The 141,147-nt window shown below is 40.3% G+C and overlaps 7 protein-coding genes, 1 long non-coding RNA gene and 19 gene segments (V, D, J or C); all 27 read right to left on the bottom strand.

Moving 5' to 3' along the window:
* Window positions 1–3,758: 3,758 nt before the first annotated feature.
* LOC120300425 lies at window positions 3,759–5,407 on the bottom strand. Its single transcript, XM_039326420.1, has 4 exons — window positions 5,331–5,407; window positions 4,900–5,218; window positions 4,330–4,457; window positions 3,759–4,241 (listed from the first exon to the last, which is right to left on the bottom strand). The coding sequence occupies exons 1-4, from the start codon at window positions 5,374–5,376 to the stop codon at window positions 3,883–3,885; spliced, it is 852 nt and encodes a 283-aa protein (XP_039182354.1). The 5' UTR covers window positions 5,377–5,407; the 3' UTR covers window positions 3,759–3,882.
* A 2,413-nt stretch (window positions 5,408–7,820) lies between these two features.
* On the bottom strand, window positions 7,821–8,220 carry LOC120300883. The gene is made up of 3 exons (XR_005554767.1): window positions 8,200–8,220; window positions 7,998–8,116; window positions 7,821–7,918 (listed from the first exon to the last, which is right to left on the bottom strand). It is a non-coding gene; the product is annotated as an uncharacterized LOC120300883 (long non-coding RNA).
* A 2,356-nt stretch (window positions 8,221–10,576) lies between these two features.
* On the bottom strand, window positions 10,577–11,158 carry LOC120300421. The segment is given in 2 exon segments: window positions 10,577–10,956; window positions 11,040–11,158. Coding segments are annotated over 2 exon segments (426 nt in total).
* Window positions 11,159–16,386: 5,228 nt separating this feature from the next.
* On the bottom strand, window positions 16,387–17,130 carry LOC120300876. The segment is given in 2 exon segments: window positions 16,387–16,886; window positions 16,983–17,130. Coding segments are annotated over 2 exon segments (531 nt in total).
* Window positions 17,131–30,245: 13,115 nt separating this feature from the next.
* On the bottom strand, window positions 30,246–33,358 carry LOC120300414. Its single transcript, XM_039326397.1, has 5 exons — window positions 33,322–33,358; window positions 32,932–33,239; window positions 30,823–30,976; window positions 30,433–30,743; window positions 30,246–30,278 (listed from the first exon to the last, which is right to left on the bottom strand). The coding sequence occupies exons 1-5, from the start codon at window positions 33,356–33,358 to the stop codon at window positions 30,246–30,248; spliced, it is 843 nt and encodes a 280-aa protein (XP_039182331.1).
* Window positions 33,359–34,668: 1,310 nt separating this feature from the next.
* On the bottom strand, window positions 34,669–35,181 carry LOC120300861. The segment is given in 2 exon segments: window positions 34,669–34,982; window positions 35,063–35,181. Coding segments are annotated over 2 exon segments (360 nt in total).
* Window positions 35,182–39,353: 4,172 nt separating this feature from the next.
* Window positions 39,354–41,620, bottom strand: LOC120300410. The segment is given in 2 exon segments: window positions 39,354–39,763; window positions 41,575–41,620. Coding segments are annotated over 2 exon segments (456 nt in total).
* A 654-nt stretch (window positions 41,621–42,274) lies between these two features.
* Window positions 42,275–42,865, bottom strand: LOC120300405. The segment is given in 2 exon segments: window positions 42,275–42,651; window positions 42,754–42,865. Coding segments are annotated over 2 exon segments (417 nt in total).
* Window positions 42,866–47,296: 4,431 nt separating this feature from the next.
* Window positions 47,297–47,945, bottom strand: LOC120300400. The segment is given in 2 exon segments: window positions 47,297–47,673; window positions 47,835–47,945. Coding segments are annotated over 2 exon segments (435 nt in total).
* A 2,795-nt stretch (window positions 47,946–50,740) lies between these two features.
* LOC120300841 lies at window positions 50,741–51,337 on the bottom strand. The segment is given in 2 exon segments: window positions 50,741–51,137; window positions 51,223–51,337. Coding segments are annotated over 2 exon segments (420 nt in total).
* Window positions 51,338–53,194: 1,857 nt separating this feature from the next.
* Window positions 53,195–56,627, bottom strand: LOC120300392. The gene is made up of 4 exons (XM_039326345.1): window positions 56,506–56,627; window positions 56,108–56,420; window positions 53,686–53,807; window positions 53,195–53,571 (listed from the first exon to the last, which is right to left on the bottom strand). The coding sequence occupies exons 1-4, from the start codon at window positions 56,549–56,551 to the stop codon at window positions 53,195–53,197; spliced, it is 858 nt and encodes a 285-aa protein (XP_039182279.1). The 5' UTR covers window positions 56,552–56,627.
* Window positions 56,628–66,605: 9,978 nt separating this feature from the next.
* Window positions 66,606–67,922, bottom strand: LOC120300385. The segment is given in 4 exon segments: window positions 66,606–66,650; window positions 66,843–66,884; window positions 67,385–67,701; window positions 67,790–67,922. Coding segments are annotated over 4 exon segments (537 nt in total).
* A 2,147-nt stretch (window positions 67,923–70,069) lies between these two features.
* LOC120300379 lies at window positions 70,070–70,770 on the bottom strand. The segment is given in 3 exon segments: window positions 70,070–70,446; window positions 70,538–70,582; window positions 70,707–70,770. Coding segments are annotated over 3 exon segments (486 nt in total).
* A 2,096-nt stretch (window positions 70,771–72,866) lies between these two features.
* LOC120300867 lies at window positions 72,867–73,323 on the bottom strand. The segment is given in 2 exon segments: window positions 72,867–73,111; window positions 73,202–73,323. Coding segments are annotated over 2 exon segments (285 nt in total).
* Window positions 73,324–76,489: 3,166 nt separating this feature from the next.
* Window positions 76,490–78,969, bottom strand: LOC120300372. Its single transcript, XM_039326311.1, has 4 exons — window positions 78,847–78,969; window positions 78,450–78,760; window positions 76,941–76,983; window positions 76,490–76,860 (listed from the first exon to the last, which is right to left on the bottom strand). Exons 1-4 carry the CDS (start codon window positions 78,884–78,886, stop codon window positions 76,490–76,492), a joined length of 765 nt encoding a protein of 254 aa, XP_039182245.1. The 5' UTR covers window positions 78,887–78,969.
* Window positions 78,970–80,877: 1,908 nt separating this feature from the next.
* On the bottom strand, window positions 80,878–81,433 carry LOC120300845. The segment is given in 2 exon segments: window positions 80,878–81,253; window positions 81,341–81,433. Coding segments are annotated over 2 exon segments (411 nt in total).
* Window positions 81,434–82,753: 1,320 nt separating this feature from the next.
* Window positions 82,754–85,357, bottom strand: LOC120300365. The segment is given in 3 exon segments: window positions 82,754–82,794; window positions 83,649–83,975; window positions 85,283–85,357. Coding segments are annotated over 3 exon segments (393 nt in total).
* Window positions 85,358–87,915: 2,558 nt separating this feature from the next.
* On the bottom strand, window positions 87,916–90,105 carry LOC120300361 (endogenous retrovirus group 3 member 1 Env polyprotein-like). Its single transcript, XM_039326286.1, has one exon. The coding sequence runs from the start codon at window positions 90,103–90,105 to the stop codon at window positions 87,916–87,918; it is 2,190 nt and encodes a 729-aa protein (XP_039182220.1).
* A 6,354-nt stretch (window positions 90,106–96,459) lies between these two features.
* On the bottom strand, window positions 96,460–97,178 carry LOC120300832 (the record flags this gene model as incomplete). The annotated part of the segment is given in 2 exon segments: window positions 96,460–96,763; window positions 96,856–97,178. Coding segments are annotated over 2 exon segments (438 nt in total), but the record flags the coding sequence as incomplete, so codon positions are not given.
* A 3,354-nt stretch (window positions 97,179–100,532) lies between these two features.
* Window positions 100,533–103,988, bottom strand: LOC120300823. The segment is given in 3 exon segments: window positions 100,533–101,637; window positions 103,153–103,272; window positions 103,364–103,988. Coding segments are annotated over 3 exon segments (531 nt in total).
* A 1,137-nt stretch (window positions 103,989–105,125) lies between these two features.
* On the bottom strand, window positions 105,126–118,882 carry LOC120300851. The segment is given in 3 exon segments: window positions 105,126–105,638; window positions 118,555–118,706; window positions 118,797–118,882. Coding segments are annotated over 3 exon segments (411 nt in total).
* A 2,605-nt stretch (window positions 118,883–121,487) lies between these two features.
* Window positions 121,488–126,494, bottom strand: LOC120300354. The segment is given in 2 exon segments: window positions 121,488–121,798; window positions 126,381–126,494. Coding segments are annotated over 2 exon segments (351 nt in total).
* Window positions 126,495–126,551: 57 nt separating this feature from the next.
* On the bottom strand, window positions 126,552–128,394 carry LOC120300353. The segment is given in 3 exon segments: window positions 126,552–126,559; window positions 127,872–128,192; window positions 128,279–128,394. Coding segments are annotated over 3 exon segments (369 nt in total).
* A 1,390-nt stretch (window positions 128,395–129,784) lies between these two features.
* Window positions 129,785–130,347, bottom strand: LOC120300351. The segment is given in 2 exon segments: window positions 129,785–130,155; window positions 130,236–130,347. Coding segments are annotated over 2 exon segments (411 nt in total).
* Window positions 130,348–131,994: 1,647 nt separating this feature from the next.
* On the bottom strand, window positions 131,995–132,563 carry LOC120300347. The segment is given in 2 exon segments: window positions 131,995–132,371; window positions 132,458–132,563. Coding segments are annotated over 2 exon segments (417 nt in total).
* A 64-nt stretch (window positions 132,564–132,627) lies between these two features.
* LOC120300339 (immunoglobulin mu heavy chain-like) lies at window positions 132,628–136,821 on the bottom strand. Its single transcript, XM_039326209.1, has 5 exons — window positions 136,708–136,821; window positions 136,261–136,617; window positions 134,948–134,992; window positions 134,546–134,860; window positions 132,628–132,725 (listed from the first exon to the last, which is right to left on the bottom strand). Exons 1-5 carry the CDS (start codon window positions 136,745–136,747, stop codon window positions 132,628–132,630), a joined length of 855 nt encoding a protein of 284 aa, XP_039182143.1. The 5' UTR covers window positions 136,748–136,821.
* Window positions 136,822–140,455: 3,634 nt separating this feature from the next.
* LOC120300337 (Ig heavy chain Mem5-like) overlaps window positions 140,456–141,147 on the bottom strand; it is a 2,469-nt gene continuing 1,777 nt past the window's right edge. The window contains exon 4 of the mRNA XM_039326196.1: window positions 140,456–140,832. Coding sequence (XP_039182130.1) covers window positions 140,456–140,832 — 377 coding nt within the window. The remainder of the gene's footprint in view (window positions 140,833–141,147) is intronic.

Genomic DNA, 141,147 nt, shown 5'->3' with positions numbered 1-141,147 from the left:
TTAAAAGGAATCTTCCATTGAATGTAATTTAAGGCTTTATTCATATAATTAATCCTCATATATTAGAATGTATTTCAAACACAATCATTAATACATGTATTTTTATAGTAATTTCCTTTATTGACTTTTATTGAAGCATTATAAAAATTAGGCATTGATAAGAGTGCCTGTTTTTACTGCTTATGTTGTGCTCGATGATCAACATGGAATCATTAAGTGGGCACCATATAAAAACTGATAAAGAAATTTAACAAGTTCTAAAAGTGGAGTAAGATAACAATGCAATAAAATCTTGAATAAAAAAGATAATGTGAAATACCATTTCCACATCTTATTTATTTCTATAGTTTTTTTTCTGATGTTTCAAACTGAATTGAGAAATCAATGCAAATAACCAGGGCTTTTTTTCTCATAGAATGCCCAGAATGGAATTCTGGCACTTTTTTTTTTGGATGGAATCTTGTAGGGTAGGCAAGGCGGTTTGTATGACGTGTCTGAGTTCCAGCACTTTTTTTTTTTTTTAGAAAAAAAAGCACTGCAAATAAGTATTACATTGAAAATAGTTTTTTTCTGTTCCAACTTAAGGATTAAATTTCCAAGGGGCATGAAAAAAGGGAGATAAGCGGAAAATCGTTTAAACAAATGAGATGTATACTTTGGATGCAAGTATTAATCACTCTTTTAAAAAAAAGGTTGAAGCCAGAACAAGAAGCAATGAGTGGAAACCAATCAAGGACAGAACATCCTAGAACTAAGGAAGAATTTCCTGACAGTTAGAACAATTAACCAATGGAAAGACCTGCCTCCAGATGTTGTAGGTGCTCCAATATTGGAAGTTTTTATGAACCAATATCCCTCCCAGCTCTATTCTGATTCAAGTTGAAAGCCAGACATTGACTTCAGTCACAGCTTTGGCACTGCTACCCAGTGTCCTAATGTGGGGAGGGGGAAGAGATAGAGAATTATTTCTGTTTTATTCTGTGTTTGTGTGTCTTTCAGGTGTTTGGTTTGTGTCCCACTGTAGAGCAGCAAGGGAAAGGCTGTATTGCTGGTATATGAGATGGTTTCAGTTTCTCTTCCTCCCACTGTGTATCTTGCACAATAATAGAATGCTGTGTCTTCTTGTTTCAGGCTGTTCATTTGCGGATACATCTGGCTTTTGGCATTGTCTCTGGAGATGGTGAAGCATCCCTTCACTTTGTTCAAGTAGTAGGTTTCTCTTCCATCACTTTGTATCCATGCCACCCATTCTGGGTCTTTTCCTGGGGTTTGCCTCAGCCAGTTCATGTTACTCCCACCAAAGTTGAATCCTGATGCTTGGCAGGACAGATGGAGGGACTCTCCAGGTCTTCTCACATCCCCAACAGATTCCACCAACTGGACCTCAGATTGGATACCTGGAAAAAAATAATAATTTCCCAGTTATGTTGCATACAAAAAGAGAGAAATGTAAGAATGTGGTGTATGAATAAGAATAATTACCTCTGAGAACTGCTACTAAATATGACAAATAGAACCAAGGTATCATTTTTTGTGCACTTGGATGGGAGATGGTATGAAAAGCATTCAAACATCCAGCTACCCTTTATATTTCTGTTTGCAACCTGGGGACAAAAGTGGTCTGGCTTATTTAGAGAGGAAGCCATCCTGCAATTTACATATCCCTCAAAATAAAAAGCCTTCTCATTCCTTTCTTTTTCTCAATTTCTTGGACATCTATTGAAGATATATTTTGGTGATGGTTAGCAATTGTCTAGAATAGCAGAGAAGGAGAAACAGGAATGTTTATCAGAATGAAGGGGAGATTTTGCCGACTTGATAAAACAATGAAAAGGAGAGCTTTCTCCCCCCCCCCAAAAAAAACCAAACAAACTACTTTTCAAAGTCAAGTAAAAAACTGATAATTCAGCACATTTTACTTGGGGTGAGAACTTTGACATAAAAAAAATGCTGCAATAACTCTTATATTTTTATATAAGCATGACTTGTTTTATTAATTAGATACAGGGAAGGAATATTCATCACTTCCAGGGATGATTCTAATAGCCTGATATATCAGTACATATACAGCATACACAGAATTAACTAGACAGAACTATTTATGTAGACATATTACAGGCAACATTAAAGAGGTAAAATATCTAGGTTCTTAAACTTTCTTAAAGTGTTGTTTCTTTTTTGGAGGGTTCTCAATAATGGACAGTAGAGTTGTCCTTAATTTTTCCTTGATTTTGATATACAAGTAGTCTTCAACTTATTATCTTAGCAAGTGAAGTTACTCCATCCACCTACCAATCTGAAGTTGTAGTTCTGTAATGAAGCCTCCCCATAGTCAAGTGATTGCATTTTGGTGCTTAGCAACTGACCTACATTTATAGTCAACCAATCAATCAATTAATCAATCAGAAAAGAGCTGGAAGGGACCCTGCTGTCTTCTAGTCCAACCCACAGCTCAAGCAGAAAACTCTATATCATTTCAGATAAATGACTGTCCAGTCTCTTCTTAAAAACCTCCAGTGATGAAACACCTATAACTTCTGAAGGCAAGGTGTTCCACTGGCTAATTGTCCTCAATGTAAGGAAGTTTCTCCTTAATCCCAGATTACTTCTCTCCTTGATTAGTTTCCATCTATTGTGTCTTCTTTTGCTTTCTGGTGTTTTGGAAAATAAATTGACCCCCTCCTCTTTGTGACAGGTCCTCAAATACTGGGATACTGCTATCATGTCCCCCCTGATTCTTCTTTTCTCTAGACTAGCCATACCCAAATTCTGCATCCATTCTTCATCTTAGTTTCTCTTCTCTGAACTTTTTCAAAAGTCTCAAAAACTTTTTTTGTATTTTTTTCTTTTATATATTTTTTTGAAAAATCATTTTTCAATAGTCATTTGAAGCACCTCATGGTGAAAGGAATATGATCTTTTTTATTTCTGGAAACTACTTTGGCTTCTGGATTGCGGAAAAGTTGCCCAATGGGAAAAAATGGGCTTGCTTAATAACTGCTGTGTTCACTGCAATAAAGGTAGTAAATTTAGGTGCAATCATATGATGTCCTGCTTTATGACCATCTGACTTACCAGGTTCAATTACAGTCATAACATGAGGACTAACTGTACATGTGTATGATTCTGGCTTTAATATTATTTCTAAAGTCAATGAAACAACAACAATAACCTTCCATTTTACTCATCAACCAGCATTCATGAAATCAGTAAATGAGATATGAGGGCTTTTTTTTTTTTTTTTTGGTATACATACTGAAGCTTTTTATGTAAGATATTTAAAAAACTTTGAGAACTTTTGGGGAATTAATTTCCAAAGGAATCATTATTATTTTTTTCCTTCAAGAAACTATTTTAATTCTCCAGGAAGCAGCTGGAGAAGCAGTCATGTTCACAGCTGAAACCACAGATTTTATTTCAGTCATGGTCAAAATTATTACATGTTTTGCGCCTCCTTGTGACGTCCATTTGAAAACAAAAACAAAAAACAGAAGGCAGTTGGATTTGTCACCAGAGATGGCAAAGCACTCTTTCATGGATTCTGCATAGATTTATTTACTGACATCATAAAATTCATTCTCTTCCATTCCTTGGAGCCTGTCACACCCAACTCACAACTGGTAATTGTGTAGCTCTATGAACCATTACTGATTCCTTGTAACTGTAAATGCAGAGGTTCTTTCATCTTTAATTCAAGAAGAGAATATTATTTTGGGGTTCTATTTTCCTTAATTTATCTGGGTCTAATTTGTTTTTAAAGTCTTAAAGTGTTCTACAGATCCATGGAATATGTCTATTGCTGTGATGTAGATTGATCACCTTCTGCTCAGTTCAAAGACTCAAATTCAACTTTCTGGGACTGAATCCAGTTGGAGATCTGCTCTAAGGGACAGAAGGTTCTTGTCTGGATTCAGATTCACTTCCTCTCACTGTGTATCTAGCACAGTAATAGATTGCTGTGTCTTCAGCTTTGAGGCTGTTCATTTGCAGATACAGCTGGCTTTTGGCATTGTCCCTGGAGATGGTGAAGCGTCCCTTCACTTTGTCTGAGTAGAACTTTCCACTGGAATCAGAATAGATGCGTGCAACCCATTCCAGTCCTTTCCCCGGAGCCTGTCTCACCCAGCTCATGCTGTAGCCACCAAAGTTGTATCCAGAACCTTGGCAGGAGAGACGGAGGGACCCTCCAGGTCTTCTCACATCCCCTCCAGACTCCACCAATAGGACCTGGGATCGGACACCTAAAATGAAAGGTTTTTTTTTTTTTAGCAAACATTCTTGCATAAAATAATTAAAATGGAAAAACCTGTGTATATAAGATAGAATTACCTCTAAAGACCGCTAGTAAGGAGACCAAGTTAAGCCACAGGATCATTTTTGCTCCTTCTGATAAATGGAGGAGAACTGATAGTAGAGAATTTGGGAAAGCACACAAACTTTTCGTTGGTGGGTGTAGCCTGAAAAGGGAAACCATGCATTTCTTTAAAGGGGAAATTGTGCCCTGATTTACATATTGCTTGGGATAAAAGAGGCCCTCAGTGCATTCACATAGAGGTTTTCTGGACAGACTTAGCATACGTGTCTTTCAAATAATGCTCAATTCCTATGAAAAGTGATCCCAGATATACTTTGTTCTTTTTTTCCTGTGAGTAAACAGTGAAGAGTTCTTCATGTGTTTTCGCAAACAGAAAGTTGGTCACAACTGATCAGTTTGACTCACCTACTTTAGTATTAGAGCTTTTCCAGATCACCAGTAGAGAAAATGAAAGGGGTTCTGCTCTACTTTCCTGCAGGGAGATATAACTTCCCCTGTTTAATTAAGGCCTGAAAGCTGAGTCAGCTTGCATTGCAGCTGACCAATAAGGGATTCTGTCAGGCTTCACCATAACATCCTCTCACTGTGAGTCTCCAGCACAATAATACACAGCTGTGTCCTCTGGTTTCAAGCTGTTCATTTGGAGATAAAGCATGCTGGAGGCATCTCGCCGGGAAATGGTGAAACGGCCTTTCACAGAATTGGCATAAGTGTGGCTGCTCCCATCTCCATTATTGTCTATCCACGCAAGCCATTCAGGACCTTTCCCTGGAGCCTGTCTCACCCAGGCCATCTCATAGCTGCTGAAGGTGAAGCCTGAAGCTTGGCAGGAGAGATGGAGGGATTCTGCTGGCCTTCTCACATCCCCTCCAGATTCCACCAGCTGGACCTCCATTTGGACATCTGGAAAGGAAATGTTGATATGTACATTCTAACTAACCAGCATGCTGCAGTCCATGAACCTCAGGCCTATTGAAGCCTGTTAACTGCCATCTCTGTCTGGAAGAGCCATTACCTTTGATGATTGCTAGAATAGAAATGAGTTGGAACAAAAATATCATTTTTTCTTTCTCAGTGGAGAAGTTCCAGGCAGACTAGCTTGAAAAAGGTGGGAGATGATGTCATATAAAGAGGAAGGTTAGGCCTGTATTTACATAAATATCAGGATAAAAGAAACCAGATTTGGCTGATAATACCACCAAGAGTTTTTGAAAAACCTGAAAGGGTGTATAAAGGTTACGTTTATCATATATATCAATTTAATCTTATGACAGATACACCCCCCCCATTTCTTTTTTAAAGACTGGTTTGTCCCATTTCTGTAAATGGTTCAGAGGAGTTTTGAAAGGAATTTTCCATTTAACGTAATTTAATGTTTATTGCTGCAGGAAAACACTTCTTACTCATAATAATCAGACAATCATAATAGAACTGGAAGGGACCTTTGGTGATTTACCCCTGCTCAAGCAGGAGATCCTGTACCATTTCAGACACGTGACAGTCCAGTCTTTTCTTAAAAATCTCCAGTGATGAAAGACCTACAACTTCTGAAGGCAAACTGTTTTTAATCTTCAGATATTACAATGCATTTCACACACTATCATGAATGCATGTTTATTGCAGTGGTTCTCAACCTGAGGGTTGGGACCCCATTTGGCGTCAAACAACCATTTCACGGGGGTCGCCAAACAACACAGTCTGCCATTTTTTTCCCCTTTTCCTTATCTGTGCTACTGTGCTACTCCCTTTTATTCTATTGGCTTTTGAAAGCCAATAGTATAGACTCTCTTGAATAGAGTCTAATTCTATTGGCTTTCAAAAGCCAATAGGAATTGTCCAGGCTGTCTCTGCCCTGCTGAGCCCGCCAAAAGTCCCATTCTGCAAGCGGTGCTGCACCAGTTGAGTAGTCCTCAACTTACAACCAGTTGAATAGTCCTTGACCGGTTGGGGGTTGCGGCATTAAAAAGGTTGAGAACCACTGACTTAGAGATAATCTTTTGGAAAGACCTTACATGTGTGACTTTCAAATAATGTTTCAGTCCTAAGAAAAGTGATGTTAGACATGCTTGGTTTTTGTTCTCTTGTAAATACCTGGGAGAAAGTGCAAGTTTACTTTACAATGAGTAAAACAAAGACTGGAATTGGGTGCAGCCTACTGGGTGGGCATGGATGGCGTGGGCGTGGCTAGCTCTACATCATTTGCATCAATGGTGCCTGTGGGGGCCTGGGCAGGAGTGGGACAGATCTGAGGGTCCCTGGCAGAAGGGGGAGGGACTGGGGCAAGTGCCAAGGCATTGTCCACTGGAGGAGCCTCACTGTTCCTCTCAGGCCATGCAAGGGGGGGCTGGATGGTGGCGCGGGCTGCCCAGAGCCTGGGCAAACACCCAGCCTGGCCCTCGAGAACCTGCAGCACCAAGCCCAGCCCCACTTCCCCATGGGGGCGCCAAGGCAGCAGGGGCTGTTCCCTCATTGTTTCCAGGATGGCTTCACAGGCCAAATGAAACCATTTCGCAGGCCGCATCCAGCCCCCAGGCCTTGTGTTTGACATGTCTGTTCTAACTATATCACAGTTAAGAGATTTCCTTCCTTCCTTCCTTCCTTCCTTCCTTCCTTCCTTCCTTCCTTCCTTCCTTCCTTCCTTCCTTCCTCCCTTCCTTCCTTCCTTCCTTTTCTCAGGAACAGTAAATATCGATTAAGGCTTGAGGAACAATGTGTAATCCACAGCTGCACCGTCCACCCAACTCACAAAGACAAAATCAAATCATGTTATGTTCCAGAATGTTCTCTTCATTGAATGAGAAAGATCCCTTTTTATTCTCCAAGAAATTCAATTTCTTATATATTTCTTATATATTTAAGAAATATGTGGCTTCACTGGGAAGATTATAGTCATTTTAAGATGAATTAAAATGAATTTTTAAGCAAGTAAACAAAGATATAATCAACCTTCGAAATGAGATGTACAGACTGCACCACAGTATTCCCCTGCCTATATCTCCCTGCATTGCCAATATGACTGAGTGTGACAATACTGCCCCCTGATGTTAGTGATGAGGATAAGAGGAAGCCATTCTGATTTTCAGAAAGGGAAAAGAAGCTGAAAACAAATTAAAATCTTCAGGAGATTTAGTGAGTTTAGTGAGGTAATACTGAAAATCAAAGGATTTAGATCTGCAAACATATGCAGGAAAATGTGTAAGACATCAATCCATATTTCAACCTGTGTTTAAATTAAACTTTTAAAAAACTACCCAGTTTATTCCACAGCCTGGAGTTTTCCTGTTTTTTTTTTTTCCTCTATCCAAGTGCTATCAAGGTTCCACACTGCTTCTTCGAAGATCAGATTTGAGGTTCCACAACCTGTCATGTAGATTTATATTCTGCTTCTCAGTTTAAATACACAAGTTCAGCTTTCTGAATCAATTTAGAGAGCTGCTGAGAGGGGAAAAAAAGGTTTTTGCTTAGCATCTGATTCACTTCCTCTCACTGTGTCTTTTGTGCAGTAATAAACTGAAGTATCCTCCAGTTCCAGATTGTTCATCTGCAGATACAGCTGGCTTTTGGCATCGTCCCTGGAGTTGGTGAAGCGTCCCTTGACTTTATCTGGGTAGTAAGTGGAAGGAGATGAGCCTGTACTTATGGCAGCCACCCATTCTAGTCCTTTCTCTGGAGCCTGTCTCACCCAGTGCATCCAATAGCTGCTGAAGGTGAATCCAGAGCCTTGGCAGGAGAGACGGAGGGACCCTCCAGGTCTTCTCACACCCCCTCCAGATTCCACCAACTGTCCTTGAGATTTGACACCTAAAAACAAAAGTGTTTGAATGAAATCTTCTATGTACAAAAAGAGAATAGGGAAAGAAATTATTTAAAGAGGGAAAAAGTACTTTGAAGGAGTGCCAGCCAGGGCACCAAATTCAGCCACAGGATCATTTTTTGCTCCCTGCAATGAATGGAGGGACTTGATAGGAAAGGATTCAGGAAAGTGCACAAACTTTTTGTTGGTCAGTGTAGCCTGAAAAGGGAAAACAAATGACTCCTTTAAAGGGGAAATTGCTCCCTGATTTACATAAAACTTCAGATAAAAGAGCCTCTCAGTGTAATAATCTCATAGTTTTCCTTGTACATTCCTTACATCAGTGACTTTCAGAAAACATTCCTGTTTCAATAAAAGTGAAGGCAGTCTCTTTCTTTCTTTCTTTCTTTCTTTCTTTCTTTCTTTCTTTCTTTCTTTCTTTCTTTCTTTCTTTCTGTAATTTCATTGCAGAAATGGCAGGTTTATATTAGAGTAATTAAAACAAAGACTTGCAAAATTTCACCGCTTCTCAAAAATGATTCAAAGGGACAGGCAAGGGACATGCAATTATAATTTTTGAAAGAGCTATGCTAAAGATAGAACATAAAAAGAAGAACACATCCTGAGTTAAATAAAAGCTTTCCACTTTTTTTCTCCTTAACATGCCCTTTTCAAACCCCCCCAACCCCCCAAAAAAACTTGATGAGGCACAATTTCTAAGTCAGAGATAGAATAAGAGGAAAGACAGAGGGAAAAGAAATTCATCAAGTATAAATTATTTCTACAAATAAATAACTTTATACTCTACAAATAATTAAGTTTCCTCTATATTTGACAAAGCACATCTGCTATTAACTCAGACATTGCTTATATTACTTTATACAGTGAGGGTTGCGTGGGTATTTCCCTGATGGCACAGTGGTTAGAAAGTAGTATTGCATACAAACTCTGCCCACAGCCAGGAGTTCGATCTTGACTGGCTCAGAGTTGACTCAGCCTTTCATCCTTCTGAGGTCGGTGAAATGAGGACCCAGATTGTTGGCAACAATATGCTGACATTGTAAATCATTTTGAGAATGCTGTAAAGCACTATGGAGCAGTATATAAATCTAAGTGCTATTGCTATTGCTACTTGAACATGAAAAATTGCATTTATCAAAATATGTTCTATGCCACTTGTGTCCTTGTTTTCTAGGTTAATTATTCTTACTGTCTCTTGTTCAACACCAATGGTTCATTTCCATAGGTGAGTGTGGATTTCATTAAGATTAGACAGAGAGTGACCATTGTTTGATCTGTACATTAGTTACTTGTCTTTATTTCTTCAAACTCTATTCCTTTTTTCCTAATGTAGCATGTATTCTCCTCACTGATGTTACAGAATTATTTGCAACAAATTTGAGATTATGGGCAAGTCCTTATGATGAGACAGACATGTTTAATTATTAGTATGAAAAAAAAATGGGAAGGGCTGCTTTTGAGTAAATATTTCCTTACTTTGCAATGTGGGTATTGTGAGGCTGATTTTCCTAAGTCAAAAAACTTTACCTGCCCAAAATGAGACCAGTGGATTTGTTATTCCAGTTTAATTTCCCTGTTAAGCAAGATAGTTGAGGGATTCAAGTCTTACTCAACCTCTCCCCCCCCAAAAAAAAAGCAAGCCAGGTGAGCACATTCATTTCTTTGGTATCAGATTGTAGAAGGAGCAACTAAGCAGCTATGTCAAAGCAGGAAGATAGTCCAAAATATTGAGTCTCAAAGGGCTTCTGGGAGAGAAAGCTTGCACTGACTAAAGTTTATCTCCTTTGGATCAATCCTACTGAGGGGAGAGAACTTCAGGATTCAGGATGTTGAATATATATTGATATAGAAAGAATTAAAATGGAGCAACATGTCTAAAAAAATTAAACCATGGAGAATTGGTAATACTGAGAATCAAAGGAAATATATCAAGGAAGATCTGTAGATCCATGCTTCTACCTGTAAATACATTTTAACTTTTTAAAAGCTACCCAGATTATTCCACAGACTGGAGCTATCCTTCCCCCCACCCCAGCCCTGTCAAAGTGTTAACAAGATTCCACATTGCTTCTTAGAACAGGGGTGTCAAACTCAATTTCATTGAGGGCCGCATCAGCATTGCGGTTGCCCTCAGGGTGGGTGTGGCCAGGGTGGATGCAACCTACTGGGTGGGCATGGATGGAGTGAGTGTGCCTACTGGGTGGGTGTGGCCAGCTCTACATCATTTATGTCAAGGGTGCCTGTGGGGGCCTGGGCAGGAGTGGGATAGATCTGAGGGATGGCTTCACGGGCCACATGAAACCACTTTGCGGGCCACATCTGGCCCCCAGGCCTTGTGTTTGACATGTCTGTCTTAGAAGAACAGATTTGAGTTTCTAAAACCTGTCATTGAGATTTATCTTCTGCTTCCAAGTTCAAATACACAGTTTCAACTTCCTGTGATTGAATCATTTTGCAGAGCTGCAGAGAGGAAGAGAAGGTTTTTGCCTGGCATCACATCCACTTCCTCTCACTGTGTATCTCGTACAGTAATAGACAGCTGTGTCCTCAGGTTTCAGATTGTTCATTTGCAAATACAGCTGACTGCGGGAATCATCCCTGGAGATGGTGAAGCGTCCTGTGAATTTATCAGGGTAGTAAATGGAAGGAGATGAGCCTGTAAGTATTGTGGCCACAAATTCTAGTTCTTGCCCTGGAGCCTGTCTCACCCAGTGCATCCAGGAGGTGCTGAAGGTGAATCCAGAGGCTTGGCACGAGAGACGGAGGGACCCTCCAGGTCTTCTCACACCCCCTCCAGACTCCACCAACTGTCCTTGAGATTTGACACCTAAAAAGAAAAGTGTTTACATGAAACCTTCTATGTACAAAAACAGAATAGGGAAAGAAATTCTTTAAAGAGGGAAAAAGTACCTTGAAGGAATACTAGTAAAGACACCAAATTCAACCACGGGATCATTTTTTGCTCCCTGTAATGAATGAATGGAATTGATAGGAAAGGATTCAGGAAAGTGAACAAACTTTGTGTTGGTGGATGCATCCTGAAAAGGCAAATCATGTGGCTTTAAAGGGGGAAATGTGCCTCAATTTACATATCACTTCAGATAAAAGATCCCCTCAGTGCATTAATCTCACAGTTTTCCTTGTATGCTCCTTACATGGGTGACTTTGACATAACATTCCAGTCTCAATAAAAGTGAAGTCAGTCTCTCTCATCCTTTTTTACTGTAAATTCATAGCAGAAATGGCAGATTTATATTAGAGCAATTAAAACAAAGACTTTCAAAATTTCACCACTTCTCAAAAGTGATTCAAAGGGACAGCCGAGGAACATGCAATTATAATTTTTGAAAGAGCTGCATTGAAGATAGAACATGAAAAGTAGAGCACATCTGAATTCAGTAAAAGTTTTCCACATTTTCTCTCCTTACCATGCCCTTTTCAAACGAAACCCCCAAAACCTGAACGCTTGATGAGGCACAAGTTTTAAGTCAGAGTTGGAATAAGGGAAAAGACAAAGGGGGAAGAAATTCAACAAGTACAAATTAGTTATTTTTACAAAATTCTCCTCATTGACATTACAGAATTCTTTGCAACAAATTTGAGATTACGGGCAAGGCCTTATGATAGTCAAGGCAGACACATTTAATTATTAGTATGGAGGAAAATGGGAAGAGTTGCTTTTGAATAAATACTTACTTGCTTTGTAATGTGGATATTGTGGGGCTGATTTTCATAAGTCAAAAATTATACCTGCACAAAATGAGACCATTGGATTTTTTTAAATTTTATTTTAATTTCCCTATTAAGCAAGATAGTTGAGGTATTCAAGTCTTACTGAGGTGGGCAGGAAAAAGTTCAATATATCTATATCTTAATAGGAATGCTTGTTGCTGACAATAGTTAATAGATAATATTAAGCTTGGCTGTGAAATGTAACCTAAATCATATAACCTGTGTGTCATAATTATAGAGATGTGTTCATGCTATGTAGAAACCATTTTACAAGAAGTGTCAGTGTCAACTAAAAGTCACAGATGTTGTAAGATAGCGCCCGTGCAGAAAGGTGTGGTAAGACAACCGTTTGTGTGAACTTCTCCTTTTTCCTATGTGTGTTGTCTCAAGATATGAACTTCTCTCTTTTAGTGTGTTAAAGGTGGATAAGAAGTCATCTATTAGGTTAAGCGTGGGCGGCAAGCTGTATAAAAGTGACACCCTCAGAGTAACTCAGGGTTCAGAATTTGTTATGTGAATGCTCTGAACCATTGTGCACAAATAAAAACCTGTTTTCTCCAGCCCTTCGTGGTCTTGTCTTCTGATGTAAGTATTGTGGTTTTCCACTACATTACTCACCCTTCTCCCCACAAAGGTTACTTTTGAGTAAGCCAGGTGAGCACATCTATTTCTTTGGTGTGAAATTGTACAAGGAAATTGTACAAGCAACCACATCAAAGCAGGAAGACAGTCCAAAATAAGTCTCAGAAGGATTCTGGGAGAGAAGGCTTGCAGTGACCAATATTTATCACCCTTGGCTCAATCCTACTGAGAGGAGAAAACTTCAGGATTCAGGGTGTTGAATATATATGGGTATAAAAAGAATTAAAAAGGAGCAACATGTCTAAAAACAATGAAGAATTGGCAATACTGAGAATCAAAGGAAATATATCAAAGAAGATCTGTAGATCCATGTTTTAACTTTTTAAAAGATCCCCAGTTTATTCCACACCCTGGAGATGTCTTTTTTTTCCTGTCAAAGTGCTAACAAGATTCCACATTGCTTCTTTGAAGATCAGATTTGAGTTTCTATAACCTGTCATTGAGATTTATCTTCTGCTTCTTAGTTCAAATTTGTTGTTGTTATTAATTGCGAAGTCATGTCCGACCCATTGCGACCCCACGGACAGCATTCCTCCAGGTCTTCCTGTCCTCTACCATCTTCTGGAGTCCATTTAAGTTCACACCTACTGCTTCAGTGACTCCATCCAGCCATCTCATTCTCTGTCGTCCCCTTCTTCTATTGCCCTCAATCTTTCCCAGCATTAGGCCCTTCTCCAGTGAGTCCTTCTTTCTCATTAGGTAGCCAAAGTATTTGAGTTTCAACTTCAGGATCTAAAGAGCAGTTGGGGTTGATCTCTTCTAGGACTGACCAGTTTGAACGCCTTGCAGTCCAAGGGACTCGCAGGAGTCTTCTCCAGCACCAGAGTTCAAAGGCCTCAATTCTTTGGCATTCAGCCTTTCTTATGGTCCAACTTTCACAGTCAGTTCAAATACACACATTCAATTTTCTGAATCAATTTTAAGAGCTGTTCAGAGGAACAGAAGGTTTTAACTTGGCATCAGATTCACTTCCTTTCACTGTGTATCTTCCACAATAGATGGTGAAGCATCCCTTGAACGTATCTGTGTAGTAAGTGGAAGGAGATGAGCCTGTAAGTATTGTGGCCACAAATTCTAGTCCTTGCCCTGGAGCCTATCTCACCCAGTGCATTCAGGAGTTGCTGAAGGTGAATCCAGAGGGTCTACAGGAGAGAAGGAGAGTGTCATGGTTCCAAAAGAAGAAACTCTTCAAAGAACTTTGAGGCATTGTTTACCTTAAAGAACCTTTTTAATTGCTACATAGCTTCGGCACGTACATAGTGAAGCCAAAATCTGAATTATCCTCCCCCAGCACACCGTAACAAAGCATAACTCACTTCTTCATTTAACAGTCATTAATCACATTCTCCAATTAGTTTGAAGTGTGAACTTTCTCTCCCATTATCTCCTCTTGTTACAAGTAACCTTGAAAAATACCCTACTGAAATATTGTTATGGCTAACTAGTCCCCAAGTACATTCTTCCCTCCTCCCTTCCATCACTATCTAATTTTAACTCTAAAAGTAATACACAGGTTAAATAAAAAATGTCTGCATCTTCATATTTTGTCAAGCAAGAACATCCGATGTTAGCAGCATTGACAGAGGGACTCTCCAGATCTTCTCATGTCCCCTCCAGGCTCCAACTGTACTTGAGATTGGACTCCGAAAAATAAAAGTGTTTCAATGAAATCTATTATAAGAATAGAATATGGAATGAATTTTTTTAAAGAGGGAAAATTACCTTGAATGAGTACTAGTAGGGGCACCAAATTCAGCCACAGGATATTTTTTTACTCCCTGCAATGAATGGAGGGAATTGATAGGAAAGGATTCAGGAAAGTGCACAAACGTTTTGTTGGTGAGTGCAGCCTGAAAAGGGAAAATGTGTGGCTTTAAAGGGGATATTGTACCTCAATTTACATATCACTTCAGATAAAAGATCCCCTCAGTGCATTAATCTCACAGTTTTCCTTGTACCCTTCTTATGTGGATGACTTTCACAAAACACTCCGGTCTTAATAAAAGTGAAGGCAGGAAGGCAGGCTCTTTCTTTCTTTCTTTCTTTCTTTCTTTCTTTCTTTCTTTCTTTCTTTCTTTCTTTCTTTCTTTCTTTCTTTTTTACTGTAATTTCATTGCAGAAATGGCAGGTTTATATTAGAGTAATTAAAACAAAGGCTTGCAAAATTTCACCGCTTCTCAAAAGTGATTCAAAGGGTCAGGCAGGGAACATGCAATTATAATTTTTGAAAGAGCTACAGTATGCTGGAGATAGAACATGAAGGGAAGAGCACATCTATGTTCAGTAAAAGGTTTCCACATTTTCTCTCCTTACCATGCCCTTTTCAAAAACAAAAATAAAAACAAAAAACACTGACACCTGAAGAGAGATCAATTGATGAGGTACAATTTATAAGTCAAAATTAAATCAGAGAAAAGACAAAGGGAGAAATATTGGATCAAGTATGAATTAGTTATATATATAAATATATAACTTTGTATTCTACAAATAGATAAGTTTCCTCTTTTTTTTGGCAAAGCACATCTGCTGCTAAGTCAGACATGGGTTATATTGAGGGTGAAGGTTCATTCTCTGAACTTGTGGGTTGGTTTCTGAACGTTTCACTTGTTTGGATTCCCACAGATATATATCAAGAAAGGAACAATTGTCTTATTGTCCCTTAATTAACAGATATTTTTGAATAAAAAAGTAATCTCTGCATTAATAGCAATAGCACTTAGACTTATACACTGCTTTGTAGTGTTTTACAGCCTTCTCTAAGCAGTTTACAGAGTCAGCACATTGCTCCCAACAATCTGGGTCCTCATTTTACTGACCTCGGAAGGATGGAAAGCTGAGTCAACTTTGAGCCAGTAAGAATTGAACTGCCAAACTGCAGGTCAGCAGACGTAGCCTGCAATACTGCATTCTAACCACTGTGCCACTGCTTAATGTTATAGGTATTCTTAACATATCTTAACATACAAATGTACACATAAATGTGGGTGTGCTGGACAAGCCAGTTAGCTGAGAACTGTATGTTAGAATGTTTGGCATTTAAAGGGTTAAGCGCTGTCTCCTTAAGAGATGGCTTATGGGGAATGTACTTTAGCTGTTCAGTGAATCCTATAATTATCTAGTTAAGTGGGAGGAGTTTCAAAGTTATTGCAGGACATCCTGTTACGTGTCTGGGTAAAGGAATGCCTTTGTGTAAAACCAGCATGGGGATGCATGCAGGGATATTCTCTACAACCATGCTAAAGCTGATATGAAGGAATTACTGTTTTTACCTATATAAAATGGACAAATGTATACATCCAGAAGCATCTTCAGAATAGTAAGTTCTGCTAAGAATTCCTGGAATAAATATTTGTTTTATAACCATTTTCTCATTGAGTTTATGCTGTCTGGACAGAACTACAAAGCATCTTAGTTCGGGTTCCGGAACAGTGGGGATGTCTTTATAAGTATGAAGACAAAGACTTTCAGTATTCATACAATGGGTTGCCTCACATTTGTTTAAATAGAATTCTTGCTTTGCAATCTGGAAGTTGGGCAGCTGAATTTCTTTTCTGTTGTCACATTACAAGATGAGACCATAGGATTTGTCTCCTTTCCTTGTAGAGGAAAGCAGTTGAGGGATTTGAATGTGTCCCATATCGCAAAGTTAGTATGGATGACATCATGTCAAAACGTCTCCTGATTTATAGCTGGTGGTAACAGAAACCACCAAGCAGTGACAACAAAGCAAGAAGACAGCCCAAAATATACAGACCAGAAGGTTTCATTGAAATGGAGATTTGCAATTGACAATATCTGACCGTCTTGGCATTGCTCAGCTGTGGGAAGAGAGCTTCATGCATTAGGAGATCTTACATAGATTAATGCAGAAAGACTTAAGAAGGATAGAGACACGGGTTTAAGCATAATGAGTATAAATTAATGGAGAAGGAATGAAAAAGGAATAACGTGTAGAAAAGTATAAGACAGAGGAAATTTGACAATATTGAAAGAAATAAAAGGGACTGAGTGTAAATAAGAGTAAGCTTCTCAGCGGCAGAGAAAGTTCTTGACGGGCTTCAGATTCACTTCCTCTCACTGTGTCTCTCACACAGTAATAGACTGCCGTGTCTTCAGCTTTGAGGCTGTTCATTTGCAGATACAGCTGGCTTTTGGCATCGTCCCTGGAGATGGTAAAGCGTCCCTTCACTTTGTCTGAGTAGTAAGTGTCAGTTGTACCCATATATGCAACCCATTCTAGTCCTTTCCCTGGAGCTTGTCTTATCCAGGCCATATAATAGCTGCTGAAGGTGAATCCAGAGGCTTGGCAGGAGAGACGGAGGGACCCTCCAGGTCTTCTCACATCCCCTCCAGACTCCACCAACTGGACTTGAGATTGAACACCTAAAAAGAAAAGTGTTTCAATGAGATCTCCCGTAAACAAGAACAGCAAATGGAAAAAAAAAAAAAAAAACACCTCTACATGGAGGGAAACATTACCTCCTAAGGATACAAGTAAGGACACCAAATTCAGCCACCGGATCATATTTGCTGTCTCTAATAAATGGAATGGAACTGAAAGGAAAGGATTTGGGAAAATGCACAAACTTTGTGTTGGTAGGTGTTGCTGCAAAAGGGAAACCAGCTGTTGTTTTTAAAGGGGAAATTGTGCCTTGATTTACATATTGGTTGAGATAAAAGAGTTCTTCAGAAGAGGGATTTCATAGTTGTCCTTGCACGCTCCCTGCACAGTTGATTTTGGTATAAATTTCCTGTCCAAAGAAAAACAAAGGCAGCTTTTACAGAGGATTAATTAAATAAAAGCCTTGCAAAATTCCACCAGTTCTCAAAAGTGATTGAGGTGATGAAAGTTAGCCCAGAGAAGAAATATTAAAAAGGGCAGAAAAATATATTTTTCCTCAAAAGGACTTTTTAAAACCAAACCTGGCCCCAAATCCATCTCTCTGCCCCAAGCAAGACTTTAGCCCTATACAAATGCAGATGTAAAACCATCAGAAAGTTGAAGCCAGAGCAATCAAGAAGACAAAAGAGAAGATCTGCATACCCCACCCAAACTCTAGGAGTCATTAGACCCATCACCTGGGAAGCAGGATATGATAATAGAATTAAACCACAGATATCAAGGCCTAGACAAACACTCAGAAACAGCCTCAAGTTCGTGCCACAGGAACAGGAAACTATTCCAAACAAAAGGCTAGGGGGGTATAAAACCTACTGCCCATGTGCTCAATTTCTTTCTTCGCTCTCTCTTCCCTCCCCTCCTTCTCTCCTCTGTACTTTCCTGAAGACTATCTTTCTGCAATACACTGTAACCTTCTTCCCAAAGCAGTCACTATGTTTGCTTATTTATTCCCGGCTTGGATGAACCAGGATGAAGACTTTACTTCTAACAGAGGGGAACAAATGATGAACAAGCTATAAGAACATTTGAAAGAGGCATGTTAGGAAACATGAAAACAGCAGCACCTCTGAATTCAGAAATGTTTTTATGCATTTTTCCCTTTAATGTGACCTTTTGAAGAAACACAAAAGAAATGAATGCAGACCAAGATCATTTTTGGAGGCTATTTTACTATTTTGTGGGGTATTTTAATTGTAATAAAAATGTTACCAAAAACACTAAATGTACATTGAAAAATAATAATAATAAACCTTTTTGAGGAAGGAAAGAAGGAAGGAAGATTTAAAAATGAAGAAACAAACAAACAAACAAAAAAGAAATGGCAATGGAGTGTTGTGTGACAACTTTTCCCCCCAGGACACACACATCTTAATTCTCCCAAAAAATTATTTTGGTCCAGATGTTCCTTAATATTTCTATTGCCAGTTTAGATATTTAGAAGGATTATCCTGTGTTTCATTTCTAGAGTTCTGCCATGATATTAAAGACAACATTCCATTCCAGTTTTTTTTTCTCTGAAGCCAAATCACCTTGCAAACAGGGAAGGTAAAACTGGAATTTTGAAGGCAATTTCCTCATTTTTCATTGACTTCAGCATAATTTGTAACTGGATCCCTAGAACAAAAGAATGCAGGATCCATGGCTGAATCAAGTTGAAGAGCTGCTCTGAAGAAAGGAATCTTCTTGGAAGGTTTTTTTGTTAAGCTTCAAATTCACTTCCTCTCACTGTGTCACTTATGCAATAATAGACTGCCGTATCCTCTGGTTTGAGGCTGTTCATTTGCAGATACAGCTGGTTTTTTTGCATGGTGAGGGGAAATTGTGCCTTGATTTACATATCAACTGAAATAAAAGACTTCCTCCATGCAGTGACTTCTGTTGTCCATCCACACTCCCTGCACAATTGATTTTTCCAGTCCAAAGAAAAATGAAGGCAGCTTTTGTAAAGGAATAATTAAAACAAAGACTTGCAAAATTTCACCAGTTCTCAACAGTGATTCAAGGGAACAAATGATGGACAAGCAAAAAAGAATATTTGAAAGAGACATGTTAAAAAACACGAAAACAGCAGCATGTTTGAGTTCAGGGAAGATTTCATACATTTTCCCCTTTAATATGTCCTTTTGCAGAAATCCAAAAGAATTGAATGCAGAGTAAGATCATTTTTGGTTTGGAGGCTCTTTTGTTATTTTGTGTGAGGTTTTTTAATAAGTCGTTAGCTGTCCAGAGTTAATTTGCCAAGATGGGCAGCCATTAAATTTGAAATAAAAAAAAACATGGTAAGAGGAATAATAGTGATAATAGTTGGTATAAGAATGTTACCAAAAACTGTATGTTGAAAAAATAATAACAAACTGCTTTGTGGAAGGAAGGAAGGAAGGAAGGAAGGAAGGAAGGAAGGAAGGAAGGAAGGAAGGAAGGAAGGAAGGAAGGAAGGAAGGAAGGAAGGAAGGAAGAAGGTAGAGTTAGGGAGCGAGGGAAGTTAAAAATGTAGAAAACAGGTTGAAAAGAAACAGAAAAGAGAAATGGCAACAAGGTGTTGTGTTTCTAGGATCCAACATGGGTTGTTCACCCAGACCAGAGGTTTAGTCTTCCAAGCTTTCAGACTGGAGCCCATCCTTAGGAACATTTCTCTAGTAGAGTGTGTGCTTTGTGCTATTCTGGGTGGGGTATTTATATGGTGCCTGTTTGTATGTGCTATTTAGTTGTTGATTGGAGTGTTGATGGCTGGATATTAACTTGTTGGCTGTTGTTTCCTTGTGTCTGTGAAACTGCCCCCTTGTTAGTCAACGGGATTGCTGATTTACCACCAGCCTTTCAAATACTTAGGATGCGAGGGCTTGACAGCACAAGGAATCAATAGCCAACAACTTAATAGCTTGCCATCAACGCCCCAATCAACAACTATAGAGCACATACAACAGGGGCCATAGGAATACCACACACAGGGAGTAACGTAAAGCACACACTCTGCTGGAGAACAATTCTCTGAGGATAGGGTCCACCATGAGTCCAAAAGCTCAGAACACTAAATTTCTGGTCCCTATGAGTGACCCAGATTAATATCCTGCAATATTAATCTGGGATCTTCATTCATGAGGGTGTTGTGGGACAATATTGCCCTAGTGTCTAAAGTGAAGAGAGGACACATCTTCCTAAATCTCCAAAGAAATTATTTTGGTCCAGATGTTCTTCAATATTTTTATGGTCAGTTGGGAGGGAGGGAGGATAAAAAAGTGAAGAGAAAGACTAAAAAAAGCTTTCTATTTTTTTATATGTACTAAATGTACTATATGTACATTTACAATAAGACCTCTTAATGTTGCAATTATAAAAAAGAGCCCATCTTTTTCTATTACCTATTTTTTTTTCTAACCATGAAAACCAAAAATCATGACTGCATTTTTTTTCCCGTTTGGAAAATGTCTACAAAGTCTTTTTTGCTAATCAAAAATGTTACTACTGAGTAGTGACAATAAAACATAAAGACGTTCCAATCTATGCAGACCCAGAAGTCTTCTATGAGAGGACATTTGCCTTGGTGCTACCCAGTTGTGGGAGAGAGAGCTTGTGGAATCAGGGGATTGCAGGCAGATTAATGTAGAAAGAATGTAATGTAGATTAATGTTTTTTGTTCATTATATGCAAAATATCTGTGAAAGGTTTTCTAATCAAAGACTTTAGTTTAACTTCTCTGCAGGTTCCTTCATCCATTTATCAGCCCTCCAAAATTAGACAATATCTGTTTAGAATTGATTTATTCCCTACCCATCCCTCACCCATAGACCATGGGGTTTTGTGTGACAATACTGCCCCGAGTGTCCAAAGGAGGAGAGGACGTATCTTCCTATTTCTCTGAGGAGATTCTTTAGGTCCAGATTTTTCCTCAATATGTGAATGGCAGTTTGGATATTTAGAAAGATTATCCTGAATTTTATTTTCAGACTTTTGCATGGTCCTAAAGAAGAATACAGACAGACGTTTATGTACAACAGTTCATTTAATCACCGTTCAAAGTAACAATGTCACTGACCATTTTTTCACATTTATGACCATTGCAGCATTCCCATGGTCACATGATTAAAATTCACACACACACACACACACACACACACACACAGAGAGAGAGAGAGAGAGAGAGAGAGTTAAGATAGGAAAGTTTTATTATTATGGTTCATTACATAGTGAGCCAGACGTTTATGCTAGGGAAAAACAAACAAACAAACAAGGGAAATAAATGATAAGTCAAATCAAATCAAATCTTTATTGTCAAAGTACAACATGTGTACAATGAGACTGGCTGAGCCTCCCTTTGTCCACCCCCCCAATCACAACTCACAATGACAACAAACACACAATCTTATTACACCATGTGAACTTATTGCACAGTGCACCGGCCCCGCAAGTCTTTCATCCATAGAGTTATTTCCCATTCAGGAGCCTGACAGCCCATGGGTAGAAACAGTTCTTCAGCCTGTCGCTGTGGCTGGCTATGCTTCTGGAGATGGTAGGAGGGTAAAGAAGTGCTGACCAGGGTGTGAGTCGTCCCTGAGGATTTTCCTCACTCTTCTAAGGCAGCGGGCCCTAGCGATGGCATCTAGTGGTGTCAGGGGACAGCCCACAATGTTTTGTGCTGTGCTCACCACCCTCCATAGTGTCTTTTTATCCGCAGCTGTCAAGCCAGCATACCACACCATAATGCATAAAGCAGATAAACAACACACAAAATAAGCGAAAGAATTGTGTATTTCAAATCTAAAAACAAAAAGACAATCACCCATCAAGAATTATTTAATATATACATTAGAGACAGGAGGGGGTTCCTTTATTTATTTATTTTTTAAAAAAATCATATGATTTTTAAAAAGTCTATGTTTGTATGGGAAGACACTAAAGAACTTGCTGAAGACCAAAAACAAGATAGTACTTCAGACCAAGATGCTGAAGGACTTATCCAAGACCAAAGGCAAGGGAGTCTAAATATTTTCCAAAGCACAAAAAACGCAAGATGAGAAACTAATCAAGGAGAGAAGCAACCTAAGAACTAAGGAGAAATGTCCTAATGGTGAGAGCAATCAACCAATGGAATGGATTGCCTTCAGAAGTTGTGGGTGCTCCATCACTAGACAACCATTTATCTGGAACAGTACAGGGCATCCTGCTCAAGCAGGGGGTTGGACTAGATGACCTCCAAGTCCCCTTCCAACTCTATTATTCTATGTTCTGTGTTCTAAATACTGAAGATCCCTTGCTGCATGGGAGAATCTGTTCCTGATGCTAAAATTTTGTATGTGTGTGTGTATGAATCCTTACTCTTAAACTACGGTCTGTTGATTATATCAGTGTTCATGTGATATAGAGTAAATAATCAAGAATGGTTTAGAAAGCACAATTGGTTGGATATCCACAAGATACATGGTCAAAATCAAGAAATGACTGCTTAACCAACATTCTCACAGTGGACAGAGAAGGATAAATGAGTCACTTTGTATTCACTGGTTTGGAATACCAGAGACATATATCAAGAAAGGAACAATTGCCTATTGTTTCTTAATTCATGGATGTATTTGAAGTAAAAAGGCATCTCTGTATTATAGTTTTTTAACATACCTTAACATACACACACACACACAAAAACTTAAATGGGGGCAAGTCCTTATCAAGACAAATATTTTTCATAATTCATACATTGAATAGCCTTACATTTGATTAAATAGAATTCTTGCTTTCTAATGTGGAAGTCATGCACCTGAATCTCTTTTCACTAGCCACATCAAAATCCAAAAGTCTACAAAATGAGACCATAATATTGATTACTGTTTCCTTGTAGAGGAAGGAAGCTACGGGAAAAGAATGTGTTCCAAACCCCAAAGTTAGTACGGACCACATTATGTCAAAACTTCTCCTGATTTATAAGTGGTGGCAAGAATAACCATCAAACAGTGACAACATGGCAGTTAAGACTATACTGAGCCAGAAGGCTTCATGGAGTGGAGATTTGTAATTTCCAATATCTGGCAGTCTTGGCACTGTCCAACTGAGGGGGATAAAGCTTCAGGCATCAGGAGATTTTATGTAGATTAATGTAGGAAAAATTAAGAAGGATGGAGACTTGGGTTTAAGCATATTGAGTATAAATTAATGGACAAGACAAGACAAGACAAGACAAGACAAGACAAGACAGGACAGGACAGGACAGGGCAAGGCAAGGCAAGGCAAGGCAAGGCAAGGCAAGGCAAGGCAAGGCAAGAGAAACAGTGACAACATGACAGTTAACAGTGTCTCGCTGTTGAGTGACCAAGCCAGCCTACTTGTTAACTGCACACCCAGGAATTTGATGCTGGTAACCATTTCCACAGGTGAATCATTTATGCACAGAGAAGTGTAGCTGTGCCTGCCTTTTCTGAAATTGACAATGATCTCTTTGGTTTTTCTGGTATTTTAAACTAGACTGTTCTCCTTACACCAGTTCACCAACCCCTCAACCTCCTTGAGGTAAGCAGCCTCATTGTCATCATGAATAAGGCCCACTACTGTTATATCATCTGCAAATTTCACAATATGGTTGGTGGCAAACCTAGCACAACAGTCATGGGTCAACAGGGTGAACAGCAGCAGACTTAGGATGCAGCCCTGAGGAGAACCTCTTGCTCAAGAAAAAGGTGTTAGAAGTATTTGTTCCAACTCGCACATATTGGGGCCTGTTGGTAAGAAAATCTAGAATCCAGTTGAACAAAGGAGTGTTTAAGCCTAAAAGGCCCACTTTGACTACTAGATGCTGGGGAATGATTGCGTTAAATTCCGAACTGAAATTGACAAACAACAAACGCACATGAGTATTTCTTTCCTCTAAGGAAAAGAATGGAAAATGAATAACTTGTAGAAAAGAATGAGACTGAGGAAATTTGGCAATATTGAAAGGAAAAAAAAAGGGGGGGGGCTGAGTGTAAATATGAGTAAGCAGCTCAGAAGCAGAGATAGATTTTGATGGACTTCAGATTCACTTCCTCTCACTGTGAGTCTCGCACAGTAATAGACAGCCGTGTCCTCTGGTTTCAGACTGTTTATCTGCAGATACAGCTGACTGCGGGAATCATCCCTAGAGATGGTGAAGCGTCCCTTGACTTTGTCTGAGTAGTGAGTGGAAGGAGATGAGCCTATACGTATGTAGGCCACCCATTCCAGTCCTTTCCCTGGAGCCTGTCTCACCCAAATCATCCAGTAGCTACTGAAGGTGAATCCAGAGGCTTGGCAGGAGAGACGGGGGGACCCTCCAGGTCTTCTCACATCTCCTCCAGACTCCACCAACAGGACTTCAGACTGGACAACTAAAAAGAAAGATGTTTCAGTGACATTCCCTGTATAGAAGAACAGCAAATGAAATGACACTCTACATAGAGGGAAACATTACCTCCAAGAAATGCAAATAAGAATAAAAAGTTTAGGCACCGGATCATTTCTGCCTCTCTCTAATAAATGGAGAATATATGATAGGAAAGGTTTTGGGAAAATGCACAAACTTTGTCTTGGTGGGTGTCAACTGTTGCCTCTTTAAAGGCAAAGTTGTGCCTTGATTTACATATTGGTTGAGATAAAAGAGCTCCCCAGAGTAGGGATTTCATAGTTGTCCTTGCACACACCCTGCACAGTTGATTTTTGCACAACTTTCCAGTCCAAAGTAAAATAAAGGCAGCTTTTACAGCAGAATAACTGAAATAAAGACCTGCAAAATTTCACCACTTCTCAACAGTGATTGAGGGGAACAAATGATGAACAAGCACTAAGAACATTTGAAAGAGGCATGTTAGAAAACATGAAAACAGCAGCACATCAGAGTTCAGGAAAGGTTTTATACACTTCCTTCACTGTTTGATTCCAGCTGAGATTGGCATTCCATTTCTCTCTTCAAGTGTTTTTCTTTACATTTTTGCTTGCGCAAGATTCTTTGTTCTTCCCATTGTTTCTGCTTTATTACCTTTTCTTTGTCTTTTTGACATAATTTCAATAATCTCCATCTTTTCCAGTAGCAATTAATTGCTACCTTATCAATGTTGTTCCTTCACCTTTTCCTTTGTATCAGTAACATCATCCAGTGCACGAACCTGGAGCAATAGCCACCAGGTTTAATATAACCTTTTGAAGAAACACAAAAGAGTTTAATGCAGACCAAAATCATTTTTGTTTTGGAAGTTATTTTGTGTGGTGTCTTACTTGCCCAGAATTGATTTGTCAAGAAGGGCAGCCATAAAAATTAAAATAATAACAAAGGAAGGAAGGAAGGAAGGAAGGAAGGAAGGAAGATTAAAAAGTATATGAAGAGACTGAAAAGAAAGAGAAAAAGGAAGTTTCTTATTTCTTCTGCAGCAAATATAAGTACATTTTCAATATTAACTCTTACTTATAATTACAAAAAGGAGCTCATGTTTTTCTACTATCCATTTGTTTTCATCAAAACCACAAATCATGACTGTGTGTTTTTCTGTTTCCTGCAAATGTCTATACAGTATTTTCTCATCAAAGACATTAGTTTAGGCTTCCTTACAAGTTCCATCATATTGACGGTCCATCCCTCCATTGTGGGTAGTGTCCAGTGTTTCTAATTTTGATTATATAATAATACCCTCTCAGTTATCATATATTAAAAAGAGAGCTTCATGACTTTTTTTTTCTAATTGCCCTGTTGTAGAATTGAAAGACTTGAGTCAGCTCTTTCCAGGAAAGGGAAGTTTATTTTATTGCGCAGGTTCAGAGAGCCATCATGGCTAAAGAATCTGAACCCAGATTGTACATTGATGACCATTTTTATAACCCTTCAGGCGGGGGTTATTTTCAGGTCACATTCCACACATGGTTACATTCTATAGGTCCTTATTCTAACATAGAAAAACTACTAGACAGATCTATAATCGATAGCTCCTTGTTTACATTGGAATGTTTTTAGCAATCAGCAATATATCAAGTGTTAAGCAATTTAGATACACCATGTGACAAGCAGTTAGTAATATATCATGTGCAGAGCTGGGAACAGGATGTCTGGCCATCCTAAATTTAAGAGTTGTCTTGTAAGCAAAACAAACCTCCCTTTCATACACATTCTTTGGTGGGCCATCTGCTTTTTACCCATATTCTTTGTCGGACCATCAGTATTTTTCGAGGTACCACTTTATTCCTCCCTGATGAGACTTATCTCATCTATGCAGATAAATTTCATTCTGTAACACTTGGGTCTGATGTATGTATGTTGTTATACTCTTGTCTCTGGAATTCCCACATGTGAAGAACCACCCTTTAGGTAACCATATGTTTGCATACCCAAAAGACACTGTTTGGAAAGATGTGCAATTTAGCTTTTCTTGGCTCACTTTCAGGCAATGAGGTGAAGGTGTATTCTGCTCACACCCTGTGATATGTGCACATTGTAAGTCTTCTGGAATGGCTACGTTAGGAGTATGTAAAGCTAAAGCATCAGTGGGTAGAAATTTGGAAATGTGATCCCAGCTGTACATTGTTTCATAGCCTATGTGTTCTTTAAACTCGTGGTGACTGAACTCCTTGGCTGCTGTGACAGGAACACATACTGGTATTAAACGTGGACAGCAGATTCTCCATGTCATATGCTTCAGAAAGGCAAAAATCAGTTGTGTTGGCTAGTTTAGCCAATTGGACCCACAAATTATATTGCATCCTTGACTCCAATGGATGGGGCATATCCTTATTCTGATGGGACCTTCTGCTTCGTTTTCTCTCTGGGCGCTTCCTCGGGGGTCGTTGGATAGTAACTCCTAATTCCCCCGGGATTACATGTACAATGCAAGTCCCCTTCCATCCCGTCTTCAACTACGAGACTAGGGTGACCCGCTCCCATCCCCAGAATAAGGGAGGCCCACACTCCAGAGTAACAGGAGGAGGAGGCTTCTTATATGGGGCCTTTACACATATGCCTTTCCTAAGAATATATCCAACATATTGACAGGCTTCGGGATTGACAGGTTGTCTTGTCATACAGACTTCTTTAACTATTCTGTCAAATGCTTGGGGAAATTGACAAGGATGAGGCCAGCTACCATTCCAGCATTCTGGGGAAAATCCAATAGGGGGGGTGACCTTCACAAGTGCCCGTGCCTATAGCATAAGATTGAATAATGCATGGAGCTTCTTCTGGCTTGCTCCATTGGCCTAAATTAGAAAGACAAACATTATTACATGCAACAATAGTACTATATAAAAGCAGAAGGAAGCCTTTCATCCTTTCTTCTCCCGTGCGTAGAAAGCCAGCTTCCGGGTGTGGCTTAGCAGGGGTTTGAATTTCAGCCAGACAGCCGTAGATATATGTGCAGGATACACTTGTGCTAATACAATATCTGGTTTACAAACAATAAAATATTCATTAAACATACTAAACACGTTTAAGAGTGATTTTGGTGGGAACCTTGGGGTCCCTGTTCACTGTCCACAGAGGTTCTGCAGCTGCTTTAACTCTGGTCCAGTGAATCCAAGATTTAGATTCTGCAATCTTTATTGCTAAAGGAGAGGCCATTATTACTTCATAAGGTCCTTTTCATCTCCCCTCCAGTTGTTCATGTTTCCAATGTTTTACCCACACCTTATCCCCTGGTTTAAAGGGATGACATCTTGTTATTAGTTTAGAAGGTGTTTGTTCAACAACATAGTCCCTAAGTTTTTCCACTTGCTTATTCAGTTCCCCCCATACTCCCCCCTGATGGCCCTTTACAATGCATAACTGAAACCTTTGCTGGCTTTTGTACTGCATCGAGAAGATGCTTTATCAAGTGTCCATGTAACCCATGTTTGCCAGCCGAATCCCTGAATCCCCTCTCCTTATACACAGCACCATGAGCATGCAGAGTTAGAAAAGCATATTTACTATCAGTCCAAACATTCAAAGTTTCCCCTTCAGCTCTTTCCAATGCCCTAATTAATGCCCATAATTCTGCTACTTGAGCACTGCAGCTTGCTCCTAGTGGACTACTTTCCACCACTTCCTCATCATTCACAATCGCATATCCAGAAACCCTCCTCCCATCCTTCATGTAACTCGAGCCGTCTGTATACCAATTCAGGGCAGCATCCTGAAGAGGAATATCAGACAAATCCGGACGGCTTGAATATACAGTTTCCAAAACTTGCAAGCAGTTGTGTTCTGAATCCACTTCTGTGGGCAATAGGGTGGCAGGGTTTAGCAGGTTAGACACCACTAATTTCACTTGAGGATTTTCAATCATCATCGCCTGATACTTAAAAAGCCTTTGACTGCTGATCCACAAATGCCCTTTATTATCCAAGATAGAATGAACTGCATGAGGGGTGTGGACACTTATGGGACATGAGAAGGTCAATTTATTACAGTCCTGTAAAAGGACTGCTATAGCAACAAGAACCTTCAGGCAATGTGGCCAGCCTTGGGCAACCCCATCTAATTGCTTAGATAAGTAAGCCACCGGGCGTTGCCACTGTCCTAATTGTTGAGTTAACACCCCCAGGGCAACATTCTTCCTGGTATCAACATACAAATTGAAAGGCTTTTCTAAGTTAGGCAAGGCTAAAGCTGGAGCTGATGTGAGGGCTCGTTTCACTTCCCTAAAGGCATTCTTTTGTTCTCCCTCCCATTCAAAAGCAAACAACGGCTGGCTAGCCTTGTGAATAGGAATTGTGAAAAAAGCATCTTTCAAATCCACAACTGAAAACCACTTTGCTATGAACAAGTGTATACCTCCTTTAGGCTTCCTGATTAAAATTGTCCACACTTGATAAGAAATGCTAACCACCAAGATGTCCCCAAATGTCAATTTTAGATAAAAATGCCACTGGCTGCCTTTCCCCCCCCCCCACGCACACACTTCTGGGCCAAAACCTCCTCCAACCTTTGTCCTTGTTTATAAATAAATTACCTAGCAAAGAACCAACAAAGGAGAGCTCACCAAACCCTGTTTGCATTTATTAACACAAGCTCTTTTTCTAACAGTTTTGCATACAAATCTTTACTCAAAACAGCATAGCTATTTATAATCCCAAAATTTTTCTCAACTTCGTTTTAACTTCACACAAAAAAAATAAACAAGTTTAATAAGATATTCTGAGTTACTGAAAGTTTTTTTTTCTAAACTCTAGTATTGCTTTTAATATAAAGTTAGTCAAATTCCAATTTAATCAAATTCCATTCAGATGGAAACAGATTTCCATTAAATTTCCATTAAATAGGGAGAACATTTACAAATCTAAGCAAACAATTTAGAATCATTTCTTTTGGTTGATATTAAACAATTTAAACTCAAAAATTTCCAAAATTTTGTTTTTTACATGTCCACCATAATTGATAAAATGTTCCTCTACGTTATTTTCATTTCCATCAAATTATATAAAGCCCTGGACTGATCTTTTTCTGGTGACAAGAACCAATGATGCATATAATTTTATAAATATTCTCTGCTTCAGAGTGAGGATTATAGAATCCTGAGATGTGGAATTTTCTTGAGAGATTTTGAGGAAATAATAACAGAACTAACAACCAATTATATTTCCTCCAAAATATAACACTATCTAATGATGATGATGTTATTCATTCAGTTGGCTCCAACTCTTGATGATTTTATGGGCCAGGTCTCTCCACATCTTCTGATCTTGTACTATTTCTTTTGAGTTTTTCTATGCTCTGGCTGGTGTCAGCTTTGATGGTGTCCAGCCATTGTGTTCTTTAATGGCTTGGTTTCCTTTTACCGCTAACTCTTCCCACCATAACTGCTTTCTGCAATGAATTCCCCCACATTTCTTGGCCGAAATAAATGACACAACATCTAATGAAGCTTGTTTTATTTCCTATTAAACACCCCTTTGGTGCATAGGCAATGGTGTGTATGGAGACTCTTAGTCATCCAGGTCATAGTTATCTCAAAGATGCTTTTTCATGAGGCAACTGGACTTCCTTGTTTTTCTTTGAAGATGTTTCACTTCTCATCCAAGAAGCTTCTTCAGCTCTGACTGGATGGAGGGGAATAGCATATATCCTTCCATTTCCCACCATCTTGTTGCATCATGAAAAAGCACCTGTGGCATAGGTGTTTTGTATGACAACATTGCCCCTAGCATTAAAAATGAGGAAGGGGGACATCTTCCTAATTCTGCAAGAAGATTCTTTTGGAGCAGAAATGTTCTCAATATCTTTACGGCAATATGGACATTTAGAAAGATTATCCTAAGGTTTATTTATTTATATATATTTTTGCCTTTGACCATGGTACTAAAAATCACATTCCACACGGTTTTATTTTCTGAAGCCAGATCACCTGGTAAACAGTGAAGTTGGAATTTTGAAGCCATGTTCCTCATTCTTCATTGTCTTTCAGCACATTCTGCACCTGGATTTTGAGGACAAAAAAAATATATGGTAAAATTCTCAATATATGGTGATGAAGCCTCATTGGCTATTCCAGGATCTTGGATGAATCAAGTGGCTGAGCTGCTCTGAAGACAGGAAGGTTTTTGTTTAGCTTTAGATTCACTTCCTCTCACTGTGTCTCCCACACAATAATAGATTGCTGTGTCTTCAGCTTTCAGATTGTTCATTTGCAGATACAGCTGGCTTTTGGCATCATCCCTGGAGATGGTGAAGCGTCCCTTGACTTTGTCCGAGTAGTTAATTGGAGATGAGGATGTACCTATCCTTGCAACCCACTCCAGTCCTTTCCCTGGAGCCTGTCTCACCCAGTGCATGTAAGAGCTGCTGAAGGTGAATCCAGAGGCTTGGCAGGAGAGACGGAGGGACCCTCCAGGTCTTCTTACATCCCCTCCAGACTCAACCAATTGGATGTCAGATTGGACATCTAAAAGGAAAAATGTATCAATGAGATCGCCTGTATATAAGAGCAGGAAATTAAACTGTAAATAGAAAAGGAATTTAACCTCCGAAGAGTGCAAGTAAGGATAACAGGTTTAGGCACAGAATCATGTTTGGTCTCCCTGTAACGAATGGATGAGAGCTGAAAGGAGAGGTGTTGGGATAATGCACAGACTTTGTGCTGGTAGGAGTGTCTGGAAAAGGCAAAGCAGCTGTTGCCTTTAAAGGGGGTAATTGTGCCTTGATTTACATACTGGTTGAGATAAAAAGGTTCCTCAGTGCAATGATTTCATAGTTGTCCTTGAACACTTCCTGCAGAGTTGATTTTTATAAAACTTTTCAGTCCAATGATGAATGATGAAGGCAGCCCTTACAGAAGAGTCATTGAAACAAAGACCTGCAAAATTTCACCAGTTCCCCAAAGTGATTCAAGGGAACACATGATGAACAAGGAAAAATAAAATTGAAAGAGACTTGGCAGAAAACATGAAAACAGCAGCACATTTGAGTTCAGGAAAACTTTTATCCATTTTTTTTTTGCCTTTAACATGCCCTTTTGAACAAACCCAAAAGAAATGAATGCAGAGCAAGATCGTTTTTGTTTGGGGAGTTCTTTTGCTATTTTATGTGGTATTTTTATTAGTTGTTACTTGCTCAGAATTGATTCGCCAAGATGGGCAGCCATAAAAATTGAAATAAAATCATGGCAAGAGAAATAGTAAGAATAATTTTAATAGAAATATTACCAAAAACTGTCATTGTAGGTTAAAAAAATAAGAAGGAAAGAAGGAAGGAAGGAAGGAAGGAAGGAAGGAAGGAAGGAAGGAAGGAAGGAAGGAAGGAAGGAAGGAAGGAAGGAAGATTAGCAATGGAGATATAGGCTGAAAAGAAACAGAAAAAAATGGCAATAGTGTGTTGTCTTGTAGTATCCAATCTGGGTCATTCACTGGGACCAACGATTTAGTCTTTTGGACTCATGCCAGAGCCCATCCTCAGGAAATTTCTATCAAACATGAGTCTTCAAGCTCAGAAGACTAAACAATTAAAAATGTTTTAGAAAGCACAATTTGATGGATCTCCAAAAGATATACAGTCAATATAAGAAATATCTGTTTAACCAATGTTCTTACAATGGACTGAGAAAAATAAAAGAGTCACATTGTATTCCCTCATTTGGAATGTCACAGATATATCTCAAGTAAGATATGGTAATATATATTATGGTCTACAAAATGAGACCATAAGACAGTGGTTCTCAACCTGTGGGTCGGGACCCCATTTGGGGTCGAATGACCATTTCACGGGGGTCACCGAACAATGCAGTCCCCCTTTTTCCTTAGCTGTGCTACTCCCTTTTATTCTATTGGCTTTTAAAAGCCAATAGAATAGACTCTCTTGAATAGAGTCTAATTCTATTGGTTTTCAAAAGCCAATAGGAATTGTCCAGGCTGTGTTTGCCCTGCTGAGCCCGCCAAAAGCCCCATTCTGCAAACAGTGCTGCAAGTTGTCTGCAGCGAAGGCGAGCTGTCTGGAAGTTCCCACCCTTCCTTGCTGAGCAACTACTAAAAATGCAAGTAAAAGAGGGCCAGGGGTGGGAGGTGGGAGGCCGGCGCGTGCAGGGAAAGTTGCTGGTGTGCGTGGGGCCCAGTGGGTATCTTTCCTCCCTTGGGCTGGGCCAGCTGGTGGTCCAGCGGGTATTTGCCCTGCGCCGTCGCTGCCCCTTGCCAGCTACGCCTCGGCCAGCGCAGGGGGCTGCACCACGCATGTGCTGCGCTCCCGGGCAGGGAAAATCTTCGACGTACGACCGGTTGGGTAGTCCTTGACTTACGACTGGTTGGGGTCACAGCATTAAAAAGGTTGAGAAGCACTGCTGTAAGATTTGCAATTTCCAATATCTGGAAGTCTTGGCACTGCCCAACTGAGGGGAGAAAGCTTCAGGCATCAGGCAATTTTATATAGATTAATGTAGAAAGAATTAAGAAGGAGAGAGACTCAGGTTTAAGGATGTTGAGTGTAAATTAATGGAAAAGGAATGAAAAAGGAATAGTATGTAGAAAAAAATGAGACTGATGAAATTTAGCAATACTGAAAGAAAAAAGGGACAGTGTAAATAAGTGTAAGTTGATCAGATGTAGATAAAGTTCTTGACAGGTTTCAGATTCACTTCCTCTCACTATGCCTCTCATACAGTAATAGACCGCCATGTCTTCAGCTTTGAGGCTGTTCATTTGCAGATACATCTGGCTTTTGGCATTGTCCCTGGAGATGGTGAAGCGTCCCTTCACTTTGTCTGAGTAGTAAGCACCGGAACCAGGACTTATATAGGCTACCCATTCCAATCCTTTCCCAGGAGCCTGTCTCACCCAGCCCATGTAAGAGCCATTGAAGGAGAATCCAGAGGCTTGGCAGGAGAGACGGAGGGATTCTCCAGGTCTTCTCACATCCCCTCCAGACTCCACCAATTGGATGTCGGATTGGACACCTAAAAAGAAATTATTTCAGTGAGATCTCCTGTATAGAAGGAGAGCAAATGGAAGGAAACTCTACATAGAGGGAAACATTACCTCCAAGAAGTGCAAGAAAGTTCAGCCACAGAATCATTTTTGCTTTCCCTGTAATGAATACACTAGGCTAGACTAGGCTAGACTAGACTAGACTAGAATAGACTAGAATAGACTAGAATAGATGGAATAGAATAGAATAGAATAGAATAGAATAGAATAGAATAGAATAGAATAGAGCTGGAAGGGACCTTGGAGGTCTTCTAGTCTGGCCCCCTACTCAAGCAGGATTTGGGAAAATGCACAAACTTTGTGGTGGTGGGTGTCACTGGAAAAAGGAAACCAACTGTTCCCTTTAAAGGGGAAATTGTGCCTTCATTTACATATTGGTTGAGATAAATAGTTCCTCAATGCAATGATTTCATAGTTGTCCTTCCACACTCCTTGCACAGTTGATGGTTTTTTTTTTCAGTTCAAAGAAAAATGAAGGTAGATCTTACAGAAGAATAATTGAAAGAAAGACTTGCAAAATTTCACCAGTTCTTAAAAGGGATTCAAGGAAACAAATCATGAACAAGGAAAAAGAACAGTTGAAAGAGACATGTTAAAAAATGTGAAAACAGCAGGGCATCTAAGTTCAGGAAAGGTTTTATACATTCCTCCCCCCCCCCCTTTTACTATGACCTTTTGAAGAAACCCAAAAAAACTGAATGCAGAGCTAGATCATTTTTGTTTTGGAGCCTCTTTTTCTACTTTGTGTGGTGTTTTTATCAGTTGTTACTTGCCCTGAGTTTATTTGTCAAGATGGGCTGCCATAAAAAGTGAAATAATAACAATTACAAAAGTAATAATAATAATTGTAATAAAAATGTCACCAGAAATAATAATAACAATATCATTGTAGTATATAAATAATAATAAAAAACCACTTTGAGGAAAGAAGGAAGGAAGGAAGGAAGGAAGGAAGGAAGGAAGGAAGGAAGGAAGGAAGGAAGGAAGGAAGGGAGGGAGGGAGGGAGGGAAAGAGTTAATAATGCTAAAACTGACAGAAAAGAAACAGATAAAATAAATAGTGTTGTATTCTAGGATCCAGTCTTGTCATTCACTTGGACCAGATCTTTAGTCTTCCTAAACGTTCGGAATGTGCTGGAGCCCATTCTCAGGGAATTTCTGTCTAACTGCTTCCCTGTGTGCTTTGTGCTATTCTGGCTGTGTTATTTAGTTGTTGATTTGGGTGTTGGGTGTTGATGGCCAGCTATTAAGTTGTTTTGAAGCCAATTTTCATTGTCTTCCAGCATTATTTCCAACTGGATCCCTAGAACAAAAGATTCCAGGATCCGGGGCTGAATCAATTTGCAGAGCTACTCTGAAGAAAGGAAGGTTTTTGCTTTGCTTCAGATTCACTTCTTCTCACTGTGACTCTCTTGCACAATAATAGACAGCCGTGTCTTCAGCTTTGAGGCTGTTCATTTGCAGATACAGCTGGCTTTTGGCATTGTCCCTGGAGATGGTGAACCGTCCCTTCACTTTGTCTGAGTAGTAAGTACTGGAACCAGTCGTTATGTAGGTCACCCACTCCAGGCCTTTCCCTGGAGCCTGTCTCACCCAGCCCATGTAGTAGCTGCTGAAAGTGAATCCAGAGGCTTGGCAGGAGAGACGGAGGGACCCTCCAGGGCTTCTCACATCCCCTCCAGACTCGACCAACTGGACCTGTGACTGGACACCTAGAAAGAAATGGGTTTCAGTGACATCTCTGTAAATAGTAACGGTGAATTGAAGGAAATGCTAGAGAGGGAAGCATTACCTTGGAGGACTGCTAGTAAGAAGACCAATTTTGGCCACAGAATCATTTTTGCTCTTTCTAATGAATGCAGAGGAATTGACAGGAAAGTATTCAGGAAAGTGCTCAAACTTTGCCTTGCAGGAAACCACCTGGCTGCTTTAAATGGGAAGTTGTGGTCTGATTTACATATTGCTTCAGATAAAAGAGCCCCTCGGGACATTAACCTATACATTTCTTTGCACACATATTACAAACATGATTTACAAATCACATTACTAGAAATACATACATACATACAGCAGACAGACAGAAAGTGAGTGGGTCAAGGCAGGAATGTTTTATTATTATGATTCATTACATAGTGATCCAGATGTTTATGATAGAATTGGCATTTTTATCCACCTATCCTTTAGGGGAAAGAGAGGTTTACACTGCAGTAATTAAAATCCGATTTGAAAAATCTTCATAGTTCAGGAAAATCTTTGAAGATAAGAAAAAGAAACCATGCACTGAGAATAATTTAAATAGGAAATATTTTTTTTCCCTCAACCTTGTTATACTGAAGATACTCAAAACAACTGAATGTTAACCAATCCATCAGGCACAATTTGTAAGCCACATGTGAATTGTGTTCACCTGTGCAAGTTGAGGTTCTTTTTATTATTAGATTGGTTTTATCTGAGCAAATTTCTGCTTTTTGTCAATGCTGCTAACATTGGATGTTCTTGCTTTGACCACAGATGGAAATGTAGCCATTTTTCCTCTATCACTTTTAGAGTTAGTTGATGCTGGGAGGGGGAATATGGATGAAAGTCCAGCTAGTCGTAACAATAATAACTCAGCTGTGGGAATCCAAGGTTATTGTGCCCAGAGTTGATAAAGATTTGGTGGGCTGGAGAGCTGGAGAGAAAGCCCATGCTTCAAACTAATTGGGAAATGTGATTTATTACTGTTAATTGGAGGAGGGAATTGTGCTTTGCTACTTTGTGCCAGGGGAGGGGAATTCAGTTTTTGGCTTCAGCTATGTAGTGTCAATACTTTGTTTCTCGAATAAAAGATTATTTAAGGTAAACAATGCCTCAAAGTTCTTTTGGAGAGTTTCATCTATCGGAACCATGACACTTTTCACATACTGGTTGTTTTTGAGTTGCTATTTTTGTGTAATGTTTCTAGTGGTTGTTCACTGCCAAGATATGAATCCTCAAGATGGATAGTCATGCAAATTGAAATTATAATATTAATACTGCCCATACTAATACTATTAATAACAATGCTACCATGAACAATTTCCCTGTGGACTAAGAAATACAAATACAGCACTTTGTATTCACTCAAAAAACAAGAATTTTGTTCTATATTTAGCAGAGGACATCTGTAGTCAACTCAGACATGGCTTGAGATGTTCAAATCCCTTGAGTTCCTTTCAATGTACGCTTCCAAAAATGACTGGTCATTCCATTTCAAATGTGACTCTATGACACATTTTATTCTTGAGGGTTGGAGAAATTCTTATTTATATTCCCAAGTTCAGTGGAACCATAAAATAATGTTTCAGGAAGCATCATCCAGATGATCTAATTTAAACTGTCCCTAACTGGCAGATCTTGTCTTCTCACCTCCAGCTAAATGAAAATCTTTTAGCCAGATTTTGAAAAGTTTCCCTGTTCTCCCTTCATCCTATTTTTATTGTGACAAGGTTAATACAAATAATAATTTGCAATAATAACACAAATTGAAGGAAGGAAGGAAGGAAGAAAGAAAGGAAGGAAGGATAATGAAAAGAAACAGAAAAAAGAATCTTGGTATTTCTTCTGCAGCAAATATAAATATATTTACAATATTAACTCTTACTTTAGGTTACAAAAAGTAGACCTTCTTTTTCAATGACCCATTTTTTAATCATCAAAAATATAAATGATTACTGTATGTTTTTTCCTTCCATACAAAATGTTTATGAAGGGTTCTCTAATCAAAGACATTAGTTTAAATTCTCTGCAGTTTCCATCATCTTCACCATTAATCCCTCCTTTGTGGGTAGAGTCGAGTGTTTCCATTTTTGAGCATGCAGCCCTGCAGCTTTCATATGTAAAAAGAGAGCTTCGTGACTTTTTTCTAGTTGCTTATTTAATAATCCCAAAAGAAAACTTGCTGCTTTCAACTATAGATTAATTCTCATTTTTTTTCTGGATTAGTGCACATACCTACAGTATATCCTTTTTTAAAAAATCTTTTTTGCATGCCCACCAAACCTGATAGAATTTTTCTCTATGTTGTTTTCATTTTTATCAAAGATTCGAACTATCTAAGTATGGGCAAAGAACTTTGGACATTCTATAGATTTGGAAGACTGGCAAAAACTTTGGGATAAAAATATTAAGCTTACAAAAGCAGTAGCATATAAAGAAAACTTATATAAGGTGTTTTATAGATGGCATATGACACCAATTTGCTTAGCGAAAATGTTTAAAAATGTTTCGGATATTTGCCTCCAATGTAAACAACAGCCAGGCATTTATTACCATGCCTGGTGGATATGCCCTATCACTAAGAAATATTGGTCTAAGATCCATAGATGGTTGGAAAAGATGATGAAACTACAGATAGAATTTAAACCGGAATTGCTTTTGTTAGGAATATTAAGACCTAATTATGGTAAAGAGAATGACTACTTGATATTGCATGTTTTAACAGCTGCAAGGATAGTATTTGCCCAATTTTGGAAAAATGAGAATTTACCATCTGACCAGATTATAATTACTAAAATTTTAGAGTGTGCAGAAATGGATAGACTAACATTAGAAATGAAATAAAAAGATGATTCAATTTATTTTAGAACTTGGGAAAAAATTATCAATGGTTAGAGACACGTTAAAACTTGAAGGAGTCAATATTTTAGAATAGATGACTGATTTTAATCGAGTTTTAACTAACATTTTGATGATATGAATATTTTTCCTGATTTACTGATTCTCATTTGTTACTTTTGATTGTTAGGAGTTTTGGAGATTTTATTAGTAGTGTTTACTTAATAGATTAACGTATTTGTTTACTAATTGTTTTTAATATGTTATAGTCTAAGCTTTGGTAAAAATGGTTGAATATGGTATTTACTCATTATTATGATCTGGACGGTAGCTTGTTTGTTGAAATGTGTGATTGTACCTATCCTTATTTTACCCTAATGCCTTATTCCCTTCCCTTTCCCTTTTCCTTCCACCCCTCCCTTTATCATACTTGTATTGTTCCTATTTTTCCTCATCTATATAAACTTAATAAAATTTTGTAAAAAAAAAAAGATTTGAACTATCTAGACAGTTGTTGTTATTTCTGGTGACAAAAACCAATGATACATATCATTTTATAAAAAATTCTCTCCTTCACAGTGAAGATTGTAGCCTCCTAAGATGTGGAATTTTCTTTTCAGGGAACAGTTATAGAAAGAACAACCAATGATCACTCCTCCAAAATGAGGCATTGTCTATATAATTTATTTCTTGCCCAAACTCCAATTGGTTCATAGGAATTTGGTGTGACAACATTGCCCCCCACTGTCAAAGGTGAGGAGAGGACACATCTTCCTAATTCTCATGTATGTGTTTCACTTTGAGAGCGGGCAACTAAATTTCATTTTTGATGTGTGCCGTTGTGCCCACAGTAAAAAAATGACAATAACGTTTATCTTATCTTATCTCCAAAGAAACTCTTTTGTTTCACATGTTTCCCCAACATGTGAATGGCAGTTTGGATATTTAGATGGATTATCTTGAAGTTTCAGTTCCAGATTTCTGCCATGATACTAAAGCAGAATACTCCATTCCAGGAGTGAGAAATACAAATATAGCACTTTGTATTCACCTCCCCCCCCAAAAAAATCAGTTTCTTCTATATTTAGCAGAGGACATCTGTTGTCGGCTCAGACATGGCTTCATGCTGTGGGTTGAAGCCTCTTGAGATGTTCAGTTTCCTTTAGATCCTTTCAGTGTATTCTCCCCCCCCCCCAAAAAAAAAATATGACTAGTCATTCCATTTAAAGTGTTTCTCTGTGTCAGATTTTATTATCTTGGATGTGGGATTCTTATTTATATTCCCAAATCCAATAAAATCATGGAATAATGTTTCAAAAAACACCACCCAGATCATTTAGACCAAAGCATCCCTAACAGCCAGATCTTCTCTGTTCATCTTTAACTTGACAGATTTTGGGAAGGTTTCCCTGTTCTCCCTTCATCCTTGGTTGATGAGGAGGTTGATAATGAGATGGAGTGCATATACATTAAAAAAAATAGAATAAAATAAAATAGAATAAATAAAATCAGCTTGGGGAACTGCTCATAGGGCAAGAAGATTCTTGACGGGCTTCAGATTCACTTCCTCTCACTGTGTCTCGTGCACAGTAATAGACAGCTGAATCCTCTGGTTTAAGGTTGTTCATTTGCAGATACACCCGAGTGTTGGAATCATCCCTGGACATGGTGAACCGTCCCTTGACTTTATCTCTGTAGTAAGCGGTAGGAGGTGAGCCTGTAGTTATGCGGCCCACCCATTCCAGGTCTTTTCCTGGATACTGTCTCAACCAGTTCATCCAGAAGACATTGAAGTTGAAACCAGAGGTTTGGCATAAGAGACTGAGAGACTGTCCAGGTCTTCTAACATCTCCTCCGGATTCCACCACCTGGACATCAGATTGGACCCCTAAAATGAAAGGAGTTTCAGTGAGCTCTCCTGTACACAAGAACTAAAAGGGAAGAAAAAAATATTACCTCTGAGGAGAGCGAGTAAGAACAACAGGCTTTGCCACAGGGTCATTTTTGCTTCCTCTAATGAATGCAGGGGAATTGCTAGAACAGGGTATATTGTTATTATTATTATTATTTAGCCATAACTCTAAATAAATAGATAGAAAATAATCCAGGGAAGGGCTCAGATTTTGTGTAGCCTGAAAAGGGAAATCTTGTGGCTCCTTTAAAGGGCAAATTGTACCCTGATTTACATATTGCTTGGGTTAAAAGAGACCCATTCACTTTTTTAAGATGTCTTTCCACAGACTTTAAATGCATGATTTTCAAATGATGTTCCAATCATAAAGAAAATAAAAAAAAACCTGATGCCAGTTTTCATGCTTTCTTTTTGTTTTCATATGAGTAGATAGGAGGAAAACAGGTTTACTTTAGAGTCAGTAAAAGAAGGACTTTAATCATCCCACCACTTCTGAAATAAATTTATAATAAATAGAATACATTTATACAAAGACATGTTTACAGAAATATATTAACTACCAAATATCTCTATCTTTATCTCTATCTCTATCTCTATCTCTGTCTCTGTCTCTGTCTCTATCTCTATCTCTATCTATCTCTATATCTAAATCTATATCTATCTATATTTATATAAACTACCACATCGGAATTTGCTGTACAATTGCTATTTCTTTTCAGTTTCCCTTTTTTCACTTCTTTTTCTTTCTTTCTTTCTTTCTTTCTTTCTTTCTTTCTTTCTTTCTTTCTTTCTTCCTTCCTTCCTTCCTTCCTTCCTTCCTTCCTTCCTTCCTTCCCTCCCTCCCTCCCTCCCTCCCTCCCTCCTTTCTCTCCTTCTGTCTTTCTCTCTTTCTTCTTTTTTCTTATGAGAAAAATCAAGAAATTGCTCCCAAAATTCAATTTCCTGTACAATTAAGAAATGCTAGCTGCTGTAAATTCTGATGTGGGTTCATAGTGGAAATTGTAGTCATTCTGAGATCTTTTAAGGGAAAATTTAAGCAAGTCAGAAAATATATAATTAGCTTTGTAAATGAGACTGTGTTTCTGCACGCTGGTTTATTTCTTTGCCCAGTTCTCCCTGCCTGGACAACACAACTGAGTGTGACAATATTACCCCCTGTGGCAAGCGATGAGAAGGAGTCAGCTACTATTCAAGGACATTATTATATTTCTGGAGGGGAAGAGAAAGAGAGAACAAGCAAAGTTTCCCCAGAAGAAAAAGGTCAATGTGATATATGCAGTACAATGTAATGAGGCAGATCTGTACATTGGTGGATCAAGACAACCCATTTCACAAATGCATGGCTCAATATAAGAGAGCAAATTCATCAGGCCAAGGTTCATCAGTCCATCTGCCTTTGAAAGACAAAAGTCAGTCTTTTGAAGACAGCAAAGTCCACATTCTGCATAGAGAGGACCATTGGTTTGAAAGAGGGGTAAAATAGGCCATTCGTGTTATCACTGAGCAGCCCTCTCTCAATAGGGGGGAGGGATAAGACCCCACCTATCTCCTGTCTACAACATAGTCCTTACTGCAGTTCAACCCCCATTTGCAGTCTGATACAGATGAATCATAAACCCCTAAGTGGCCTCAAGAATTCTCAGGGAGAGTGCTAACAATCAGATGACTGCAAAGAAATACAATCAGTGATGGGATTCAGCCAGTTCGCACCACTTCGGCAGAACTGGTAGCTATTTTTTTGTTGCCCAGGCCCAGAATGGACTTCTGGTTGTTCACATATTTGAATCCCACCACTGAATATGATCCTTCCAACCCACCTGCCCCCCATTCTATCACAACTAATCTTTCCATCACTCCCACCATCCTGCCAGAACGGATTAAGCTGCTTGGATGAAGAGAAATATATTTCTCAAAGAAAAACAAAACAAAACAACCCAATAGCCTTTTGTAAAAGCACCTATCAGACAACAGGTGGCAAAGAATATAAATAAATGTAGAAGAAAAATGTGTAAGAGGTAGAAAAGAATTAACCAAAGGAGACCTATTGATGATTGAGAGAATGAAAGACAATCAAACCACGCAATAATATATAATAGAAGAATTTTAGATATTGAACTCAATTTTGACCTCTATTAAAATCTTTATTTTGGTTTAAATAAAACTACACGGTTCATTCTATATCCAAGGAATTTCCTTCTTTTCTCCCTGACAAATGCTAATCAGCTTCTCTTTAGATTAATCCAAGATGAGATATTAGTTTCCACTTGTCTGTGACAAACACCAATTTTATGAAAATTCTCACTGAGCAATATACCTTCCTGCGATATAAATAAAGGTATAAATAAAACTACACGGTTCATTCTATTGCCAAGAAATTTCATTCTTTCCCCCAGAGAAATGCTAATCAGATTCTCTTCAGATTAATTCAAGATCAAATTTTGGGTTCCGCTTGCTATGATGTAAATTTATGGGCTGCTTCTCTATTGGAGTGCACAAATCCAAACTTCTAGGACTGAATCAATTTGGAGAACTGCTGAGAGGGTGAGAAAGTTCTTGGTAGGCTTCAGATTCACTTCCTCTCACTGTGCCTCTAGCACAGTAATAGACTGCCGTGTCTTCAGCTTTGAGGCTGTTCATCTGCAGATACAGCTGGCTTTTGGCATTGTCCCTGGAGATGGTGAAGCGTCCCTTGACAGATTCTGCATAGAATTGCTTACTGGCATCATACCAAATAACTGCAATCCATTCCAGTCCTTTTCCTGGAGCCTGTCTCACCCAGCTCATTTGATAGCTGCTGAAAGTGAATCCAGATGCTTGGCAGGTGAGACGGAGGGACCCTCCAGGACTTCTCACATCCCCTCCAGACTCCACCAACTGGATTTGAGACTGGACTCCTAAAAAAAAAAAGTTTTTTTTTTATTTTTTTTAAATGAATGAGATCGCCTGAATATAGGAGCAGAACATGGAAATAAACTCTATAGGGGAAAAATAATTACCTTGGAAGACTACTATTAAAAAGACAATGTTTAGCCACATTTTTGCTCACTCTGATGAGTGGAGGGAATTGACAACAAAGGATTCAGGAACTGCACAGGTTTTATGTTGGTGGGTGCTTTCTGAAGAGGGAAATAATGGGGCTCCTTTAAAGGGGAAATTGGCTCTCAATTTACATACCTGTTGGGATAAAAGAGCCACTCAGTGCATTGGCTAATATATTTCAGTGAGCATAACTTGCATGTGCATTTTGCAGTTAAGATTCCAATCTGAAGAAAATGGTTGGGACCCATTTCCCCCCCCCCCTGTGAGTTAATAGGAGAAAGGGTCAATTTCTTGTACATTAAGTAAAAGAAATACCTAAAAATATTCAGCCCTTTTCAAAATGATTCTAGGTAATATAGAATAAACTTATTTACATATTGCAGATCATATAAAAAGGAGAGAACATCAGAGTTAGAATGTTTGCTACAAAATTGCTTCCTTAACCTTTGTTTATTTTATGAAACATCCCAAATTCATTAAATGGCAGTTAAGCTTTAAGGAACACTTGAAGCAGTATTAGTATCTGTAATATTTTAACTGTTTTATATGTTCACTGAATATGATAATATAATCTTTTGATTGCATTTCTATTTCCAGCAAAGTTTTGATAAGTTTGTTTGGTAACAACAAAAACAAAACAAACCCCATCTTTTTATAAAAATTTCTCAGTTTCACATTGAATTCTCCTATAATGTAAAATTTTCTTGAGAACTGATCATTGGATTATTACAGAAATAAAATAAAAAATGTATCCGTCCTGCAAAACATTTAATAACATTTGTTCTATTCCCTTCCCCACCCCTACCAGGTGCACTTCTTTTTCTTGTGCCATATCCATTATCGGATGTTGTCGATCATGTTGGTGATCCTGTTTTTATCAGCAGCTGCATGAAAAAGTGCTGCTGAGTTTTGTCCAAACCAGTCCCTTAGATTTTGAAGCCACAATGTTCTTCTTCTGCCTGGACCTCGTTTGCCTTCCATCTTTCCCTGGAGGATTAAATGGAGTGCGCCGTATTTTTCTGGGTGTCGCATCACATGTCTGAAATATTCTAATTTTCATTTTTTAATTGTTTTGATGATTTCCCTTGGCTTTCCCAGGTGGCTTATCACCTTCTCATTTCTGATCTTGTTAACCCAGTTTATACGTAACAGCCGCCTGTAAATCCACATTTCAAATGCTTCTAGTCTCTTCAGGTGGCCTTCCGTCAGAGACCAACTCTCTACTCCATAGAGCAGGATAGAAAAAATATAGCATCTGACAAGCCTGATTTTCAGTCTTAGGCTTATGTTGTGACTGCAGAAGACCTTTTTCATTTTGAAGAATGCTGTTCTGGCTTTTTCTATCCTTGTCTTTACTTCAATGGTCATGTCCCAGCTTTCATGTAAATTGGAACTGAGGTGTGTGATCCTTTCTAATGGTATTCCTTCTGAATTTATTGGTGGTAAATTAACAGGTTGTTTGCTGACAACCATAATCTTGGTTTTTGAGGTATTAAGGTTCAAGCCATATTTTTCAGATATTTCTGTGACTCTGTTGATGAGGAGCTGAAGATCTTCATGCTTACTGGTCGCATACCACCTGCCAGGTGCCAATGTACCACAGGTGGTACCCATACCACCGGTTGAAAAGCCCTGATTTAAGATATAAAAAATCAGGGCTTTTCAACCAGTGGTATGGGTACCACCTGTGGTACATTGGCACCTGGCAGGTGGTATGCAACCATCCTAGAAAAGTGGTAGTGGGGGAGGGGAATGAGCTGAACCCGTGGTAACACCGCACAAGGCTAAGTGAGAGACGGCTGGAGCTGCAGGGCTGTCAGGGCTCAGTGGAAGCACCAGGATTAGCGCCAGGCTCCAGCTGGAACTTGGCACTGATCCTGGCACTTCTGCTGAGCCCAGAAGAAGAGCCGATCAGCTGGAATGTTGCAGCATCTCCAAGGTCTTGTGATTTACATTCAGATGCTTGGTAACTGATTCATATTTATGATGGTCACAGTGTCCCAGGGTCATGTGAAGTGACCAAAACCTGCTGCAGCCACCCAGCAGATGGGGGGGAATAAAAAACACACACACTCCACCCCACCCCAGCTGCCAATCCTCAACAGAAATGCTCACAATAATCAAAACCTCAGACAAGAGGAAGAGCGCTGCCAGGCGGGCAGGCAGGTGTCTTGCTCAGCTGTGGGGGGCACTTTTTCAGTGCCATTGTAACTTCGAACAGTCACTAAGCAAATTGTTGTAAGTCGAGGACTACCTGTACTTTATCACTTTTTTCCTTTTTTTGGGGGGTCATCAAGTTTTTGACACCTTGCTGGCGACTGGTGGTACTCGGATATTGCCATATCCTAAAAGTGGTACAATGGGTGAAAAAGTTGAAAAGCCCTGTCTTAAATTATTGATCCAAACACCGTTTACTTTGATGCCAGCATCCATGTTCTCCAGTGCCTCGTTGAAGATTGATTCAGAGTAGATATTGAACAACAGTGGAGACAGAATACATCCCTGTTTGACCCGTCTTCTTATTTCTGCATCAGCGGAGTATTTTTGGCCTAGTCTCACATTTGCTACCTGATGTCAATACAGATTCTTTATGATTTGGATGTCTTTGTCATCTAGTCCCCCTTGTTTCAGGATTTCTAATAGTTTGCTGTGTCTTATTTTATCAAATGTTTTTTTCAAAATCAATGAAGCACATGTAAACACTGTGATTGACATCTCTACAATGCTGTACAAGAACTTAAATGCTGAATATCACATCTCGTGTACCAAGATTGTTTCTGAAACCAAATTGTGTGTTACCTAGACCCTCTACAATTTTGTATATTTTTGTGTGAATTATTCTCAGGAATATTTTCAGGGCATGACTCATTAACCTTATTGTTCTGTATTCAATACACTTCTTTGCATTTATTTTTGGGGGGATTGTCACAAAGGTTGATTTTAGCCAATTATTTGGTATCTTTCCTGTTTCATATATCTGACTAAAGAGCAGCAGTAAAAAAAATTCTTCCCATTGTCTTCCAGCAATTTTAAAATTTCTACTGGGATATCATCAGATCCTGTGGCTTTTCTTGTTTTTGCTATTTTTATTGCATGTTCAACCTCCTCCATAGTGATGTTTGGTCAAGTTCTTATACTTCTCATATCTATATCACCCCTAGTGTCCTCAAAGGTTCTCCGATATATTCCTTCCATCTTTTTAGTTTTTCCTCCTCATCTAAGATAATTTCCCCCTCTTTGTCAACTAAGTTCTTTTTGTAGAGGCCTGCTCTGTCTTTCACTTTTTTGTGTAAATTGAAATTATCATGTATACGTTCTGTCTCTTCTATTTCCTTGCATCTCTTTGCAAACCACTTTTCTTTTCCCAGTCGAATTTTTCTTCTAATTGTTTTCTGGAATTCATTGTATTTTTCTTTGTTTTTATTTTTATAAGATCTTTTTTCATCCATGAGATGAAGAATTTCCTCCGTCATCCACGGTTGTTTCTTGTGGTACCCCTCTCTCTGTTTTGAATTTGTTACCTCTACTACTGCACTTTTAAATTTATTCCAGTTTGCTTCTACATCATCATCATTCAGGTTGTTGGTTTCCCTTAAATGATTTTCTAGTTCAGACATTGGAATTTCATATAACAACATTGCCCCCCAGTGTCAAAAATGAGGAGGTGAAGCATGGTCCTTGTTCTCCAGATTCTTTTGGTGCAGGTGTTTCCTCACAAGGAGAAATGGCAGTTTGGATGTTTAGAAGTTTCACCCTGAAGTTTCATTTCCAGGTTTCTCTGGTGAGACTAAAGGGTAATATTCCATTCCATGGTTGTTGTTGTTTTTTTCTGAAGATAGATCACCTTATAAACAGAGAAGTTGAAACTGGAATTTTCAAGCCATTTTCATCATCTTACTTTTTTTTCCAGCAAACTATTTAGATGAATAGAAGGAAACAGTCCTAAGCTTCCCACTAGAACAGGGGTAGTCAACCTTGGGTCTTTTATGAATCGTGAACTTCAATTCCCAGAATTCCTAAGCCAGCTGGCTCAGGAATTCTGGGAGTTGGTCCACGAGTCATAAAAGAGCCAAGGTTGACTACCCCTGCACTAGAAGGTGATCAATCTTCATTGGCTAATCAAGGATCTGGGACTCAATTTGTATTTATAATGTTTTCCCTATTTTGCATGTTAGATAAGTATGATAGTAAAATCCCTTCATTTTGTTTTCATTTCAGGGAAATATTTGAAATACCTCGACAACTTGTCTGTGGCAAACACCAATGAAAATTCTCAGCTTCCTGGTGAGCAATATACCTTCCTAAGCTATAAATAAAGGTTTAAATAAAACTACATAATTTATTTTATTGCCAAGGAATTTTCTTCTTTCCCCCAGAGAAATGCTAGTCAGGATCTCTTCAAATTGATTCAAGATCAGATTTTGGGTTTTGCTTGCTATGATGTAAATGTATGGGCTGCTTCTCTATTGGAGAGCACAGATCCAAACTTCTATGACTGAATCAATTTGGAGAACTGCTCAAAGGAGGAGAAAGTTCTTGGTAGGCTTCAGATTCACTTCCTCTCGCTGTGTATCTTGCACAGTAATAGACAGCTGTGTCCTCTGGTTTGAGGCTGTTCATTTGCAGATACAGCTGGCTTTTGGCATTGTTCCTGGAGATGGTGAAGCGTCCCTTGACAGATTCTGCATATTCTTGCTTACTGGCATCGTACCAAATAACTGCAATCCACTCCAGTCCTTTTCCTGGAGCTTGTCTCACCCAATGCATGCCATAGTTTCCAAAATTAAAACCGGACCCTTTGCAGAAAAGAAAGAGGGATTGTCCAGGTTTTTTCACATAACTTCCAGATTGTTCCAGCTGAACATTGCATTTAATACCTGGGAAAAAAAATAAATATTGTTACATTCATTCATCTTTAGACTGTATGTGTATGCATGTATGTATAGTTACAGTTGTAACTTAAGTATAGTTACAGTTGTAATTATAGTTGTACTTGTAGATGTGTAGAGAGAGAGAGAGAGAGAGAGGAAAACATCACCTGGAAACAGAGATGAACTGAAAATTAACTGCAGTAGAAGAATAATACTATGACTCATTTTGGAGGGAAGCAATATGGTTGTTGCATGAAAATTGGTCAAAATGATATGTGAGGTAGCTTTTTCTGGAGATTTTTCAGCAAAGATTTTTAAACAGGAAGCCTTCCCTAAATTTACATAGTGATTATAATAAAGAGGGCAACCCTTCTATATAATGTTAGAAGCTCTTTACTCAAGTGTTGGAAATACAGCTTCCTCTAACATTCAAAATAAAGTTCTGGGGAAGAAACAACTCAGAATATTTTGAAGGTCCAAAATGATTGAGGGCCTTTCATCATAGTTCCAGGAAAATGTTCTCCAATCGTCCTTGACTCAGGAAAATAATCCTGTCCCCTGGAAGTTGAGTCACGGCACTTGGACACGAAGAAGCGATGAAAGATTTTAAGTCAAAAAGAAAAGAAGTCCAGATGCCATGACTCAACATCCTGACAACTCTAACTGGATGACTGAGAATCTTCATTGACATATCTCCTGGACTCCATTTCTTGCCTCAACTTTCCCAGCCATTTATGTCTCTAAGACCTTTGTCAAGAGTTGTGCCAAACTTTTGCAAATGAAGGCAAATATAGGTGTCCCAGATTGGATCCTGCCAGCCTTTTCTCCAAAGTAATGGATGGCCAAGTCTGAGTGAACACCCTGGAGTTTTCCTTTGCAGAATTTGAAATAAAAAAGAAAATACTATTTTAACACCACTATAGCTGAGGATAACTCACATCTATCTCATTCACAGAGATAGGCTGAGATGAAGACAGTAAAAAAAAAAAAAGGTTGTTTGTCCCATGGGAGTGTGCAGATGATAAACGAGCTTCAAAGTTTGTCCCTGGTAAAATTGTTCCTAAGTACAATTCCATCACTATGTACACTGGACGCTTTTTGATCACTTCTTATCACTTCATTTGACTTAGCAGGGGGTTGGACTAGAAGACCTTCAGGTCCCTTCCAATTCTATTGTTCTGTTCTGTTCTGTTCTGTTCATTAAACCAGAAACTCAAACCAAATATATCGCATACATAGTCCTTACAATAGAATATTGTTTTATCTGTATCAAAATAAATATAATAGTCATTATCTCCATTAAAATTATAGACTTCTTTACAACAAATTTTGAGAATATGCTTGTTGTTGTTAAGTGCGAAGTCGTGTCTGACCCATCGCGACCCCATGGACAACATTCCCCCAGGTCTTCTTGTCCTTTACCATCTTCTGGAGTCCATTTAAGTTCATACCTTCTGCTTCAGTGACACCATCCAGCCACCTCATTCTTTGTCGTCCCCTACTTTTATTGCCCTCAATCTTTCCCAGCATTAGGCCCTTCTCCAGTGAGTCCTTCCTTCTCATTAGGTGGCCAAAGTATTTGAGTTTCAACTTCAGGATCTGGCCTTCTAAAGACCAGTTGGGGTTGATCTCTTCTAGGACTCACTGATCTGAATGCCTTGCAGTCCAAGGAACTCGCAGGAGTCTTCTCCAGCACCATAGTTCAAAAGCCTCAATTCTTTGTCGCTCAGCCTTTCTTATGGTCCAACTTTCACATCCATACATTGCAACTGGGAAAATCATGGCCTTGACTATATGCACTTTTGTTGGCAGAGTGATGTCTCTGCTTTTTAGAATCCTGTCTAGATTTGCATAGCTTTTCTCCCCAGGAGCAAGCGTCTTTCAATTTCTTCGCTGCAGTCCCCATCTGAAGTGATCTTGGAGCACAGGAAGATAACATCTGTCACTATCTCCATTTCTTCCCCATCTATTTGCCAGGAATTAAGAGGGCTTGATGCCATGATTTTGGTTTTCTTAATGTTGAGTTTCAAGCCAACTTTTGCACTCTCCTTTTTCACCCACATCGAGAGAGACATGGTTAACTATTAGTACATAGGACAACTGAAAGGATTTCATTTGAGTAAATGTATATCTTGCTTTGCAATGTGAACATTCTGGGGATAATTTTATTTGCCTGCATACCCAAAGTTGCAGATCTATAAGACAAGGCAGACAGATTTCCCCACTTTTATTTCCCTGTGAAGCAAGGTGCTTAGGGATTCCAGTTGTTCTCATCCCCAGAAGTTAGTGAGAGATAACCCAAGTCAAGACACTCTTCAAAATATTCAGAGAGCTTCTAGGAGGGAAGGTTTGCAATGTCCAATATTTAGCTCTCATCATCCCAGTTGAGGGGATAGAGCTTGGATTAAGGAGACTGAATACATATTAATGTATAAATGTAGAAGAAATAAAAAAGGAGTAACATACTGTATACAATGGAATTAAACTGAGGAGAGTTATCAATACTGAAAAAAAAATGGACAGAACTGCAAAACATAAAAAGGATGAATTGTAACCAGAGATTGCCACAAGAAGTTGGCACAAAGAAGAGGGAGTCAAGCTATTCTCCAAACCCCCTGAGGGCAGGAGAAGAAGCAATGGATAGAAACTGATCAAAGAGAGAAGCAACCTAGAACAAAGGAGAAACTTGTTGACAGTTAGAACAAGTAATCAGTGGAACAACTTGCCTCCAGAAGTTGTGAATGCTCCAACACTGGATGTTTTCAAGAAGAGATTGGACAACCATTAGTCTGAAATGGTATAGGGTTTCCTGCCTGAGCAGGAGGTTGGACTAGAAGACCTCCCAGGTCTCTTCCAACACTATTATTCTACTCTATTCTGTAGGACATCAATCCATGTTTCTACCTTTAAATAAATCTAAACTTTTTAAAAAGTACCCAGTTTCAAATACTGACCGCAGATTGTTTCTTTTTTCCCTACCAAACTGTCAACCAGGTTCCACACTGCATATTCCAAGACCAGTCCTGCACTTCCACTTGCCATCATGGAGATTTATTGGCTGCTCCAATTTTACAAATTTAACTTTCTGTAAGGAACTCAATTTGAACAGCTGCTCTGATGAGAAGGTTCTTGCTTGGCCTCAGATTCACTTCCTCTCACTGTGTCTCTAGTACAGTAATAAACTGCCGTGTCTTCCAGTTTCAGACTGTCCATTTGCAAATACAGCTGGCTGCGGGAATCATCCCTGGAGATGGTGAAACGTCCCTTGACTTTGTCCGAGTAGTTAATCGGAGATGAGGATGTACCTATCTCTGCCACCCATTCCAGTCCTTTCCCAGAAGCCTGTCTCACCCAGTACATGTAATAGCTGCTGATGGTGAATCCAGAGGCTTGGCAGGAGAGACGGAGGGACCCTCCAGGTCTTCTCACATCCCCTCCAGATTCCACCAACTGGACCTCAGAATGAACACCTAAAAAGAAAGGTGTATCAATACACTCTCCAGTATACAAGAATTAAAATGGAAACAACTGAATACCTAGAAAAGAAACAATTACCTCTGAGGAATGCTAGTAGGGATACCATGTTTAGCCACAGAATCATATTTGCACCCTGTAATGAATTGAGAGGAGCTAATAGGATAGAATTCAGTAAAATGCACAACTTTGTGTTGCTGGGTGTAGCCTTAAAAGGAAAAGCAACTGGCTCCTTTAAAGGGGAAATTGTGACTCGATTTACATATTGGTTGAGATAAAAGTGTTCCTCGGTGCATTCAACTTATAGTTTCCTTGCCCAATACCCTACAATGTTGATTTTTACATAACTTTTCAGTTTTAAGAAAAGTGAAAGCAACCTTTACGTTAAAATAATTTAAAAAATTGCAAAATAAAGTAAATTGCACTATCCTATAAAGTTGCCAAGAGTTGCACATGAGTAAATGGTTAAAACAACAACAATTAAAACAAAGACTTGGAACATGTCACCCCCTATGAAAAGTGATTCAAGATTATAGATTATGAACGTCCACTGAGAATTTTTGAACGAGACATGAACATGAGAAGAACAGCTCATCTAAGATTAGAAAACGTTTTACATTCCCCACCCCTTAATATTTCTTTTTGAGAAAAAAAACCTAAAAGAACGATGCATAGGTCAAGACACAAGGCACAACTTATAAGTTAGGCCTCAGTTGGAGAAATGGGAAAAGGACTGATTTCAGCCTGTAGAATGTTCTCTGCTTATTAAATTGGGTTTTAATTTGACAATTGTATAAATATTTGTTGTGGTTGCTATTTTGTCATTTTGTGTAGTGTTTTCATCACTAGTTAGTTGCTCAGAGTTGATTTGCCAAGATGGGCAATCATACACATTGAAACAACAACAACAACAATAACAATAATAATGGCAAGAATAATAGTAATAGCAATTGTAATAAAAATGTCACCAAAACATTTTCTGCCGATTGAAAAATACTAATAAACAATTTTGTATTCCTAAATACAATTCAGTTTTGCCTTTTATATTTTATAAAACACAGCTGCTCAATGTGATATGTCTTAACGCTGAGCCTGTATATACATATTTGTTCTATTCCCTTCCCCACCCCCACCAGGTGCACAGAAATTGGAATTTCATGTAGCAACATTACCCCCCAGTGTCAAAAATTTGGAGGGGAAGCCTGTTCTTAATTCTACACGGAGATTCTTTTGGTGCAGGTGTTTCCTCCATATGTGAATGGCAGTTTGGATATTTAGAAGTTTCACCCTAAAGTTTCATTTCCAGTCTTCTGCCATGATACAAAAGGACAATATTGCATTCCATGTTATTTTTTTCCCCCTGAAGATAGATCACCTTCTAAATAGGAAAGATGAAACTAGAATCTTCAAGCCAATTTCATCATCTTACATTTTCTTCCAGCAAACTATTTAGATGAATAGAAGGAAAGGATCCTAAGCATCCCACTAGAACAGAGGTCTTCAAACGTGGCCCTTTTATGACTTGTGGACTTCAAATCCCACAATTCCTCAGCCAGGCATGCTGGTGGAGGAATTCTGGGAATTGAAGTCCACAAGACATAAAAGGGCCAAGTTTGAAGACCCCTGCACTAGAAGGTGATCAGTTTTCATTGGCTAATCAAGGATATGGAACCGGATTTGTATTTACGAGGTTTTCCCTGTTTTCCATGTTAGGTGAGCATGATAATAAAATCCCTTCATTTTGTTTTCATTTCAAGGAAATATTTGAAATACCTCAACACCTTGTCTGTGACAAACACCAATGGTAATTTATTTTATGAAAATTCTCAGCTTCCTGGTGAGTAATATACCTTCCTGAGATATAAATAAAGGTATAATTAAAACTACACGGTTCATTCTATTGCCAAGAAATTTCTTTCTTTCCCCCCAGAGAAATGCTAATCAGGTTCTTTTCAGATTAATTCAAGATCAAATTTTGGTTTCGCTTGCTGTGATGTAAATTTATGGGCTGCTTCTCTGTTGGAGTGCATAAATCCAAACTTCTATGACTGAATCAATTTGGAGAACTGCTCAGAGGAGGAGAAAGTTCTTGGTAGGCTTCAGATTCACTTCCTCTCACTGTGTCTCCAGCACAGTAATAGACTGCCGTGTCTTCAGCTTTGAGGCTGTTCATTTGCAGATACAGCTGGCTTTTGGCATTGTCCCTGGAGATGGTGAAGCGGCCCTTGACAGATTCGGCATATTCTTGCTTACTGGCATCGTACCAAATAACAGCAATCCACTCCAGTCCTTTTTCTGGAGCTTGTCTCACCCAATGCATGCCATAGCTTCCAAAGTTAAATCCAGAGCCTTGGCAGGAAAGAGAGAGGGACTCTCCTGGTCTTTTCACATAACTTCCAGATTGTTCCAGCTGACCACTGCATTTAATATCTGGGAAATAATAAGTATTGTTAGATTCATTGATCTTTAGACTGTATGTGTATGCATGCACATACAGTCTAAGAGAGAGAGAGAGAGAGGGAGGGAGAGAGAAGAAAACATCACCTGGTAACAGAGATGAGCTGAAAACTAACTGCAGTAGAAGTATAATATTACTATTCATTTCTGCGGAAGCAATATGGTTGTTGCCTGCAAAATGTTCCAAATGACACAGGGTGTAGCTTTTTCTGGAGATTTTTGGGCAAAGACTTTTAAACAGGAAGCCTTCCCTGAATTTACATAGTGATTATAATAAAAAGGGTAACCCTTCTATAAAATGTTAGCAGCTCTTTACTCAAGTGTTGGAAATACAGCTTCCTCTAACGTTCAAAATAAAGTTCTGGGGAAGAAATAACTCAGAATATTTTGAAGGTCCAAAATGGTTTTCATGTGGAGATTGAGGGCCTTTCATGATGATTCCAGGAATATGTTATCCATTTGTCCTTGATTCAGGAAGACAATCCTGTCTCCTGGAAGTTGAGTTACGGCACTTGGACATGAAGAAGCAGTGAAAGGTTTTAAGCCGAAATGAAAAGAAGTCCAGATGCCATGACTCAACATCCTGAGAACTCTAATTGGATGACTGAGAATCTTCATTGACATTCTCCTGGACTCCATTTCTTGTCTCAACTGTCCCTGCCATTTCTGTCTCTAAGACCTTTGTCAAGAGTTGTGCTCAGTTGCCAAACTTTTGCAAATGAAGGCAAATATAGGTGTCCCAAATTGGATCCTGCCAGACTTTTCTCCAAAGTAATGGATGGCCAAGTCTGAGTGAACAGCATGGAGTTTTCCTTTGCAGAATTTGAAATAAAAAAGAAAATACTATTTTAACACCACTATTGCTGAGGACAACTCATATCTGTCTCATTCATAGAGATAGGCTGAGATAAAGACAGTAAAAAAAAAATTGTTTGTCCCATGGGAGTGTGCAGATGGGAAAAAGTCCTACACAGAATAACATAAACGAGCTTCAAAGTTTGTCCATGGTAAAATTGTTCCTAAGTACAATTCCATCTCTATGTACACTGGACGCCTTTTGATCACTTCTTATCACTTCATTTGACTTAGCAGGGGGTGGACTAGAAGACCTTCAGGTCCCTTCCAACTCTATTCTATTCTATTCTATTCTATTCTATTCTATTCTATTCTATTCTATTCTATTCTATTCTATTCTATTCTATTCTATTCTATTCTATTCATTAAACCAGATGCTCTAACCAAATATACCTTGTCCATAGTCCTTAGAATAGAACATTTCATGTCTCTCCAATTTCTTCTTTTCTTTAGACTAGCCATACCCAAGTCCCATAGCCGTTCTTCGTATGTTTTAGTCTTTCATCATCTTAGTTGCTCTTCTCTGAATTTTTTACACTATCTCAACATCTTCCTTCTGCTATGGTGACCAAAATTGGCTGCAGTATTCCAGGTGTGGTCTTACTAAAGTTTTATAAAGTAGTACTAATACTAATCTTGATTCTATGCCTCTGTTTATACAACCCAGGATTGTATTAGCTATTTTGGTTGTTGCTGCACACTGCTGACTCATAGTCAAGTGATCGTCCACTAGGACTCAAAGGTCCCTCTCACAGCTACTATTTTTAAGCCAGGTCCCACCCAATCTGTATTTGAACCTTTGGTTTTTCCTGCCTAAATGTAAGACTTTGCTTTTTTCCACATTGAAACTCATTTTACTGGATAGGGCCCATTGTTCAACTTTGTTAAGATCTTTTTGGATCCTGAGTTTGTCTTCTGCCAGTTTGGTGTCATCTGCAAATTTGATGAGTTCTCTTTCATTTCCCTCATCTAAGTAATTTATGAAGATACGAGTACTGGGACTAAGACGGAACCCTGTAGTACCACACTAGTTACTTCTCTCCATGTGGATGTAGTGCCATTGAGGACTACTCATTGAATATGGTTTGTCAGCCAGCAACAGATCCATCTGGTGGTGATGTTGTCTATTCTACCTTTTCCTAGCTTATCAAGGAGTAGGTTGTGGTCTACTTTGTCGAATGCCTTACTGAAATCTAAGTATACTATGTCCGCTGCATTTGGCTGATCTACTAGTTTGGTCCCTACACCTTGCCTCCAGAAACCGTGGACACTCCATCACTGGAGATTTTTAAGAAGAGACTGGACAGTCCCTTGTCTTCAATGGCATAGGTTCTCCTGCTTGAGCAGAGGGCTAGACTAGAAGACCTCCAAGGTACCTTCCAGCTCTATTCTACTCCTACCTTAAATGAATTTTAACATTTTTAAAAGTACCCAGTGTCAAATACTGACCATAGATGGTTTCGTTTCTCCCTACCAAATTGCTAACTAGATTCCACACTTCTTATCCTAAGATCAGTTCTGAGCTTCCATTTGCCATCATAGAGATATATTGGCTGCTCCAATTATACAAATTTAGATTTCTGTAAGAAATTCAATTTGTACAGCTGTTCGGATGAGAAGGTTCTTGCTTGGTGTCAGATTCACTTCCTCTCACTGTGACTCTCTTGCACAGTAATAGACAGCTGTGTCCTCTGGTTTCAGATTGTTCATTTGCAGATACAGCTGGCTCCGGGAATCATCCCTAGAGATGGTGAAGCGTCCCTTGACTTTGTCTGAGTAGCTAATCGGAGATGAGGATGTACCTATCCTTGCAACCCACTCCAGTCCTTTCCCTGGAGCCTGTCTCACCCAGCCCATGTAATAGCCGCTGAAGGTAAATCCAGAGGCTTGGCAGGTGAGACGGAGGGACCCTCCAGGTCTTCTCACATCCCCTCCAGACTCCACCAACTGGACCTCAGATTGGACACCTAAAAGGGAAAGTGTATCAAAAAGCTGTCCTGTATACAAGAATTAAAATGGAAACAGCTGAATACCTAGAAAGGAAACAATTACCTCTGAGGAATGCTAGTAGGGACACCATGTTTAGCCACAGAATCATATTTGCAACCTGTAATGAATTGAGAGGAGTTGATAGGATAGAATTGAGGAAAATGCACAACTTTGTGTTGGTGGGTGTAGCCTTAAAAGAAAACCAATTGGCTCTTTTAAAGGGGAAATTGTGACTCGATTTACATATTGGTTGAGATAAAAGAGCTAGTCAGAGCATTCACCTTATAGTTTCCTTGCACAATTCCCTACAGTGGTGATTTTCACATAAGTTTTCAGTTTTAAGAAAAATGAAAACAGCCGTTACATTAGAATAATTAAAACCATTGCAGAATAAAGTAAACTGCACTAGCCTATAAACTCACCAAGAATTGCCCATGACTAAATGATTAAAACAATAATTAAAAGAAAGACTTGGACAATGTCACCACTTCTGAAAAGTGATTCAAGGTTGCAGGTGATGAACTTGGACTAAGAATGTTTGAAAGAGACATGTTATAGGTAGAACATGAGAATAGCAGCACATCTAAGGTTAGAAAAGATTTTACATTTTCTTCCCCTTTAATATGCCTTTTGAAAAAAAACCCAAAAGAATGGTGCATAGGTCAAGAGACAAGGCACAACTTATAAGTTAGGCCTCGGTTGGAGAAATCAAAGAGAAAATGACTGGTTTCAGCCTGTGGGAAGTTCTTTGCTTATTAAATTGGATTTTAATTTGACCTTTGTATAAATACTTGTACTGCTTGATATTTTGTTTCTTTGTGTTGTGTTTGCATCAGTAGTTAGTTGCCCAGAGTTGATTTGCCAAGATGGGTAGCCATACTCATTGAAATAATAATAATAATAATAATAATAATAATAATAATAATAATAATAACAACAACAACAATAATAATAATGGCAAGAATAATGGTAATAGCAATTGTAATAAAAATGTCACCAAAAACATTTTCTGTAGATTGAAAAAATACTAATAAATAACTTTGTATTAAAAAAAGCAATTCATTTTTGCTCTATATTTTATAAAACACAGCTGCTTCACACTGAATTTATATATATGTGTGTGTGTGTGTGTGTGTGTGTGTGTGTGTGTGTGTTGGGTGGAACACCCGGTCTTCCAAATGTAAAGCAATCTTCCAAATGTAAAGATGTTCTAGAAGCATCTTTTGCAGGCAGACATCACTACTGTGAACACTGTAAATGTCAGCCACAAAATTTTGAAAAAAAAAATTGAATATATATACATACATACATACATACATACATACGGGTTAAAGACCCAAGTGCCGTGTGATAGGGTGAGCTCCCATTACTAGCTGCAGCTCCTGCCCACCTAGCAGTGTTCCGTGCTCCTTTGGCATATAGCCATGCTGGTCCCACGAGCGCAGAAATGTCTTTGGACAATGCTGGCTCCCTTGACTAAGAAATGGAGTTGAGCATTGCCCCCTGGAGTCAGAGATGACTGGACAAGGGAAGCCTTTATTATTTTTTACACATTATTAAAAGTTATACAAAAAAAAACTAAAAAAAAAAACTAAGAAAGACTAAGAGAAGCAACAAAAAAAAGGAAGAAGAAAGGGAAAGATAAAAGTGTATAAAGAGAGAATGAAAAGGAATAGAAAAAAGAAGCTTCTGACTACTTGTGCAGCAAATAGGTACATTAAGGATATTAACTCTTTATGTTTATAAAAAAGAGTACAGATTTTTCTATAAAAGGCTTCCTAATCAAAAATGTTTAATCAAACATAATCAATAGATGTTTAACCATCTTTCCAAGCTCTGTCATCTTCACTAAACAGTCCTCCACTATGCTCCATTTCTGAGCATATAATAGTCTAGCTCAGGCGTGTCAACTCAATTTCATTGAGGGTCACATCAGCATTGTGGTTTCCCTCGGGGTGGGTGGGTGGGTGTGGCCAAGGTGGATATGGCCTACTGGATGGGTGTGGATGGAGTGGGTAAGGCCTACTGGGTGGGTGTAATTTCAGCAGGCAGTGGGGCGCTCTCCTCACAGCACCGAGAGGTTGAGCCAGGAGGTGCAGAGCTCACCAACTTTGCACCTTGCTGCCTGCTGAAACTGGACAGGTTGGGAGAGGGCGACCTCACATTTCCTTTTGGAGTTGCGCCACCCAGCTCAGCCTCTCGGCACTCTGAGGAGAGTGCTCCGCTGCCTGCCAAAACCCCTCCCCCAGAGCCCATCAAGCCGGATATGTGAAATAGGCAAGGGCCATTTGCTGGCCACTTCCAGGTGATGGTGCATTTCTTCATTCCTCACAAAAGGAATGCATGCACCTAGGAGGTGGGACTGACGTGGCAGGGGCTGGTTCCTTGCTGTTTCCAGACATCCTTGTGGAGCTAAGACTGAATGTGTTTCAGCATATTTGGCCACCACAAAATTGTACATTGGTTCCTGGCCGGCCTGGGCCAGGCCAAGACAGTGGGGGCCGTTCCCTCACTGTTTCCACGATGGCTTCACAGGCCACATGAAACCACTTCATGGGCCGCATCCGGCACCCGGGCCTTGTGTTTGACATATCTGGTCTAGCTGCAGATACCATATGTAAAAACAAAGACCGTTTTCTAATTGCCTTTCCATTAGTCCAGTGGTTCTCAACCTTTCTAATGCCGCGACCCCATAATACAGTTCCCCATGTTCTGGTGACCCCCAACCACTTATACATCACCGGGTGCCAGGGGCGCTGGCCAAAGAAAAGGGGGAAAAATGGCAGACAGCCTTGTTTGGCGACCCCCGTGAAATGGTCGTTCGACCCCAAATGGGGTCCCGACCCACAGGTTGAGAACCACTGCATTAGTCCCAAAATAAAACTCTCTGGCTTCAATTCAATTTTAACATTTAACATCATGGGGATAGGTCCATGTATGTGTATACAGCATTTTTTTTTTTGCATGTCCATCAAACTTTATAAATATTCCCTTCCTTTATAAATGTTACTTTATACATTCTATAGCTTTGCTGGTGACAAACACCAGATAAATCATTTTGCTCAATTGCATGGTTAGGACAGTAGCCTTGGAGAGGTGAAATTTTCAGAGAGATTTTCAGTGAACTATTATGGAAATAATATACATAAAAAAGATCATGCCTCCAAAATAGAAAATAAATAAATAAATGAGATTTGTTTTATTCCCTACCAACCCCCACCCACGGGGTTTCGTGTGACAACATTGCCCCCTAGTGTGAAAAATGAGGAGGGGATACAGACGTATCCTCAAAATGTGAATGGCTGTTTAGCTATTTAGAAAGATTATCCTGAACTTTCACGTTTAACTATTAGCACATAGGACAGTAGAAATGATTACATTTGAACAAATGTATATCTTGCTTTCCAATGTGGACTTTCTGTGGCTGATTTTTATCCAAAACTACAAAGTCTACAAGATGAAACTGTCAGATTCCCCCCCCCACACACACACATTTTTATTTCCCTGTTAAGCAAGGTGCTTGAGGGATTTCACCTGTTTTCACTCCCAGTTGTTAGTGGAAGACACCCTTCTGTTTGGTATGAAGTTGTAGCTGAAGCTATCAAGGCAGGAAGACCGTCCAAAATATTCAGTCCCAGAGAGCTTCTAGGAGAGGAGATTTTCAATGACCAATGTTTACCTCCCTTGGTTCAGCCAGACCTTCAGGATTAAGGGAAGAAGAGGGAGTCAAGCTATTTTCCAAGGGGCCTGAAGGCAGGACAAGAAGCAACGGGTGGAAACTAAGCAAGGAGAGAAGCAACCTAGAACTAAGGAGAAACTTCCTGACAATTAGAACAATTAACCAGTGGAACAACCTGCCTCCAGAAGCGGTGAATGCTCCAACACTGGAAGTTTTTAAGAAGAGACTAGACAGCCATTTGTCCGAAATGGTATAGGGTTTCCTGCCTGAGCAAGGGGTTGGACTAGATGACTTTCAAGGCCCCTTCCAACTTTACTACTACGATTATTATTATATTAATGTAGGCAAAATGAAAAAGGAGCAACATATACAAATGAATTAAACCGAGGAGAGTTGTTAATACTGGGAATCAAAGAGGACTGAATTGCAAAATATACCAAGGATGAATTGTGGGACATAAGTCCATATTTGTACCTTTAAATAAATTTTAAGTTTTTTAAAGTACCCAGTTTCAAATACTGACCATAGATTTTTTTTTTCTTTCTACCAAACTGCTAACCAGGTTCCACACTGCTTATTCCAAGGCCAGTCCTGCACTTCCAATTGCCATCATGGAGATTTATTGGCTGCTCCAATTACACAAATTTAGCTCTCTGTAAGGAACTCAATTTGTACAGCTGCTCTGATAAGAAGGTTCTTGCTTGGCGTCAGATTCACTTCCTCTCACTGTGTCTCTAGCACAGTAATAAACTGCTGTGTCTTCCAGTTTCAGACTGTCCATTTGCAAATACAGCTGGCTGCGGGAATCGTCCCTGGAGATGGTGAAGCGTCCCTTGACTTTGTCCAAGTAGTTAATTGGAGATGAGGATGTACCTATCCTTGCAACCCATTCCAGTCCTTTTCCTGGAGCCTGTCTCACCCAGTGCATGTAAGAGTCACTGAAGGAGAATCCAGAGGCTTGGCAGGAGAGACGGAGGGACCCTCCAGGTCTTCTCACATCCCCTCCAGACTCCACCAACTGGCCACTAGACTTGACACCTATAAAGAAATGTTTATCAATAAGCTCTCCTGTATTCAAGAATTAAAATGGAAAGGAGTTGAATAGGAGAAAACAATTACCGTGGAGGACTGCTAGTAAGGACACCAAGTTTAGCCACAGAAGCATTTCTGCTCTGTGTAATGAATGGTAGGGAGTTGATCAGAAAGGATTCGGGAATGCGCACAAATTTTGTTGTGGTGGGTGTAGCCTGAAATGGAAAACCAGCCAGCTCTTTTAAAGAGGGAAATTGTGACTTGATTTACATGTTGGTTGACATAAAAGAACCCACCAGTGCATTCCCCTTGTAGTTTTCTTGCAGTCTTGGTTTAACTTTAAAACTTTTCCATTTTAAGAAAAGTGAAAGCAACCTTTAAATCAGAGTATTAAAAACAAAGACTTGCAAAATTTTACCACTTCTCCAAAGCGATTTAAGGGAACAAATCTTGAACTAAGGACATTTGAAAGAGGCATGTTAGAAAACATGAAAACAGCAGCACATCTAAGCTCAAGAAAGGTTTTATACATTTTTCCCTTTAAAATGACCTTTTGAAGAAACCTAAAAGAACTGAATGCAGACCAAGATCTTTTTTTTGTTTTAGATGCTACTTTGTGCAGTGTTTTTATCACCTGTTACTTGCCCAGAGTTGATTCGCCAAAATGTACAGCCATAAAAAATGAAATAATAACTGTTACAATAATAATGATAATAACAACTGTAATTAAAAATGTTACCAGAAACGCATAGTATAGACTATAATATAATAAACCAATCTTTGAAAGGATGGATGGATGGAGGGATGGATGGATGGATGGATGGTTGGATGGATGGATGGAGAGAGGAGGAGGGAGGGAGGGAGGGAGGGAGGGAGGGAGAAAGGAAGGAAGGAAGGAAGGAAGGAAGGAAGGAGGGAGGGAGGGTGGGAGGGAGGGAGGGAAACTTTAGAGTTCAGAATGAGACTGAAAAGAAACAGAAAAAAAGAATTTTGATATTTCTTCTACAGCAAATATAAGCACATTTATAATATTAACTGTGATTACAAAAAAGAGCTCATGTTTTTTCTATTATCCATTTTTTTTCTAATCATCAAAACCACAAATCATGACTGTATGTTTTTTCTGTTTCATGCAAAGTTTATAAAGAATTTTCTAACACAGAATTTTATTTTAGTGTGAAGATTCCATCATCTTCACTTTCTATCACTCCATTGTGGGTGGTGTTGAGTCTTTCCATTTGTGAGCATGTATTAGTCTCCCTGCAGTTATCATGTATAAAAGCAAAGTTTTATTAGTTTTTTTCTAGTCGGTTATGTATTAGTCCAAAGAGAAAACTCTCTGCTTTCAATTATAGTTTTATCCTCAAAATTTTCTGGATTATTGTACATATCTATTGTCATTTTTTAAAGCTTTTTTGCATGTTCACCAAACCTAGTAAAACATCCCTTTACATTTTTTTTTTCATTTCCATCAAAGATTTGAACTATCTTGACAGTTATTCTGATGACAAAACCAGAAATGATACACATCCTTTTATAAAAATTCACTGCTTCACAGGGAGGATTATAGCTTCCTGAGATGTGGAATTTTCTTGAGAGATTTTCAGGGAACAATTACAGAAATAATAACCAGTTATCACTCTTCCAAAATTAGACAATATCTGTTTAGAATTGACTTATTCCCTACTCCACCCTCATCCATAGGCCGTGGGGTTTTGTGTGTCAACATTGCCCTCCAGTGTCAAAACTGAGGAGAGGGCACATCTTACCAATTCTCTGAGGAGATTCTTTGGGTCCAGATGTTTCCTCATTATGTAAATGGCAGTTTGGATATTTAGAAAGATTATTTTGAAGTTTCATTTTCAGATTTCTGCCACGATACTAAAGGAAAAATGTTACATTTTTTTTCTCTCAGAAGTCAGATCACCTTGCCAACACGGAAGGTAAAACTGGAATTTTGAAGCCATTTTTCTTAATTACGAATAGAATAGAATAGAATAGAATAGAATAGAATAGAATAGAATAGAATAGAATAGAATAGTTAGTGGAGTGGACCGGAGTGGAGTGGAATGGAATGGAATGGAATAGACTAGACTAGACTAGACTAGACTAGACTAGACTAGACTAGACTAGAATAGACTAGACTAGACTAGACTAGACTAGAATAGAATAGAATAGAATAGAATAGAATAGAATAGAATAGAATAGAATAGAATAGAATAAGCGCAGAAGGAGATTCAGAAGAAATTGAAAACTTGGAGGTCATCTAGTCTAGCTCCCTGCTGAAGCAGGAGAACCTATACCATCTCAAACAGGTGACTGTCTAGTCTCTTCTTAAAAATCTCCAGTGATGGAGTGCCCACAATTTGTAGAGGCAAGCTATTCTACTGGCTAATTGTCCTCACTGTCAGGAAGTTTCTTCTTAATTCCAGTTGCTTCTCTCTTGGTCAGTTTCCAACCATTGTTTCTTGTCCTTTCCTCTGATGCTTTGGAGAATAATGGGACCTCCTCTTCTTTGTGGCAGCCCCTCAAATACTGGAATATTGCTGTCTAGTCTCCCCTATTTCTTTTTTTCTTCAGACTAGCCAAACCCAAGTCCCATAGTTATTCTTTGTATGTTTTAGTCTCCAGGCTTTTGATCATCTTAGTTGCTCTTCTCTGAATATTTTTCCAATTTCTCAGCATCTTTTTTATGATATGGTGACCAAAATTGGCTGCAGTACTCCGGGTGTGGTCTTACAAGGGTTTTATAAAGCGGTACTAATACTTTGTGTGATCTTGGTTCTTTGCCTCTGTTTATACAACCCAGGATTGTGTTAGCTTTTTTAGTTGCTGCTGCACACTGCTGACCCATAGTCAAGTGATCATCCACTAGGACTCCAAGGTCCCTCTCACAGTTACTGTTTTGAGCCAGGTCTCACCCAATCTATACTTGTACATTTGATTTTTTTTTCTGCCTAAATGTAAAACTTTGCTTTTCTCTACACTGTAACTCATTTTGTTGGATAGGGCCCATTGTTCAAGTTTGTGAAGTTCTTTTCAGATCCTAAGTTTTTCTTCTGGGGTGTTGGCTATTCCTGTCAGTTTGGTGTCATCTGCAAAGTTCCCCTTCAATTCCCTCATCTAAATCATTTATGGATATATTGAAGAGTGTTGAGCCTAAGACAGAACCTTGTGGTACCCCACTGCTTAGTTCTCTCCATGTAGATGTAGTGCCATCGAGGACTACTCATTCAGTATGATTTGTCAGATTCATCTGGTGGTGATGTTGTCTATTCCACCTTTTCCTAGCTCAGTGGTTCTCAACCTGTGGGTCGGGACCCCATTTGGGGTCGAACGACCATTTCACGGGGGTCGCCAAACAATGCAGTCCGCCATTTTTTCCCCCTTTCCTTAGCTGTGCTACTCCCTTTTATTCTATTGGCTTTTGAAAGCCAATAGAATAGACTCTCTTGAATAGAGTCTAATTCTACTGGCTTTCAAAAGCCAATAGGAATTGTCCAAGCTGTCTCTGCCCTGCTGAGCCCACCAAAAGTCCCATTCTGCAAACGGTGCTGCACCAGTTGAGTAGTCCTCGACTTACGACCGGTTGAATAGTCTTTGACTTACGACCAGTTGGGGGTCGCAGCATTAAAAAGGTTGAGAACCACTGTCCTAGCTTATCAAGGAGTAGGTTGTGGTCTACTTTATCAAATGCCTTACTGAAATCTAAATATACTACGTCCACAGTATTTCGCTGGTCTACTAGTTTAGTCACTTTGTCGAACAATGAAATAAGATTGTTTTGGCATGATCTGTTTTTAACAAACCCATGCTGGCTACTGGTTATAAATTTGTTTGCTTCTAGTTGTTCATAGATCTCCTTTTCCTCTTGCAAAGTGTCTTACTGGATAACCAGAACAAAAGAATCTGGTAGTGAATCCTAATTAGCTAATCCAGGATCTTGGGCTGAATCAGGTTGCAGAGCTGCTCTGAAGAAAGGAAGGTTTTTGTTTAGCATTGGATTCACGTCCTCTCACTGTGTCCCAGCAGTAATAGACTGCCGTGTCTTCAGCTTTTAGATTGTTCATTTGCAAGTACAGCTGGCTTTTGGCATCATCCCTCGAAGTGGTGAAACGTCCTTTAACTTTGTCTGAGTAGTAAATGCTAGATGAACTTGGATATATCTGTGAAACCCATTCCAGTCCTTTCCCTGGAGCCTGTCTCCCCCAGCTCATGTAATAGCTGCTGAAGGTGAATCCAGAGGCTTGGCAGGAGAGATGGAGGGACCCTCCAGGGCTTCTCACATCCCCTCCAGACTCCACCAACTGGGCCTGTGACTGGACACCTAGAAAGAAATGGATTTCAGTGACATCTCTGTATATAAGAACAGCAAATTAAAGGAAATTCTAGAGAGGGAAGCATTACCTCGAAGGACTGCTAGTAAGAAGACCAATTTTGGCCACGGAGTCATTTTTGCTCTTTCTAATGAATGGAGGGGAATAGACAGTAAAAGACTGAGGAAAGAGCTCAAACTTTGTGTTAAGGGAAACCACCTGGCTACTTTAAAGGAGAAATTGTGCCCTGATTTACATATTGTTCCAGATAAAAGAGCCCCACAGGGCATTCACCTATAAATTTCTCTGCACACACATTACAAGCATGATTTTCATGGCACATTACAGAAACACAGAGAGAGAGAAAGAGGTCGCTGTCTAGGGAGACCTTCAGTATGTTCTTTTCTAGGTATCAAAGACTTTGCTGTAAGAAAATGAAACATTCAAAGTTCCCCTTCCCTGTTTACAAGGTGATTCGGTTTCAAGAAAAAAGAGAGAGAGAGAGAGAGAACTGGAATGGAATGGAATGGAGTGGAGTGGAGTGGAGTGGAGGGGAAGGGAAGGGAAGGGAAGGGAAGAGAAGAGAAGAGAAGAGAAGAGAAGAGAAGAGAAGAGAAGAGAAGAGAAGAGAAGAGAAGAGAAGAGAAGAGAAGAGAAGAGAAGAGAGTGCAGAAGGAGATTCAGAAGAAATTGAAAACTTTTTTTCTGCCACAATTATAAGTACATGTTCATAGTGACTCATACTTTATAATTACAAAAGAGTTCACCTTTCTCTATTATCCATTTTTTTCTAATTTCAGAATCACATCATGATTCTGAAATCATCATGAGTGCATTTTTTTCTGTTTTATGAAAAATGTTTATAGAAACATAGTTTCCAATCAACAATGAATATATATTTTCTTTTTCCTAAACAAATAAGCTTGTTAGCCAACTCTGCAACTTCCATCATCTTCCCAGTCAATCTTCCATTGTAGTCCGTGCTGAATTTTTCCATTTTTGAATTGGTTGTAGTTGCCCTGCAGTTATTGCATATAAAAACAAAGATCCGGGATCTTTTCTTTTCTTTTTTCTTTTGTTCTCTTTTGTTTCGTTTCGTTGTTTTCTTTCTCTTTTCTTTTCTTTTCCACTGTCCATTAGTCTGTCTCTGCTTTCAATGATTCTTCATCCTTTAAAATCTTCTAGATGTTAAGAGGTCAATGAAAGCATTTACGCTTCAGTAAGTATATAGCTCTGTGATCTGGACATTATGGGATTGATTTTCCTTAAACACATGAAAAAACTACAGGTGCACAGGATGAAGGCACCATATTTGTTTTCCACATTAAATTCCTTATTAAACAAGGTAGATGAGGGATTCCAATTTTACTCACCCCCCAGAGGTTAGTGGGATTGTAGAAGAAACTACCAAGCAACTACACCAAGACAGGAATACAGTCCAAAATATTTTATCTCAAAAGGGGAGGTTAGAAATTACCAACGTTTCCTACCCTTGATTCAGCCCAACTGATTAAGGGCATTGAATGTACATCAATGCACAAGGAATGAAAAAAGGAACAACATTTGGAAAGTAGCTAAACTCAGGAGCGTTGGCAGTACTAAGAATCAAAGGTGCCTGAACTGCAAAATATATCAAGAAAGACCTGTAGGATATAATTCCATATTACTACCTCAAATTAAACTTTTTTATAAACTAACCAGTTAATTCTACTATCCAGATACTTCCTTTTTTTTCCCAGGTGGCACACTACTTACTCCAAGATCAGTTCTCAGCTTCTACCTAGTATCATGAAGATTTACTCACTGCTTCTCATTTCAATTAGACAAACTCAACCATCTACTGTATAATTGACACAATTTGGAAAATTGCTCTTGTGAGAAGTTTTTGATTGGCTTCAGATTCACCTCCTCTCACTGTGTCTCCCGCACAGTAATAGACCGCCGTGTCTTCAGCTTTGAGGCTGTTCATCTGCAGATACATCTGGCTTTTGGCATTGTCTCTGGAGATGGTGAAGCGGCCCTTCACTTTGTCTGAGTAGCGAATCGTACCAGAAGCATAGCCTATGTATGCCACCCATTCCAGTCCTTTCCCTGGAGCCTGTCTCACCCAGCTCATGTAATAGCTGCTGAAATCAAATCCAGAGGCTTGGCAGGAGAGATGGAGGGACCCTCCAGGTCTTCTCACGTCCCCTCCAGACTCCACCAACTGAGATTGGACTTGAGAATGGACTCCTAAAGAGAAAATATTTTTTTTTAAATGAGATCTCCTGCTTAGAGGAGTAGAACATGGAAATAAACTGTATGTGGGGGAAATAATTACCTTTGAGGACTACTAGAAAGGACACAAGGTTGAGCCACATTTTCACTGAATGAATGGAGGGAATTGACAAGAGACAAGAGAGAAAATTGCACAAGGTTTGTGTTCCAGGGTGTTGTCTGAAGAGGGAAACCATGGGGCTCCTTTAAAGGGGAAATGTTGCCTCAATTTACATATCTGTTGGGATAAAAGAGCCTTTGACAAACACACTTCTGTGAACATCACTTGCATGTGCATTTTGTAATTAACATTGCACCCCTAAGAAAAGGATTGGGAGCCATTTATATTTCTGTGAATTAACAGGTGGAAGGGCAAATTTATTGTGTATTAAATAAAAGAAAAACCTGAAAAATACACAAAATGTATTAGTATCTGTAGTTTTTTTTGACTGTTTTATATAATAACTAAATATGATAATATAATCCTTTCACTTTGTTTCCACTTCCAGTCCAAGGTTTGAAATACCTAGATAAGTTTTTTCTAGTGGCTTAAATGCAAATTTAATACAATTTCTCAGTTACACATTGAGTACTCCTACAATTTTCTTGAGCGTGTTTGAAGGAATTATTACAGAAATAGAATAAAATAAAAATATCCAGTCTCCAAAACTGTTTTATATGTTCACTAAACATGATAATACGATTCCTTCATTTCGATTTTATTTCCAACAAAGATTTGAAAGACCTAGACAGTTTCTCTGGTGACCAAAATCAACAATCCACCATTATATATATATATTTGTTTTCTGAGATTTTTGCGGGTGTTTGTATGTAGGTCTTTGGTTATTCGGATTTTCTCCAGCGTCAAACTGGAAATGTCTTGGCGACGTTTCGATGGTCCTGCAGATGACGAATGGGACTTCGTTGAAACGTCGCCAAGAAACTTCCAATTTTACGCTGGAGAAAACCCGAATAACCAAAGACATATATATATATATATATATATATATATATATATATATATATATATCAGGCTCACTGTGAAGACTGTAGCCCACTGAGATGGGAAATTTTCTTGAGAACTTTTCAGTGATTTAATACAAAAATATATTTTTTAAAAATAATAATTATCAGTCCTATAGAATGAGATAATATCTAATTATATTTTTTTATGAATTGTGGGAAGATTTCCCGTGATTCGGGTCTCCAGCTGGGAAGCAGACCTTCAGCTCAGGCAGAAGAAATGATACAGAATAAAAAAAGCTGCCAGAAAGTAGATTTATTTACAGAAACCAGATGGAGTAATGGTACAGTGATGGTTTCTGGACTAGCTAGTAGTTTCCCAAGGTGAGGAGTCCTGTTCTTATACCTCGCAAGTTATTGAGATTATGATTTGGCTTTTGAAAAAAAAAAAATTCATTTAATTCCATCTAGTTTGTGTCTGTTTGCACCGGTAGCGATTAATATTGTCCTTGGGTGGTATTTCTTTGTTCATGTAAATGTGTTTCTCTATATGGTTTATGTCTGTCTTGTTAGTGTTACAAAAGTTCTACCTAGTGAGGTTGATGGGTTTAATTGTTTTCTAAGACACGTGTTTCTTTTAGTTTGACAGTTTGCCCAGAATTGCTCATGGCGGGGAAGGAAGAATGAGAGACAGGGGTAAAAAAAACTTTTTCTTTTGACTTTAAAGTTTGGTTTGGCTTATCCCTTAAATGGTTCTTTTCCTGAGGTGTACCCCATCCTGAGTCCTTTGGGATTGGGCGTCATATAAATAAAATAAAATAAATAAATAAATAAATCCTTCCTGGGTGCATCTACATCTGTGATGCCAGGTTTATGGGTCTGGGTTTCCTTTGTAATATTTAATTGTAAAATTTCTTTTTCGAAAGGAAATTGCCCACTAGTTTCAGGGTTTGGACTTATTCTGATGCCTCAAGTGTTTCCTTTGGGTGCTCATGGATAGCTATCTCTGACCCCACCACATGCATCCACAGTGGGATTTTATGATACAACATTGCCCCCTAGTGTCATAAATGAGGAGGGGGAGCATGTTCCTAATTCTCCAAGGAGAATTAGGTGTTTCCTCAATTTGAGAATGGCAGTTTGAATATTTAGAAGGTTCACCCTGAGGTTTCATTTCCAGGCTTCTGCCATGATATTAAAGAACAATATTCCATTCGATCTTTTTTCCAGAACATAAATCACCTTGTAAACAGGGAAGATGAAACAGATTTTCAAGCCATTTTCATCATCCTATATTTTTTACAGCAAACTCTCTGATGCCCAGAATAAAACATTCTGAAGTTCTCTCTACACAGAGATCAATCCCCATTGACTAATCCAGTCAAATTGAAGAGCTGCTCTGAAGAAAGGAAGGTTTTTTCCAAGCTCCAGATTCACTTCCTCTCACTGTGTGTCTCGTACAGTAATAGATTGCCGTGTCTTCAGCTTTGAGGCTGTTCATCTGCAGATACAGCTGGCTTTTGGCATTGTCCTTGGAGATGGTGAAGCGACCCTTCACTTTGTCTGAGTAGCGAATAGTAGCAGCAGCATTGCTTATGTATGCCACCCATTCCAGGCCTTTTCCTGGAGCCTGTCTCACCCAGTTCATGTCATAGCTGCTGAAATCAAATCCAGAGGCTTGACAGGAGAGACGGAGGGACCCTCCAGGTCTTCTCACATCCCCTCCAGACTCCACCAACAGGACTTGAGAATGGACTCCTAAAAAGAAAATATATATATTTTTTAAATGAGATCTCCTGCTTAGAGGAGCAGAACATGGAAATAAACTGTATGTGGGGGAAATAATTACCTTTGAGGACTACTAGTAAGGACACAAGGTTGAGCCACATTTTCACTGAATGAATGGAGGGAATTGACAAGAGACAAGAGAGAAAATTGCACAAGGTTTACGTTCCTGGGTGTTGTCTGAAGAGGGAAACCATGGGGCTCCTTTAAAGGGAAATGGTGACTCGATTTACATATCTGTTGGGATAAAAGACCCCTTGACAAATACACTTCTGTGAACATCACTTGCATGTGCATTTTGTAATTAACATTGCACCCCTAAGAAAAGGATTGGGAGCCATTTATATTTCTGTGAATTAACAGGTGGAAGGGCAAATTTATTGTGTATTAAATAAAAGAAAAACCTGAAAAATACACAAAATGTATTAGTATCTGTAGTTTTTTTAACTCTTTTATATGATAACTAAATATGATAATATGATCCTTTCACTTTGTTTCCACTTCCAGTCCAAGGTTTGAAATAGCTAGGTAAATTTTTTTCTGGTGGCTTAAATGCAAAATCTTTTAATAAAATTTCTCAGTTACACACTGAGTACTCCTACAATTTTCTTGAGCATGTTTCAAGGAATTATTACAGAAATAGAATAAAATAAAAATATCCGATCTCCAAAACTGTTTTATATGTTCTCTAAATATGATAATATGATTCCTTCATTTTTTTTTTATTTCCAACAAAGATTTGAAAGACCTAGACAGTTTCTCTGGCGACCAAAACCAACAACCCACCATTATATATATTTGTTTTCTGAGATTTTTGTGGGTGTTTGTATGTAGGTCTTTGGTTATTTGGATTTTCTCCTATGCAAAATTGGAAGTGTCTTGGCAACGTTTCGATGGTCCTGCAGATGACGAATGGGACTTCGTTGAAACGTCGCCAAGAAACTTCCAATTTTATGCAGGAGAATACCCGAATAACCAAAGACCTACATATATATATCAGGCTCACTGTGAAGACTGTAGCCCACTGAGATGGGAAATTTTCTTGAGAACTTTTCAGTGAATTAATACAAAAATATTTTTTTAAAAAAATAATAATTATCAGTCCTCCAGAATGAGACAATATCTAATGACATTTGTTTTATGAATTGTGGGAAGATTTCCTGTGATTCTGGTCTCCAGCTGGGAAGCAGACCTTCAGCTGAGGCGGAAGAAATGATACAGAATAAAAAAAGCTGCCAGAAAGTAGATTTATTTACAGAAACCAGATGGAGTAATGGTACAGGGATGGTTTCTGGACTAGCTAGTAGTTTCCCAAGGTGAGGGGTTCTCTTCTTATACCTCTCAAGTTATTGAGATTATGATTTGGCTTTTTTTTAAAAAAAATGTTCATTTAATTCAATCTAGTTTGTGTCTGCATGGACCAGTAGCGATTAATATTGTCCTTGGGAAATATTTCTTTGTTCACGTAAATGTGTTTCTCTATATGGTTTATGTCTGTCTTGTTAGTGTTACAAAAGTTTTACCTAGTGAGGTTGATGGGTTTAATTGTTTTCTAAGACACGTGTTTCTTTTAGTTTGACAGTTTGCCCAGAATTGGTCACGATAGGGAAGGAAGAATGAGAGACAGGGAAAAAAAAAAAAAAAAACTTTTCTTTCGACTTTAAAGTTTGGTTTGGCTTATCCCTTAAATGGTTCTTTTCCTGAGGTGTCCCCCATCCTTCCTGGGTGCATCTACATCTGTGATGCCAGGTTTATGGGTCTGGGTTTCCTTTGTAATATTTAATTGCAAAATTTCTTTTTTGAAAGGAAATTGCCCACTTCTTTCAGGTTTTGGACTAATTCTGATGCCTCAAGTGTTTCCTTTGGGTGCTCATGGGTAGTTATCTCTGACCCCACCACATGCATCCACAGTGGGATTATATGTTACAACATTGCCCCTAGTGTCATAAATGAGGAGGGGGGCATGTTCCTAATTCTCCAAGGAGAATTAGGTGTTTCCTCAATTTGAGAATCGTAGTTTGGATATTTAGAAGGTTCACCCTGAGGTTTCATTTCCAGGCTTCTGCCATGATATTAAAGAACAATATTCCATTCGATCTTTTTTTCCAGAACATAAATCACCTTGTAAACAGGGAAGATGAAACAGACTTTCAAGCCATTTTCATCATCCTATATTTTCTTACAGCAAACTCTCTGATGCCCAGAATAAAACATTCTGAAGTTCTCTCTAGACAGAGATCAATCCTCATTGACTAATCTAGTCAAATTGAAGAGCTGCTCTGAAGAAAGGAAGGTTTTTTCCAAGCTCCAGATTCACTTCCTCTCACTGTGTGTCTCATACAGTAATAGACTGCTGTGTCTTCAGCTTTGAGGCTGTTCATTTGCAGATACATCTAGCTTTTGGCATTGTCCCTGGAGATGGTGAAGTGACCCTTCACTTTGTCTGAGTAGCGAATAGTAGCAGCAGCATTGCTTATGAATGCCACCCATTCCAGGCCTTTCCCTGGAGAATGTCTAACCCAGCCCATGCCATATCTGCTGAAATCAAATCCAGAGGCTTGGCAGGAGAGATGGAGGGACCCTCCAGGTCTTCTCACATCCCCTCCAGACTCCACCAACTGGACTTGAAACTGGACTCCTAAAAAGAAAATATATATTTTTTTAAATGAGATCTCCTGCTTAGAGGAGCAGAACATGGAAATAAACTGTATGTGGGGGAAATAATTACCTTTGAGGACTACTAGTAAGGACACAAGGTTGAGCCACATTTTCACTGAATGAATGGAGGGAATTGACAAGAGACAAGAGAGAAAATTGCACAAGGTTTATGTTCCTGGGTGTTGTCTGAAGAGGGAAACCATGGGGCTCCTTTAAAGGGGAAATGGTGCCTCGATTTACATATCTGTTGGGATAACAGAGCCCTTGACAAACACACTTCTGTGAACATCACTTGCATGTGCATTTTGTAATTAACATTGCACCCCTAAGAAAAGGATTGGGAGCCATTTATTTTTCTGTGAATTAACAGGTGGAAGGGCAAATTTATTGTGTATTAAATAAAAGAAAAACCTGAAAAATACACAAAATGTATTAGTATCTGTAGTTTTTTAACTGTTTTATATGATAAGTAAATATGATAATATGATCCTTTCACTTTGTTTCCACTTCCAGTCCAAGGTTTGAAATACCTAGGTAATTTTTTTTCTGATGGCTTAAATGCAAAATCTTTTAATAAAATTTCTCAGTTACACACTGAGTACTCCTACAATTTTCTTCAGCATGTTTCAAGGAATTATTACAGAAATAGAATAAAATAAAAATATCCGGTCTCCAAAACTGTTTTATATGTTCACTAAATATGATAATACAATTCCTTCATTTTGTTTTTATTTCCAACAAAGATTTGAAAAACCTAGACAGTTTGTCTGGCGACCAAAACCAACAATCCACCATTATATATATTTGTTTTCTGAGATTTTTGCGGGTGTTTGTTTGCAGGTCTTTGGTTATTCGGATTTTCTCCCGTACAAAATTGGAAGTGTCTTGGCGATGTTTCGATGAAGTCCTGAAGATGACAAATGGGACTTTGTCGAAATGTTGCCCAGAAACTTCCAATTTTACGCTGGAGAAAACCTGAATAACCAAAGACCTATATATATATATATAAAATCAGTTTCACAGTGAAGACTGTAGCCCACTGAGATGTGAAATTTTCTTTGTTCATGCAAATGTGTTTCTCTATATGGTTTATGTCTGTCTTATGTCTGCAATGATATTAAAGAACAATATTCCATTCCATCTTTTTTTCCAGAACATAAATCACCTGGTAAACAGGGAAGATGAAACAGACTTTCAAGCCATTTTCATCACCCTATATTTTCTTACAGCAAACTCGCTGATACCCAGAATAAAACATTCTGAAGTTCTCCCTAGACAGAGATCAATCATCAATGACTAATCTAGTCAAGTTGAAGAGCTTCTCTGAAGAAAAGAAGGTTCTTGTTTGGCTTCAGATTCACTTCCTCTCACTGTGTGTCTCGCACAGTAATAGACTGCTGTGTCTTCAGCTTTGAGGCTGTTCATTTGCAGATACAGCTGGCTTTTGGCATTGTCCCTGGAGATGGTAAAGCGACCCTTCACTTTGTCTGAGTATCAAATAGTACCAGAATCGGTGTTTATGAATGCCACCCATTCCAGGCCTTTTCCTGGAGCCTGTCTCACCCAGTGCATCCAATAGCTGCTGAAGGTGAATCCAGAACCTTGGCAGGAGAGACGGAGGGACCCTCCAGGTCTTCTCACATCCCCTCCAGATTCCACCAATAGGACTTGAGACTGGATTCCTAAAAGGAATATTTTTTAATGAGATCTCCTGCATCTAAGAGCAGAATTTGGAAATAAAACATATAGTGGAAATCATTACCTTTGAGGACTACTAGTAAGGACACAAGGTTTAGTAACATTTTTGATTGCTCTAATGAATGGGGGGAAGTGATAGGAGATTAAGGAAATATCACAAGGTTTATGATTCTGGGTGTAGTCTGAAGAGGGAAACCATGGGGCTCCTTTAAAGGGGAAATGGTGCCTCAATTTACATATCTGTTGGGATAAAAGAGCCCTTGACAAACACACTTCTGTGAACATCACTTGCATGTGCATTTTGTAATTAACATTGCACGCCTAAGAAAAGGATTGGGAGCCATTTATTTTTCTGTGAATTAATAGGTGGAAGGGCAAATTTATTGTGTATTAAATAAAAGAAAAGCCTGAAAAATACACCATATGAACTCTCTTATTTGTTTATTTTATGGAAAAATCCCAAATACATTAAATGGCAGCTCAACTGCAAGGAATGCTGTTTCAGCTAGACTAGTTAGCTCAACTCACAAAGTCAAACTTAAATCATATTGTGACCCATTATTTGAAAAAGAATGATAAATAATTATCTTTGTATTATCCAAAATATATGCATTTTCTTTGCTTTAGATTATCTGTCACAAAATCAGATGGGGCTTTCCAGTAAGGATTTTGGTGTCTTGAGAAATTAAATTCTTTTCAGATCCATTGAAAGAAACTTTAAAATCTTCTAGATTGTTGTATGTATTAATATCTGTATTTTTTTAACTGTTTTATATGTTCAGTGAATATGATAATGTGATCCTTTCACTTTGTTTCCATTTCCAGGCAAAGATTTGAAATAACTAGATAAGTTTTTCTGGTGACTTTAAAGGCAAAATCTATCTTTTTATGAAATTTCTCAGTTTCACACTGAGTAACCTTACAATTTTCTTCAGAATGTTTTAATGATTTATTAAGGAAATAATAATAATAAAAATACCTGGCCTCCAAAACTGTTTAATATGTTAACTGAATATGATAATATAATCCCTTCATTTTGTTTTTATTTCCAACAAAGATTTGAAATACCTAGACAGTTTCTCTGGAGACCAAAACCAACAATCCACCAATGTGTGTATATGTATGTATGTATGTATGTATGTATGTATGTATGTATGTATGAGTATTTCTTTGTTCATGTAAATGTGTTTCTCTGTATGGTTTATATCTTTCTTGTTAGTGTTACAAAAGTTCTACCTAGTGAGGTTGATGGGTTTAATTGTTTTCTAAGACACCTGTTTCTTTTAGTTTGCAGTTTGCCCAGAATTGTTCAGGGCGGGGAAGGAAGAATGAGAGACAGGGAAAAAAAAAAAAACTTTTCTTTGAATTTTAAAATTTGGTTTGGCTTATCCCTTAAATGGTTCTTTTCCTGAGGTGTACCCCATCCTTCCTGGGTGCATCTACATCTGTGTTGGCAGATTTATTGGTCTGGGTTTCCTTTGTAATATTTAATTGTAAAATTTCTTTTTCCAAAGGAGATTCCCCACTTATTACAGGGTTTGGACTAATTCTGATGTCTCAAGTGTTTCCTTTGGGTGTTAATGGGTAGCTAATGGTGCTAATGGGTAGCTATCTCTGAAGTTCTCTCTAGCCAGAGATCAATCCTCATTGACTAATCTAGTCAAATTGAAGAGCTGCTCTGAAGAAAGGAAGGTTCTTGCCTGGCTTGAGATTCACTTCCTCTCACTGTGCCTCTCGCACAGTAATAGACAGCCTTGTCTTCAGCTTTGAGGCTGCTCATTTGCAGATACAGCTGGCTTTTGGCATCGTCTCTGGAGATGGTGAAGCGGCCCTTCACTTTGTCTGAGTAGTAAGTGCTAGATGTAGCCATGCTTGCAACCCATTCCAGTCCTTTCCCTGGAGCCTGTCTCACCCAGCCCATCCAATAGCCACTGAAGGTGAATCCAGATCCTTGGCAGGAGAGACGGAGGGATTCTCCAGGTCTTCGCACATCTCCTCCAGACTCCACCAACTGCACTTGAGACTGGACTCCTAAAAGGAATATTTTTTAATGAGATCTCCTGCATCTAAGAACAGAATTTAGAAATAAATCATATAGTGGAAATCATTACCTTTGAGGACTACTAGTAAGGACACAAGGTTTAGTAACATTTTTGATTACTCTAATGAATGGAGGGAAGCGATTGAAGAAGATTTGGGAAATATTACAAGGTTTATGCTTCTGGGTGTTGTATTAAAAGGGAAACCATGGGACTCCTTTAAAGGGGAAATTGTTCCTCGATTTACATATCTGTTGGGATAAAAGAGGCCCTCAGCGCATTGACAAGCACACTTCTGTAAATATCATTTCCTTGTGTGTTTTGTAATTAACATTCCAGTCCTAAGAAAATGGTTGGGAACATTTTTTTTGGGGGGGGGTGAGTTAATAGGATTGCTGCACATTAACGAACATAAAGGAAAAGAAAAATTTCAGCCCTTCTCAAAATGATTCAAGGTAATAGAGGTGAAACTAATTTACTTATTAGAGAACATATAAAAAGGCTAGCACATCAGACTACAAGACAGCCTCCTTACCTTCCCTTTGTTTTATGAAAAATAAATGGCAGCTAAATTTCAAGGAACATTGTGTTATTAGAATAGTTGGGCCACTCAACTCACCAAATCAAATTTAAGTCACATTGTGACCAAATACACCCTCTTATTTGAAACAAAATGATAAATAATTATCTTCGTATTATCCAAAACATTTTGTTTGCTCTAGGTTTTCTGTCATAAAGCCAGATAGGGCTTCCCAGCTAGGATTTTAGTGCCTTGAGAAATTAAATTATTTTGAGATCCATTAAGAGAAACTGTAAAATTTTCTGGGTTGGTGTATGTATTCACCTCCATAATGTTTTAACTGTTTAAATGTTCAATGAATGTGATAATATAATCCATTTCATTTTGTTTTCATTTTCAGCAAGGGTTTGAAATGTTTAAACAGTTTCTCTGGTGACAAAACCAACAATATATTATTTGATGAAAATTCTCAGCTTCGCAGTGCACACTGTACCATCCTGAGACATGAAATTTTCTTGAGATATTTTCAGAGAATTATTACAGAAATAAAATAAAAAAGTAACTGGCCTCCAAAATATCTAATTACAGGTTTTTTTACACCTTAGCTCACCCCTGCACACACAATGGGATTTCATGTAGCAACATTGCCCCCCAGTGTCAAAAATGAGGAGGGGAAGCATATTCCTAATTCTCCAAGGATTTTTTTTTTTTTTTAGTGCAGGTGTTTCCTCTTTATGTGAATGGCAGTTTGGATATTTAGGAGGTTCACCATGACACTAATTCCCAGACTTCTGCTGTGATATTAAAGGACAATATTAAATTCCTTGTATTTTTTTCCCTCAAGATAGATCACCTTGTAAACAGGGAAGATGAAATGGGAATTTTTAAGCCATTTTCATCATCCTATATTTTCTTACAGCAAACTCTCTGATACCCAGAATAAAATATTCTGAAGTTCTCTCTAGACAAAGATCAATCCTCATTGACTAATCCAGTCAACTTGAAGAGCTGCTCTGAAGAAAGGAAGGTTCTTGTCTGGCTTCAGATTCACTTCCTCTCACTGTGTCTCTCGCACAGTAATAGACTGCCGTGTCTTCAGCTTTGAGGCTGTTCATTTGCAGATACAGCTGGCTTTTGGCATTGTCTCTGGAGATGGTGAAGCAGCCCTTCACTTTGTCTGAGTAGAACTTTCCACTAGAATCATGATAGATGTGTGCAACCCATTCCAGTCCTTTCCCTGGAGGCTGCCTCACCCAGCTCATGCTGTAGCCACCAAAGTTGTATCCAGAACCTTGGCAGGAGAGATGGAGGGACTCTCCAGGTCTTCTCACATCCCCTCCAGATTCCACCAACTGTCCTTGAGACTGCACTCCTAAGAAGAAAAGATTATTATTATTTTTAAATGAGATCACCTGCGTACAGGAGAAGAGCATGGAACTATATGGGGGAAATAATTACCTTTGAGGACTAGTAGTATGAAGAGAATGTTTTGCCACATTTTGCTCACTCTAATGAGTGGAGGGAATTGTCAAGAGAGGATTCTGGAAATAGCACAAGGTTTATGTTGGTGGGAGTTGTCTGAAAAGGAAAACTATGGGGCTCCTTTAAAGGGGAAATGGTGTCTTGATTTACATATCTGTTGGGATAAAAGAGCCCCTCAGGGCATTGACTAATACATTTGTGTGAGCATCACTTCTATGTGCATTTTGTAATTAACATTCCAATCCTAAGAAAATGGTTCATTTCCAGCAAAGATTTAAAATATGCAGACATTTTTTTCTGGTGCCAATCATCAATGATACATTATTTTATTAACATTCTCAGCTTTTTGGTGAGTGTAAGGAGAAATTTCCTGACAGCGAGAACAATTAATCAATGGAACAACTTGCCTCCAGAGGTTGTGGATGTTCCAATGCTGGAGATTTTTACGAAGTGATTTGACAACCTTTGTATGAAATGGAATACGGTCTCCTCCTTGAATGGGGGGTTGGAGTACAAGATTTACAAGGTCCCTTCCAACTCTTTTATCCTCCTCATCCTCCCCCTCCCCCCCTCCTCCTTTTCTAAGAACAGACTGTACAATCATTTGTCTGGAATGGTATAACGCAGTGGTGGCGAACCTATGGCACAGGTGACAGAGGCAACACTTAGAGCCCTTTCTGTGTGCCTGTGCACTGTCATCCCTGTCCTAGGCCTTCAGCTGGGTTTTATAAAACCTTTTTGCTTTAGGCCTCCGCCGCTGTGTGCAAAAATAAAAAAAAGGTTCAATCAATCAGTCAATTTCAACTTCTCATGAGAAAAAAAAAATCTTGCAAAGTTAGAATTGATTGATTGAAGCTTTTAGTCCCACCCAGTCTGCCATTACTACCACAGCCACACCCACCCAATGGGCCACGCCCAGCCAATGGGCCACACCCAGCCAATGGGCAACACCCACCCAGCACCCAAAGATGCATAAGTGGGTTTTGGGTTACAGTTTGGGCACTCAATTTCTAAAAGGTTCGCCATCACTGGTATAAGGTCTGCTGCTTGAGCAGAGGGATGGACTAGACAATTCCAAAATAAGAAAATATACAATTATACATATTTTATTCCCGAAAATACCTCTTCCAGATGTGTAGACAGTTTGGATTTTGAGACAATATTGCCTCCAGAATTAAAACTGGTGAAAGGACACATCAACCTCATTTTCTAAGGAGTTTCATTCAGAGCGCATATTTCCCCAATGTGTGTTTGGCAGTTTGAATATTTTGTTGTTGTTGTTAATTGCTAAGTCGTGTCTGACCCATCGTGGTCCCATGGACAACGTTCCTCCAGGTCTTCCTGTCCTCTACCATCTTCTGGAGTTCATTTTTCACACCTACTGCTTCAGTGACTCGATCCAGCCATCTCATTCTCTGTTGTCCCCTTCTTCTATTGCCCTCAATCTTTCCCAGCATTAGGCCCTTCTCCAGTGAGTCCTTCCTTCTCATTAGGTGGCCAAAATATTTAAGTTTCTACTTCAGCATCTGGCCTTCTAAAGAGCAGTCAGAGTTGATATCTTCTAGGACTGACCAGTTTGAATGCCTTGCAGTCCAAGGGACTCGCAGGAGTCTTCTCCAGCACCATAGTTCAAAGGCCTCAATTCTTTGGTGCTCAGTCTTTCTTATGGTCCAACTTTCACAGCCATACATTGCAACCGGGAAAACCATGGCCCGGACTATACACACTTTTGTTGGCAGAGTGATGTCTCTGCTTTTTAGTATGCTGTCTTGATTTTTATATAGGATTATCCTAAAGTTCCATTTCCATCCTTTCACCATGATACTAAAAGACTACATTCCCTTCCAATGAAGCCAAATCATCTTGTAAATAGGGACAGGGTACTTGGATTTTTTGTTTTGTTTTCTTTTGTTTTCTTACAACACACTTTTTGAAACCCAGAATAAAACATCGTGAAGTTCTCATTGGAAATCAATCAATCTTCATTGACTAATCCAGGATCTGGGACTCAGTCAAGTTGAAGAACTGCTCTGAAGAAAGGAAGGTTCTTGTTTGGCTTCAGATTCACTTCCTCTCACTGTGCCTCTTGCACAGTAATATACGGCTGTGTCTTCAGCTGTGAGGCTGCTCATTTGCAGATACAGCTGGCTTTTGGCATCATCCCTGGAGATGGTGAAGCGTCCCTTCACTTTGTCTGAGTAGTAAGTGATAGATGAACCCATGTGTGCAACCCATTCCAGTCCTTTCTCTGGAAACTGTCTCCCCCAGCTCATGCTAAAGCTGCTGAAAGGGAATCCAGAGGCTTGGCAGGAGAGACGGAGGGACCCTCCAGGTCTTTGCAGATCTCCTCCAGACTCCACCAACTGGACTTGAGACTGGACTCCTAAAAAGAAAGTTTTTTTTTTTAATGAGATCTCCTGCATAGAGGAATAGAACATGGTAATAAACTCTACGTAGGGAAAACAATTACCTTTGAGGATTACTAATAAGGACACAATGTTTAGCCACATTTTTGCTCACTCAAAGGATTTGGCAACTAGCACAAGGTTTATGTTGATGGGAGTTGTCTGAAAAGGGAAACTATGGGGCTCCTTTGAAGGAGAAATTGTGTCTTGATTTACATATCTGTTGGGATAAAAGAGCTTCATATGACATTGACTAACACATTTTGGTGAACATACTTTCCATGTGCATTTTTCAATTAATAATCAAACCCTAAGAAAAAAAGTAGGGACTCGTTGTTTTTCTTATGAGTTTACTGAATATTCAATAAAACAGTCTTGCAAAATTTCAACACTTCTCAAAGTGATGCAAGTATTTTTGAGTTCCATTGAGGAAAATTTTGAAATCTTCTTGTTTGGTGTATATATTAGTATCTATATTGTTTTAAGTGTTTTATATGTTCACTGAGTGTGATAATATAATCCTTTCATGTGATTTCCATTTCCAGAAAAGATTTGAAATACCTAGATAGGTTTCTCTGTCATCAAAAACCCAAATTCCATTTTTAATAACATTTCTCAGTTTCATATTGAAGTCTTCTGTGTTGTAAAATCTTCTTGAGAACTTTTATATACAGAAATCAAATAAAAAAGGTATCTGGCCTCCAAAATGAGACACTATATAATGACATTTGTTTTATTCCCTTCCCCACTGCCACCTGGTGCATATTAAATGGGATTTCATGTAGCAACATTTCCCCCCAATGTCAAAATTTTGGAGGCGAAGCTTGTTCTTAATTCTCCAAGGAGATTCTTTGGGTCCAGATGTTTCTTCAATACATGAATTGCAGTTTGGATGTGTAGAAGGTTACTCTGAAGTTTCATTTCCAGACTTCTACCGTGATTCTAAAGGTCAATATTCCATTCCATTTTTTTTCCTGAAGATAGATCAGCCACTTTCAAGCCACTTTCATCATCTTACATTTTCTTGCAGAAAACTGTCTGATACCCAAGAAGAAAACATCCTGAAGTTCTCACTAGACATCGGTCAATCCTCATTGACTAATCCATGGTCTGTGGCTCTGTCAAGTTGAAGAACTGCTCTGAAGAAAGGAAGATTCTTCTTTGGCTTCAGATTCACTTCCTCTCACTGTGTCTCTCATACAGTAGTAGACTGTTGTATCCTCTGGTTTGAGGCTGTTCATTTGTAGATACAGCTGGATTTTGGAATTTTCCCTGGAGATGGCGAAGCATCCCTTCACTTTGTCTGAGTAGTAAATGCTAGATGTACTCGTGCTTGCAACCAATTCCAGTCCTGTTCCTGGAGCTTATCTCACCCAGTGCTTGTCATAGTTGCTGAAGGTGAATCTAGATCCTTGGCAGGAGAGATGGAGAGACCCTTCAGGCCTTCTCAAATCCCCTCCAGACTCCAAAAACTGGATTTAAAACTGGACTCCTATTTTTTTTTTCTGAATGAGATCTCCTGCATACAAGAGCAGAACATGGAAATAAATTTTACATAGTGAAAATAATTACCTTTGAGGACTACTAGCATGGACGCAAGGTTTAGCCACATTTTTGCTCACTCTAATGAATGGAGGGAATTATCAGGGGAAAATGCAGGAAATTGCCCAAGGTTTATCTTGGTGGAATTTGTCTGAAAGGGGAAACTATGGGGCTCCTTTAAAGGGGAAATTGTGTCCTGATTTACATATCTGTTGGGATAAAAGAGCCCCTCAGGGCATTGACTAATACATTTGTGTGAGCATCACTTCTATGTGCATTTTGTAATTCACATTCCAATCCTAAGAAAATGGTTCAGACCCATTTTTTTCCCCACTGTGAGTTAGGAGAAAGGGACAGTTTGCAAATACATTTCAGTGAACTTCCATTTGTGTTTTTCAACTGAAATCTCAGCCCTATAAAAAGAGTTGGAGTTTGAAACAACAGTGCCTCCAGAATCAAAACTGAGGAGAGGACACATCAACCTCATTTTCCAAGGAGTTTCATTCAGAGCGCATATTTCTCCTATGTGTGTTTGGCCGTTTGAATATTTTGGATTATCCTAAAGTTCCATTTCCATCCTTCCACCATGATACTAAAAGACTATATTCCATTCAAATGAAACCAAATCACCTTGCAAATAGGGACAGGGTACTTGGATTTTTTTTGTTTGTTTGTTTTTTCTTTTGTTTTTTTACAATTCACTTTTTGAAACCCAGAATAAAACATCCTGAAGTTCTCATTAGAAATCAATCAATCTTCATTGACTAATCCAGGATCTGGGACTCAGTCAAGTTGAAGAACTGCTCTGAAGAAAGGAAGGTTCTTGTTTGGCTTCAGATTCACTTCCTCTCACTGTGTCTCTCGTACAGTAATAGATGGCCATGTCTTCAGCTTTGAGGCTGTTCATCTGCAGATACAGCTGGCTTTGGGCATCATCCCTGGAGATGGTGAAGCAACCCTTCACTTTGTCTGAGTAGTAAGTGCTAGATGTATCCATGCTTGCAACCCATACCAGTCCTTTCCCTGGAGCCTGTCTCACCCAGCCCATCCAATAGTTGCTGAAGGTGAATCCTGAGGCTTGGCAGGAGAGATGGAGGGACCCTCCAGGTCTTCGCACATCTCCTCCAGACTCCACCAGCTGCACTTGAGACTGGACTCCTAAAAGGAATATATTTTTAATGAGATCTCCTGCATCAAAGAGCAGAATTTGGAAATAAAACATATAGTGGAAATCATTACCTTTGAGGACTACTAGTAAGGACACAAGGTTTAGTAACATTTTTGATTGCTCTAATAAATGGAGGGAAGCGATTGAAGAAGATTCGGGAAATATTACAAGGTTTATAATTCTGGGTGTTGTCTGTAAAGGGAAACCATGGGGCTCCTTTAAAGGGGAAATTGTGCCTCGATTTACATATCTGTTGGGATAAAAGAGCCCCTCAGCGCATTGAGAAGCACACTTCTGTAAATATCGCTTCCATGTGCGTTTTATAATTAACATTCCAGTCCTAAGAAAAGGATTTGGACCATTTTTTGTGTGAGTTTATAGGAAAAGGGGCCAGTTTGCTGCATATTAACTAACAGAAAAGACTGAAAAAATCCAGCCCTTCTCTAAATGATTGAAGGCAATAGAAATGAAACTAATTTACCTATTAGAGAACATATAAAAAGGCTAGCGCATCAAACTTTCTTACAAGACAGCCTCATTACCCTTTCTTTGTTTTATGGAAAATAAATGGCAGATAAACTTCAAGGAACATTGTGTCACTAGAATAGTTGGGCCACTCAACTCAGAAAATCAAACTTAGGTCTTATTGTGACCAAAAACACCCTCTTATTTGAAACAGAATGATAAATAATTCTCTTTGTATTATTCAAAATATTTTGCTTGCTCTAGGTTATCTGTCATAAAGCCAGATAGGGCTTCCCAGCAAGGATTTTGCTGCCTTGAGAAATTAAATTCTTTTGTGATCCATTAAAGGAAACTTTAAAATTTTCTGGGTTGGTGTATGAATTCGTCTCCACAATGTTTTAACTTTTTAAATCAGTGGTTCTCAACTTGTGGGTCGCGACCTCATTTGGGGTCGAACGACCATTTCACGGGGGTCGTCAAACAACGCACACCATTTTTTCCCCTTTTTCCTTAGCTGTGCTACTCCCTTTTATTCTATTGGCCTTTGAAAGCCAATAGAATAGACTCTCTTGAATAGAGTCTAATTCTATTGGCTTTCAAAAGCCAATAGGAATTGTCTGGGCTATCTCTGCCCTGCTGAGCCTGCCAAAAGTCCCAGTCTGCAAACGGTGCTGCAAGTTGTCTGCAGCGAAGGTGAGCTGTCTGGAAGTTTCCACCCCTCCCTGCTGAGCAACTACTAAAAATGTAAGTAAAAGGGCCAGGGGTGGGAGGTGGGAGGCCGGCGGGCGCAGGGAGGATTGCTGGTGTGCGTGGGGCCCGGTGGGTACCTTACCTCCCCTGAAGTTCTCACTAGACATCGATCAATCCTCATTGACTAATCCATGGTCTGTGGCTCTGTCAAGTTGAAGAACTGCTCTGAAGATAGGAAGATTCTTCTTTGGCTTCAGATTCACTTCCTCTCACTGTGTCTCTCATACAGTAGTAGACTGTGGTGTCCTCTGATTTGAGGCTGCTCATTTGCAGATACAGCTGGATTTTGGAATTTTCCCTGGAGATGGCGAAGCATCCCTTCACTTTGGCTGATTAGTAAATGCAAGATGTACTCGTGCCTGCAACCCATTCCAGTCCTTTTCCTGGAGCTTGTCTCAACCAGTGCTTGTTATGGTTGCTGAAGGTGAATCTAGATCAGTGGTTCTCAACCTGTGGGTCGGGACCCCATTTGGGGTCGAACGACTATTTCACGGGGGTCGCCAAACAATACAGTCCACCATTTTTTCCCCTTTTCCTTAGCTGTGCTACTCCCTTTTATTCTATTGGCTTTTGAAAGCCAATAGAATAGACTCTCTTGAATAGAGTCTAATTCTATTGGCTTTCAAAAGCCAATAGGAATTGTCCAGGCAGTCTCTGCCCTGCTGAGCCCGCCAAAAGCCCCGTTCTCCAAACGTGCTGCACCAGTTGAGTAGTCCTCGACTTACGACCAGTTGAGTAGTCCTTTACTTACGACCGGTTGGGGGTCACACCATTAAAAAGGTTGAGAACCACTGATCTAGATCCTTGGCAGGAGAGATGGAGGGACCCTCCAGGCCTTCTCACATCCCCTCCAGACTCCAAAAACTGGACTTGAGACTGGACTCCTAAAAATATTTTTTAATGAGATCTCCTGCATACAAGAGCAGAACATGGAAATAAATTTTACATAGTGAAAATAATTACCTTTGAGGACTACTAGCAAGGACGCAAGGTTTAGCCACATTTTTGCTCACTCTAATGAATGGAGGGAATTGACAGGGGAAAATGCAGGAAATTGCCCACGGTTTATGTTGGTGGAATTTGTCTGAAAAGGGAAACTATGTGGCTCCTTTAAAGGGGAAATTGTGTCCTGATTTAGATATTTATTGGAATAAAAGAGCTCCTCAGGGCATTGACTAATACATTTATGTGAGCATCACTTCTAGGTGCATTTTGTAATTAACATTCGAATCCTAAGAAAATGGTTCAGACCCATTTTTTTCCCTCTGTGAGTTAGGAGAAAGGGACAGTTTGCTAATACATTTCAGGGAACTTCCATTTGTGTTTTTCAATTAATCAATGGAACAACTTGCCTCCAGAGGTTGTGGATATTCCAACACTGGAGGTTTTAAAGAAGTGATTGGACAACCCTTTGTGTGAAATGGAATACGGTCTCCTTCTTGAACGGGGGGTTGGACTAGAAGATTTACAAGGTCCCTTCCAACTCTGTTATCTCTCCCCACTCCTCATACTTTTTAAAGAAGAGACTGTACAACCATTTGTCTGGAATGGTATTAGGCAATGGTGGCGAACCCATGGCACGGGTGACAGAGGTGGCACTTAGAGCCCTATCTGTGGGCATGTGCACCATTGCCCCTGTCCTAGGCCTTCAGCTGGGTTTTATACAACCTTTTTGCTTTAGGCCTCCGCTACTGTGTGCAAAAAAAAAAAAGGTTCAATCAATCAGTCAATTTCAATTTCTCATGGGAAAAAAAATCTTGCAAAGTTAGAATTGATTGATTGAACTTTTTAGTCCCACCCAGTCTGCCATTACTCCCAAAGCCACACCCACCCAATGGGCCACACCCAGCCAATGGGCCACATCCACCCATCACCCGATGATGCATAAGTGGGTTTTGGGTTGCAGTTTCGGCACTCAGTCTCTAAAAGGTTTGCCATCACTGGTATAAGGTCTGCTGTTTGAGCAGGGGGATGGACTAGACACTTCCAAAATAAGAAAATATACAATTATACATATTTTATTCCCGAAAAAACCTCTTCCAGATGCGTAGACATTTGGAGTTTGAGACAACATTGCCTCCAGAATCAAAACTGAGGAGAGGACACATCAACCTCATTTTCTAAGGAGTTTCATTCACAGCGCATATTTCTCCAATGTGGAGAATATTTAGGATTATCCTAAAATTCCATTTCCATCCTTCCACCACAGTGGTTCTCAACCTGTGGGTCGTGAGGGGATTCCACTTTTGCTATCCCCCCATACGTGGGGCAGATCCCACAAGCTGACACTAAAGAAGACTCCTGACACAGAGGCTTTCTTGGGGTGGGACTGCCCCGAACCGAAGTCCGGGAACTACTTTATTGATTACAATATGCAAATAAGCATTGATTACATGTGATACATTTGTGCCATACATATAATTTCTTGCTGCGCCATAAGCTTAAAACCACTCCCATTACTTAGTCTCAGAGCATGTCAAGAGTACATGTCATGTTTGACCTATATTGCCCACCTGGCGACACAAAACAAAACCCTGTGGTTAGTGCCTTCTCGAGCTTAGTTCTGCATAACATCCTGTTTAACTGTCATGCGGTTTGCCATTTGTGTTACGAGCTAGCGAGCTTTGCCGCAGACGTTTCCTCTAGAAAGGGCAAAGAAAGGGCAAGGAGGGGGCGAGGAGGGGGCTACAACTCCAACATCTCCCCTGTCTTTTTCTAATTAAAGGAAAAATCATCTTCTTCACTGCTAAGGGTTATGGCTAAAGGGTCCGGTACATCCATGGTTGGCAGTGCCTTGTACCTAACCAGGTGTATGGTCCTCTTGTCCACCATACCCTCCACAGTGCTTTGTATCAGGTTTCGAAGAAGGGGAATCAGGCAGGGAAGTAAAAGGAGACCTAACAAGATTATACCAAACATGAAGGCTGCTTGCTTCCAGTTCCTAAAAATCCCGCCCAAAAATCCTCCTTCATCCACGATCCCAGTCCATTTTTGTACAGGCACATGGACCAGCTTATGGAGTTCTTTGGTCAAATCTGCAACTACCTTTCCAGTTTCATCAATTTCTAAACAACAGTTGGTCAAATTAAATTTTCCACACACTCCTCCCTCCTTAGCAAGAAGATAATCCCAGGCCAAGCGATTTTGGTAAACAGCGGTGCGCAGCTTGTCCTGAGCAGTGGCAAGAATGGTTAAAGCGGCTGAAATGCGTCGGCTGCCTAACTCAAGCACAGCCTGCAAGCGGATAATGCGATTAAGCATATATATGGGGGTCCTATAACCCCAGGACCCATCCTCAGCCCAAGTGGCAGGATCGTAGTAGGCAATGATTCTTTCGGGTGGCCATTCATCGTCCTTCCAGTTGCCTACCCGTATACCTGCATAGCCTTCCGAGGGCACATCCCTCTTTTTTCTACCCCAATTGTCATACACCGGGGCACCCAGGGTCTGTTTAGCAGTCAGGGGAAGGAGGAAAAAGGAAGGTTTGATCCACCCTAACACACAAGCCCCTGACCAATCTGGAGGCAAGTACTCGTATGCAAAGGAACCGCATACCCAATACATGCCTTGCGGTGCTGTCCAATTGAGAGAGGACCTGCGGAGATAATTAAAAAAGGTATGATTTAATAGTACAGGAGCAGACTCGTTGGTGGGGGAGACCCACTGGCCCCTTTCCCATTGTCCACGGCAAAGAAGTGTCCCAACAGGGATGGAGCCATTCCTGAAAAAGCAATTTGTTCCTACAATATTTGTAGTTAAAGTCCACACTACAGGGTCTTCCAGGTTTCTAAAGGTAAAATTAGCAAATTTTGTTTGATTGTTCAAATACTCAGGATCTGCTTCATGAACCTCCCATGGCCATTGTTCCCCCCTGTTGGTACCTCCACAAACAAAACAATTTTTTACACCCAATGTAAAGGCTATTTGTTCTGCAAATTCCATGAAAAGGTTTCGTGCTTTGTCCGATATTAGGGGAGACGCTTTGGTCTCTAATTTAGCTAGATGATCATAAACGGACCATTCAATTCTTTGAACATCTTCCAAGTTTTGGACCTTTATGGTGATGTGTGTCAATGGGTCTAATCCATATCCATCAATGCCTATGCCATAGGTTTCCATGGGAGGATGATTTTTTTCTAATTCTATAGTTACTTTGTTGCTATTTGGTTGTCGGACAAAGGAACGAACAAGGCGCTGTTTAACATTAAGGGGATTATAGCAGCCCCTGTAGCCCCCATTCGTGTGCGAACAAATTGCCCGCCAAACTGTTTTTTGGTAGGCCTCCCAAGCGATGCAGGGCTGTGGAAACTGAGAAGGCTCTAGGGGTGGGTGTCTAGTGCACAAGTACTTGTGATCGTTGTTATAACCAGCAGGTCGATGCCCACAGCCACGGAAGGATTTTTTCGACATGGCACCGCAGACATCAAAGGTTATAGCCCAATTTTCGGCTTTAGTGACCACTGTGTGATTCACGTACCATAACCGAGCTGCTTGAGGCGGTCCCTTGACAATCCCAATGCCTGCCCAAATGGAGATGTTATACCGTGTGGGCAGGGCCGGGTTATGACACGTGAATGACAATCCTTTGGTGCAGGTCACATATTGAGTTTTGTTAAAAATACAATAAGATTTCTGGGGACAGGGAGTTGGTACAATATTAGAATGAATCAGGGTGAGAACAGTTGACAGACCTTGTTTAACCTGAACGATGCATCGGTCACAACTGGCATCCACCTCCCTGCGCACTCTGTGCGAAGGAGTTGGAGTCTGGTTCCAGTTTCGATTTTCTTGATAGGTATTGTTAGCCTTGTCACCCTCTGCAAAAGCCACCCACATAGCCAAGAAAATACATATCATAAACAGTGTCAATATTACAAAATGATATACAAAATGCGAGCAGGACATTCGCGCAGTTAGCAAATCGGTAAATGTTAGACCACCTCGAATGAAGGGACATCGCGGCGGATCCTTATAGGGAGGAGGGGAGTCTTCGGAGGACCCCCGACCGTTTTCCTGGTAGGTCGGGGGGCTATCCGGAGGTCCATATTCGGGAAGTGGTGGAAAAGACCAGGGGTCTGGTTCCCCTCCGAGGTCAGGAGTGGATTCAGGCATCATGATGTGAGGGAGGATCAGGCTCCGATGCAATGGGTGGGCCCGCAGGTTTGCAAAGATAGGGTCTTACTTGCTTCCCTGGCACCCACAGTACTCGATCAGGCAGTTGGATTGCTGCGTAGCCTCGCCCCCAGGTGATGAGATCAGCCGGACCTTTCCAAGTAGGATCAGGCAACTCGCGATAATACACTGGAGGGCGCAAATTTTTGATTGTCGGTGACTCTGGCGTGGCAAAGTGGCGTTGCGCTGCCGACAAAGGTGGAGTGCCTGTGAGGTTCAGGAAATTGAGAGAATAGAGTGCTCGATTTAAGGTATCTTGCAGTGAGGGGAGGCCAGGAGTTCTTTTCTCCTGTTCGAATCGTTTTAGCATGTTTTTTAGGGTCTGATTAGCACGTTCAACGATCGCTTGACCGGTAGAATTCCAAGGAATCCCAAACTTGTGGGCAATTCCCCATTTCTGACAAAAAGAGGAAAACGGCGCGCTGCTATACGCTGAGCCGTTATCCGTTTTTAACTCTTTGGGGCATCCCATCACTGCAAATGTACGGAGACAATGATTAATTACGTGCTTCGTAGCCTCGCCCCTTTGGGGGGAGGCCATAATAAAATTTGAAAAAGTATCAATTGAAACATGTAAAAACTTCCACGGGGAAAAAGGGGGATATTGAGTGACATCCATTTGCCATAGGGAACAAGTGGCCAACCCACGTGGGTTGACTCCCATTGGTATAGCATGTGCTTGTAAACTGCAGGTGGCACATTGCTGGATGATGGCCGAAGCCTCGGCCGATGTCAATGAAAACTGTTTCATGAGGGCTTTTTTATTTTGGTGAAAGTAACTATGACTTTCCCAGGCCGTGAGCGGAGTCACGGGAAAAAATTGATGAGGCTCTTCACTCAAAGGTTCCTTTGTTAAAGGCTCCTTTGCTGCCGCATCCGCCTTTGCGTTACCTTCTGTCAGCATGCCTGGAAAGGGCTGGTGACTTCGGATGTGGGCGATAAAAAAAGGGTGGACACGGGCATGGATTAAGTCTTGTAGTTGACAAAAAAGAGCCATTAGAGATGAGTCTAATGAAGGTGAAAGATAGGACTGAAAGATATTACTAACAACATGAGCAACATACAAAGAGTCAACAATTAAGTTAAAGGCAGAATCCTTAAACATAGAAAAGGCCAATACAGAAGCGGCCATTTCAGCCCTCTGGGCAGACTTGTGGCCATGAGTGCGATGGGTTTGCCAAACACCATCCTGTAAGAAAGCACAAACGCCTGTGTGGGCGCTTCCATCTGCAAAGACTGTGGGGGCAGAAGGAATAGGAAAAGACACACATGGAGATTGCCATTTCACTGGGACAGTTTGGACAAGAGTCAGACGGGGGTCAGCAGGGAAATGATACTTAACCTGTCCTGGCCACTGGGCTAGAGCAGCTTGGAGTTCTTCGGATTCCCTGTACACCTGTTCCCACAGAGGGAGTCGCAGGGGGACAAAAAGAGCGACTGGCTCAGTGCCTGTTAGTTGGCGGCATCGAGCACGTCCTTTGAACAACAGAAAAGCATACAGGGGAAAACGAGAGGTGATAGTTTTGCGTGGAGTGTGGGGCAAATGCATCCATTCGACAATCATCAAAGGCGATGCAATTTGGACCACAACCAGCGTGGGTAGAAGAAGGGTGTTTAGAATTATAAGAGACAAAGGAACATCAGGCAAGACACGATCAACCCATTTGACAGACAACATTTGAGTGATTAATTTGAGAATTTCCAGGTGTTCAGATGTTAGAAAAATCTTGTCACCGGGAGATTTGTGACCTTGCAAGGCTGAAAAAAGAGGTGCCAATTGTGAGGTGGTTAAGCCCATATATGGTCGTGCCCAATTAAGGGTTCCCAAAAATTGCTGCATCTGAACAAGGGTAGCAGGATTGGGAAGTGTTAATTGGGGCAGTATTGGAGAGGAATTGGAGGCTATGACCTTATGGCCCAGATACAAAAATGGTTCTTTTGTTTGAATTTTTTCGGGTGCCACTGTCAGTCCATTGTTAGCCATGTGGTCTCTAAGCTCAGCGGCCACAGTGGACACAATCTCAAAACAAGCAGAAGAGGCAATTAAAATATCATCCATGTAATGATAAAATAAAAAGGTGGGATACTTCACACGAAATGGCTTCAACAAAAAGGAAATAAAATATTGGCACATTGTAGGACTGTTTATCATTCCTTGAGGCAAAACTGTCCATTCAAAACGCTCAGATGGGTATGCATTATTAAACACTGGTATGGTAAAGGCAAACAATTGGCGATCTTTGGGATCCAAAGGGATGGAAAAAAACGCATCCTTTAGATCCATGATAATTAAAGAAAAATTTTTTGGGATTAAATTTGGGTTGGGAAGTCCCAGTTGGAAGGGTCCCATAGGAGCAATCAGTCTGTTTATGGAACGCAAATCCTGTAAAAATCTCCAATTTCCAGATTTCTTTTTTATCACAAAAACAGGTGAGTTGTAAGGACTAGTAGATGCAACCAGATGGCCCAATTGAAACTCCTTATTGACTAGCTGTTGTAATGCTTCCAATTTTTCTTTTGTTAGGGGCCATTGATCCACCCAAACAGGAGTGGGGTCTAAAAGAGTGAGGGATAGAGGGGTGGGGGCAGTTTTTGCCATTCCTAAAAGGTTAATGTGGCCCCAATTTGGGATAAAAGATCCCGACCCCAAAGATTAACTTGCAGGGGAAGGACGACAGGGCGAATACGTGCCTGTTTGTCGGTGTGAGAGGAAGTGACTAACAGAGGCAAGGTGCTAATTCGGGCCGTTTGGATGCCTCCGACGCCTCGGACGGCAGGGGAAGAGGTGGTGGGCCAGTCAGCAGGCCACTCAGAGGTTCTAATTACTGAAATATCTGCTCCGGTGTCTATTATGCCTGAAAAAGAACGATTATTTAACACAAAGGTAACAAAAGGCTTATCCGAATGAATAGTGGAAGTGAAAGCAAGCAATGGGTGGTCAAGAAAGTGCTTTCGGTAATTGTTAAGAGAGGGGTTGGGGGGAACAATCGGCTCCATGTCCTCATAAGCGAGGGGATCGAACTCCAGGGCCACCGGCATCACAATTGCAGCCAGGTCTTCCTTGTAGATGACTAAAGGAGCGTCAACAATGCAAATTAGAGCCAGAGAAGAAAAATCATCGGAGTCAACCAAGAAAGGGGAAGCGAAAACGCCGCGGGAGATGAGGTCTCTAGCCGGATAGCAAAGCAAGGGGACTTTTGTCGGCATAGAAACATCAGGTAAAGTAAGAGGAAGAAAATATGTAAGACCAGGTATTTGCATAGAAACAGTTTCGGCAGCAACAGCATGCATAGATGTTATAAAGGTTTCTTTTAAGTTAAATGTAGCCAAAGAATCAGCCTTGGGGAGAGGGCTGGCTGAGTGCCCCCCCACTAGTTTCCCTGGTTCTGGTTGTTATTGTTGGCAGATTGGGGAGGGGGATTCACACGACACAGGGAAGCCCAGTGATAGCCCTTTTTACAACGGGGGCACACAGTTTTCGGCTTGTTTTGATTTGAATTTGACTGATGTGCGCCGCCCCCAGGGGCTCGACACTGTGCTCGAAAATGACCGGGCTTGCCACAGTTAAAACAGTTTCCATTCTTAGACGTCTCCCCTTTGATGTTTTGCAATGCCATTGCTAAAGTTTCCATGTTGTGGACATTGGTGCCGACGATTCGGCATGCTTGGATGTAATCTGCCAGTTCGGCATCAGGCTTGCTGAGGAGAGGCTGAATGATACGTCTGCAATCTTCATTGGCATTTTCATAAGCTAGTTTTTTTATAAGTTCCTTTTGTGCTATGGGATTCCGGATCTCTCTAAAAACTGCCTTCTGCAACTGATCAATGAAATCTCCATAGGACTGACTGGACCCTTGATAAATTTTTGCGAACGACCCTGCGGCAGAAGAGCCTGGGTCGTCTATCTTTGAAAAAGCATTTTGCGCTGCTAAACTAGAATGAGCAAATGCAGCGCGTGACATGTTCTTTTGGATATTAGGAGAAGCATAACGTCCTTCGCCGATCAATTGTTCCAATTGCAAGTTTCCCCCGATTCTTCTAACGATGGCTTCTGCTTCCCTCTTATACTCTGATTCCCATACCACAAACTGTGAACTTGTCAAAATCATGCGACACAAATTTTTCCAATCGGATGGCAACATGTAAAAGGAGTTGGCTAGATTACTTATTAACCCTATGACATAAGAGTTTTGAATGCCATACGTATTGACAGCTTGCTTAATATCCCTAATTAACTTCATAGGGACTGGTTCGATATATGGAGCCCCATTTGTGTCAAATTCTACTGGGTAGCACATTTCATATTCATCTAATTCTAAATCGCCCGAAAGTTTAGCTCTAGCCAGCGCTTGAGCAATAGCGCCGGCAGGTGTTTCTGATGTTTTCGGAGCGGTCTGAGCCGGGGCCGTGGCTTCTACTTGTGCCACCGTTACAGGTTCTATCTGGGGAGGGTTCTGAATGCCAGATTGATATGGCGGCGGGGGGTCTGAAGCCCCGACCATGGTATTCTTGTGTATTTTTAAATATTCCATGACAATCCGCCAAGTGATCAATATTTTCGGCGGAGCCCTAGGGGACTCATGAAAATATGTTCCTAATTTAATCCATACAGATTCTTTAAGTGACCCTTCCTCGGGGTAGGCTGGGCATTGTTGATAAATATATTTTAGCAGACTGATCAGGTCTGACTTGGTGGGAACGGCCAGATTTTTCCCACCATTAAGTCGGGTCTTGGTCAATTCCCTAAGTTCGTGGAGGTGCGCAACCTGAGGCTTAGAGAATTCTGCCCCCATACTCACGAGTTTTAGGAGGGTACTTCGTTCCATGACGACCGGCCCTGAATTGCAGTAGGCGTCCTGCCGAGTGAAGTATGAGGGTACCAAGAGATGTCTAGGAGGGTACTTCGTTCTGCGACGACCGGCCCTGAGAGTTGCAACAGGACATATACGTCTAGGAGGGTGCTTCGTTCTGCGACGACCGGCCCTGAGAGTTGCAACAGGACATACACGTCTAGGAGGGTGCTTCGTTCTGCGACGACCGGCCCTGAGAGTTGCAACAGGACATACACGTCTAGGAGGGTACTTCGTTCTGCGACGACCGGCCCTGAGAGTTGCAACAGGACATACACTCGACTTGCGGGTCGAATCACGTCGGGGTCACCACCTGAGGGGATTGCACTTTTGCTATCCCCCCATACGTGGGGCAGATCCCACAAGCTGACACTAAAGAAGACTCCTGACACAGAGGCTTTCTTGGGGTGGGACTGCCCCGAACCGAAGTCCGGGAACTACTTTATTGATTACAATATGCAAATAAGCATTGATTACATGTGATACATTTGTGCCATACATATAATTTCTTGCTGCGCCATAAGCTTAAAACCACTCCCATTACTTAGTCTCAGAGCATGTCAAGAGTACATGTCATGTTTGACCTATATTGCCCACCTGGCGACACAAAACAAAACCCTGTGGTTAGTGCCTTCTCGAGCTTAGTTCTGCATAACATCCTGTTTAACTGTCATGCGGTTTGCCATTTGTGTTACGAGCTAGCGAGCTTTGCCGCAGACGTTTCCTCTAGAAAGGGCAATGAAAGGGCAAGGAGGGGGCGAGGAGGGGGCTACAACTCCAACAGGGTCGGGACCCCATTTGGGGTCGAACAACCATTTCATGGGGGTCGCCAAACCATGCTGTCCACCATTTTGTTCCCTTTTCCCTAGCTGTCCTACTCCCTCTTATTGGTGGCCACACTCACTTGGGGGCCACCACAACATGGGGAACTGTATTATGGGGTCACGGCGTTAGAAAGGTTGAGAACCACTGTTCCACCATGATACTAAAAGACTATATTCCGTTCCAATGAAACCAAATCACCTTCTAAATAGGGACAGGGTACTTGGATTTTATTTTATTTTTCTGACAACACACTTTTTGAAACCCAGAATAAAATATTCTGAAGTACTCATTAGAAATCAATCAATCTTCATTGACTAATCCAGGATGTGGGACTCAGTCAAGTTGAAGAACTGCTCTGAAAAAAGGAAGGTTCTTGTTTGGCTCCAGATTCACTTCCTCTCACTGTGTCTCTCGCACAGTAATAGATTGCTGTGTCTTCAGCTTTGAGGCTGTTCATCTGCAGATACAGCTGGCTTTTGGCATTGTCCCTGGAGATGGTGAAGCGGCCCTTCACTTTGTCTGAGTAGCGAATAGTACTAGAACCAGTACTTATGTATGCCACCCATTCCAGGCCTTTTCCAGGATCCTGTCTCACCCAGCCCATCCAATAGCTGCTGAAATCAAATCCAGAGGCTTGGCAGGAGAGACGGAGGGACCCTCCAGGTCTTCTCACCATCCCCTCCAGACTCCACCAACTGGAACTTGAGACTGGACTCCTAAAAAGAAAAGATTGTTTTTTTTTAAATGAGATCTCCTGCTTAGAGGAGCAGAACATGGAAATAAACTGTATGTGGGGGAAAATAATTACCTTTGAGGACTACTAGTAAGGACACAAGGTTGAGCCACATTTTCACTGAATGAATGGAGGGAATTGAACAAGAGATAAGAGAGAAAATTGCACAAGGTTTGTGTTCCTGGGTGTTGTCTGAAGAGAGAAACCATGGGGCTCCTTTAAAGGGGAAATGGTGCCTCGATTTACATATCTGTTGGGATAAAAGAGCCCTTGACAAACACACTTCTGTGAATATCACTTGCATGTGCATTTTGTAATTAACATTGCACCCCTAAGAAAAGGATTGGGAGCCATTTATATTTCTGTGAATTAACAGGTGAAAGGGCAAATTTATTGTGTATTAAATAAAAGAAAAGCCTGAAAAATACACAAAATGTATTAGTATCTATAGTTTTTTAACTGTTTTATATGATAACTAAATATGATAATATGAGCCTTTCACTTTGTTTTCACTTCCAGGTCAAGGTTTGAAATACCTAGATAAGTTTTTTTCTGGTGGCTTAAATGCAAAATCTTTTAATAAAATTTCTCAGTTACACATTGAGTACTCCTACAATTTTCTTGAGCATGTTTCAAGGAATTATTACAGAAATAGAATAAAATAAAAATATCCGATCTCCAAAACTGTTTTATATGTTCACTAAATATGATAATACGATTCCTTCATTTTGTTTTTATTTCCAACAAAGATTTGAAAGACCTAGACAGTTTCTCTGGTGATCAAAACCAACAATCCACCATTATATAGATTTGTTTTCTGAGATTTTTGTGGGTGTTTGTATATAGGTCTTTGGTTATTTGGATTTTCTCCCGTGCAAAATTGGAAGTGTCTTGGCGACGTTTCGATGAAGTCCTGAAGATGAAGAATGGGACTTCGTCGAAACGTTGCCAAGAAACTTCCAATTTTACGCTGGAGAAAACCCGAATAACCAAAGACCTACATATATATATATCAGGCTCACTGTGAAGACTGTAGCCCACTGAGATGTGAAATTTTCTTGAGAACTTTTCAGTGAATTAATACAAAAATATTTTTTTAAAAATAATAATTATCAGTCCTCCAGAATGAGACAATATCTAATGACATTTGTTTTATGAATTGTGGGAAGATTTCCCATGATTCTGATCTCCAGCTGGGAAGCAGACCTTTGGCTCATGTGGAAGAAATGACACCAAATTAAACAAGGTGCCAGAAAGTAGGTTTATTTACAGAAACCAGACGGAGTAATGGTACAGGGATGGTTTCTGGACTAGCTAGTAGTTTCCCAAGGTGAGGGGTCCTGTTCTTATACCCCTCAAGTTATTGAGATTATGATTTGGCTTTTGAAAAAAAAAATGTTCATTTAATTCCATCTAGTTTGTGTCTGTTTGGACCAGTAGTGATTAATATTGTCCTTGGGAAATATTTCTTTGTTCATGTATGTGATGGTTTATGTCTGTCTTGTTAGTGTTACAAAAGTTCTACCTAGTGAGGTTCATGGGTATAATTTTTTCTAAGACACGTGTTTCTTTTAGTTTGACAGTTTGCCCAGAATTGGTCACGACAGGGAAGGAAGAATGAGAGACAGGGAAAAAAAAAAAACAAACTTTTCTTTGGATTTAAAGTTTGGTTTGGCTTATCTCTTAAATGGTTCTTTTCCTGAGGTACCCCATCCTTCCTGGATGCATCTACATTCTGTGATGCCAGGTTTATGGGTCTGGGTTTCCTTTGTAATATTTAATTGTAAAATTTCTTTTTCCAAAGGAAATTGCCCACTTGTTTCAGGGTTTGGACTAATTTTGATGTCTCAAGTGTTTCCTTTGGGTGCTAATGGGTAGTTATCTCTGACCCCACCACATGCATCCACAGTGGGATTTTATGTTACAACATTGCCCCCTAGTGTCATAAATGAGGAGGGAGAGCATGTTCCTAATTCTCCAAGGAGAATTAGGTGTTTCCTCAATTTGAGAATGGCAGTTTGGATGTTTAGAAGGTTCACCCTGAGGTTTCATTTCCAGGCTTCTGCCATGATATTAAAGAACAATATTCCATTCCATCTTTTTTCTAGAACATAAATCACCTTGTAAACAGGAAAGATTGAACAGATTTTCAAGCCATTTTCATCATCCTATATCTTCTTACAGCAAACTCTCTGATGCCCAGAATAAACCATTCTGAAGTTCTCTCTAGACAGAGATCAATCCTCATTGACTAATCTAGTCAAATTGAAGAGCTGCTCTGAAGAAAGGAAGGTTTTTGTCTAAGCTTCAGATTCACTTCCTCTCACTGTGTCAGCCATGCAATGATAGACTGCTGTGTCTTCAGCTTTGAGGCTGTTCATTTGCAGATACAGCTGGCTTTTGGCATTGTCCCTGGAGATGGTGAAGCGCCCCTTCACTTTGTCTGAGTAGTATAGTACCAGAACCAGAGCTTATGTATGCCACCCATTCCAGTCCTTTTCCTGGAGCCTGTCTCACCCAGTGCATTTCATAGCTGCTGAAGGGTGAATCCAGAGGCTTGGCAGGAGAGACGGAGGGACCCTCCAGGGCTTCTCACGTCCCCTCCAGACTCCACCAAGCTGGACTTGAGACTGGACTCCTAAAAAGAAATATTTTTTTTTTTAAATGAGATCTCCTGCTTAGAGGAGCAGAACATGGAAATAAACTGTATGGGGGAAAATAATTACCTTTGAGGACTACTAGTAAGGACACAAGGTTGAGCCACATTTTCACTGAATGAATGGAGGGAATTGACAAGAGACAAGAGAGAAAATTGCACAAGGTTTGTGTTCCTGGGTGTTGTCTGAAGAGGGAAACCATGGGGCTCCTTTAAAGGGGAAATGGTGCCTCGATTTACATATCTGTTGGGATAAAAGAGCCCTTGACAAACACACTTCTGTGAACATCACTTGCATGTGCATTTTGTAATTAACAGTGCACTCCTAAGAAAGGGATTGGGAGCCAATTATTTTTCTGTGAATTAATAGCTGGAAGGGCAAATTTATTGTTTATTAAATAAGAGAAAAGCCTGAAAAATACAACATATGAACTCTCTTTATTGTTTATTTTATGAAAAAATCCCAAAAACATTAAATGGCAGCTGAACTGCAAAGAATACTGTTTCAGCTAGGCTAGTTAGCTCAACTCACAAAGTCAAACTTAAATCATATTGTGACCAAATACACCCCCTTATTTAAAAAAAAAGATAAATAATTATCTTTGTATTATCCAAAATATATGTATTTTCTTTGCTTTAGGTTATCTGTCATAAAACCACATAGGGCTTTCAAGTAAGGATTGTGGTCTCTTGAGAAATTAAATTATTTTCAGATCCATTGAGAGAAACTTTAAAATCTTCTAGATTTGTGTATGTATTAGTATCTGTATTGTTTTAACTGTTTTATATGTTCACTGAATATGATAATGTAATCCTTTCACTTTGTTTCCATTTCCAGGCAATGATTTGAAATAGCTTGATAGGTTTTTCTGGTGACTTAAACGCAAAATCTATCTTTTTATGAAATTTCTCAGTTTCACATTGAGTAACCGTACAATTTTCTTGAGAATGTTTTAATGAATTATTAAGGAAATAATAATAATAAAAATATCTGGCCTCCAAAACTGTTTGATATGTTGACTGAATATGATAATATAATCCCTTTTTTTTGTTTTTATTTCCAGATTTGAAATACCTAGACAGTTTCTCTGGAGACCAAAACCAACAATCCACCAATGTGTGTATATATATGTATGTATGTATGTATGTATGTTTGTATGCATATCAGTTTCACAGTGAAGACTGTAGCCCACTGAGATGTGAAATTTTCTTGAGAACTTTTCAGTGAATTAGTACAAAAATATTTTTTAAAAAATAATAATTATCAGTCCTTCAGAATGAGATAATATCTAATGACATTTGTTTTATGAATTGTGGGAAGATTTCCCATGATTCGGGTCTCCAGCTGGGAAGCAGACCTTCGGCTCAGTTGGAAGAAATGATACAGAATGAAAAAAGCTGCCAGAAAGTAGGTTTATTTACAGAAACCAGATGGAGTAATGGTACAGGGATGGTTTCTGGACTAGCTAATAGTTTCCCAAGGTGAGGGGTCCTGTTCTTATACCCCTCAAGTTATTGAGATTATGATTTGGCTTTTTTTTTTAAAAAAATGTTCATTTAATTCCATCTAGTTTGTGTCTGTTTGGACCAGTAGTGATTAATATTGTCCTTGGGAAGTATTTCTTTGTTCATGTAAATGTGTTTCTCTGTATGGTTTATGTCTGTCTTGTTAGTGTTACAAAAGTTCTACCTAGTGAGACTGATGGGTTTAATTGTTTTCTAAGACACGTGTTTCTTTTAGTTTGACAGTTTGTCCAGAATTGCTCAGGGCGGGGAAGGAAGAATGAGAGAAAGGGGAAAAAAAAGATCAATCCTCATTGACTAATCTAGTCAAATTGAAGAGCTGCTCTGAAGAAAGGAAGGTTCTTGCCTGGCTTCAGATTTACTTCCTCTCACTGTGCCTCTTGCACAGTAATAGACTGCCGTGTCTTCAGCTTTGAGGCTGTTCATTTGCAGATACAGCTGGCTTTTGGCATTGTCCCTGGAGATGGTGAAGCGACCCTTCACTTTGTCTGAGTAGTAAGTGCTAGATGTAGCCATGCTTGCAACCCATTCCAGTCCTTTCCCAGGAGTCTGTCTCACCCAGCCCATGCCATATCTGCTGAAATCAAATCCAGAGGCTTGGCAGGAGAGACGGAGGGACCCTCCAGGTCTTCGCACATCTCCTCCAGACTCCACCAACTGCACTTGAGACTGGACTCCTAAAAGGAATATATTTTAATGAGATCTCCTGCATCTAAGAGCAGAATTTGGAAATAAAACATATAGTGGAAATCATTACCTTTGAGGACTACTAGTAAGGACACAAGGTTTAGTAACATTTTTGATTACTCTAATGAATGGAAGGAAGTGAGTTAATAGGAATGCTGCACATTAACTAACAGAAAAGACTGAAAAATTTCAGCCCTTCTCAAAATGATTCAGGTTAATAGAGGTGAAACTAATTTACTTATTAGAGAACATATAAAAAGGCTAGCACATCAGACTACAAGACAGCCTCCTTACCCTTCCTTTGTTTTATGAAAAATAAATGGCAGCTAAATTTCAAGGAACATTGTGTCATTAGAATAGTTGGGCCACTCAACTCACCAAATCAAATTTACGTCACATTGTGACCAAATACACCCTCTTATTTGAAACAAAATGATAAACAATTATCTTCGTATTATCCAAAACATTTTGTTTGCTCTAGGTTTTCTGTCATAAAGCCAGATAGGGCTTCCCAGCAAGGATTTTGGTGCCTTGAGAAATTAAATTATTTTGAGATACATTAAGAGAAACTGTAAAATTTTCTGGGTTGGTGTATGCATTCACCTCCATAATGTTTTAACTGTTTAAACATTCAATGAATATGATAATATAACCCATTTCATTTTGTTTTCATTTTCAGCAAAGGTTTGAAATGTTTAAACAGTTTCTCTGGTGACAAAACCAACAATATGTTATTTGATGAAAAGTCTCAGCTTCCCAGTGCACACTGTACCATCCTGAGATGTGAAATTTTCTTGAGATATTTTCAGAGAATTATTACAGAAATAAAATAAAAACATAACTGGCCTCCAAAATATCAAATTACAGGTTTTTTTACACCCTACCTCCCCCTGCACACACAATGGGATTTCATGTAGCAACATTGCCCCCCAGTGTCAAAAATGAGGAGGGGAAGCATGTTCCTAATTCTCCATGGATTTTGTTTTAATGCAGGTGTTTCCTCCATATGTGAATGGCAGTTTGGATATTTAGGAGGTTCACCATGAGATTAATTTCCAGACTTCTGCTGTGATATTAAAGGACAATATTCCATTCCTTGTATTTTTTTCCCTCAGGATAGATCACCTTATAAACAGGGAAGATGAAATGGGAATTTTTAAGCCATTTTCATCATCCTATATTTTCTTACAGCAAACTCTCTGATACCCAGAATAAAATATTCTGAAGTTCTCCCTAGATATTAATCAATCCTCATTGACCAATCCAGTGAAGTTAAAAAACTGCTCTGAAGAATGGCTGTTTTTTGCCAAGCTTCAGATTCACTTCCACTCACTGTGTCTCTCGCACAATAATAGACTGCTGTGTCTTCAGCTTTGAGGCTGTTCATCTGCAGATACAGCTGGCTTTGGGCATTGTCCCTTCACTTTGTCAGAATAGAACTTTCCACTGGAATCATGATAGATGTACGCAACCCATTCCAGTCCTTTCCCTGGAGCCTGTCTCACCCAGCTCATGCTGTAGCCACCGAAGTTGTATCCAGAACCTTGGCAGGAGAGAAAGAAGGGACTCTCCAGGTCTTCTCACATCCCCTCCAGATTCCACCAACTGTCCTTGAGACTGCACTCCTAAGAAGAAAAAGTTATTTTATTTCATTTTTTTAATGAGATCACCTGCATAAAGGAGCAGAACATGGAACTATATGGGGGAAATAATTACCTTTGAGGACTAGTAGTATGAAGAGAATGTTTTGCCACATTTTGCTCACTCTAATGAGTGGAGGGAATTGTCAAGAGAGGATTCTGGAAATAGCACAAGGTTTATGTTGGTGGGAGTTTTCTGAAAAGGGAAACTATGGGGCTCCTTTAAAGGGGAAATGGTGTCTTGATTTACATATCTGTTGGGATAAAAGAGCCCCTCAGGGCATTGACTAATACATTTGTGTGAGCATCACTTCTATGTGCATTTTGTAATTCACATTCCAATCCTAAGAAAACGGTTCATTTTCAGCAAAGATTTAAAATATTCAGACATTTTTTTCTGGTGCCAATCATCAATGATACATTATTTTATTAACAGTCTCAGCTTTTTGGTGAGTGTAAGGAGAAATTTCCTGACAGCGAGAACAATTAATCAATGGAACAACTTGCCTCCAGAGTTTGTGGATGTTCCAGCGCTGGAGGTTTTTAAGAAGTGATTGGACAACCTTTGTATGAAATGGAATACGGTCTCCTCCTTGAATGGGGGGTTGGAGTACAAGATTTACAAGGTCCCTTCCAACTCTTTTATCCTCCTCATCCTCCCCCTCCCCCCTCCTCCTCCTTTTCAAAGAACAGACTGTACAATCATTTGTCTGGAATGGTATAACGCAGTGGTGGCGAACCTATGGCACAGGTGACAGAGGCAACACTTAGAGCCCTTTCTGTGGGCCTGTGCACTGTCATCCCTGTCCTAGGCCTTCAGCTGGGTTTTATAAAACCTTTTTGCTTTAGGCCTCCGCCGCTGTGTGCAAAAATAAAAAAAAGGTTCAATCAATCAGTCAATTTCAACTTCTCATGAGAAAAAAAAAATCTTGCAAAGTTAGAATTGATTGATTGAAGCTTTTAGTCCCACCCAGTCTGCCATTACTACCACAGCCACACCCACCCAATGGGCCACACCCACCCAATGGGCCACGCCCAGCCAATGGGCCACACCCAGCCAATGGGCAACACCCACCCAGCACCCAAAGATGCATAAGTGGGTTTTGGGTTACAGTTTGGGCACTCAATTTCTAAAAGGTTCGCCATCACTGGTATAAGGTCTGCTGCTTGAGCAGAGGGATGGACTAGATAATTCCAAATTAAGAAAATATACAATTATACATATTTTATTCCCGAAAATACCTCTTCCAGATGTGTAGACAGTTTGGATTTTGAGACAATATGGCCTCCAGAATTAAAACTGGTGAAAGGACACATCAACCTCATTTTCTAAGGAGTTTCATTCAGAGTGCATATTTCCCCAATGTGTGTTTGGCAGTTTGAATATTTTGTTGTTGTTGTTAATTGCTAAATCGTGTCTGACCCATCGTGGTCCCATGTACAACGTTCCTCCAGGACTTCCTGTCCTCTACCATCTTCTGGAATTCATTTTTCACACCTACTGCTTCAGTGACTTGATCCAGCCATCTCATTCTCTGTTGTCCCATTCTTCTATTGCCCTCAATCTTTCCCAGCATTAGGCCCTTCTCCAGTGAGTCCTTCCTTCTCATTAGGTGGCCAAAATATTTAAGTTTCGACTTCAGCATCTGGCCTTCTAAAGAGCAGTCAGAGTTGATATCTTCTAGGACTGACCAGTTTGAATGCCTTGCAGTCCAAGGGACTCGCAGGAGTCTTCTCCAGCACCATAGTTCAAAGGCCTCAATTCTTTGGTGCTCAGTCTTTCTTATGGTCCAACTTTCACAGCCATACATTGCAACCGGGAAAACCATGGCCCGGACTATACACACTTTTGTTGGCAGAGTGATGTCTCTGCTTTTTAGTATGCTGTCTTGATTTTTATATAGGATTATCCTAAAGTTCCATTTCCATCCTTTCACCATGATACTAAAAGACTACATTCCCTTCCAATGAAGCCAAATCATCTTGTAAATAGGGACAGGGTACTTGGATTTTTTGTTTTGTTTTCTTTTGTTTTCTTACAACACACTTTTTGAAACCCAGAATAAAACATCGTGAAGTTCTCATTGGAAATCAATCAATCTTCATTGACTAATCCAGGATCTGGGACTCAGTCAAGTTGAAGAACTGCTCTGAAGAAAAGAAGGTTCTTGTTTGGCTTCAGATTCACTTCTTCTCACTGTGCCTCTTGCACAGTAATAGACGGCTGTGTCTTCAACTGTGAGGCTGCTCATTTGCAGATACAGCTGGCTTTTGGCATCATCCCTGGAGATGGTGAAGCGTCCCTTCACTTTGTCTGAGTAGTAAGTGATAGATGAACCCATGTGTGCAACCCATTCCAGTCCTTTCTCTGGAAACTGTCTCCCCCAGCCCAGCTGCATCCAGAGGCTTAAAGCTCCAGGCTGCAGATCTCCTCCAGACTCCATCAACTGAACTTGAGACTGGACTCCTAAAAAGAAAGTTTTTTTTTTTAATGAGATCTCCTGCATAGAGGAATAGAACATGGTAATAAACTCTACGTAGGGGAAAACAATTACCTTTGAGGATTACTAATAAGGACACAATGTTTAGCCACATTTTTGCTCACTCAAAGGATTTGGCAACTAGCAAAAGGTTTATGCTGATGGGAGTTGTCTGAAAAGGGAAACTGTGGGGCTCCTTTGAAGGAGAAATTGTGTCTTGATTTACATATCTGTTGGGATAAAAGAGCTTTATATGACACTGACTAACACATTTTGGTGAACATACTTTCCATGTGTGTTTTTCAATTATTAATCAAACCCTAAGAAAAAAGTAGGAACTCATTGTTTTTCTTATGAGTTTACTGTATATTTAATAAAACAAAGTCTTGCAAAATTTCAACACTTCTCAAAGTGATGCAAGTTCTTTTGAGTTCCACTGAGGAAAACTTTGAAATCTTCTTGTTTGGTGTATATATTAGTATCTATACTGTTTTAAGTGTTTTATATGTTCACTGAGTGTGATAATATAATTCTTTCATGTGCTTTCCATTTTCAGAAAAGATTTGAAATACCTAGATAAATTTTCTGGGATCGAAAACCCAAACTCTGTTTTTAATAACATTTCTCAGTTTCACATTGAAAACTTCTGTGTTATAAAATTTTCTTGAGAACTTTTATTTACAGAAATAAAATAAAAAAAGGTATCTGGCCTCCAAAATGAGACACTATATAATGACATTTGTTTTATTCCCTTCCCCGCCACCACCAGGGGCATAGAAAATGGGATTTCATGTAGCAACATTGCCCCCCAGTGTCAAAAATTTGGAGGGGAAGCCTGTTCTTAATTCTCCAAGGAGATTCTTTGGGTCCAGATGTTTCGTCAATTCATGAATTGCAGTTTGGATGTGTGTAAGGTTACTCTGACGTTGCATTTCCAGACTTCTACCGTGATTCTAAAGGTCAATATTCCATTCCATTTTTTTCTGAAGATAGATCACCTTATAAAGATGAAACTGGACTTTTCAAACCACTTTCATCATCTTACATTTTCTTACAGAAAACTGTATGATACCCAAGAAGAAAACATCCTGAAGTTCTCACTAGACATCGATCAATCCTCATTGACTAATCCATGGTCTGTGGCTCTGTCAAGTTGAAGAACTGCTCTGAAGAAAGGAAGATTCTTCTTTGGCTTCAGATTCACTTCCTCTCACTGTGTTTCTCATACAGTAGTAGACTGTTGTGTCCTCTGGTTTGAGGCTGTTCATTTGCAGATACAGCTGGCTTTTGGAATTTTCCGTGGAGATGGCGAAGCATCCCTTCACTTTGTCTGATTAGTAAATGCTAGATGTACTCGTGCCTGTAACCCATTCCAGTCCTTTTCCTGGAGCTTGTCTCACCCAGTGCTTGTCATGGTTGCTGAAGGTGAATCTAGATCCTTGGCAGGAGAGATGGAGGGACACTCCAGGCCTTCTCACATCCCTTCCAGACTCCAAAAACCGGACTTGAGACTGGACTCCTAAAAATATTTTTTTAATGAGATCTCCTGCATACAAGAGCAGAACATGGAAATAAATTTTACGTAGTGGAAATAACTACCTTTGAGGACTACTAGCAAGGAAGCAAGGTTCAGCCATATTTTTGCTCACTCTAATGCATGGAGGGAATTGACAGGGGAAAATGCAGGAAATTGCATATCTTGGTGTAATTTGTCTGAAAAGGGAAACTATGGGGCTCCTTTAAAGGGGAAATTGTATCTTGATTTACATATTTGTTGGGATAAAAGAGCTCCTCAGGGCATTGACTAATACATTTGTGTGAGCATCACTTCTATGTGCATTTTGTAATTAACATTCCAATCCTAAGAAAATGGTTCAGACCCATTTTTTTCCCCACTGTGAGTTAGGAGAAAGGGACAGTTTGCAAATACATTTCAGTGAACTTCCATTTGTGTTTTTCAATTGAAAACCCAGCCTTATAAAAAGAGTTGGAGTTTGAAACAACATTGCCTGCAGAATCAAAGCTGAGGAGAGGACACATCAACCTCATTTTCAAAGGAGATTCATTCAGAGCGCATATTTCTCCAATGTGTGTTTGGCCGTTTGAATATTTAGGATTATCCTAAAGTTCCATTTCCATCCTTCCACTATGATACTAAAAGACTATATTCCATTCCAATGAAACCAAATCACCTTGTAAATCGGGACAGGGTACTTGGATTTTTTTTTTGTTTGTTTGTTTGTTTTCTTACAACACACTTTTTGAAACTCAGAATAAAACATCCTGAGGTTTTCATTAGAAATCAATCAATCTTCATTGACTAATCCGGGATCTGGGACTCAATCAAGTTGAAGAACTGCTCTGAAGAAAGGAAGGTTCTTGTTTGGCTTCAGATTCACTTCCTCTCACTGTATCTCTCATACAGTAATAGACTGCTGTGTCTTCAGCTTTGAGGCTATTCATTTGCAGATACAGCTGGCTTTTGGCATCATCCCTGGAGATGGTGAAGCGACCCTTCACTTTGTCTGAGTAGTAAGTGCTAGATGTACCCATGCTTGCAACCCATTCCAGGCCTTTCCCAGGAGCCTGTCTCACCCAGCTCATCCAGTAGCTGCTGAAGGTGAATCCTGAGGCTTGGCAGGAGAGACTGAGGGACCCTCCAGGTCTTCGCACATCTCCTCCAGACTCTACCAATTGGACTTGAGAGTGGACTCCTAAAAGGAATATTTTTTTAATGAGATCTCCTGCATCAAAGAGCAGAATTTGGAAATAAAACATATAGTGGAAATCATTACCTTTGAGGATTACTAATAAGGACAAAAGGTTTAGTAACATTTTTGATTGCTCTAATGAATGGAAGGAAGCGATAGTAGAAGATTCGGAAAATATTACAAGGTTTATGATTCTGATTACAAGGTTTATGATTCTGGGTGTTGTCTTAAAAGGGAAACCATGGGGCTCTTTTAAAGGGGAAATTGTGCCTCGATTTACATATCTGTTGGGATAAAAGAGCCCCTCAGCGCATTGACAAGCACACTTCTGTAAATATCATTTCCATGTGCATTTTGTAATTAATATTCTAGTCCTAAGAAAAGGGTTGGGATCATTTTTTTGTGAGTTAATAGGAATGCTGCACATTAACTAACAGAAAAGACTGAAAAATTTCAGCCCTTCTCAAAATGATTCAAGGTAATAGAGGTGAAACTAATTTATTTATTAGAGAACATATAAAAAGGCTAGCACATCAGACTACAAGACAGCCTCCTTACCCTTCCTTTGTTTTATGGAAAATAAATGGCAGCTAAACTTCAAGGAACATTGTGTCAGTAGAATAGTTGGGCCACTCAACTCACCAAATCAAATTTAAGTCACATTGTGACCAAATACACCCTCTTATTTGAAACAAAATGATAAATAATTCTCTTCGTATTATCCAAAACATTTTGTTTGCTCTAGGTTTTCTGTCATAAAGCCAGATAGGGCTTCCCAGCTAGGATTTTAGTGCCTTGAGAAATTAAATTATTTTGAGATCCATTAAGAGAAACAGTAAAATTTTCTGGGTTGGTGTATGTATTCACCTCCCTAATGTTTTAACTGTTTAAATGTTCAATGAATATGATAATATAACCCATTTCATTTTGTTTTCATTTTCAGCAAAGGTTTGAAATGTTTAAACAGTTTCTCTGGTGACAAAACCAACAATATATTATTTGATGAAAATTCTCAGCTTCGCAGTGCACACTGTACCATCCTGAGATGTGAAATTTTCTTGAGATATTTTCAGAGAATTATTACAGAAATAAAATAAAAACGTAACTGGCCTCCAAAATATCTAATTACAGATTTTTTTACACCCTACCTCACCCCTGCACACACAATGGGATTTCATGTAGCAACATTGCCCCCAAGTGTCAAAAATGAGGAGGGGAAGCATATTCCTAATTCTCCAAGGATTTTTTTTTTTTTTTTTGGTGCAGGTGTTTCCTCCATATGTGAATGGCAGTTTGGATATTTAGGAGGTTCACCATGACACTAATTTCCAGACTTCTGCTGTGATATTAAAGGACAATATTCCATTCCTTGTATTTTTTTCCCTCAAGATAGATCACATTGTAAACAGGGAAGATGAAATGGGAATTTTTAAGCCATTTTCATCATCCTATATTTTCTTACAGCAAACTCTCTGATACCCAGAATAAAATATTCTGAAGTTCTCTCTAGACAAAGATCAATCCTCATTGACTAATCCAGTCAACTTGAAGAGCTGCTCTGAAGAAAGGAAGGTTCTTGTCTGGCTTCAGATTCACTTCCTCTCACTGTGTCTCTCGCACAGTAATAGACTGCCGTGTCTTCAGCTTTGAGGATGTTCATTTGCAGATACAGCTGGCTTTTGGCATTGTCCCTGGAGATGGTGAAACGGCCCTTCACTTTCTCGGAGTAGAACCTTCCACTGGAATCATGATAGATGCGTGCAACCCATTCCAGTCCTTTCCCTGGAGCCTGTCTCACCCAGTCCATGCTGTAGCCACCAAAGTTGTATCCAGAACCTTGGCAGGAGAGACGGAGGGCCCCCCCAGGCCTTCTCACATCCCCTCCAGATTCCACCCACTGTCCCTGAGACTGCACTCCTAAGAAGAAAAGATTATTATTATATTTAAATGAGATCACCTGCGTACAGGTGAAGAGCATGGAACTATATGGGGGAAATAATTACCTTTGAGGACTAGTAGTATGAAGAGAATGTTTTGCCACATTTTGCTCACTCTAATGAGTGGAGGGAATTGTCAAGAGAGGATTCTGGAAATAGCACAAGATTTATGTTGATGGGAGTTGTCTGAAAAGGAAATCTATGGGGCTCCTTTAAAGGGGAAATGGTGTCCTGATTTACATATTTATTGGGATAAAAGAGCCCCTCAGGGCATTGACTAATACATTTGTGTGAGCATCACTTCTATGTGCATTTTGTAATTAACATTCCAATCCTAAGAAAATGGTTCATTTCCAGCAAAGATTTAAAATATGCAGACATTTTTTTCTGGTGCCAATCATCAATGATACATTATTTTATTAACATTCTCAGCTTTTTGGTGAGTGTAAGGAGAAATTTCCTGACAGCGAGAACAATTATTCAATGGAACAACTTGCCTCCAGAGGTTGTGGATGTTCCAGCGCTGGAGGTTTTTAAGAAGTGATTGGACAACCTTTGTATGAAATGGAATACGGTCTCCTCCTTGAATGGGGGGTTGGAGTACAAGATTTACAAGGTCCCTTCCAACTCTTTTATCCTCCTCATCCTCCCCCTCCCCCCTCCTCCTCCTTTTCTAAGAACAGACTGTACAATCATTTGTCTGGAATGGTATAACGCAATGGTGGCGAACCTATGGCACAGGTGACAGAGGCAACACTTAGAGCCCTTTCTGTGGGCCTGGGCACTGTCGTCCCTGTCCTAGGCCTTCAGCTGGGTTTTATAAAACCTTTTTGCTTTAGGCCTCCGCCGCTGTGTGCAAAAATAAAAAAAAGGTTCAATCAATCAGTCAATTTCAACTTCTCATTGGAAAAAATATCTTGCAAAGTTAGAATTCATTGATTGAACTTTTTAGTCACACCCAGTCTGCCATTACTAACACAGCCACACCCACCCAACTGGCCATGCCCAGCCAATGGGCCACACCCAGCCAATGGGCCACACCCACCCGGCACCCAAAGATGCATAAGTGGATTTTGGGCTACAGTTTGGGCACTCAGTTTCTAAAAGGTTCGCCATCACTGGTATAAGGTCTGCTGCCTGAGCAGGGGGATGGACTAGACCAGGGGTAGGCAACCCAAAACACTCAAAGAGCCACTTGGACCGGTTTCCCACCAAAAACAAAACACCGGGAGCCGCAAAACCGTTTTGATATCTAAAATGAAGATAACACTGCATATATCCTTTTTTACCTTTATTATAGGTGTTATGTCCCGAGCCTTTGCAAACGGCTCGGGCGTTTGCAGACAGTCCCGGGCAGGTGCAAAGCTGCCCGGGACCAGACAGGCTGTCGCCAGCGCCGTGCGCATGCGCGGGTGCTGGCGCGGGAAAAGTAACCCATTTACCCGGGAGTTGCCTATATAAGAGGCTGCGAGGTGTTTGGGCGAAGCTGAAGCCATCTTCCTGTAAGCTGAACGCTGAATAAAGAACCTGAGAACTCCAGCTGCTTCTCGTGTCTGTTTTCCCGCCAAGGACGCAACACTGGCGACGAAGGTGGGATGCCTTGCACTACCTGGAAAGGAAAAGTGTAAGCTTACCCAAGGAGTCCTGAGCGGCGGAAGAGGAACGGCGTCGACTCGGCAGCTGCCCGCCAATCCGGTGCGCATTCGGGGGTAGGCTGGCTGATAGACCCGTCTCCTGAAGATCCGAAGATGGCGAAAATCGGAAGGCTTTCGGAATTCGACGTCTCACATCCAGAGCGGTGGGAGTCCTACGTATCCAGAATGGAGAACTACTTCAAGGCCAACCAAGTGAGGGAAGATAGCTTGAAGGCCGCCACCCTGCTTTGCGTTTGCGGCCAAGACGCCTTCGAAATCGCAGAAAATCTTGTAGCACCTGTTCCATTAGAGTCTGTAAGCTACGCAGACCTGAAGAAGCTGCTGAAAGAGCACTTCCACCCCAAGGTGTCCGTTATCTCATGGCGCCACACCTTCGAGCAGAGGGATCAACGGTCCGGTGAAAAAGCCAAGGAATACATCGCCGCGCTACGGAAGGCCGCCAAGCCCTGCGAGTTCAAGGACCTCGAGGAACGACTGAGGGACCGATTCGTGTGCGGGCTAAGGCATCGAGAGCTACAACAGAGACTTTTTGCCAAGGAAGAATTATCCTTCCAAGACGCCTTAAGGGACGTCACCGCAGAAGAAGCAGCAGGCGGCGCCATCAAAAACATGCGGCCGATCAGAAACAGTGCAGAGGGTGCGTCCGTGCACCAGGAAGACGTCCGACGAAACTCCGAGGAGGATCCGGACGAGGAAGTCGACCGTCTACACCCCGCGAAGGAAGAGAACCAGAAGGGAAGCTCTTCGGCTCTGCTCAAGTGCATCTGCTGTGGAGGTCGCCACAGGAGAACCGACTGCAAGTTCCGCTCCGCTACCTGCCGGGCATGCGGCAAACAAGGGCATATTGCAGCTGTGTGTCTGAGCCGACGAAAGGCACAACCCCAAGAAGAACGCCTGAAAGGTACCAGATTCCCCAGCCAGAATAGGGTAGGGTTTTGCGCTTCGCAAAGAAGCATCTGTAGAACAGGCACACACAAGCCCATGAAGAAAAAGCTGTCACTCAACGTGAAGCTACAAGGGGTTCCATTATCTATGGAACTAGACACAGGGTCTGCCCTTTCCATCATTTCATTGCATACATTTAGGAAGATTTGTTCCAGTAGTGGGACTAAGGCCAAGTTCAGGCCTTCTGATATTGTATTAACAGATTTTCAGAACTCAAGAGTGTGTGTTAAGGGGGAGGCCACCCTTAACGTGCAATACAAGAGCTTTGAAGGTCCACTAGACTTATTAGTAGTAGGGGGTGAACGAACGAGTCTCATAGGACTCGATGGGTTTGAGGCCCTGGGGATACACGTCACAGGACTCAACAGCTTACAAACACTCGACCTACAGGAAGTCTGCAAAGAATTTGCAGATGTTTTCAGCCCCCAGCGGGGCACATTCAAAGGACCACCTGTGTCCTTAAAGCTAGACCCCACTGTCACTCCCATTAGGATTAAAGCAAGAAGGGTCCCTTTTGCTTTAAAAAGTAAGATTGACACTGAACTAGACAAACTAATCCAACAGGGAATCCTAGAACCTGTTGATTCCAGCCCGTGGGAGACCCCATTGTCACGCCTCTAAAGGCAAATGGGGACATTTCGCATGTGTGTGATTACAAATGGCACATCATAAGCATTGCAGCAACATGGCCTATCCTGTTCCTGTGGTCAGTCACATCCTGGCTCTCCAAGGTGGGGGCGTGTTTTTGCAAAGCTTGAACAGCTCAAGCATATCAACAGCGCCTGTTGATGATGATGCTGCCAAGCTCAGACCATTGTGACCCACAGGGGAGCCTTTAAGGTAAAAAGGCTGCAGTTTGGAGTGAATGTCGCTCCTGGGATTTTCCAAAGCGTAATGGAAAACACACTACGAGGTATACCAGGGGTCTGCCCTACTTTGACGATGTCTTGATTGCAGGAGACTCCACACACATTCTAGCTGAAAGACTTAGGGCTGTCCTGTTAAGATTCAGGGAATCAGGCCTCAAGCTAAGAAAAGACAAATGCAAGATCGGGGTGCCTTCTACTGAATTTCTGGGATTCAAAATTGATGCTGCTGGGATTCATCCTGCTGAATCCAAACTAACTGCTATTTTACAAGCACCCAGGCCAAAGTCTAAGGCCGAACTTCAGGCCTTCCTAGGCATCCTGAATTTCTACAATTCTTTTCTTCCACATAAAGCTAGTGTAGCTGAGCCTCTTCACAGGCTACTAGACAAACAAGCTGTGTGGCTGTGGTCACAAGCACATGAGGATTGCTTTAAAGAAGTCAAGGCCTTGCTCACTTCTAACAGTGTTCTTGCACATTTCAACGCGTCTCTTCCTGTGTGCATCGCTTGTGATGCGTCCCCCTACGGGGTTGGAGCTGTCCTGAGTCACCTCAGGTCTGATGGAACTCAGGTTCCTATTGCATACTACTCCAGAACACTGTCTTCTGCCGAGCGCAACTACGCTCAGATAGACAGGGAGGCTCTGGCTGTTGTTGCTGGAATTAAAAAATTCAACGATTTTCTATATGGCAGGCATTTCACGGTCTTCACTGACCATAAGCCTCTGCTGGGACTGTGTACCACACGTAAGCAGACTCCCCACATCATTTCCCCTAGAATGCTTAGGTGGTCTATTTTTTTGTCTGCATATGATTTTTCATTACTCCACAAGCCTGGGAAAGAAATGGGCCATGCTGATGGCCTCAGTAGGTTGCCCCTGCCAGTAGTAGAAGCTGACCCGCGCCAGCTGTCAACATTCTATCAATCCAAGCCTTGCCCGAGCCCCCTCTTAGTGCCAGGGATGTTACCGCTGAAACAGGTACAGATCACACACTTTCACGTGTCCGCTCCTGGGTCCTGTCCGGGTGGCCTGAGCACTGCCCTAGTCCTGAGTTTCAGAGTTTCTGGTCCAAAAGAAACGAACTGTCCCTTTCTCAGGGTTGTCTGCTTTGGGGAAACAGAGTTGTCATTCCCACATCAATGAGGACTAGGGTCTTAGAATCCCTCCACGAGGGTCATCCTGGCATTGTTCGTATGAAGGCTCTTGCACGCAGCCACTTGTGGTGGCCTGCTTTAGATAAAGATATTGAGGCTAAGGTACACGCATGCCACATGTGCCAACGATCTCGACCAGAGATGCCCCAAGCTCCTGTGCATAAATGGGAGGAAACACAGTCCCCATGGTCTAGGGTGCACATTGACTACGCTGGGCCCTTTCAGGGCCAGTTTTTCTTGGTCCTTGTTGACAGCCATTCAAAATGGCTTGAGGTTGTGCCTGTCTCATCCACCACCACTGCAAAGACTATTCAGGTACTGAGGGGGATTTTTGCTGCACACGGGCTGCCAGATGTCATTGTGTCCGACAACGGCCCTCAATTTAACCTCATCGAATTCCAAGCTTTCTTACAGGCAAACCTGATTCGCATCCACGGTCTGCGCCTTTTCACCCGTCCACCAACGTGTATGCTCGAACGCATGGTGCGCATCGCAAAGGACGCCTTGAAGAGACTCACCTACGGGGACTGGCATCACAGGTTGGCTGACTTTCTCCTTTCTTATCGCACCACACCGTCCAATTCTACAGGGAGAAGTCCAGCTGAACTTCGTTGGGGGCGCCAACTTACTACTAGACTTGACCGGTTGCATCAGGACAGACTGCCTTCATCTACCTCACATCCTAGGGCACCTAGACAACTCCTTGTGGGTGCCCCGGTTTGGGCTCGCAATTACGGGCCTGGTCATACATGGGTCCACGCTTCTGTGTCCAGGATCACAGGTCCTCTCTCCTACGAGGTTGCCCTGGACAACGGTCGTGTCCTACGTCGGCACATCGACCAACTTCGCTCTAGGCGAGACTTTTCTGCTGAGACTCCTGGGTCTTTTCCAGGGGGGGAGGGGGACCCTTTGGAGCAAAGGGAAGGGCCACGAGCTGCGCACTCCACTGGAGGGATCCACAAACGGCCCATCCCACGGGTTCCGCGGAGAGCTCCGAACAAGAATTCTATGAGCCTACCTAATTACCAGGCATCCACGCCTACTCCAGCCAGGGAGTCACCCCGGGGGCATACTCACGTTCCACACACATCACACAGCACTCCAGTCACGGAGGATACCCGGGGGCATCCCAACAAATCATTCCCCGCAAGAGAGCTGGCACACAATTCCCAAGGTTGGCCTGACCTTACCCCAAATCATACAGGGGGTCAAACATACACAGAGTTAGTCGAGGAACCAAGTCCCGACTACAACAACCCTAGCACAAATCAGGGAACACCTGAATTTTGGGAAAGTACAGAAACCCACACGAGCCCGAGCACAGAATGGGGTTCAGGGAATGGACAGCCTCCTGACAGGTCTTGGACTGACCTAGGAGGTTCTACAGAGACGCCCAGCAGCGGCTATCACTTCAAGGGGCCTGAGGGTCTACAGCTAGGTAGGTCAACCAGGTCACAAAGTAACAGAAGCCCTGGCCTGACGAGCCCGGTGGGCAAGCAAGCAGGCCAGGCATCGGGGCACAGTCCTTGGAAGACACCAGGGCACAATAGAGAGAACAGGCTCACGCCTCCCTCCAGTCAGGGGACTTATGCCAGTAATCCAGAGCTAAGAAGGTCACAGAGAGCAAAGAAATCTCCCAAGTACCTAGAAGACTACATAACATTGCTGGCAAGGCAAAGGCCAGTAAACAGTGGGAGCACTGGGGAGCAAAATGTCATATAAAATAAATGTTGTATGTTGGTAGTAGTTTTAGCCCGGGGGAAAGGGGTGTTATGTCCCGAGCCTTTGCAAACGGCTCGGGCGTTTGCAGACAGTCCCGGGCAGGTGCAAAGCTGCCCGGGACCAGACAGGCTGTCGCCAGCGCCGTGCGCATGCGCGGGTGCTGGCGCGGGAAAAGTAACCCATTTACCCGGGAGTTGCCTATATAAGAGGCTGCGAGGCGTTTGGGCGAGGCTGAAGCCATCTTCCTGTAAGCTGAACGCTGAATAAAAGAAACTGAGAACTCCAGCTGCTTCTCGTGTCTGTTTTCCGCCAAGGACGCAACAATAGGTGTGTGTGTGTGTGTGTGTGTTGTGTATGTGTGTGTTGTGTGTGTATATGTACACGTTTAAAAATAAAAGTAAAAATATGACTCTTGGGAATATCCATACTATTAAAACAATGATCCACCAAGAGAATGCTTTAAGAGAATAAAATTACATACACACACAAGGTAAAAAAAGGATATATGCAGTGTTATCTTCATTTTAGATGTCAAAAGGGTCTCTCTCTCTCTCTCTCTCCCTCCCTCCCTCCCTCTCTATTTGCCCTTGGTCTGCCACTCCTCTTCCCCACTCTTTCTTTCTCTCTCTCTTTCCTCTCTCTCTCTCTCTCTCTCTCTCTTCTCTCCCCCTCCCTCTCTCTCTCTCTCTCTCTCTTCTTTCTCCCCCCCCTCCTATCTGCTGCTCACCTGGCAAGCTTCAAGCTGTTGTCCAACAAGCTCGGGTAGGCAACCTCGTCTCTTTTATGACTCATGGACTTCAACTCCCAGAATTCCTGAGTCAGCCTAGCTGGGCTAGCTAGCTCTCTCCTGCCCTTCCTGCTTCCTGCTTCCTGCAGAGATGCAGCAAAGGGAGGAGCTCCGCCCAGGAAGCTTTTCGGCTCCTCGGAGAACACTGTGAGTGCACTCTCTTTTACACATACACACACACAAAAAAAACACACACAGACACACACACACACACACACACAGAGAGAGAGAGAGGGGGGGGGCAGGGAAGCGCAATTGCCTCTCTCTGTCTCTTTCTCTCTCTGCAAAGGCAGAGGAGGCTGGGAGCCACAGGGGAAGGCTCAAAGAGCCGCATGCGGCTCCGGAGCCGCAGGTTGCCGACCTGTGGACTAGACAATTCCAAAATAAGAAAATATACAATTATACATATTTCATTCCCGAAAATACCTCTTCCAGATGTGTAGACAGTTTGGATTTTGAGACAATATTGCCTCCAGAATTAAAACTGAGGAAAGGACACATCAACCTCATTTTCCAAGGAGTTTCATTCAGAGCACACATTCCCCCAATGTGTCTTTGGCAGTTTGAATATTTAGGATTATCCTAAATTTCCATTTCCATCCTTCCACCATGAAACTAAAAGACTACATTCCGTTCCAATGAAGCCAAATCATCTTATAAATAGGCATAGGGTAATTGGATTTTTTTTTTTCTTATAACACACTTTTTGAAACCCAGAATAAAACATCCTGAAGTTCTCTTTAGAAATCAATCAATCTTCATTGACTAATCCAGGATCTGGGACTCAGTCAAGTTGAAGAACTGCTCTGAATAAAGGAAGGTTCTTGTTTGGCTTCAGATTCACTTCCTCTCACTGTGCCTCTTGCACAGTAATAGACAGCCGTGTCTTCACCTTTGAGGCTGCTCATTTGAAGATACAGCTGGCTTTTGTCATCATCCCTGGAGATGGTGAAGCGTCCCTTCACTTTGTCTGAGTAGTAAGTGATAGATGAACCCATGTGTGCAACCCATTCCAGTCCTTTCTCTGGAAACTGTCTCCCCCAGCTCATGCTAAAGCTGCTGAAAGGGAATCCAGAGGCTTGGCAGGAGAGACGGAGGGACCCTCCAGGTCTTTGCAGATCTCCTCCAGACTCCACCAACTGGACTTGAGACTGGACTCCTAAAAAGAAAGTTTTTTTTTTTTTAATGAGATCTCCTGCATAGAGGAGCAGAACATGGTAATAAACTCTACGTAGGGGAAAACAATTACCTTTGAGGATTATCAATAAGGACACAATGTTTAGCCACATTTTTGCTCACTCAAAGGATTTGGCAACTAGCAAAAGGTTTATGCTGATGGGAGTTGTCTGAAAAGGGAAAATGTGGGGCTCCTTTGAAGGAGAAATTGTGTCTTGATTTACATATCTGTTCAGATAAAAGAGCTTCATATGACATTGACTAACACATTTTGGTGAACATACTTTCCATGTGTGTTTTTCAATTAATAATCAAACCCTAAGAAAAAAGTAGGGACTCATTGTTTTTTTTATGAGTTTACTGTATATTCAATAAAACAAAGTCTTGCAAAATTTCAACACTTCTCAAAGTGATGCAAGTTCTTTTGAGTTCCACTGAGGAAAACTTTGAAATCTTCTTGTTTGGTGTATATATTAGTATCTATATTGTTTTAAGTGTTTTATATGTTCACTGAGTGTGATAATATAATCCTTTCATGTGCTGTCCATTTCCAGAAAAGATTTGAAATACCTAGATAAATTTTCTGGGATCAAAAACCCAAACTCTGTTTTTAATAACATTTCTCAGTTTCATATTGAAACCTTCTGTGTTGTAAAATTTTCTTGAGAACTTTTATATACAGAAATCAAATAAAAAAGGTATCTGGCCTCCAAAATGAGACACTATATAATGACATTTGTTTTATTCCCTTCCCCACCGCCACCAGGTGCATAGAAAATGGGATTTCATGTAGCAACATTGCCCCCCAGTGTCAAAAATTTGGAGGGGAAGCCTGTTCTTAATTCTCCAAGGAGATTCTTTGGGTCCAGATGTTTCGTCAATACATGAATTGCAGTTTGGATGTGTGTAAGGTTACTCTGACATTGCATTTCCAGATTCTAAAGGTCAATATTCCATTCCATTTTTTTCTGAAGATAGATCACCTTATAAAGATGAAACTGGACTTTTCAAGCCACTTTCATCATCTTACATTTTCTTACAGAAAACTGTATGATACCCAAGAAGAAAACATCCTGAAGTTCTCACTAGACATCGATCAATCCTCATTGACCAATCCGTGGTCTGTGGCTCTGCCAAGCTGAAGAACTGCTCTGAAGAAAGGAAGATTCTTCTTTGGCTTCAGATTCACTTCCTGTCACTGTGTCTCTCATACAGTAGTAGACTGTTGTGTCCTCTGGTTTGAGGCTGTTCATTCGGAGATACAGCTGGCTTTTGGCATCATCTCTGGAGATGGTGAAGCATCCCTTCACTTTGTCTGATTATTAAATGCAAGATGTACTCATGCCTGCAACCCATTCCAGTCCTTTTCCTGGAGCTTGTCTCACCCAGTGCTTGTCATGGTTGCTGAAGGTGAATCTAGATCCTTGGCAAGAGAGATGGAGGGACCCTCCAGGCCTTCTCAAATCCCTTCCAGACTCCAAAAACTGGACTTGAGACTGGACTTCTATTTTTTTTAATGAGATCTCCTGCATACAAGAGCAGAAAATGAAATAAATTTTACTTAGTGAAAATAATTACCTTTGAGGACTACTAGCAAGGACGCAAGGTTTAGCCACAGTTTTGCTCACTCTAATGCATGGAGGGAATTGACAGGGGAAAATGCAGGAAATTGCCCAAGGTTTATCTTGGTGGAATTTGTCTGAAAAGGGAAACTATGGGGCTCCTTTAAAGGGGAAATTGTGTCCTGATTTACATATTTATTGAGATAAAAGATCTCCTTAGGGCATTGACTAATACATTTGTGTGAGCATCACTTCTATGTGCATTTTGTAATTAACATTCCAATCCTAAGAAAATGGTTCAGACCCATTTTTTTTCCCACTGTGAGTTAGGAGAAAGGGACAGTTTGCAAATACATTTCAGTGAACTTCCATTTGTGTTTTTCAATTAAAGTCCCAGCCCTATAAAAAGAGTTGGGACCCATTGTTTTCCTATGAGTTTATTGTACATTCAGTAAAACAAAGGCTTACAAAATTTCAATACGTCTCAAAGTGATGCAAGAGAATAGAGAATAAACGTTATTGGACAACCCTTTGTGTGAAATAGAATACGGTCTCCTCCTTGAATGGGGGGTTGGACTAGAAGATTTCCAAGGTCCCTTCCAACTCTGTTATCCTCCTCATCCTCCCCCTCCCCCCTCCTCCTCCTTTTTAAAGAAGAGACTGGACAATTATTTGCTGGAATGGTATATAGTCTCCTGTTTGAGTAGGGAGATGGACTAGACACTTCCAAAATTAGAAAATATACAATTATACATATTTTATTCTCGAAAATACCTCTTCCGGATGCATAGACATTTGGATTTTGAGACAACATTGCCTCCAGAATCCAAACTGAGGAGAGGACACATCAACCTCATTTTCCAAGGAGTTTCATTCAGGGCACACATTTCCCCAATGTGTGTTTGGCAGTTTGAATATTTAGGAGATTTATCCTAAAGTTCCATTTCCATCCTTCCACCATGATACTAAAAGACTACATTACCTTCCAATGAAGCCAAATCACCTTGTAAATAGGGACAGGGTATTTGGATTTTTTTTGTTTTCTTACAACACACTTTTTGAAACCCAGAACAAAACATTCTGAAGTTCTCATTAGAAATCAATCAATCTTCATTGACTAATCCAGGATCTGGGACTCAGTCAAGTTGAAGAACTGCTCTGCAGAAAGGAAGGTTTTTGTTTAGCTTCAGATTCAATTCTTCTCACTGTGACTCTCTCGCACAGTAATAGACTGCCGTGTCTTCAGCTTTGAGGCTGCTCATTTGCAGATACAGCTGGCTTTTGGCATCGTCTCTGGAGATGGTGAAGCGGTCCTTCACTTTGTCTGAGTAGTAAGTGCTAGATGTACCCATGCGTGCAACCCATTCCAGTCCTTTCCCTGGAGCCTGTCTCACCCAGCCCATCCAATAGCTGCTGAAGGTGAATCCAGAGGCTTGGCAGGAGAGACGGAGGGACCCTCCAGGTCTTCGCACATCTCCTCCAGACTCCACCAACTGCACTTGAGACTGGACTCCTAAAAGGAATATTTTTTTTTAATGAGATCTCCTGCATCTAAGAGCAGAATTTGGAAATAAAACATATAGTGGAAATCATTACCTTTGAGGACTACTAGTAAGGACACAAGGTTTAGTAACATTTTTGATTGCTCTAATGAATGGAAGGAAGTGATAGGAGAAAATTAAGGAAATATCACAAGGTTTATGCTTCTGGGTGTTGTCTTAAAAGGGAAACCACGGGGCTCCTTTAAAGGGGAAATTGTGCCTTGATTTACATATCTGTTGGGATAAAAGAGCCCCTCAGCGCATTGACAAGCACACTTGTGTAAACATCATTTCCATGTGCATTTTGTAATTAATATTCTAGTCCTAAGAAAAGGGTTGTGACCATTTTTTTGTGAGTTAATAGGAATGCTGCACATTAACTAACAGAAAAGACTGAAAAATTTCAGCCCTTCTCAAAATGATTCAAGGTAACAGAGATGAAACTAATTTACTTATTAGAGAACATATAAAAAGGCTAGCACATCAGACTACAAGACAGCCTCCTTACCCTTCCTTTGTTTTATGGAAAATAAATGGCAGCTAAACTTCAAGGAACATTGTGTCATTAGAATAGTTGGGCCACTCAACTCACCAAATCAAATTTAAGTCACATTGTGACCAAATACACCCTCTTATTTGAAACAAAATGATAAATAATTCTCTTCGTATTATCCAAAACATTTTGTTTGTGCCCAGTGTCAAAAGTGAGGAGGGGAAGCATGTTCCTAATTCTCCAAGAATTTTGTATTAGTGCAGGTGTTTCCTCCATATGTGAATGGCAGTTTGGATATTTAGGAGGTTCACCGTGAGACTAATTTCCAGACTTCTGCTGTGATATTGAAGGACAATATTCCATTCCTTGTATTTTTTTTCCCTCAAGATAGATCACCTTATAAACAGGGAAGATGAAATAGGAATTTTTAAGCCATTTTCATCATCCTACATTTTCTTACAGCAAACTCTCTGATACCCAGAATAAAATATTCTGAAGTTCTCCCTAGACATATATCAATCCTCATTGACTAATCCAGTGAAGTTGAAGAGTGCTCTGAAGAAAGGAAGGTTCTTGTCTGGCTTCAGTTTCACTTCTCTCAGTGTGTGTCTCGTACAGTAATAGACTGCGGTGTCCTCTGGTTTGAGGCTGTTCATTTGCAGATACAGCTGGCTTTTGGCATTGTCCCTGGAGATGGTGAAGCGTCCCTTCACTTTGTCGGAGTAGAACTAAAAAAATCCCACCAGATTCACTCGGACACAACTCATTTTCTACCACTAAAGTTTTGTCTCATGAATCAGGAAGTGCGAGGAATTTTTGTTTTTCCTCAGACAAGGTCCACAGCCTGGAAAAGTTTGAAAAACCCTGGTCTAGATCACTGTGTGTTGCAAAAAAAAAACAAAAAAACCCAGCAATCTGGAGAACACGTTGGCCATCTTTACTTTTTACCTGGGCAGAAAGTGGCAAGGGTTTTTTATCTACAAGGTGGATTTGGGTGTAGGAGCCTTCCCCGTTCCAGAAACTTCCCAAATTGGAGTATCCCAGGGTACCACCAGGTAACACACAATACTCAACATCTGTCAGACACTGCATGAACTACAAACTTAGGGGTGCCATGAAAAAAATGTCTTACTGAAACACTTAAGGATAGTGTGAACCAAGACATTTTGGAAACTTTCAAACACCGTGGCACAGTGGACGGTGACTGTTTCAAGAGCCATCACAATTGCACAAAAACCTTCTGTAGATGAATTGTCTCAGATGGTGGATCTGAAGCGTGTCCGTAATCTTTACAATACGTAATCTTTACAATAGTTCTACCAGAACCAGAGCTTATGTATGCCACCCATTCCAGGCCTTTCCCTGGAGCCTGTCTCACCCAGTTCATGTCATAGCTGCTGAAATGAATTCCAGAGGGTTGGCAGGTGAGACAGAGGGACCCTCCAGGGCTTCTCACATCCCCTCCAGACTCCACCAACTGAGATTGGACTTGAGACTGGACTCCTAAAAAGAAAATATTTTTTTAATGAGATCTCCCGCTTAGAGGAGCAGAACGTGGAAATAAACCGTATATGGGGTATATGGGGGAAATAATTACCTTTGAGGACTACTAGAAAGGACACAAGGTTGAGCCACATTTTCACTAAATGAATGGAGGGAATTGACAAGAGACAAAAGAGAAAATAGCACAAGGTTTGTGTTCCTGGGTGTTGTCTGAAGAGGGAAACCATGGGGCTCTTTTAAAGGGGAAATGGTGCCTCGATTTACATATCTGTTGGGATAAAAGAGCCCTTGACAAACACACTTTTGTGAACATCACTTGCATGTGCATTTTGTAATTAACATTGCACCCCTAAGAAAAGGATTGGGAGCCATTTATTTTCTGTGAATTAATAGATGGAAGGGCAAATTTATTGTTTATTAAATAAAAGAAAAGCCTGAAAAGTACACCCTATGAACTCTCTTATTTGTTTATTTTATGGAAAAATCCCAAATACATTAAATGGCAGCTGAACTGCAAGGAATACTGTTTCAGCTAGATTAGTTAGCTCAACTCAAAAGTCGAACTTAAATCATATTGTGACCAAATACAACCCCTTATTTGAAAAAAAGATAAATAATTATCTTTGTATTATCCAAAATATATGTATTTTCTTTGCTTTAGGTTATCTGGGCTTTCCAGTAAGGATTTTTGTGTCTTGAGAAATTAAATGCTTTTCAGATCCATTGAGAGAAACTTTAAAATCTTCTGGATTGGTGTATGTATTAGTATCTGTATTGTTTTAACTGTTTTATATGTTCACTGAATATGATAATGTGATCCTTTCACTTTGTTTCCCTTTCCAGGCAAAGATTTGAAGTAGCTAGATAGGTTTTTCTGGTGACTTAGACGCAAAATCTATCTTTTTATGAAATTTCTCAGTTTTACATTGAGTAACCGTACAATTTTCTTGAGAATGTTTTAATGAATTATTAAGGAAATAATAATAATAAAAATATCTGGCCTCCAAAACTGTTTAATATGTTGACTGAATATGATAATGCAATCCCTTTTTTTGTTTTTATTTCCAACAAAGATTTGAAATACCTAGACAGTTTCTCTGGAGACCAAAACCAACAATCCACCAATGTGTATATATGTATGTATGTAGGTATGTATGTATATCAGTTTCACTGTGAAGACTGTAGCCCACTTAGATGTGAAATTTTCTTGAGAACTTTTCAGTGAATTAGTACAAAAATATTTTTTTAAAAATAATAATTATCAGTCCTCCAGAATGAGACAATATCTAATGACATTTGTTTTATGAATTGTGGGAAGATTTCCCATGATTTGGGTCTTCAGCTGGGAAGCAGACCTTCGGCTGAGGTGGAAGAAATGACACAGAATGAAAAAAGCTGCCAGAAAGTAGATTTATTTACAGAAACCAGATGGAGTAATGGTACAGGGATGGTTTCTGGACTAGCTAGTAGTTTCCCAACGTGAGGAGTCCTGTTCTTATACCCCTCAAGTTATTGAGATTATGATTTGGCTTTTGAAAAAAAAAAGTTCATTTAATTCCATCTAGTTTGTGTCTGTTTGGACCAGTAGCGATTCATATTGTCCTTGGGAAGTACTTCTTTGTTCATGCAAATGTGTTTCTCTATATGGTTTATGTCTGTCTTGTTAGTGTTAGAAAAGTTCTACCTAGTGAGGTTGATGGGTTTAATTGTTTTCTAAGACACGTGTTTCTTTTAGTTTGGCAGTTTGCCCAGAATTGCTCAGGGCGGGGAAGGAAGAATGAGAGAAAGGGGAAAAAAAATCTTTTTCCTTCGACTTTAAAATTTGGTTTGGCTTATCCCTTAAATGGTTCTTTTCCTGAGGTGTACCCCATCCTTCCTGGGTTCATCTATATCTGTGTGGGCAGGTTTATGGGTCTGGGTTTCCTTTGTAATATTTAATTGTAAAATTTCTTTTTCCAAAGGAGATTGCCCACTTATTACAGGGTTTGGACTAATTCTGATGTCTAAAGTGTTTCCTTTGGGTGCTAATGGGTAGCTAATGGTGCTAATGGGTAGCTATGTCTGAAGTTCTCTCTAGACAGAGATCAATCCTCACTGACTAATCTAGTCAAATTGAAGAGCTGCTCTGAAGAAAGGAAGGTTTTTGCTAAGGTCCAGATTCACTTCCTCTCACTGTGTCTCTCGCACAGTAATAGACTGCCGTGTCTTCAGCTTTGAGGCTGCTCATTTGCAGATACAGCTGGCTTTTGGCATCATCCCTGGAGATGGTGAAGCGTCCCTTCACTTTGTCTGAGTAGTAAGTGCTAGATGTACCCATGCTTGCAACCCATTCCAGTCCTTTCCCTGGAGCCTGTCTCACCCAGCTCATCCAATAGCTGCTGAAGGTGAATCCAGAGGCTTGGCAGGAGAGACGGAGGGACCCTCCAGGTCTTCTCACATCCCCTCCAGATTCCACCAACAGGACTTGAGACTGGACTCCTAAAAGGAAGATTTTTTAATGAGATCGCCTGCATCTAAGAACAGAATTTGGAAATAAAACATATAGTGGAAATCATTACCTTTGAGGATTACTAGTAAGGACACAAGGTTTAGTAACATTTTTGATTGCTCTAATGAATGGAGGGAAGCGATAGCAGAAGATTCGGGAAATATCACAAGGTTTGTGCTTCTGGGTGTTGTCTTAAAAGGGAAACCATGGGGCTCCTTTAAAGGGGAAATTGTGCCTCAATTTACATATCTGTTGGGATAAAACAGCCCCTCAGTGCATTGACAAGCACACTTCTGTAAACATCATTTCCATGTGCGTTTTGTAATTAACATTCTAGTCCTAAGAAAAGCGTTGGAACCATTTTTTTTTTTTTTGTGCGTTAATAGGAATGCTGCACATTAACTAAAAGAAAAGGCTGAAAAATTTCAGCCCTTCTCAAAATGATTCAAGGTAACAGAGATGAAACTAATTTACTTATTAGAGAACATATAAAAAGGCTAGCACATCAGACTACAAGACAGCCTCCTTACCCTCCCTTTGTTTTATGGAAAATAAATGGCAGCTAAACTTCAAGGAACATTGTGTCATTAGAATAGTTGGGCCACTCAACTCACCAAATCAAATTTAAGTCACATTGTGACCAAATACACCCTCTTATTTGAAACAAAATGATAAATAATTCTCTTTCTATTATCCAAAACATTTTGTTTGCTCTAGGTTTTCTGTCATAAAGCCAGATAGGGCTTCCTAGCAAGGATTTTAGTGCCTTGAGAAATTAAATTCTTTTCAGATCCATTAAGAGAAACTGTAAAATTTTCTGGGTTGGTGTATGTGTTTACCTCCATAATGTTTTAACTGTTTAAACGTTCAATGAATATGATAATATAATCCATTTCATTTTGTTTTCATTTTCAGCAAAGGTTTGAAATGTTTAAACAGTTTCTATGGTGGCAAAACGAACAATATATTATTTGATGAAAATTCTCAGCTTCCCAGTGCACACTGTACCATCCTGAGATGTGAAATTTTCTTGAGATATTTTCAGAGAATTATTACAGAAATAAAATAAAAATGTAACTGGCCTCCAAAATATCTAATTACAAGTTTTTTTACACCCTACCTCACCCCTGCACACACAATGGGATTTCATGTAGCAACATTGCCCCCCAGTGTCAAAAATGAGGAGGGGAAGCATATTCCTAATTCTCCAAGGATTTTGTACTAGTGCAGGTGTTTCCTCCATATGTGAATGGCAGTTTGGATATTTAGGAGGTTCACCCTGAAGATTCATTTCCAGATTTCTGCTGTGATATTAAAGGACAATATTCCATTCCTTGTATTTTTTTCCCTCAAGATAGATCACCTTGTAAACAGGGAAGATGAAATGGGAATTTTTAAGCCATTTTCATCATCCTATATTTTCTTACAGTAAACTCTCTGATACCCAGAATAAAACATTCTGAAGTTCTCTCTAGACAAAGATCAATCCTCATTGACTAATCCAGTCAACTTGAAGAGCTGCTCTGAAGAAAGGAAGGTTCTTGTCTGGCTTCAGATTCACTTCCTCTCACTGTGCCTCTCGCACAATAATAGACTGCAGTGTCTTCAGCTTTGAGGCTGCTCATTTGCAGATACAGCTGGCTTTTGGCATTGTCCCTGGAGATGGTGAAGCGTCCCTTCACTTTGTCAGAGTAGAACTTTCCACTGGAATCATCATAGATGTGTGCCACCCATTCCAGTCCTTTCCCTGGAGCCTGTCTCACCCAGTTCATGTGGTAGCTTCCGAAGTTGTATCCAGAACCTTGACAGGAGAGACGGAGGGACCCTCCAGGTCTTCTCACATCCCCTCCAGATTCCACCAACTCTCCCTGAGACTGCACTCCTAAGAAGAAAAGATTATTATTATATTTAAATCAGATCACCTGCGTACAGGAGAAGAGCATGGAACTATATGGGGGAAATAATTACCTTTGAGGACTAGTAGTATGAAGAGAATGTTTCGCCACATTTTGCTCACTCTAATGAGTGGAGGGACTTTTCAAGAGAGGATTTTGGAAATAGCACAAGGTTTATGTTGGTGGGAGTTGTCTGAAAAGGAAATCTATGGGGCTCTTTTAAAGGGGAAATGGTGTCCTGATTTACATATTTATTGGGATAAAAGAGCTCCTCAGGGCATTGACTAATACATTTGTGTGAGCATCACTTCTATGTGCATTTTGTAATTCACATTCCAATCCTAAGAAAACGGTTCATTTCCAGCAAAGATTTAAAATATTCAGACATTTTTTTCTGGTGCCAATCATCAATGATATTTATTAACATTCTCAGCTTTTTGGTGAGTGTAAGGAGAAATTTCCTGACAGCGAGAACAATTAATCAATGGAACAACTTGCCTCCAGAGGTTGTGGATGTTCCAACGCTGGAGGTTTTTAAGAAGTGATTGGACAACCTTTGTGTGAAATGGAATATGGTCTCCTCCTTGAATGGGGGGTTGGAGTACAAGATTTACAAGGTCCCTTCCAACTCTGTTATCCTCCTCATCTTCCTCCCTCCCCCCTCCCCTCCATTTTTAAGAAGAGACTGTACAACCATTTGTCTGAAAAGGTATAAGGCAGTGGTGGTGAACTTATGGCACGGGTGCCAGAGGAAGCACTTAGAGCCCTCTCTGTGGGCCCGTGCGCTGTCGTCCCTGTCCTAGGCCTTCAGCTGGGTTTTATAAAACCTTTTCTCTTTAGGCTTCTGCTACTGTGTGCAAAAAAAAAAGGTTCAATCAATCAGTCAATTTCAACTTCTCATTGGAAAAAATATCTTACAAAGTTAGAATTGATTGATTGAACTTTTTAGTCCCACCCAGTCTGCCATTACTACCACAGCCACACCCACCCAATGGGCCACGCCCAGCCAATAGGCCACACCCAGCCAATGAGCCACACCCACCCAGCACCCAAAGATGCATAAGTGGGTTTTGGGTTACAGTTTGGGCACTCAGTCTCTAAAAGGTTCGCCATCACTGGTATAAGGTCTGCTTCTTGAGCAGAGGGATGGACTAGACAATTCCAAAATAAGAAAATATACAATTATACATATTTTATTCCCGAAAATACCTCTTCCAGATGTGTAGACAGTTTGGATTTTGAGACAATATTGCCTCCAGAATTAAAACTGAGGAAAGGACACATCAACCTCATTTTCTAAGGAGTTTCATTCAGAGTGCATATTTCCCCAATGTGTGTTTGGCAGTTTGAATATTTAGGATTATCCTTAAGTTCCATTTCCATCCTTCCACTATGATACTAAAAGACTACTTTCTGTTCCAATGAAACCAAATCACCTCCAAATCGGGACAGGGTACTTGGATTTTTTTGTTTGTTTGTTTGTTTTCTTACAACACACTTTTTGAAATCCAGAATAAAACATCCTGAAGTTCTCATTAGAAATCAATCTTCACTGACTAATCCAAGATCTGGGACTCAGTCAAGTTGAAGAACTGCTCTGAAAAAAGGAAGGTTTTTGCTTTGCTTCAGATTCACTTCCTCTCACTGTGCCTCTCGCACAGTAATAGACTGCCGTGTCTTCAGCTTTGAGGCTGCTCATTTGCAGATACAGCTGGCTTTTGGCATTGTCCCTGGAGATGGTGAAGCGACCCTTCACTTTGTCTGAGTAGTAAGTGCTAGATGTACCCATGCTTGCAACCCATTCCAGTCCTTTCCCTGGAGCCTGTCTCACCCAGCTCATCCAATAGCTGCTGAAGGTGAATCCAGAGGCTTGGCAGGAGAGACGGAGGGACCCTCCAGGTCTTCTCACATCCCCTCCAGACTCCACCAACTGCACTTGAGACTGGACTCCTAAAAGGAATATTTTTTAATGAGATCTCCTGCATCTAAGAGCAGAATTTGGAAATAAAACATATAGTGGAAGTCATTACCTTTGAGGACTACTAGTAAGGACACAAGGTTTAGTAACATTTTTGATTGCTCTAATGAATGGAGGGAAGTGATAGGAAATATATAAGATTTAGGAAATATTACAAGGTTTATGCTTCTGGGTGTTGTATTAAAAGGGAAACCATGGGGCTCCTTTAAAGGGGAAATTGTGCCTTGATTTACATATCTGTTGGGATAAAAGAGCCCCTCAGCGCATTGACAAGCACACTTCTGTAAACATCATTTCCATGTGCATTTTGTAATTAACATTCCAGTCCTAAGAAAAGGGTTGGGACCTTTTTTTTTTTTGTGAGTTAATAGGAAAAAGGACCAGTTTGCTACACGTTAACTAACAGAAAAGACTGAAAAAATTCGACCCTTCTCAAAATGATTCAAGGTAACAGAGATGAAACTAATTTACTTATTAGAGAACATATAAAAAGGCTAGCACATCAGACTTAGAATCTTTACTAAAAGATATCCTCCTTAACCTTCCTTTGTTTTATGGAATATAAATGATAGCTAAAGTTCACTAGAACATCACTAGAATAGTTGGGCCACTCAATGCAGAAAATCAAACTTAAGTGATATTGTGACCAAATACACCCTCTTATTTGAAACAGAATGATAAATAAATATCTTCGTATTATTTAAAATATTTTGTTTGCTCTGGGTTATCTGTCATAAAGCCAGAGTGGGCTTCCCAGCAAGGACTTTAGTGCCTTGAGAAATTAAATTCTTTTGAGATCCATTAAGAGAAACTGTAAAATTTTCTGGGTTGGTGATGTATTCACCTCCATAATGTTTTAACTGTTTAAACGTTCAATGAATATGATAATATAATCCATTTCATTTTGTTTTCATTTTCAGCAAAGGTTTGAAATGTTTAAACAGTTTCTCTGGTGACAAAACCAACAATATATTATTTGATGAAAAGTCTCAGCTTCCCAGTGCACACTGTACCATCCTGAGACGTGAAATTTTCTTGAGATATTTTCAGAGAATTATTACAGAAATAAAATAAAAAACGTAACAGGCCTCCAAAATATCTAATTACAGTTGTTTTACTCATTACCTCACCCGGGCACCCACAATGGGATTTCATGTAGCAACATTGCCCCCCAGTGTCAAAAATGAGGAGGGGAAGCATGTTCCTAATTCTCCAAGGATTTTGTATTAGTGCAGGTGTTTCCTCCATATGTGAATGGCAGTTTGGATATTTAGGAGGTTCACCATGAGACTAATTTCCAGACTTCTGCTGTGATATTAAAGGACAATATTCCATTCCTTGTATTTTTTTCCCTCAAGATAGATCACCTTGTAAACAGCAAACTCTCTGATAACCAGAATAAAATATTCTGAAGTTCTCCCTAAACATTAATCAATCCATACTGACCAATCCAGTGAAGTTAAAAAACTGCTCTGAAGAATGGCTGGTTTTTGCCAAGCTTCAGTTTCACTTCCTCTCACTGTGTCTCTTGCATAGTAATAAATTGCTGTGTCTTCAGCAATTGATATTTGGAAGGTTTACCCTGAAGTTTGATTTCCAGGCTTCTGCCATGATAATAAAGGACAATATTCCATTTCATGTTTTTTTTTTTCTTCAGAACATTAATCACCTTTTAAACAGGAAAGGTGAAACTGGAATTTTCAAGCTATTTTCATCAATTTGCATTTTCTTACAGCAAACTCTCTGATACCCAGAATAAAACATCCTGAAGTTCTCTCTAGATAGAGATCAATTCTCATTGACTAATCCAGTCAAGTTGAAGAGCTGCTCTGAAGAAAGGAAGGACCTTGTCTGGCTTCAGATTCACTTCCACTCATTGTGTCTCTCACACAGTAATAGCTTGCCGTGTCTTCAGCTTTGAGGCTGTTCATTTGCAGATACTGCTGGCTTTTGGCATTGTCCCTGGAGATGGTGAAGCATCCCTTCACTTTCTCAGAGTAGAACTTTCCACTGGAATCATGATAGATGTGTGCAACCCATTCCAGTCCTTTCTCTGGAGCCTGTCTCACCCAGCTCATGCTGTAGCCACCAAAGTTGTATCCAGAACCTTGGCAGGAGAGACGGAGGGACCCTCCAGGTCTTCTCACATCCCCTCCAGATTCCACCAACTGTCCCTGAGACTGCACTCCTAAGAAGAAAAGATTATTATTATTTTTAAATGAGATCACCTGCATACAGGAGAAGAGCATGGAACTATATGGGGGAAATAATTACCTTTGAGGACTAGTAGTATGAAGAGAATGTTTCGCCACATTTTGCTCACTCTAATGAGTGGAGGGAATTGTCAAGAGAGGATTCTGGAAATAGCACAAGGTTTATGTTGGTGGGAGTTGTCTGAAAAGGGAAACTATGGGGCTCCTTTAAAGCGGAAATGGTGTCTTGATTTACATATCTGTTGGGATAAAAGAGCCCCTCAGGGCATTGACTAATACATTTGTGTGAGCATCACTTCTATGTGCATTTTGTAATTCACATTCCAATCCTAAGAAAATGGTTCATTTCCAGCAAAGATTTAAAATATGCAGACTTTTTTTTCTGGTGCCAATCATCAATGATACATTATTTTATTAACATTCTCAGCTTTTTGGTGAGTGTAAGGAGAAATTTCCTGACAGCGAGAACAATTAATCAATGGAACAACTTGCCTCCAGAGGTTGTGGATGTTCCAGCGCTGGAGGTTTTTAAGAAGTGATTGGACAAACTTTGTGTGAAATGGAATATGGTCTCCTCCTTGAATGGGGGGTTGGAGTACAAGATTTACAAGGTCCCTTCCAACTCTGTTATCCTCCTCATCTTCCTCCCTCCCCCCTCCCCTCCATTTTTAAGAAGAGACTGTACAACCATTTGTCTGAAAAGGTATAAGGCAGTGGTGGTGAACTTATGGCACGGGTGCCAGAGGAAGCACTTAGAGCCCTCTCTGTGGGCCCGTGCGCTGTCGTCCCTGTCCTAGGCCTTCAGCTGGGTTTTATAAAACCTTTTCTCTTTAGGCTTCTGCTACTGTGTGCAAAAAAAAAAGGTTCAATCAATCAGTCAATTTCAACTTCTCATTGGAAAAAATATCTTACAAAGTTAGAATTGATTGATTGAACTTTTTAGTCCCACCCAGTCTGCCATTACTACCACAGCCACACCCACCCAATGGGCCACGCCCAGCCAATAGGCCACACCCAGCCAATGAGCCACACCCACCCAGCACCCAAAGATGCATAAGTGGGTTTTGGGTTACAGTTTGGGCACTCAGTCTCTAAAAGGTTCGCCATCACTGGTATAAGGTCTGCTTCTTGAGCAGAGGGATGGACTAGACAATTCCAAAATAAGAAAATATACAATTATACATATTTTATTCCCGAAAATACCTCTTCCAGATGTGTAGACAGTTTGGATTTTGAGACAATATTGCCTCCAGAATTAAAACTGAGGAAAGGACACATCAACCTCATTTTCTAAGGAGTTTCATTCAGAGTGCATATTTCCCCAATGTGTGTTTGGCAGTTTGAATATTTTGTTGTTGTTGTTAATTGCGAAGTCGTGTCTGACCCATCGCGGCCCCATGGACAACGTTCCTCCAGGTCTTCCTGTCCTCTACCATCTTCTGTAGTTCATTTAAGTTCACACCTACTGCTTCAATGACTCCATCCAGCCATCTCATTCTCTGTTATCCCATTCTTCTATTGCCCTCAATCTTTCCCAGCATTAGGCCCTTCTCCAGTGAGTCCTTCCTTCTCATTAGGTGGCCAAAGTATTTAAGTTTCAACTTCAGGATCTGGCCTTCTAAAGAGCAGTCGGAGTTGATATCTTCTAGGACTGACCGGTTTGAATGCCTTGCAGTCCAAGGGACTCGCAGGAGTCTTCTCCAGCACCATAGTTCAAAGGCCTCAATTCTTTGGTGCTCAGTCTTTCTTATGGTCCAACTTTCACAGCCATACATTGCAACCGGGAAAACCATGGCCCGGACTATACACACTTTTGTTGGCAGAGTGATGTCTCTGCTTTTTAGTATGCTGACTAGATTTTTATATAGGATTATCCTAAAGTTCCATTTCCATCCTTCTACCATGATACTAAAAGACTACATTCCCTTCCAATGAAGCCAAATCATCTTGTAAACAGGGACATGGTACTTGGATTTTTTGTTGTTGTTGTTGTTTTCTTACAACACACTTTTTGAAACCCAGAATAAAACATCCTGAAGTTCTCTTTAGAAATCAATCAATGTTCATTGACTAATCCAGGATTTGGGACTCAGTCAAGTTGAAGAGCTGCTCTGAAGAAAGGAAGGTTCTTGTTTGGCTTCAGATTCACTTCCTCTCACTGTGCCTCTTGCACAGTAATAGACGGCTGTGTCTTCAGCTGTGAGGCTGTTCATTTGCAGATACAGCTGGCTTTTGGCATCGTCCCTGGAGATGGTGAAGCGTCCCTTCACTTTGTCTGAGTAGTAAGTGATAGATGAACCCATGTGTGCAACCCATTCCAGTCCTTTCTCTGGAAACTGTCTCCCCCAGCTCATGCTAAAGCTGCTGAAAGGGAATCCAGAGGCTTGGCAGGAGAGACGGAGGGACCCTCCAGGTCTTTGCAGATCTCCTCCAGACTCCACCAACTGGACTTGAGACTGGACTCCTAAAAATAAAGTTTTTTTTTTAATGAGATCTCCTACATAGAGGAACAGAACATGGTAATAAACTCTACGTAGGAGAAAACAATTACCTTTGAGGATTACTAATAAGGACACAATGTTTAGCCACATATTTGCTCACTTGAAGGATTTGGCAAATAGCACAAGGTTTAAGTTGATGGGAGTTTTCTGAAAAGGGAAACTGTGGGGCTCCTTTGAAGGAGAAATTGTGTCTTGATTTACATATCTGTTGGGATAAAAGAGCTTCATATGACATTGACTAACATATTTTGGTGAACATACTTTCCATGCGTGTTTTTCAATTAATAATCAAACCCTAAGAAAAAAGTAGGGACTCATTGTTTTTCTTATGAGTTTACTGTATATTCAATAAAACAAAGTCTTTCAAAATTTCAACGCTTCTCAAAATGATGCAAGTACTTTTGAGTTCCATTGAGGAAAATTTTGAAATCTTTTTGTTTGGTGTATATATTAGTATCTATAATGTTTTAAGTGTTTTATATGTTCACTGAGTGTGATAATATAATCCTTTCATGTGATTTCAATTTCCAGAAAAGATTTGAAATACCTAGATAAGTTTATCTGGGATCGAAAACCCAAACTCTGTTTTTAATAACATTTCTCAGTTTTATATTGAAGTCTTCTGTGTTGTAAAATTTTCTTGAGAACCTTTATTTACAGAAATAAAATAAAAAAGGTATCTGACCTCCAAAATGAGACACTATATAATGACATTTGTTTTATTCCCTTCCCCACCGCCACCAGCTGCATAGAAAATGGATTTTCATGTAGCAACATTGCCCCCCAGTGTCAAAAATTTGGAGGGGAAGCCTGTTCTTAATTCTCCAAGGAGATTCTTTGGGTCCAGATGTTTCGTCAATACATGAATTGCAGTTTGGATGTGTAATTAATATTCCAATCCTAAGAAAATGGTTCAGACCCATTTTTTTCCCACTGTGAGTTAGGAGAAAGGGACAGTTTGTAAATACCTTTCAGTGAACTTCCATTTGTGTTTTTCAATTGAAATCCCAGCCCTATAAAAAGAGTTGGAGTTTGAAACAACATTGCCTCCAGAATCAAAACTGAGGAGAGGACACATCAACCTCATTTTCCAAGGAGTTTCATTCAGAGCGCATATTTGGCTGTTTGAATATTTAGGATTATCCTAAAGTTCCATTTCCATCCTTCCACCATGATACTAAAAGACTATATTCCATTCCAATGAAACCAAATCACCTTGTAAATAGGGACAGGGTACTTGGATTTTTTTTTTCTTACAACACACTTTTTGAAACCCAGAATAAAATATCCTGAAGTTCTCATTAGAAATCAATCAATCTTCATTGACTAATCCAGGATCTGGGACTCAGTCAAGTTGAAGAACTGCTCTGAAGAAAAGAAGGTTTTTGTTTAGCTTCAGATTCACTTCCTCTCACTGTGTCTCTCGCACAGTAATAGATTGCTGTGTCTTCAGCTTTGAGGCTGTTCATTTGCAGATACAGCTGGCTTTTGGCATCGTCTCTGGAGATGGTGAAGCGTCCCTTCACTTTGTCTGAGTAGTAAGTGCTAGATGAACCCATGCGTGCAACCCATTCCAGGCCTTTCCCAGGAGCCTGTCTCACCCAGCCCATGTTATAGCTGCTGAAGGTGAATCCAGAGGCTTGACAGGAGAGACGGAGGGATCCTCCAGGGCTTCTCACATCCCCTCCAGACTCCACCAACTGGACTTGAGACTGGACTCCTAAAAAGAAAGTTTTTTTTTTTTTTTAAATGAGATCTCTTGTATACAGGAGCAGAACATGGAAATAAAAGATATAGTGGAAATCATTACCTTTGAGGACTACTAGTAAGGACACAAGGTTTAGTAACATTTTTGATTGCTCTAATAAATGGAGGGAAGCGATTGAAGAAGATTCGGGAAATATTACAAGGTTTATAATTCTGGGTGTTGTCTGTAAAGGGAAACCATGGGGCTCCTTTAAAGGGCAAATTGTGCCTCGATTTACATATCTGTTGGGATAAAAGAGCCCCTCAGCGCATTGAGAAGCACACTTCTGTAAATATCGCTTCCATGTGCGTTTTATAATTAACATTCCAGTCCTAAGAAAAGGATTTGGACCATTTTTTTTGTGAGTTTATAGGAAAAGGGGCCAGTTTGCTGCATATTAACTAACAGAAAAGACTGAAAAAATCCAGCCCTTCTCTAAATGATTGAAGGCAATAGAAATGAAACTAATTTACCTATTAGAGAACATATAAAAAGGCTAGCGCATCAAACTTTCTTACAAGACAGCCTCATTACCCTTCCTTTGTTTTATGGAAAATAAATGGCAGATAAACTTCAAGGAACATTGTGTCACTAGAATAGTTGGGCCACTCACCTCAGAAAATCAAACTTAAGTCTTATTGTGACCAAAAACACCCTCTTATTTGAAACAGAATGATAAATAATTCTCTTTGTATTATTCAAAATATTTTGCTTGCTCTAGGTTATCTGTCATAAAGCCAGATAGGGCTTCCCAGCAAGGATTTTGCTGCCTTGAGAAATTAAATTCTTTTGTGATCCATTAAAGGAAACTTTAAAATTTTCTGGGTTGGTGTATGAATTTGTCTCCACAATGTTTTAACTTTTTAAATCAGTGGTTCTCAACCTGTGGGTCGCGACCTCATTTGGGGTCGAACGACCATTTCACGGGGGTCGTCAAACAACGCACACCATTTTTTTCCCTTTTTCCTTAGCTGTGCTACTCCCTTTTATTCTATTGGCCTTTGAAAGCCAATAGAATAGACTCTCTTGAATAGAGTCTAATTCTATTGGCTTTCAAAAGCCAATAGGAATTGTCTGGGCTATCTCTGCCCTGCTGAGCCTGCCAAAAGTCCCAGTCTGCAAACGGTGCTGCAAGTTGTCTGCAGCGAAGGTGAGCTGTCTGGAAGTTTCCACCCCTCCCTGCTGAGCAACTACTAAAAATGTAAGTAAAAGGGCCAGGGGTGGGAGGTGGGAGGCCGGCGGGCGCAGGGAGGATTGCTGGTGTGCGTGGGGCCCGGTGGGTACCTTACCTCCCCTGAAGTTCTCATTAGACATCGATCAATCCTCATTGACTAATCCATGGTCTGTGGCTCTGTCAAGTTGAAGAACTGCTCTGAAGATAGGAAGATTCTTCTTTGGCTTCAGATTCACTTCCTCTCACTGTGTCTCTCATACAGTAGTAGACTGTGGTATCCTCTGATTTGAGGCTGTTCATTTGCAGATACAGCTGGATTTTGGAATTTTCCCTGGAGATGGCGAAGCATCCCTTCACTTTGTCTGATTAGTAAATGTAAGATGTACTCGTGCCTGCAACCCATTCCAGTCCTTTTCCTGGAGCTTGTCTCAACCAGTGCTTGTTATGGTTGCTGAAGGTGAATCTAGATCAGTGGTTCTCAACCTGTGGGTCGGGACCCCATTTGGGGTCGAACGACTATTTCACGGGGGTCGCCAAACAATACAGTCCGCCATTTTTTTCCCCTTTTCCTTAGCTGTGCTACTCCCTTTTATTCTATTGGCTTTTGAAAGCCAATAGAATAGACTCTCTTGAATAGAGTCTAATTCTATTGGCTTTCAAAAGCCAATAGGAATTGTCCAGGCAGTCTCTGCCCTGCTGAGCCCGCCAAAAGCCCCGTTCTCCAAACGTGCTGCACCAGTTGAGTAGTCCTCGACTTACGACCAGTTGAGTAGTCCTTTACTTACGACCGGTTGGGGGTCACACCATTAAAAAGGTTGAGAACCACTGATCTAGATCCTTGGCAGGAGAGATGGAGGGACCCTCCAGGCCTTCTCACATCCCCTCCAGACTCCAAAAACTGGACTTGAGACTGGACTCCTAAAAATATTTTTTAATGAGATCTCCTGCATACAAGAGCAGAACATGGAAATAAATTTTACATAGTGAAAATAATTACCTTTGAGGACTACTAGCAAGGACGCAAGGTTTAGCCACATTTTTGCTCACTCTAATGAATGGAGGGAATTGACAGGGGAAAATGCAGGAAATTGCCCACGGTTTATGTTGGTGGAATTTGTCTGAAAAGGGAAACTATGTGGCTCCTTTAAAGGGGAAATTGTGTCCTGATTTAGATATTTATTGGGATAAAAGAGCTCCTCAGGGCATTGACTAATACATTTATGTGAGCATCACTTCTAGGTGCATTTTGTAATTAACATTCGAATCCTAAGAAAATGGTTCAGACCCATTTTTTTCCCTCTGTGAGTTAGGAGAAAGGGACAGTTTGCTAATACATTTCAGGGAACTTCCATTTGTGTTTTTCAATTAATCAATGGAACAACTTGCCTCCAGAGGTTGTGGATGTTCCAACACTGGAGGTTTTAAAGAAGTGATTGGACAATCCTTTGTGTGAAATGGAATACGGTCTCCTTCTTGAACGGGGGGTTGGACTAGAAGATTTACAAGGTCCCTACCAACTCTGTTATCCCTCCCCACTCCTCATACTTTTTAAAGAAGAGACTGTACAACCATTTGTCTGGAATGGTATAAGGCAATGGTGGCGAACCCATGGCACGGGTGACAGAGGTGGCACTTAGAGCCCTATCTGTGGGCATGTGCACCATTGCCCCTGTCCTAGGCCTTCAGCTGGGTTTTATACAACCTTTTTGCTTTAGGCCTCCGCTACTGTGTGCAAAAAAAAAAAAGGTTCAATCAATCAGTCAATTTCAATTTCTCATGGGAAAAAAAATCTTGCAAAGTTAGAATTGATTGATTGAACTTTTTAGTCCCACCCAGTCTGCCATTACTCCCAAAGCCACACCCACCCAATGGGCCACACCCAGCCAATGGGCCACATCCACCCATCACCCGATGATGCATAAGTGGGTTTTGGGTTGCAGTTTCGGCATTCAGTCTCTAAAAGGTTTGCCATCACTGGTATAAGGTCTGCTGTTTGAGCAGGGGGATGGACTAGACACTTCCAAAATAAGAAAATATACAATTATACATATTTTATTCCCGAAAGAACCACTTCCAGATGCGTAGACATTTGGAGTTTGAGACAACATTGCCTCCAGAATCAAAACTGAGGAGAGGACACATCAACCTCATTTTCTAAGGAGTTTCATTCACAGCGCATATTTCTCCAATGTGGAGAATATTTAGGATTATCCTAAAGTTGCATTTCCATCCTTCCACCACAGTGGTTCTCAACCTGTGGGTCGGGACCCCATTTGGGGTCGAACAACCATTTCATGGGGGTCGCCAAACCATGCTGTCCACCATTTTGTTCCCTTTTCCCTAGCTGTCCTACTCCCTCTTATTGGTGGCCACACTCACTTGGGGGTCACCACAACATGGGGAACTGTATTATGGGGTCACGGCATTAGAAAGGTTGAGAACCACTGTTCCACCATGATACTAAAAGACTATATTCCGTTCCAATGAAACCAAATCACCTTCTAAATAGGGACAGGGTACTTGGATTTTATTTTATTTTTCTGACAACACACTTTTTGAAACCCAGAATAAAATATTCTGAAGTACTCATTAGAAATCAATCAATCTTCATTGACTAATCCAGGATGTGGGACTCAGTCAAGTTGAAGAACTGCTCTGAAAAAAGGAAGGTTCTTGTTTGGCTCCAGATTCACTTCCTCTCACTGTGTCTCTCGCACAGTAATAGATTGCTGTGTCTTCAGCTTTGAGTCTGTTCATCTGCAGATACAGCTGGCTTTTGGCATTGTCCCTGGAGATGGTGAAGCGGCCCTTCACTTTGTCTGAGTAGCGAATAGTACTAGAACCAGTACTTATGTATGCCACCCATTCCAGGCCTTTTCCAGGATACTGTCTCACCCAGCCCATCCAATAGCTGCTGAAATCAAATCCAGAGGCTTGGCAGGAGAGACGGAGGGACCCTCCAGGTCTTCTCACATCCCCTCCAGACTCCACCAACTGAACTTGAGACTGGACTCCTAAAAAGAAATATTTTTTTTTAAAATGAGATCTCCTGCTTAGAGGAGAACATGGAACATGGAAATAAGGACACAAGGTTGAGCCACATTTTCACTGAATGAATGGAGGGAATTGACAAGAGACAAGAGAGAAAATTGCACAAGGTTTATGTTCCTGGGTGTTGTCTGAAGAGGGAAACCATGGGGCTCCTTTAAAGGGGAAATGGTGCCTCGATTTACATATCTGTTGGGATAAAAGAGCCCTTGACAAACACACTTCTGTGAACATCACGTGCATGTGCATTTTCTAATTAACACTGCACCCCTAAGAAAAGG

This window comes from Crotalus tigris, unplaced genomic scaffold (genome assembly GCF_016545835.1).
Source record: "Crotalus tigris isolate CLP2741 ecotype Arizona unplaced genomic scaffold, ASM1654583v1 scf7180000017614.5298720, whole genome shotgun sequence".
NCBI classification, from domain to species: Eukaryota; Metazoa; Chordata; class Lepidosauria; order Squamata; family Viperidae; genus Crotalus; species Crotalus tigris.
Note: the sequence above shows the minus strand (reverse complement) of the source record. Positions and strands in the feature narration are given on the sequence as shown.

Coding starts and splice junctions, on each gene's coding strand:
- LOC120300392 (XM_039326345.1), bottom strand. CDS start 56,551: ATGATTCTGTGGCTAAACATGGTGTCCCTACTAGCATTCCTCAGAG. Junction 56,421..56,505: donor CCTACTAGCATTCCTCAGAG/GTAATTGTTTCC, acceptor TTTCCCTTTTAG/GTGTCCAATCTGAGGTCCAG. Junction 53,572..53,685: donor CAGCTCATCTCTGTTACCAG/GTGATGTTTTCT, acceptor ATTATTTCCCAG/ATATTAAATGCAGTGGTCAG.
- LOC120300414 (XM_039326397.1), bottom strand. CDS start 33,358: ATGATTCTGTGGCTGAACTTTCTTGCACTTCTTGGAG. Junction 30,977..32,931: donor ATTACTGTATGAGAGGCATA/GTGAGAGGAAGT, acceptor CCCCCTTTAAAG/GCAACAGCTGCTTTGCCTTT. Junction 30,744..30,822: donor CTTACTTGCACTCTTCGGAG/GTTAAATTCCTT, acceptor TTTTCCTTTTAG/ATGTCCAATCTGACATCCAA.
- LOC120300425 (XM_039326420.1), bottom strand. CDS start 5,376: ATGATATTTTTGTTCCAACTCATTTCTATTCTAGCAATCATCAAAG. Junction 4,458..4,899: donor TATTGTGCTGGAGACTCACA/GTGAGAGGATGT, acceptor TTCCCTTTTCAG/GCTACACCCACCAACGAAAA. Junction 4,242..4,329: donor CTTACTAGCGGTCTTTAGAG/GTAATTCTATCT, acceptor CTTTCATTTTAG/GTGTCCGATCCCAGGTCCTA.
- LOC120300361 (XM_039326286.1), bottom strand. CDS start 90,105: ATGTCCTGCTCGCATTTTGTATATCATTTTGTAATATTGACACTGTTT.
- LOC120300339 (XM_039326209.1), bottom strand. CDS start 136,747: ATGTTACTAAACCTTGTGTCCTTACTAGTAGTCCTCAAAG. Junction 136,618..136,707: donor CTTACTAGTAGTCCTCAAAG/GTAATGATTTCC, acceptor CTTTCTTTTTAG/GAGTCCAGTCTCAAGTCCAG. Junction 132,726..134,545: donor AAGAGGCACAGTGAGAGGAA/GTGAATCTGAAG, acceptor CCATTTTCTTAG/GATTGGAATGTGAATTACAA.
- LOC120300372 (XM_039326311.1), bottom strand. CDS start 78,886: ATGTGGCAAAACATTCTCTTCATACTACTAGTCCTCAAAG. Junction 78,761..78,846: donor CATACTACTAGTCCTCAAAG/GTAATTATTTCC, acceptor TTTTCTTCTTAG/GAGTGCAGTCTCAAGGACAG. Junction 76,861..76,940: donor CTTACTAGTAGTCCTCAAAG/GTAATGATTTCC, acceptor TATTCCTTTTAG/GAGTCCAGTCTCAAGTGCAG.